This window comes from Rhamphochromis sp. 'chilingali' (assembly GCF_963969265.1).
Source record: "Rhamphochromis sp. 'chilingali' genome assembly, chromosome: 1".
Taxonomy (NCBI): domain Eukaryota; kingdom Metazoa; phylum Chordata; class Actinopteri; order Cichliformes; family Cichlidae; genus Rhamphochromis; species Rhamphochromis sp. 'chilingali'.
Genome location: NC_137929.1, coordinates 70,025,618 through 70,142,354, shown reverse-complemented (window position 1 = coordinate 70,142,354; position 116,737 = coordinate 70,025,618). Strand labels below are relative to the sequence as shown.

The 116,737-nt window shown below is 41.9% G+C and overlaps 5 protein-coding genes, 2 long non-coding RNA genes and 1 pseudogene across 9 annotated transcripts; 2 read left to right on the top strand and 6 right to left on the bottom strand.

Moving 5' to 3' along the window:
• Positions 1–4,231: 4,231 nt before the first annotated feature.
• On the bottom strand, positions 4,232–10,873 carry LOC308396472 (H-2 class II histocompatibility antigen, A beta chain-like; annotated as a pseudogene). Its single transcript has 8 exons — positions 10,571–10,873; positions 9,186–9,458; positions 8,734–8,947; positions 7,753–7,820; positions 7,561–7,671; positions 6,466–6,618; positions 5,083–5,248; positions 4,232–4,253 (listed from the first exon to the last, which is right to left on the bottom strand). The product of its transcript is annotated as an H-2 class II histocompatibility antigen, A beta chain-like (transcript).
• A 1,578-nt stretch (positions 10,874–12,451) lies between these two features.
• LOC308396678 (H-2 class II histocompatibility antigen, A-U alpha chain-like) lies at positions 12,452–15,302 on the bottom strand (the record flags this gene model as incomplete). Its single annotated transcript, XM_080882184.1, has 4 exons — positions 12,452–12,567; positions 12,793–13,077; positions 14,583–14,831; positions 15,233–15,302. The coding sequence occupies 4 exons, from the start codon at positions 15,300–15,302 to the stop codon at positions 12,452–12,454; spliced, it is 720 nt and encodes a 239-aa protein (XP_080738310.1).
• A 14,958-nt stretch (positions 15,303–30,260) lies between these two features.
• Positions 30,261–33,869, bottom strand: LOC308410059 (E3 ubiquitin-protein ligase TRIM21-like; the record flags this gene model as incomplete). The annotated part of the gene is made up of 2 exons (XM_080903149.1): positions 33,531–33,869; positions 30,261–31,961 (listed from the first exon to the last, which is right to left on the bottom strand). The coding sequence occupies exon 2, from the start codon at positions 31,950–31,952 to the stop codon at positions 30,261–30,263; it is 1,692 nt and encodes a 563-aa protein (XP_080759275.1). The 5' UTR covers positions 31,953–31,961; positions 33,531–33,869.
• A 5,545-nt stretch (positions 33,870–39,414) lies between these two features.
• Positions 39,415–41,095, top strand: LOC308396945. Its single transcript, XR_013971665.1, has 3 exons — positions 39,415–39,494; positions 40,347–40,383; positions 40,999–41,095. It is a non-coding gene; the product is annotated as an uncharacterized lncRNA (long non-coding RNA).
• A 15,240-nt stretch (positions 41,096–56,335) lies between these two features.
• LOC308396929 lies at positions 56,336–57,260 on the bottom strand. Its single transcript, XR_013971662.1, has 2 exons — positions 57,176–57,260; positions 56,336–56,583 (listed from the first exon to the last, which is right to left on the bottom strand). It is a non-coding gene; the product is annotated as an uncharacterized lncRNA (long non-coding RNA).
• An 8,127-nt stretch (positions 57,261–65,387) lies between these two features.
• Positions 65,388–71,383, top strand: LOC308396578 (stonustoxin subunit beta-like). Its single transcript, XM_080882002.1, has 5 exons — positions 65,388–65,476; positions 66,747–66,985; positions 67,618–67,669; positions 70,097–70,143; positions 70,310–71,383. The coding sequence occupies exons 2-5, from the start codon at positions 66,751–66,753 to the stop codon at positions 70,849–70,851; spliced, it is 876 nt and encodes a 291-aa protein (XP_080738128.1). The 5' UTR covers positions 65,388–65,476; positions 66,747–66,750; the 3' UTR covers positions 70,852–71,383.
• A 6,943-nt stretch (positions 71,384–78,326) lies between these two features.
• On the bottom strand, positions 78,327–92,519 carry LOC308396233 (endoplasmic reticulum chaperone BiP-like). Of its 2 annotated transcripts, XM_080881391.1 has the most exons (10): positions 91,740–92,519; positions 90,983–91,124; positions 90,799–90,890; positions 90,659–90,724; positions 90,425–90,562; positions 80,790–80,902; positions 80,296–80,686; positions 79,970–80,207; positions 79,711–79,878; positions 78,327–79,576 (listed from the first exon to the last, which is right to left on the bottom strand). In XM_080881391.1, exons 3-10 carry the CDS (start codon positions 90,871–90,873, stop codon positions 79,065–79,067), a joined length of 1,701 nt encoding a protein of 566 aa, XP_080737517.1. In that variant the 5' UTR covers positions 90,874–90,890; positions 90,983–91,124; positions 91,740–92,519; the 3' UTR covers positions 78,327–79,064. The 2 variants fall into 2 exon arrangements, with proteins under 2 accessions (XP_080737517.1, XP_080737516.1); XM_080881390.1 differs by having other exon boundaries at positions 90,659–90,890.
• Positions 92,520–111,912: 19,393 nt separating this feature from the next.
• On the bottom strand, positions 111,913–114,170 carry LOC308396432 (tripartite motif-containing protein 16-like). Its single transcript, XM_080881725.1, has one exon. It carries the CDS (start codon positions 113,896–113,898, stop codon positions 112,480–112,482), a length of 1,419 nt encoding a protein of 472 aa, XP_080737851.1. The 5' UTR covers positions 113,899–114,170; the 3' UTR covers positions 111,913–112,479.
• Between the last annotated feature and the right edge of the window lie 2,567 nt (positions 114,171–116,737).

Genomic DNA, 116,737 nt, shown 5'->3' with positions numbered 1-116,737 from the left:
TTCACTGTTTACAGGCTTTAATGGGACATCTTTTTAAAATTATAACAAGAAGTTATCATGAGCTGTCAGACTGATATTTTATAACTTTCTTTGCATTTCTCTTTTTGTATTGACCAGATAATCATGAATGGGACATGGCTGAGTCGTTTAGGGGCAATGCATGAACACTGCAGATTATTACCAGAGAGCTGCCCCCAGAGCCTGTGGGTGTTTGGGGGTGCACAGCAGACTGGAAATCTCAACCGTATCCAAAATGTACCTTTAAAGTATCCACACATGGTACTGAATTTAAATCAATCACACAGTCATTTATGAGACAACCAAATGAGGCTCTATTAGCACCTCATGCTAAAAATAAGCATAAGAAAATTAGAATGTTGAATACCAGATGCAAGGTTTTAAGCCAATACTGCTGTACTACTGTTAATGAAACACAAACAAACAGTACATACATATAATAATAACAACAACAACAATAATAATAAATGGTTATACCTGTTTGTTACCGTCTGTTTTCAAGTGCAGAGGGTATCAAACTCTGACTTTACCTTGTGCACAGTTTTGCTGTAAATACATTCCTTCACTCCACTCAAGCTCAAGACAAACGGTCTACCTGCTGATGGCAGCTGATGTGGGCGACCGTGGCTCAGGGGGATGGGAAGAGCATCTGTAACCGGAAGGTTGGGCTGTCTGTCCTGGTCGTTGTGTCCTTCGGCAAGACACTTTACCCTACCACCTACTGTTGGCCAGAGGGGCTGATGGTGCGATATGGCAGCCTGGCGCATGTGAAGGCCGATTACGTCACAGCCAGGCGTCGAAGGTCGACTCCTTCAAATGCGGCCGATAAATGCGTCCTTCATTTCCACGAATTTGAAGGATGGGTCGGGTGTGTCCTGTCACTACCTGATCTGTACCGGAAACCCGATCGGTACCCTGCATGCGCGAAAGGTGTCTACTTCCGGTCGAAGTATTTTACGATAGTTACGGGTCAGAGTACCTGTTAAGATGTTAAGAATAACAAGTAAGATGTTTCCGATAATGAAACATTTAATATAATGTAGACAAAAACAAAAAAATAAAAAGATAGTTAGGGATCAGGACTCACCGATCCTTACTGCGCATGTGCAAAGTCGGACCGTACAAATCGGGTCTACCCGATCCGTACCGTGCAGATGTTTTATTCTTCTTCTGTTCGTTTAATGGCAGTTTACTCCCCAGTGTACGAGGATACTGCCACCTGCTGACCGAGCGAAGGAACCCTATTGTAAACTGAATTAGCATCATTACAAATGTGTGTTGATTTTGATTTAATGATAGTCGAGTGTATTTATGCTTGTTTGTGTGGAGAGGATTGATTGGAATACTGATGATGATGTCTGCTCTCACTGTCAATTGTCAGTAAACACTTCATCTGGCTGATGAATGTTCACGTTACATATTACAAAGTCTGCATTATTAACTCTGTAATTAGGCGCCATTCTTCTTATTTTACGGCGCTGTTCTTTGGGGAACGCTCTCTGTTGAGGAGAAAAGCATGAATTTGTTTGTATACCGATTATTCATTGTTTAAATGTCCTGGTAGTCGAAAAGGAGGCAGAGCTGTTGAGAAATGCTAGGAGCTAACTGGGCGCTAACCGTATCATTCAAATATATTGAATGTCGCAATGTTGGCAAAGAGAGGAAGTGACGTAAGATTTGCGCATGCGGGGTACCGATCGGGTTTCCGGTACGGATCGGGTATCGACGTGTCCTTTGTAGGCCACCATATCCCAGAATTCATAGCGCGGCCGAGCCAAATTTCAGCTGCCAACAATGGCGGGTGCTACTAAGTTTTAAAATGACTCTTATTAATCTTTCTGGGCCACAAAATAAACATATTTTAAGGCGAGAAAGGGTTCCTTGGGATTTTCACACATAATGAATAAACGATAAACAAAAAACTGATTAAAACAGAAGTGTGAGACGGTCGAGAATTTACGCCAGTGTCCTGTTTTATTTTAGATAGCAAGGAGCAGACGGCCGAGTTTATTAAACTCCGAGACAGCGGTGACGCTAATCAGAAGGCTAGACTGTACCACACTTCCGGCCTTCTCGATCGTAGACCACAAAAGCCGGGTTCTCTGAAGGATGCAGCCGACATTTTGGGACACAGCTAATGTTTGGTTTTCTTCCTGAATACTATCGTTGTTTATATTTACTGCAGGAAAAAATGGTAAAAGCGGCATTTTACGAGGAAAACGCTCTCTCACTCTCAGTAGTTTTGTTGTGTGTCAGAACAATGAGGCGACTGCTGAATGTTACAGGTGTTACAGCAGTGATACATCTGCTGCTGTCAGGCCTGCAGGTATCAGGCTGTTGTTCTCCTTCATCTCATAGTGGACAGAAATTATTTTTTGGAGCGGCACAAATAATTTGTGTGGCATCAGATTTGATGCAGAACAGCTGATTGTTCTGTAAATAGTTTGAAATGTTTGTTTAAACACATTGGCTGCATATTTTTGTAAACAGCTGCAAAAAACATTGTTGTTTGCATAACTCAGTTACTTTTTTGAAGGAGTAACTATATAATTAATTGCCCAACGTTGATCATTATTTACTGTATTTTGCAGACAGAGAGTTACAGGACTCTCTTATTTTAACTTCCAATAGTGTTAACATCCTACACAGCTCATGAACATTGTAAGTGGGGTAAAGCAGTTAATTAAGAGTACTCTAACATAAATGTAAAAGCTGTAATTTGATTACTTTAATAAACATGTAACTTGGATGCTGGCGTGACCACAGTGCACACGTCTGCTGTTGCTCACAGTGGTCCAAGGGGCTGCTCAGGGAGTTTGTGTGTTCAGACACATGAACCATTAGAGGGAACATTGCTTTAGACCAACGGTGAAATTGGAATACAGTTGTTCATTGGAAACCCAAACAACCTCTTCCTCATGCTCTGATATCGCCAGCTCCACCCTTTGAGCCTCCTCCTCTTTTTCATCAACACCAGACACTGACTGGTCGGCGGACATCGAGGAAGCCTCCAGAGATAGAAGTTTCAGTACAGAGAGTTACTATGTGCACCTGCTGAAGGCAGGTGAAGCTTCATTATCTTATTCATCATATTCAGCATGCAGATGGTTTACTGCTGAGCTGCAGGATGTCAGCAGGTGAGTAAAGAGCAACACAACAAAAGCTATTTCAAACACATCAGCACGCTAAACATGGATACCACAGCCATCACATACATGATGATCTGTGTCTGAGTGTGTTGCTGTGAATTATGGGACAGCATTATATGCTCCTATTTTATAAAGGGCACCCAGTGTGTCCTCCTAAAGGAGGTAATAAAGGAAGAGCCAGAGCTCCCTTCCTTGGTTTTAGAAGATTCCCCAGCTGTGATTGTGGCCACAGAGACTTTAAGAAGTCACAAACTGAGAAAACTGACCATCAAACTGCAACACAGCAGTCAAAAACACACCACACTGATTTTTTCTGATGCTATAAGCTGAGAAACATCTGTAGAAAGACGGCAGTGAGTGACGGCACCACAGGATCTGAACCTGATGGACACACTCAGGAGATTCTCAGCTTCACCTCCGACTCTCTGTTTGACTCCGGCTGCTCTCAGTTCAGGATCCAGAGCTTCATCGTGGATCCACTGACAGGGTCAGGATGAGATAAGGTTGTTTTTTTTTAGTCCTCGGCCTGCTGTGATTGGCTGCTCACAGAGGTGAGAGGTCAGTGTGTGCTGTCTGTTTGATCTGCTTAACTTTATTAACAGCAAAGTAAACACACGCCCACACTGCAGAGCCTAAACGGCTCTCTGTCATTACAGGGTTTGAAAGAAGAAACTGATCACATGACTGTGGAAACAGATTTATTGAGAAAAGAATGAGGAAGTAAAATCCAGCAAACAGCTGACAGTGTCTGAGTCTGGGTTCATCTCTATGTGCGTGTGCGTTTGTTAACACTGGAAGGTCCCACACACACAAACACCCACAGAGCTCCGCCCCCTCCAGCCTGACAGCCAAACAAAGCAATAAAAGATTCAGTTTCCCAGCACACACCTGGCTTTCCTCCAGCTCAGGTCCATCAGGAAGAAGCTCACCTGGTTGGCTCCTGCTGTCAGACAGGTGTAAAGACTCTAAGAATACTCTGCACACACACACACTCCAGCAGATCCACCACAGTCCACATTCAGCCTGACTCAAAGAGCCTGGATCAAACACAGAGCTTCCAGCAGCTACTGGGAACCAGCATCAGTCCTGGGGCACAGACAGAGAAAACATTGTTAGACCAGGTTTGACTGCTTTGAACCAGGAGCTGTACAAACCTGTACTGCTTTAACCAACGCTGGTGTGCGCCAGCAGGAGCAGGTGCTGGCTTTATCTGCTGTGTTTGTAGCATCAGATTCAAATCATATATGGTTTGGGGGGGCTGAGGGGCCCCGGCTCTCATCTTGTGTCATTAATTTGTAGATAAATATGTGTGACCTGCTTTCCTGTATTTTTTTAGGCTTTCAAAAAACAGGGTTTTTTTTCCACAGGAATGATCTTTAACTTTTTGGCTCAGAATCAGAAACATTTTCTATTAAAAGCAAAGAAGAAACTGAAGAATGTCAGCTGAGACAGATGACTCGTACTGAGCTTAGCTAATGATGATACAGCATCGCTCTGTCTCTGCTCATAGTGAGTGTAGCTCATCCAGCAGTCCTGTTTCTGTCTCTTAGTCCTGTCTGCTCTCTTTCACAGTTATCACAGTTTATAAAAATCTCAGTGCACTTTTATAAACTGTGAATGTGCCCAAAGCTAATATGTAGAAGCAGTTGTATTAAAAACAAACTGTTGCAATTAAAAGCCCAGAATGACTCATCCACATCACAATCCTGACACTGAGCCTGATGTAAACTGGTGTTTCATTCATACAGGAGCTCACCATGCAGGCACACGTGTGGTTACACACAGAGATCCAGCCCTCAATGTTTCTGGCAGTTTCATCTTCTGGTTTAAATAAAGCCACCCTGCAGCCCGAGTGTGTCTTTATAAACTATCTGCTCCTCATCCTTTGTTCCTGCACTCAGAGCTGTGGACTCACCTGGGCTCCAGCTCATCTGGTAAAGTCTTCTCAAGCAAATCGGCTGCTTTTATCGCTTTAGCAGAAGCGACCTTTTTGGGGTAGAAGTCGTAGACTTTGTAGAGCAGCGTGGCAGGATGATGACCACCAGGGGGCGTCATGGCATGAACACCAATCAGCGGCATCACTGAAACATAATAATGACAATTTAAACCATCACAGTTTCCTGCATCCCTCCCTCGCTGTGTGGCTCCCTCACACAGCTTTTCAACGTTTCACTCTTAATCTGGAATTATAATTTATCTTATTTAAGCTTTATTTACACAGGTTGTCCCACTGATACATGATGTCTCATTTATAAAGAGACCTGCTTCAGACAAACATATTAAAATGACTACAATAAAAAAATAGTCTTATAACTAAAATGGTCTAATGTTTCCACTGATGAGTCATTTATACGTCTTTTAAAGTCTGTAAGTAAAGTTAACTAAGAGACCTGCAAGTCGTGCATTATGCTCTATGCAGTTCTGTATGAACTGAATCCTGCATAAGGCCCATGAGGACCAGTCAACCAGAGAGTATAAAGTACAGTGGTGTGCTAGATCTGTGCTATGTGATAAACAGACTCCAACAGATGGAGAGAATGAGCAGAGACAATAATTATATCACTGAAATCCAGGAGAGCTGGATGGTGTGGTAGCAACAAGAAGAAGCCCAACTACACTACAAGACCTGAACACAGACTTTTACATTAACCCCCACACCACCGCCTTTTCTCGGACAGCAGAGTGATGAACGTTAAATCCACCAACTGCCACGTCTTTAATCACTATAAAATTAGATAACTGACTTTCAGATACGACAGTTATGTCAGCACTACTTGAACAGGCCCAGACTCTAAGTATATCCATCTTAGGCAGCGAGCTATGAGCGTTTATATGAAGGATGTGGAAACCAGGCAGTTGGTATATCACACACAGCCAGGGCCTAGCGTTAACACCAGAGAAAAAGAACAAAACATGATTATTAAGCACTTTTAAATGTTCTGGTAAACAAATAACTACAGTAACAAGTATAGCTGACAGCACGGGTCTCAACAGCAATCATAATACAGTAAGAAATGCACCAAATCCAGAGACGCCTGGCACCCTCAACCCACACTGTTGGCTGTACCGAAAGCTGCTGCTAGCTGCTGTCAGCTGTTGCTCCCCGTCTGGTGCTAAATGACGTAATGACTTCTCTAATATTTTCCCATGTGGCAAAGCTAACCAGCAGGCTCTGCTTTACTGCAACACAAAGATGAAACTGTCACAGTGTGCAGGTGTTCATTCAGGAGCTGATTAATCAGTGAGGACCTGAGCTGTCATGTGATGATCTGATGATGTCACAGAAACAGTGCGTCACCTGACTTAGGCAGAACATTTGCGAAGCAGAGCTCAGAGTCGGGTTTGAAGAACATCTCCTTCTGAGGTCTCCACAAGCTCAGAGCTGCAGCATCTTTGTTCCAGTCCTCTGGCTGCTTCTCACTGAACTTGTGAGCCAAAGGTGTATATCCATCTGTAACAGTGAGAGCAAGGGTCAAAGGTCAAAGAGTGACGACTCAGGCTGAACTGATACACGCCACAGTTCTAATGTTTCATGCTGCTCAGACTTTGGCTTTGGTAAAGTAATACTGGCAGGCACCACAGCTACTCCTCACCTTCCTGGTATATGCACCTATGGTACAAATGTGAAGATCCTAAGTGATCAGTGAAACGCTTGGATTCAAACTGGGCCGAGGTTTTATACTATAGGAGGCGAAATACTATAAACTCGTATTTCGCCTCCTTCTCGAGTTACCACATTCACAAACTTGGATTTGCACCCTGCTAGCCTGGTGGGGAGACGCCATACTTCTTTCATGACCGAGAGGCAGAAACTGTCATTAGAGAAAGAAACTCAACGATCTAACTGATCCAAGCAATCCAACCATCCCTTAGCTCAAGTTATCCTGACTCTGAACAAACCCTTTAGAAGGGCCATCAGCTTCTGGAAGTCATGGATCCTCTTTCCTTTTCTGCAGGCAATATTTTCCACGGGTTTGTGAGATTTCAAACATTGTAAACTTGGAAATTCTTTGCTGACGTGTTTGTGGTGTGACACAGCGGAGAGAACCGCAGATTTATCTGTGGTTATATTGAGTTATTAATCAGTGTCTGCTGGCAGAATAAGACATAAATGTAAGTATCTTTAATATTTAACTGACCTTTAGCCTGATTCATGTGGAAATTTCTCACATATCAGATTTAAAAACAAAGGTCCTCTTACAGGGCCCTGTGGGGCCCCACTATTACTACAATCTCCAAGGACATCAGAGAGAGAGGAGAGATTCTGAACTCTGACCCTTAATCATTCTAATTTTCATGCTCTGTTTGTGATTTAAATCATCCTGCTGATGAACATCCAACTCATATGTTGTGGTACGAACTGGCTTCAGTTTGGTGTGAGTGCTGCTCTGACCTCTGCTGCACATCCTTGTGTAGATGACTCCAGCCAGGAAAAAGAGCAGACCCAGGATCAGCCCAAAGGCTCCAACGATCATCAATTTCTTGGATTCAGACATGGACGGGACTGAGGACACATAGGTGAGAGTCACACAGGTGGACAGACAAACAGGTGTGTACAGGTGTGTAGATACAGACAGGTATTTACCCCAGTCAGTAACCAGAGGTCTCTCCAGGCTGGCGTGCTCCACCATACAGGAGATCTTCTCTCCAGACCTACAACACAAACCAACATCACTGACTCTCACACTGAACTACAATTCGTGACTTTTCGTTATCCAGCCTAATTCTATTTCCTGCTGTAGCACTCCGAAGTAACAAAAGGAAGGTTTAGTTGGCATGGCTGCACAATTATTTTGAACCTGGAGACTCAATGCTTTTTATGGAATCATAAGATTTGTTCATTTGATCATTTCACATCTTGTAGAAATGTGTTCCAAGCACGCGACTATCTCCGTCATCCAGGTGTAAAGGCTTAGTCTTTAGCACTGGTCCTATAGAACAGGAGGTTCATGATGTTTTAGCTCAAGTCCATCACAGGCTCAGTTTGAGGAATTCTCTGAAATTTATTACATGACACATCAACACATGCAACGGTAATGTAGGGAAATGTTCATATTCACTAAGTGAAAACAAAGAAATTGTCATGACATGTTTATTGCTTTGTTAAAAACAATCTTGGGTACTTCCTATTTTTTGCTCTGCTGAATTCAGACAGTTCCTGCTGAAACCACTTGGCTCAGAAGAAATGGGAACTTTGGGTGAATTTAGTTGTAGCAGGAATGAGGAAGGAAAAGAGGGAAGAGGTTTCACAGGCTGAGCTGTGAACATCTGCATCTGTGGATCATTTTCATGTTATTCAAACGAAAGTCAGTGAGCTGGAGACACAGACCAGACTGAGCTAAATAAGTCGAGGGCGCCCAAGGATCAGACCAGAGCTGTTTTATTGAAAAAATGAATACGGAAGGTGATCTGTGCTGACGCTTGAACTATCCTGGAGAACGTAGACATGAGCCTGAAGAAGCTCCACAGCATCAGGGAAAAAATAAGCAGGTGACAGAAAACATTAAAAACTTACAAGAATAAATAGAATCAGCAAGTCCTGTTAGCAGGCCCAAACTAGACTCACCTGGGTGTGTACTCCAAGTAGGAGTGGGTCTGGTAGAACCAATCAGCATCTGGAAGCTCATCAGTTGTTGTGGTGTTAGAGGTTACTTCCTGTCCGTTTCTCAACCAGCTCACTTTGATATATTTGGGGTAGAAGTCGTAGACGCTGCAAGCCAATATGGCAGGATGATGATCAATGGGAGGCTTCGTCCAGTGAAGTCTGACAAATGGTTTCGCTGGAACATGAAAATGACTTTGGTAAATTTTGCAACAAACTAAAGCAGGACGCCGCAAACCACAGACACTCCGGTGTCTGCAGAGATGGTGTAGCTTTATTGAACGTGCCACATTATAAACCTTCAGCAGTGTTACTGTAAACTGTGCAGAAGGTCCAGTCAGGAGTTGTGTTGATGATGCATCAGTGTGATGATGTTTATACGATGATCCGATGATGCCACAGAAACACTGACTCACCTGATTTTGTCAGAACACTTCGGTACCAGAGGTCAATGTTTGGTGTGCAGTACGTCTCCTTCTGAGCTCTCATTGAGGCGAGCTGTCCAGGATCCTTGTTAAAGTACTCTGCCTCCTTCACACCGTACTCGGTGTATCCAACAAACTTCCCCACACTGCTGTCAAACCTGACATACTCTATCCTGTTGTAATAGTAAGATCTGATGTACTCTATGTCCCGCAGCTCAGTGGAGTTAAACAGGCAGCGGGATGAAGTGTAATACTCGTATCCATCTGAAACACAAAGATCAGAGAGTCACTCAGGCTGAGCTGGTCCCCCCCACACACACATCTCTACTGTCAGGAGTTACACACAGCTACTGTTGGAGCCCCACAACAGCAACATCATCACTGTTACATCACTTCAAGTACAATATGTCACTTTTATTTATATAGTGCCATCTCACAACAGCAGTCTGCTAAGGTGCTTTACATTGTAAACACTCAATGTTAAACAATGTTAAACGTTAGACAGTAAACTCCAACAATCACATGACCCCCTATGGGGACTGCTAATGATTTAGTACAGTTGTGCTGTATAAACACATGATATGGTATAATATTGCTGTGGTTTGCACATTTGTACAGGCTGTGTCTGGTTTGAGACCAGGAGGACACACAGCTCTCTGTCAGGAAGAACATCCAGTGTAAAAGTTTGCAAATCAGTGTATCACAATATTACACATATCACTTCATACATTTCATAATGGACGTCATCCACTAAAAACAAAATAGAAATTATAAGTGATATATTGAAAAACTGTGCAAAACAAATATTATATCATAACAAATGATAATGTTTATGTCCAGTAAACTGTACGAACACTGAGGCCAACAGTTACTTTCAGTGACTGATGATTGGTGTATTCATTATTAACCTCCTCAGACCCGAACTCTTCCACAACATGCATTTTTAATTTCTCTTTGATATTTGTGCTGATTGGTGCCCGATGACTGTAAAAACAAAGAATTACCAGATTTTGATTTTACTTTATTTTTGTTTTTATGGAAAATCAGAGCCAACTATGAGGATATTCATTTAAAATTTTGATAGAACAGGTCCCAGGAGGTTAATGTGAAGAAGTGAAAAAGGTAAACAAAGTAGCCAGTTGATGTTTGTGTTTGATCTCATTTGACTCTGTCAGCTGATGAAAACAAGTGATCTAAACAATCACTGAAGAAATGGAACCAGCTCTGAGAGGAAGAGGAGGATCATCACAGGTTAAGGACAAAAAGCTCATCCCAGCTCATATGTCACGTTCATTTAATAATCTCTGATGCATTTAGACTCTTTGAACATACATGTGAGTGTATTGATTGAATGTTGATGAGTGTATGTGTAATACCTGCTCTGCGGAGGATGATGAAGAAGAGGCTGACGCAGAGAAAATATGAATCCATGTTGAGTTCTCCTGACAAACTCTGACAGTCTGACTGAACACAGTGCTAAAAACCAGAGGGCATGTCACATGATCTGCAGCATCATCTGTTGCCAGGAAGAAATCTGTGACAGGAAACCAGGAAATGAGCTTTAATTTATTCAGCTGGAAATGCTCTAACTCGAACAGACTTCCTCTGAAATACCGAAAAAGACCAAAATCTGATCATTTATTTAACTTATAAATAATGGAATGACTGACTTCAAACATATTATGAAGTCTAGATAAAAAAAAATAAAAAAAATAAAAACTTTTTTCTTTCCTTTTGTGTGCGTCAGCCAGAGAGCGCCCAAACATCCCGCAGCTCACAGTTTACACCCTCAGCACATTCTTTCACTTCTCATCTTAGTCACGTGTTCATGGTTCACATACGTGATGGAGACAATACTCAGCATCTAACTTGCTCCAAACAAGTGTAGAGAGGGTAAACATTTTTATGGCATGTAGTTTCAGATGAAACTTTTTAACAGATCAATAAATACACACACAGTGTTTATGCAGTTTCAGTTCGTCCTGTTGGCTAAAGGTACACTTACTTTATTTCCAGGGAGAGAAACTAGTAATAATGTGACAAAGATGTAAGAAAGAGAGGACGGAGGAGGAAGAGCAGAGAAGATGATCAGCAAGCAGTTTCTTTTAGAAGGAAGTGACACAAGACTTTGATGGATTTAAAAAAACACAATATTAAGTGTGTCGCGGCCTGAAGGTGACTGAAAGAAGCCAGTAGTTTGGAGTCTGGAGGCTTCATTCTGAGCCCTAAGTGAAGTCAACAATAGGACTGTTCAGTATCTGACCGACCAAATCAGGGAGTCTTTGCAGCCTGACTGGTGGTTGTGGAAGCTGAGAACATCTTACACTAAAGCCTGTGCAATCACATGTTATCAATATATCAAAATAAATGTTTGAGTTATTAACACCCACACTGGTAGCTACTCAGCTTTTAGTCTGTGAGCTAACATCGCCGACTTTGTTCCTTTTTGTTGTTGATCTTAATTTGCTTTTGTTCTGCATTTTTTCTAAAATACATCTCAGCATTAATGCTAACGCTGAGTACATCACAACATGCTAAGAAGAGACAAAGACGGAATTTATAATACAAAATTAAAGAAAAATGTCCCCACTGTTTATTGTCACGGTGTTTGTTAATCAAAGTGGGATTTAAGGTTAACTTGTGTTGAATTCATCCTTTCTGTGGAAGTTTGCCTCAGAACGCCCTCACCATGTGGTTCGACTCAGTCAGTGACCTGTTTGAGTCTTTTCTTAAAATGTAATCAGGTTTAATTTGTTCAGGTTCCCGTGCAAGACCTTTGAAACAATTAATGGAAATAGAAGTCTGATAAGGCCTGAGTTTTTTTAGCCTTTCTTTTAACCAGATTTTTATTTGTTTTTCAGTTTTGCTGCTCCATAAAAAGAATGAATTTAATATCAAAAAGAAACATTCAGTTATTTTAATTATTTAGTTATTTTAAAAGGTCACGAGCTTCATCTTCATTCTGCACACAAGAAAAATCAGCTCACCAAATACAGCATGAGACCGTTCCACAACAGAAACATTCAGAAACACACTGAAATCAACGTTTCCTCAGTAAATCTTTATTGATGTGAAACTCTCCGTTTCACATCAATAATCAGTCCCAGTGAGGATGAGGAGGGTCTGAGATCATTCGGACCAGCTGCCACAGTTTTCCTCCAGATGTTTCATTTGTAATGAATCATATAAAAATCAGTTCATCAGAGGATGGTGTCTACCTCAGAATTTATTAAAACATTAGCATCAACCGATCAGCATCACTTTCTTCCTCGGATGAAGAGATAGATTCCTGCTGCCACGCCGAGGACACCGACAGTCAGACCCACTCCACAAAATATTGCAGGTCCCAGAATGGATTCAACGTCCTCCACCTCTGCAGAGACAGAGAGAGACGTGGACCTTCACATCTGTAAACAGTCAGTCTTTGTGCTGGGACCAACACTTTCTGCTTGTTTTTTTATTTCAGATCATATTATTAGAGATCATTGAACACACTTCCATTGCTTTGCACACATGCAGCCTTTGCCTTAGAATATAACTCACCTTGTGATTACTGTTGTTGGTACATTTTATAATAAACTGAACCTGATATACTCACCATAGATTTTGGTAACTGGTTGGGTCAGGGCCACATGTTCCACTGTGCAGGCGTACAAATCTCCTCCCTTTGGAACAAAGTCCAGTTTGGACGTCTGGCTGAAGGAACCATCCTTGTTGGATAAGGGAACAGTGATGCTGGTTCCTTCAACCACTTTCTTTGTGTTCTTGCTCCAGGTGACGTTAACGGGAGCAGGATAGAAACCAGTCACATGACAGATCAGAGTGTTCTGGACTCCAATCTCCACATTTACTATAGTGTAGATTTCCACACTGTCAGGAGCATCTGTGCACAAACACATACAGTTTGCTCACAACACCACGCGACAGGCTGCACTCAATAACACGAGAAAACGAAAAACTGTGAACGAAACAGAAGCTTCTGCTGCTGAACTCCAGTTTCTAGAGAAAATGGAAAAAACACAAATGTGCAAGAACAGATTTTTTTTGTTGTTTTCATGTCATGTGATGAAGTGGAAATACATACTGTAGGTTCCCTATTTCATTTCATAGGAAGCATAATATTTCCATAGCATAAGATAAGATAAGATAAACTAAGATAAGATAGGACAAGAGAAGAAGAACTTTACCGAGGCAGAGAGAAATTCTTTTGTCATAAACATAAGAGTGCTAAAGAGAGCTGCTAGTAAGTAGATCATCTTTGTTCTTAATCAAAGACATGAGTCTGATCAACGTCTTAGCAGAATGATGTCGTCTATTTCTGCTCATCATCATCGCTGTGTTGGATTATGATTCTGAGAAGGATTTGGGCGTCCATCATTTACCAGGCGGACTGCAGATTCTTAAGCCTTTTAAGGTTCTCCCTGTGAATCGTAGCTTCCTTATTATTTTCAATAACACAGAGCACTGAGGTGGAACAAACCTACACTACTGGAAGGGCCTATCTCACCACCAACCTCTCTCCTCCAAAGCTAGGAACAACATCACCATTAGTTCAGAGTGGGTTAATTAAGTAATTAGAATTGATTATTATTTTTTTAATGTGCTGTTAAAGTCTAAACTGTGTCTAAACTTCCCTTTCTAACTTTTTGTGAAACAATAAAGGTGTGAATCTGAGTATAAATGTATTTAAGTCCAAATAGATCTAACTGGTTGCTCTAGCAAGTAAAATCTTCCCCTGAAACCTGCAGTCTGGGCTTCTAAAACCATCCCTGGTTAACGAGTCCCACGATCTAGACGGGGCTGTCATAACATAAGTGACTGATAGGAACCGACTTGCAAGGCCACTCAGGTTTGTTCATGTCTTTCTCAAAAAAACGCATTAATAGTTTGCAGGAACTAATTACTGAAGTTAACTCAGGAAGATGAACTTAGAAAATATTTTCTGTTTCTTCACAATACTTGGAGATTTCTCAACAATCATTTCACACACGTTGCTGTTTTTTTAAGATAACACTAACTCACCAAATTTGGATTATCTTTGTGTGTTTTTGTTCTAGTTTATATCTGTAATCTGGTGAATACAGACACTTTGTGAGCTTGGATTAACCTCAGGATAACACCATTATTCTGTTGTTTGCATCACATGTTATTTAAAACTAGAGTGAGCCAACTACATACTGTACACCTGAGTGTCAGGATAATGACAGCAAAGCTGAGCTAACCTGTCAGCCTGTCACAACTGGATCTCTGCGAGTTATCTGCCATAAAGCTCTTGTTGTTGTTTTTTATCACTTTAACAGAGTGAAATATTTACAGGATTTACTCCCAAGCTGGAAACGTGCTTCTGTTCTTTACATGTGGACTGTGTGGTTGATGAGTTATGTTTACCGAGTTCTTTGGGGAAGTCCTTCATAGCTGAACGAGCCACCTTCAGGTTTTGTCTGCAGATCTGTTGATTAGCCACAGCTTCTTCATACATTCCTTCCTGCCAGTGTGGATGATCTGCAAAGGCTGGCAGAGAATCAACACCTGTCTGTTTGTTGAAGTCTGCGTACCAGACCACCTCATCATCCAGTATCAGCACATCCTCTCCAACAGTGTCTGAACAGCCGCTGATGGAGTTCATCTCGTAGAGACCTGAGGAGAACAGAGAGCTTATTCAGTGTCTGTTATTCAGTGCTGACTGTCAGCAAATGTGAGTCACACAGGAACCGTCAGCCTGATGCTTTAATCCTCAAATATAGAGTTCATTACAATCTCTTTTTTTTAAACTATTAGTCAAACAACACGTATGTTGTTAAAAATGTGTGTTTTTCTGATTTTTTTTGTCAGACTGGGGAAGAGTGTCTGTGTTGTGAACAAGCTCATATTTAGACAAACAGTGTCCCAGTAATCAGCTGGTGAAGTTTAACGATCACGTGATAAATGTGTGCGCGTGCTCGTCTCTTCTGTTTCGGACTTCTGACAGAGTTCATTTGCTCACTAGTATTTTTAATAAGTTCATTAAAACAGAGTTAATGAGTGATTTAGAGACTCACCATCAGCAGAGACACAGAGGACGGAAGAGAGGACGAGGAGCAGCACCCACACCTTCATCTTTATCATCATCAGCAGGAGCTCTGTGACTCTCTGAATGTCTGCGAGCTCGTACACAAACATCAGCCAATCACAGAACAGGGACCACATGATGTCATCGGTGTCCAGGCAGACAGAGGCACCAGGCCCACAAACACACACAGACACATAGAAAACAGAAATTAATAATGACATTATAATAAACTCATTTTGATCAGAGCCCGATGAAGATGGATGGAAAAGAAAGATTTTAAAAAAACAAAACAAACGGAGCAGGCGGTCAGGTGACTCAGATGGTCAGGTGATCTGCGAATGCAGGTGCACTGAGGACACCTGGTGGACAGATGAAGAACTGCAGAGGTGATCTGCTCAAACCTTTAGTCCAGGAGGAGTCGGGGTTCCTCCTGTGAAGGGTGGAGCAGCCGTGATGGCCTCATCCTTCTGCTGTGAGCTTAGATGGACCATAATCAGTCTCTGAGAGGCTGAATCATCTCCAGCCCTGCTCTGTCTCTAAACTACAATCTACTGAACCCTGAGATAACTTTAAAAATCACAGAGACTTTTGGGAAAAGCTGAAATTGAATTCATGTTGATTTTTCATCCAAATCTTCATTAAGGTTCAAGACTGAAATCTAAGTGTTAAATAAATGTTAAATCAATGTTAAAATACTGATGAAGCCTGACAGTTGTTCTCTAATAACTGATGACCTGTTTATGGCACGCGTATTTATTTATTTTTGGCCACGTTTAAATTGCGTAGTTCATAATATAAATGTATGATGCAATATTATTTTGGTGATTTTATACACAATTATGTTCAATATATATGTAATAACATTATGGTTACTTGCCTCACTTTGTAATTTTATGTCCAACATTTAAATTATTTTTACAGTAACCTTGTTTGCTGTTTACAGAGAGAGTGTTTATGGTACGGTGGTCCTTGTGCATTGAGGAGTCAAAGTATAAGTTGATTGCACACTGTCCTGTTGGTATTTATTATGGAAAAGCATGTTTGAGATCAACTGTAGATTGAAGTACAGCCACAGCCCAAAGAGATACACAACAAAAAGCAGAAACCAGAAGGTTGCATACTTACAGTTGACCAGGTGACATCAAAGATGTTGAAAAGTCATGGATTTATGAAATTAAACCTATTATCAGTTGGACTGTTTTATATCACCCATCTGAAAGTGGTACATCCCATGAGAAAAAGTCTTTGGCTTATGGCAGGCTGCCAAACTGCAACTAATAGTCACAATCCTCGAGTTCTGTTTAAAATCTTTAACTCAGTTTTTAATCCTTGCTCTGATGTTTCGAGGGAGGCCTCCCCAGGTCTATGCGAAAAATTTCTAAATCATTTTATAGATAAAATCTCAGTGTTAAGAGCCCCACATTCTGCAGCAGTAAATCAAGCCCCATTTTCCGAATAATCAATGGTTTTTTCAACCTTTTGAACCTGTGTCATTCTCGACTTTAAAGGAAATAATTAATAACCTGCGAAGCTCAAATTCTTTGCATGACATTAAGGATGCATTGAATACAATCGGGTACTGTATTTTATTTTCAACGAACTCATCACTGTTATCTGGCTGTGTTAGAATAGAATAGAATAATCCTTTAATTGTCCCACAAGGGGAAATTAGGGTTTAACAGCAGCCAAAAAGACACATATACAAACAAACAGGACACAGGACAGAAACATACACAATTTTTCTTACATATTTACATTAAGGACAATGGTTACTATATACAGAGTACTGTACAGTTATTAAATTAAATAAAAATAACTACAGATAAGAGGCAGAGCAGGTTGTAGTGTGAATCGGTTAATTAACTTATTGCAGTTACAGTGCAGATGTAAACATCTGTGTTTGTTGGGAGCAGTTCAGGTTGTACAGTCTGACAGCTGCAGGGAGGAAGGACCTGCAGAAACGCTCCTTCATGCATCTAGATGCAGCAGTCTGTCACTGAAGCAGCTCTGCAGTTCAGCAGCATTTACATGCATGGGCTGGGAGACTCTGTCCATCAGAGATGTTATTTTGGCCAGAGTCCTTCTGTCTCCCACCACCTGCACTGGGTCCAGGGTGCATCCCAGAACAGAGCTGGCCTTCCTGATGAGTTTGTCCAACCTCTTCCTCTCAGCTGCTGATAAACTGCTGCTCCAACATACAACACTGTAAAAAATGACAGATGTCACCACAGAGTCATAGAAGGTCTTTAAAAGCGCTCCCTGGACTCCAAATGACCTCAGCCGCCTCAGCAGGTGGAGTCTGCTCTGACCCTTCCTGTGTTGTGGCTCCAGTCCAGTTTATTATTCAGGTGAACACCCAGGTACCTATAAGAGTCCACTATCTCAATGTCCACTCCCTGGATGTTCACCGGTGTCAGTGTGGTGGGTCTGCGTCTCCGGAAGTCCACCACCAACTCCTTGGTTTTCCCGGCTTGGTTAGCAGGTGGTTCTGCTGACACGAGTCCACAGAGTCCAGAGTCCACTGTCTGTACTCTGAGTCGTCCTCACCTGTGATGAGGCGACTATGGCAGAGTCGTCAGAGAACTTCTGTAGGTGGCAGCGTGGGGAGTTGATGGAGAAGTCTGCAGTGTAGAGGGTGCCAGCACAATGTGGGGCCCCCGTACTGCAGACCAGCGTGTCAGAGACAGTCCTGTGTCCTCACATACTGTGGGCGTCCTGTGAGGTAGTCCAGCATCCACTGGGACATGTGGTGGTCCACTCCCGATATCTCCAGCTTGTCTCTCAGAAGTCGTGGCTGGATGGTGTTGAAAGCACTGGAGAAATCAAAGAACATGATCCTCACAGTGCTTCCAGGCTTCTCCAGGTGAGTCAGAGCTCGGTGCAGGAGATAGATGATGGCGTCCTCCACCCCGATGCCAGGCTGGTAAGCAAACTGCAGCGGATCCAATGAAGACCTCACCAGGGGGCGCAGATGGTTTAGAACCAACCTCTCGAGGGTCTTCATCAGATGCGATGTCAGGGCTACTGGCCTGTAGCTGCTGAGGTCCTTGGGATGGGAGGTCTTTGGTACCGGTACCACACAGGAGGTCTTCCACAGCTGTGGTACTTTCCCCAGTGACAGGCTCAGGTTGAACTGATAACCTAGGATGCCACACAGTTCATCTCTGCAGCACCTCAGGAGCCTGGAGCTGATGTCATCTGGACCTGCAGCCTTCTGCACCTTGATCTTGCGAAGCTCGTTCCTCACTTGAAGTGCTGAGATAGAAAGAGTGGATTTCGGGGGAGGGGTGTGTATGTTGGAATCCACAGAAGCCGGGGGTGGGTGTAATGACTGGGAGCTGTGAACCTGAGAGGTGTGAAGTCCTGAGATGAAGGACAGGCAGGCCCTGAAGATGAAGGAGATTGCAGCAGGGGGGGACGATGCTGGGGGAGGGGTGGGTGGTTGATCAAACCTATTAAAATATTTATTTAGGTCATTCACCCACCCCAAGTCTCCTGCAGCCTGGGGGGTTGGTTTTTGTCCTGAGATTGTCTTCAGGCTGTTCCAAACCCCTCTGATGTTGTCCTGTTGCAGCTGCTCTTCCATCTTCCTCCTGTAGTTTTCCTTTCCTTGCCTCATCTTCCATTTCAGCTTCTTCTGGACAACTCTCAGCTCCTGTTTGTCTCCAGATCTAAAGACTCTTCTTCTCCTTGAGGAGAGCCTTTATTTCAGGATTTATCCATGGCTTGTTGTTAGAAAAACACCGTACCTTCATGATGGGTACGGTGTTGTCCACACAGAAGTTCATGTAATCCGTAATGCAGTCTGTGATGCTGTTGAGGTCATCCTCCAGGGGGCTGCAGAGGTTTCCCACACAGTAGAACGGAAACAGTCCCTCAGGGCCTCTTCAGTCTCTGCCGACCATTTCCTTACTGTGCGTTTCACTACTGGTTCCCTGTGTACTAGAGGTTTATACACAGGCTGGAGATGAACCAGATTGTGATCTGAGGCCCCCAGGGGAGGGAGAGGTGATGAGCTGTATGCCTCCTTGGTGTTGGCATACAATAAGTCCAATGTTTTATTGTCTCTGGTGTGGCAGGTAACATGGGTGAAGGTGGGGAGAGTGGAGGACAGGGAGATGTGATTAAAGTCCCCAGAGATCAGGAAAAGGGCCTGAGGGTGCTGTGTTTGGAGTCTGCTGGTTACAGTGTGCAGGACCTCACAGGCTGCTGCAGCGCTAGCAGAGGGCGGGACATACACAGCTATCATGATCACGTGTGTAAACTCTCGCGGTAGATAGTACGGTCTCATGCTAACTGCTAGCAGCTCAATGTCCTTACAGCATAGCGTCTCTTTGATAGATAAATGCCCAGAGTTACACCATCTATCGTTCACAAACACAGCCAGACCCCCTCCTCTCTTCTGACCACTCTCCGTTGTTCTGTCGGCCCGGATCAGATGAAAACCATCCATGTTTACGTGTGAGTCCGGAGTTAGCGCAGTTAGCCACGACTCTGTGAAGCACATCAGGCTGCACTCCCTGTAGCTCCTCTGATGTTGGGTAAGAGCCGCCAGTTCGTCTACTTTACTGGGGAGAGATCTCACATTCCCCATAATAATAGATGGAATCGCTGGCCGGTACCTCCTAACTTTACTGCAACGTCCGGTCCCGGCCCGAGTACCGCGTCTCTTCCTCCTCACCTCGCGGGGGATGTTAGCTTGCTCGGCGGTAGGCAGGGCAGCGGAGGCTCTGAGGGCTAACAGCTGATCCCTGCTGTAAACAATGGGAGGTCGGACCTCCACGAGCTCTCCGGACACAGATGCCGTAAAAAATGTAATAAAGAACACGATTGTCCATAGAATTCTGAGCTCCATTGTGGGGACAGCAGTCCACAATAGAAAAACAAAAACGATAAACACAAAACAACAGAGAAAAATATATTAAAGAGAAAAAAGGACTCGGTCAGATCGGAGCGGCGCCGGAAGTATAATAAACTGGATTTAACAATCTCTTTGAGATTTTGAATAATAACCAATAAAGTGAGATTCAAAGAGTAAAAGTAGTTCTGTGCTACTAACAAACCCAGAAGGACATATAATCAATCTTCCATTATGTCCCTAGACCTGAAAGAAGCAGTCCTTTAAAAAGATTCCCCTGCCTAATTCTTCCTTTTTCAGTGAATTAACAAAAGGACATGCTGACAATATCTACTGTCCCTTTCTAAGTGTGGGATAAATGTTCAAAAAGGTTCGACTATGTGTCTTAGTGTATAGGGCACAAATATGTTTGAGAGGCTTTAGATGCCAAAGCTTTCAAGCATTAGAGTCTCTACTTTTAGATTGTTGAATGTTCTTGGTTTCAGTCTTCTGCTCATTCATTCAGTTATTAAGGTAATAAAGTATCAACAGTAGACATATTATCTTATCTAAACTTGGGTTCTATTATAACTGTAACACTACAAACTGAGTCAGACGAACCACATAAAATTAATTCAAATTCATTGTAACTAAAACCAAATATAGGCATATTAAAATGTTTCTTTAATACCAGGGCTCGCAAAATCGCTAGCCCGACGTCCTGGGGCTAGCGATTTTTCCAGTCGGGCTACCAAAATCTATCTCTTCCCTGCCCGTCGGGCTATTGTAGGAAGGAAAAATATATGTCAATGCTTTTGCATTCTTTCAGAAATGTAGCTGGGTAATTATGTCATTGGCATCGGTGAGCCACTGTCAATATGTGACATATTGAAATCGCGTTTGAATTTGCGCTTGTTTTTTGCTTTCACTTTGCAATCGCTCTGACAGCACTGATCTGTGAGTGATGATAATTTGCGCACCAATTCCTCTGACATCGTCTTATTAATTGTTAGCTTACTATGCAAACATGACAAGTGAAATCTCCCGCAGCTTAAACATGTGAGAGGTTGATCGCGCAGAGAATCGCTGAGCTTATGTGAGTCTGTGTGTAAAAGCAGCAGGATATATATTTGACTACGATGACCTGGATGACTGAGAACCTTCACAGACCGATATATATTTTAGTTCTGCTGAGCCAAATAAGACAGGTCAGGGTGAAGAAGTGACAGCCAAAGAAAAGCTTACCACAAAACGGAGAAGTTATGACAAATCAGACTATAAGGCAAAAAGAAAGTGCAGCTTTATGGTTTCATGGACAAAATAATTTCTGTGGCTGCGATATGACGAGCTAAATAACCAGGGCTGCACATAAGTGGTCCGCAGGTGCGCATTCGCTGTCAAAATAAAAAACATGCACAAGATAAGAAGTTGCAACGCGTGTTTGCGTACATAAGATTTTCTGGAGGAGGACAGACATTTGTTTAGAACTCTTAAAGATGTCGAAGAAGCTCCTTTAAGCAATTACTTTGGTGTTCCTCCACCTCCAAAGAAATGTCAGAAGGAGTCCGAACTACAAAAGAAGCACGTATTCTCGGAAAAGTGGTTGCAGGAGGTGAGCTGGCTTCAAACAAATGATGAACGCACAGATGTGGTGTGGAATGTGCCGTGAAAATCCCACTCTAGCGGACAAAAACAGCCTTTTATATGGACGCAAACGCGCGCTGCAACTTCTTATCTGGTGCGCATCTTTTATTTTGACAGCGAATGCGCACATGCGGACCACTTATGTGCACCCGTGTAAATAACATAATGTTCTGCCGGGTGTGTTGTTGGTTTTCTCTCGATTTCTGAGTCGACAAGCGCCTTTGTTACTGGGACCAGTCATTTTAAGAAAGGCCCCCATTAGAACCCATGAGAAATGCAAGTAATGCATTATTGCTCAGTCTGCAATATCTTTCCCAGAACAAACACCAATTGCAAATAACATACTAAAAATAAAAATGAAAAATCTGTTTAGAACAGCTACTATGTTGCAAAGAGTGAACTACCACTGGTGCAATTTAGCAGTCTTTGCAAACTTCAAAAAGCAAATGGACTCGATCTTGGTTCCACTTGTCTCTTACCATGACGTTCCCACTGAATCCAGGCAACATTCGAGCAAACAAAATGCAAGAGCACAACCTACCGAGCAAATGATGAAATGCACTCTTGATATTTTGCTCTATATCAGGGGGCGTGTGTGTGTGTGTGGGGGGGGTCAGAGTATGACCCCATAAAGACTTCCCTAAACCTGCTGGTCTGGAAGTCCAACAGTTCATCTAAACCAGGGGTCAGCAACCTTTCTGATGGCGAGTACCATTTAAAATTTCCTCAGAAGTGAGTGTGCCATATGATTGCATTAGCAATAAATTTAATAACGCTCTATATGAACAGTTACACATTATATAGAACCACTTTATAGAATTATATTTGTTTGCAGATGTTGGCAGCTATCAGTGAACAGTTATCATCTATTTTGAAACAAAAAAAGACTTTTTATCCATAACAAGAACTCCATAACTGTACAACAGAAAATACAAATGCTTTTTATGGTCTCCTCACAACAATGATAACAAAAATAAACTAAGCCAATATGGCATGTTTGTTAATACAGAGACACACATGTTAATGTGATCTCTGGTCTCCCACTCAGAGACACAGGTCTCCCAGTGTCCAGCATTCAGAGGCTACCTGAGGACTCATGTGAGAGAAAACCTGTTCACACAGACATGTAGAGCCAAATACTGTCAATAAGGCCTCTGCAATGTTCTGAAGACAGTTAAACCTGTCAGGTAGTGATGTCCAGCAGGTGAACATGCAGCTCCATGAACACGCACAGCTGTGGATTCCAGCTGCTTCGATGTTGCATTAACTGGCATTAACTCAGCCAGTTAATGCGAAACAAATCCAGCTGCTCATTAAAGCTTTCTGCTTTGATAAGAAAATAAAACATTGGTCCAAACACCTGAAAGTCTCTATTTGCGATGTGCACCGCTGGCCCAGCCATTTATTTTTTGATGCACCTTCTCAGATTAATTCACTGCGTGTCGTGCCCAGGGCTGGACTGGGACAAAAAATGGGCCCAGACATTTTGACTAGAGACCGGCCCACCAGGTATAGGAAAAGCCATAAAGCCTTTGAATGAAAACAAATGCTGTTGTGACAGTGATGTACGCTGTCTTGTTGGTAATAACAGGTAATAATCTGTTGGTCATTCTCCCATTTCAAACAGAGTTCACCCCAGGAACTCTACAGTACATGTCAATCTAAGAAGTGACTTTATGTTTAAACAAATAAAATTAAATGCCTCATTCTCCCTCTGACTGACCCACTCGTGCTGCCCTCCTGTGGTCATGGCTGCAGACATGCTACAGTCTTCAGTCTTTCGCCCTGAAGCCCACCTCTCATAGCACACTAGCTCGTCACCGACCCCACAAATCCAGAAAGCAGGAGTATCGCAGTCCCAGCCACACGAAAGGAGTCGAGGCGTTTTTGGCTCTTTCCTGGACCCATCGCTGCTCCTCAGGGTTGCTGATTGAAACCAGGCCATGATGTGTCTGTCTGCAGTAAGTCAAGGCTTCCTCCCAGGTTTTGTTTTCCCTGATCAGAATCAGTTTATCTGCCATAAAAATCAAGGAAACCATTAAAAACATTTCAGTGATTCTTCAGATGAATCAGCAGCTCTACAGAGAAATCTCTGTTCCAACCATCAGCTAAACATCTTCACCTCTGACAGAAGTTCAACATACATGCAGAAATAAGTGGCTGAAGAAACACACTGACCTAAATCCTCTCAGTGAGTCCAGCAGTTCATCTGTTGGACAAACAGCTGAGATAAATCTGTGTAAACTCACCATCATAGCAGAAGAAAGGCTTTCTTTGGTCACATCCAGCAGAGCTCCATCTTCCTGATCTCTCTAACAGAGTCGTAGCACATTTCCTGTTGTTTAGTCCATCATTAAATGAGTCCATGTCCCAGTATCTGAAAGAGAAGTTACTCCCATCTGACCACCTCCAGCTGTCTCTGAACAGGCCGATCCACGAGGCTGTAGATTTCTGCAGCGTCTTAAACTCTTCACTGTATATCTGATCGAGTCCACTGGCCAGGTCGGTGTGATGCTGTCTGCAGTAGTTCTGAGCCTGAGTCCAGGTCACAGACGTCTCAATCAAATGAAATGTTTTGTTGTTTTTCATTGTTTCTGTCGAGTCAGAAACACAAAAATATCTTTAACTAATTTGTCTCATTCTTCAAACTGTTTCTTTCAGGAACACACGATGTAAAACAGAATATAAATTAGATTATAACATTATTAAATATTGTTTCATCATATTGCTGCCCACATATTCTCACCGTCATAGCAGATGAACTGATGAGTGTTAGTCCATGGAACATCTACCCACTTGTCTACTGTCCTCACCAGGGTTTCAATAGTTTTGCAATTTTCATTAGTTTTTATTTTTATTTAGTTTTGACTTCAGATTTTCAATTTTATATCAGTTTTAATTAGTTTTTACCAGTTGTTTGCTAGTTTAGTTTTTATTTTTTTTTAAATCCTTATTTTCAGTTTAGTTGTGATTAGTTTCAGTTATAGTTTTAGTTGTGTTCGCAATAATTAAGTGTAACAAAATCCCAGTTTCATCATATCAGTCATTCTCTTCTGCTTATCCTTTGGTATGTTGCTATTCCAGCTACCATACCCTGCACCCTGGACAGGTCGCCTGTCTGTCGCAGGGCTAACACGCAGAGACAGACAACTCACCTATGGGTTCTTTAAATAAATAAATAAATTAGGGCAGATGAACAACCATTGATACCAGGCAACTATAAAATGTATATCTTGGCCCCAATGAGACTATTAACTCTTGCAGCACCGGGTGTTCGTAATTTTGGTTCAAGTGAATTGATAAACTCTTTGAAGGCAATTGACTCTCACAGTTATGTAGATATCCCCGTCCTGTTGTCTCGGGATGCATCACGCTGCCTTGCCTGGGGTTAGCTTCTGTTTCTGGGGATGAGGGTTGAGTGTGCTCCCTTACCTTCTCAAGGTAAGCTAGGTTAGCCTTCTTGTGTGAGCTTTTCAAGTGCACTTTAAGGTTTGTGGGATTTTTTTCCCCTTTAGAAATGTCCCTCATAATTTTTCTCTTTCCACTACAAGACACTTGCTTTATCCAAAACACAGTCATATTCAAAGTAATCCCAAATTGGACTCTGGCGCTTTCTCCTGACTTTTCCTGACAGGATTCTGCGCGTGGACGGAGCAGCGACACAGACGACTCGACTAACGTGCTGCCACCTGCTGGCATAATGAGACACAGCAAGAAAAAACCTGGAAACTAAACTTCATTTTCACCCTCGTCTATTGTATGACACGTACACATCAATGAAAACTAAACACATTTTTGCTATAAATTCAGTTAATTTTAGTTAGTTTTTTTTTTTAGTTCATTTTTTTTATACAAAGCATAAAAACTTATTTTATGCTTTGTATGTTGTTCAGTATATTTCTATGCAAAACAAGAGGGATTTCAGTACACAGCAGGATATTCACATTTGTAACCAGATATTTACATACACTTTAGGCAAGGCAAGGCAAGTTTATTTGTATAGCACAATTCAACAACAAGGTGATTCAAAGTGCTTTACAGAGACATTAGAAACAAAAACAAATAAAAAGCATGATTTAAAATTGATTAAAACAAGCAAACAAACTAACTAATTAACAAACAAACAAACAAAACAGTATATAAAATCAAAACAGATAAAATCAGGACAGTAGATAAAATCAGTAGTTAAATGTAAGTTTTGAAATTTAAGCTTAAGTGTGGATTTGGTGCTTTATTCAAATGCAGCTGAGAACAGGTGAGTCTTCAACCTGGATTTAAATAAACTGAGTGTTTCAGCTGATCTGAGGCTTTCTGGGAGTTTGTTCCAGATATGAGGAGCATAAAAGCTTAATGCAGCTTCTCCGTGTCTGGTTCTGACTCTGGGAACTGATAAAAGACCGGATCCAGATGACCTGAGGGATCTGGAAGGTTCATACTGGGTCAGGAGGTCACTGATGTATTTTGGTCCTAAACCATTCAGAGCTTTATAGACCAGCATCAGGACTTTAAAGTCTATCCTCTGACGGACAGGCAGCCAGTGTAAAGACCTCAGAGCTGGACTGATGTGGTCCACTTTTTTGGTCTTAGTGAGGACTCGAGCAACACAGTTCTGAATGAGCTGTAGTTGTCTGACTGATTTTTTAGGTAGACCTGTAAAGATGCTGTTACAGTAATCAAGCCTACTAAAGATGAATGCATGGACTAGTTTTTCCAGGTCCTGTTGAGACATCAGATCTTTTATCCTTGAAATATTCTTGAGGTGATAGTAAGCTGATTTTGTTATTGTCTTAATGTGTTTTTCTAAGTTTAGGTCTGCATCCATCACTACACCCAAATTTCTCGCCTGGTTTGTGGTTTTTAGGTGTATAGATTGAAGTTCTCTGGTGACCTGTAATCGTTTTTCTTTGGCGCCAAAGACTATTACTTCAGTTTTGTTTTTGTTTAGCTGGAGAAAATTGTGGCACAACCAGTCATTGATTTCCTCAATGCATTTACCAAGAGCCTGTACAGGGCCTCGGTCTCCTGGTGACATTGTGATATATATTTGTGTGTCATCTGCATAGCTGTGGTAGTTTATTTTGTTGTTCTTTATAATCTGTGCCAGTGGGAGCATGTAAATGTTAAACAGAAGGGGTCCCAAGATGGAACCTTGGGGAACTCCACATGTGATACTTGTCTGCTCAGATGTGAAGTTACCTATTGATACAAAGTATTTCCTGTTTTCTAAGTATGTTTTGAACCAGTTTAGTACAGTTCCTGAAAGACCTGTCCAGTTCTCCAGTCGTTTGAGTAATATGTTGTGGTCAACTGTATCAAATGCTGCACTGAGATCCAGTAAAACTAGGACTGACATTTTTCCACTGTCTGTATTCAGACATATGTCATTAAACACTTTGGTCAGAGCGGTTTCAGTGCTGTGGTTCTGTCTAAAACCTGACTGGAAGGCATCATAGCAGTTATTCTGTTTTAAGAAGTAACTGAGCTGTTGAGAAACTGCTTTTTCAATGATCTTACTTAAAAATGGGAGATTTGAGATCGGCCTGTAGTTGTTCATTTGTGTCTTGTCAAGATTGTCCTTTTTCAGTATAGGTTTGATTACAGCAGTTTTTAGTGATTCTGGAAACACACCTGATAATAAAGAAAAGTTGACGATCTGTAACAGGTCTGACTCTAAAGTCTTTGAGACCTTTTTGAAAAAACTTGTTGGCAGGACATCTAAACAGCAGGAGGAGGAGTTCAGTTGACCTAAGATGTCCTCCAGGTCTTTGCTGTTAATCGGGTGAAACTGTTTCATGGTGTTTAAACAGTTTTTTGGTGGACACAGTACATATCCTGGATCTGCTGTTGATGTACCAACTGCTTGTCTAATCTTTTGGATTTTCTCTGTGAAGAATTTGGCAAAGTCATTGCAGGCCATGGTCGAATGAAGTTCAGCTGCCACTGACACAGGAGGGTTTGTTAGCCTGTCAACTGTAGAAAATAAGACCCGAGCATTATGGCTGTTTTTAGTGATGATGTCAGAGAAGTAGGACCTCCTTGCACTCCTCAGTTGTAAATTATAATTGTGAAGTTTCTCTTTATAAATGTCATAATGAACCTGGAGGTTTGTTTTTCTCCATCTGCGCTCAGCTTTCCTACACTCTCTTTTTTCATTTTTCACCAGTGTGGAGTTTCTCCATGGAGACTTTTTCCTTCCAGAGATAACCTTCACCTTAATGGGAGCAATAGTGTCCATTACATTTAACATGTTAGCATTGAAGCTATTGACGAGCTCATTGACTGACCCTCTGGACAGGTCAGGTGTTAATGGGAAGACCTGGTTAAAGATCTCACTACTGTCTTCAGTTATACACCGTTTTGTGATCACTGTTGTTGATATATTTGTGTGGGCTGAGATTTTACTTTCAAAGAAAACACAGTAATGATCAGACAGGCCCACATCAGACACAGTAACCTTTGAAATGCTCAGGCCTTTGGAGATCAGCAGGTCAAGAGTGTGTCCTCTATTATGTGTGGCCTCTGTTACATGCTGAGTCAGCCCAAAGTTGCCCAGAGTGTTACTCAGGTCTTTAGTCCCTTTGTCCTGAGGGTTGTCCACATGAATGTTAAAATCCCCAACAATAATTACACAGTCAAAATCAACACAGATCACAGACAGCAGTTCACTGAGGTCATTAAAAAAGTCTGTGCAGTATTTGGGAGGCCTGTAAACATTAAGAAACACAACTTTGGATGGGGCCTTCAGCTGTAAAGCCACATATTCAAAAGACTGAAAACTTCCAGGAGATAGCTGCTTACATTGAAATGATTTATTAAATAAGACAGCAACCCCTCCTCCTCTCCTGCTCGCCCTGACCTCACTGATAAAACTGTAGTTAGGGGTCGTCTCGATGAGAACAGCTCCACTGTTACTTTGGTCCAACCAAGTTTCAGTTAAAAACATAAAATCAAGGCTGTGCTCAGTGATTAAATCATTAATTAAAAATGTTTTCCCAGCTAAAGATCTAACGTTTAATAAAGCCAACTTAAGTGTTTTAGAGGCATTACTTGGGAGAAAACATAAAACATTTTTACTGTACAACATCAATTTAGAGTAAACTTTTGTTTTAGATAAATATTGAAATATCTTTTGAATTAGTTAAATGTCAGAATAAAGAGAGACAGAGCTTCTATTTTTTATCACTTTGATCAAATGTAGGAGTACATGTACACTAAGTTTATTGTTAATTAATAAGAAACTCCAGATGATTCCATTCTGAGCTGAAGAAGCTTCTGATAGGTTAGTAGAGTCCATGTGAGTAAACTGGTGGCACACCTGTGGATGCATATAAGGCAAAACACAGAGCCTGTTTCTGTGACATGGGAACATCAGGAGATGTCAACCAAAACACCAGGAAAAGAACTGTGGAGCTCCATAAGTGTGGCTCAGTTTGAATACAATTTGGTGCCATTTGCAATTAAGAAATACAGATAGTTTCTCTCTTTACTCTTAAAGTTAACAAATATGTTATTGATAAATAATATATTTATCAATCTAAAAAAAAATATTTAGTCTGATTTGATGTTACAATTAAAAAAGTGTTTGTGTTTTGATCTGAAGAGTAAATATCTGGTTTCACCTGTATATTTGATGATTGTCAGCACAAAGAGGGAGAGAGAGGAACAGAGAGGGAGAGAGAGGAACAGAGGGGGAGAGAGAGGAACAGAGAGAGAGAGAGGGAGATGGAGAATGAGGACAGAACAGAGATGAACAAGAGCAGGTGAGACACACATGTTAGTCAAATGGTTGTTTACCAAAAGTATCACCGTATCACAGGTCCTCATGTATCTCGTACCTAGTGTTTCTTTTTAGGTTTGTTATTTTTCAAATTCTATATTTATTAAGTTCTGCAGCTTGTTTGCACAACGAGGATAAATAATTATATAAACTTTTCTCAATCTAAATATTGTACTTTGGTAGAATTAAAAAATAAGTGTTGTGCAGGTCTATGATGATTTTTAGTACTACTTTCATCTAGTTCTGATTCTGGTTCTGTCTTGGTTAAGTCCTCAGTAGTCCTGATTTTGAACTCTTGTAGTCCTGTTTTAATTCCGGATCAGTTCTGGGTCTGGTTGAATTGGGGTTTAGTCCTCGTGTCTTGATACAGGCCCGACTTTGTTCTGCCTCGCTGCTTAATTAAAAAACTAGTTTAAGGTGTCCTGCACATGTGACATATATTTTTCCCTCTATGAAGTCATTCTTTTTTGAACAAAACTCGAAACAGAGCCAATTAATCTTTCAGTCATTTCTACCCCCCTACCCCAAAAAAAAAAAAAGAAAAAAAAATCCCACATGCATACTACCCTTTAGGGCTAAGCCCCGGGTGTTTCAAATGTCTGGCTCCACCTCTGGTGGGAACATTTCCTGATTCAACTTTTCTTCTGTTCAAATCAAACTCCATGAGAATCAAAGTGTGAATCAGAGTCCTGATGATCAGATTCTATAGAAACATGGAGACTGTAGAGGATTTACACTCAATATGTTCATTTGTTCCCTTCAATCAGAATCAAAACAGAAATCAAGTGCCAATGAAATCGGGGATAGATTAATGTTATTGACAGGACAGATGATCAGAGGTGCAGAGTTTTTACCTCCATCATTAGGACAGGGACTGAAGAATGGGTGGAGTTTGTGAGTGAAGGAGCAGCCAGTAAAGGAGTAGATCAGAGCTGCAGCACCTACATCATAAAAGGAGACCAGACCCTCCTCATAATCCACAAACACCCCCACCTTCTCAGGACCAGGATGGAGACAGAGGGGGACTGAAGGACCAGCAAGAGCTTTGTACTCATTTCCATTTCTCAGCCCTACAGTCCAGAAACCATCCTGAGGTCTCAGTCTGATTTGTCCCTTCCTGTTGATCGACTCTGTGGCCACTCCTAAATCCCACTCAGTCTTTCCTTTAACCTGAACCTCAAAGTAAAATCTGCCTGAAGAGAAACTCTGCTCTCCTAAAACACTAACACAGTAAGAAAATCTCTCTGAGTTGTCTGGAAGATTCTTCCTCACATCACTATGATAAACTTGTTTTCCATCATCAGACAGGATGAGAAAAGGATGAGCTGTATCAGGATCCAGAGTCACATCCACCTCATGCTGCTGCACCCTCTGCAGCTCAGCCTCTAACAGCTTCTTCTTCATGGGTTTCCAGACTGTCTCCTCCAGCTGAGCCACAGCTCTCCCCACAGTCCCCTCATATGATGGTGGACGGACTCTGACCTCTGTCCAGTCCTTGCTGGGTGGAGCAGCTTTCAGGGAGGAGAAGCTTTGGAGGAGGTGGAGGTGGTCTTCAGAGCGTGAGAGCTGCTCCACCTCAGAGCTTCTCTCCATCAGCTCAGAGATTTCCTGTTCCAGATCTTTGATGAGACCTTCAGCCTGTTTCTCTGTAGCTTCCTGTTTGTCTTCGATCTCCTTCATGAGCTCCTTCAGGCGTCTCTCAACAGACTCCATCAGAGCCGTGAGGACCTGAACACCTTCTGCTTTCTGTCTGTCTGCAGCATCTTTACTCATCTTCACCGACTCTGTGATCTCCTGAATCTTCAGTCGCCTCTTCTGGATCATCTGCTGAATCTCAGCCTCTGTCTTCTCCAGCTCTGCCTTCTTTCCTTCATATTCTTCTCTCAGAGGAACAAACTCGTGGTTCTTGTGGTCTAAAACAGAGCAGAGCATGCAGACACATGTCTGGTCGGTCTTACAGAACAGCTCCAGGAGTTTATCGTGCTTCGTGCACATCCTGCCTTCCAGGTTCTCCACAGCATCAACCAGCTGATGTCTTTTCAGACGTTTCACTGTCAGATGAGGCTCCAGGTGAGTCTGACAGTAGGAGGTCTGACACACCAGGCAGGACTTCAGGGCCTTCAGTCTGGTTCCAGTGCAGACGTCACAGGGAACTTCTCCTGGTTTGGCAGCTTGTTGCTCTGAGCTGCTGCTGCTGGCTTTCTGCTGAGCTTCACGTCTGAACTGAGCAACCATCTCAGAGAACAACGTGTTGATGTCTAGTTCAGGTCGTCTCTTGAACACTCTGTTACACATAGGACACTTCTTTCTGCCATTAGTGTCCCAGTGCTGACTGATGCAGGTTTTGCAGAAGTTGTGTCCACATGGTGTAGTGACTGGATCAGTGAACACATCCAGACAGATGGAGCACAGAAACTGATCTTCAGATCGCAGATTGCTGGCAGCAGACATGTCTGCACTCTGAGGGAGAAAGAAGAGAAACATTTGATTCAAAATTCACTTTAAATTTCATTTTACAAAGAGAGAAACAAGCGTCAGTAGTCTGAGGAGCTTGGAGAGAAAAGCGTCTGGACTTCTTTGAGTTTCTTGAAGACGTTTCATCAGAGAAGCTTCTTCAGTTCTCAGAGTAACTGGTGGAGACCCAGCAACACACTCAGACACAAACTGGTTCATCCAAACACAAACCTAACATCGTAGTGTCTGCTGTACAGTGCAGCGTCCAGATGGACAGGATCAACGTTTGGGGATGAAGATAAATACAGTCGTTACAAAGATGTGAAATTGTTTCTCTGTTTTACAGAAGGTCCAAGATTCATCCAGATCATTTGTATACTTGAATAAATCAGTTTGTTGGATATTTTCCATCAATCACTGTGAAGTAAACTTCGACCTTGTTGGTGACTGAATACTTCTTATTGTACGTCCAGATCAACGAGCCATTAATATTAAACAGTGACTGTTCCAGTAGAGCTGACAGTGAGGAGGACGATGAATCACAAACCTCAGAAATGTGTTATTAACTGTTGATCCAGTATTTTAATGGCATTGATGAGAACATGTTTATTCAGAGGTGTCTGTATATTTGGTCCATTTGTGCGTCAGTAAAAACTGTCCTGTTTTCTCTCACAGATACTGGAACATCCTCACAAACTCAGGATGTGGAAGAAGATGAACTTTTCCAGTCACTCGCTGGGATACATCATTCATGTTATTCTGGATCCTCAGAAAACATTGATTTATTTTTGTGTTTCACATATTTGTTTGTCCAAATCAAAGATTGATGTTAGTAGAGAAGAAGCCACCATGATAAAGCCTGTGTGTGAAAACGAGATCAGTGGATTTGATCAAAATCCCATTTAAGGAGGAATTCTGTCCTCCAGTTTGTTTAAATAAGCTTTGGGATTAAACAGCATCATCTATGTTTGTGTCTGATGACATGTTTGATCCAGGTCAGCTTGAATATCACAGCTGATGTGTGGAACTCTGACATGTTTAAAGCCTGATTATCAGGATGATTCAAACACATCTGTCTAAATAATGAGATTCATGTTTCCACACAAAGTTATAAAGTGCAGCATCGACTGTTTTCTGAATGATTGAGGATCATCTGTGACTCTTACAGGATACACTAAGTCAGATAATCTTTGTAAAATGTGTGAATGACTTTTTGAAGTACTGACCAAAATCTGCTGGTTTACAGTATCAAAGGCTTTATATCAATAAAGAATAAATAGGTGTTTTCACGTCTGTAATCCTTATGATCAATCAGATCCAGAATCAATCTAAGAGGAACAGGAAGTGATGAATAACCAGGAAGTGTGGAGTCAGTCTGAAGTCCAGAGCACAGCCTGAGTCCACAGTCCTGAGCAGAGCCACAGTGAGACTGAAGCAGCAGCTTGATGCTCCTACAGTGGATCTGTGGTTACATGAGCAGATTTCTATGGATCCAGTGTGACTGTGATGAGTCCTGATGAAGTGAACAGAGTGAAGATTTGTGTAGAAGCAGGAAGTGTGATCAGCTGCACTCACCACTGTTGCTGAGAGGAACCTGATGGACTCCAGTGAATCTTCTTTTAGAGACAAACAGGACTCGACTGCAGCTCTGCTGCTGCTCTCTCACACTTTCACTTCTGCAAAATGACGTTGGGCTTCTTGTTTTTCAGGTGTTGCTCCGCCTCTTCCTGCCTCTCCCTTTACAGGAATCAGCCGGTCTGTACTCAGTGACTGTGTGCAGCGGGTGGGAGGAGTGAGGAGTGGTGTGTGGGTTCACACAGTAATGACGGCCTCAGGTGATCAGGAGAAACTCACCTGGATTTCCTTTTTCCACAGCAGACTGAGAGCTTCAGGTGGACCCTGAAGGAGGTCTCAGACACAGGTGGTAAAAGTACACAGTGTGTACTGAAGTAGAAGTACTACTGTTAAAAATACTCCAAGTACTAATTCAACTTCTTTACTCAAGTAAAAGTAAAAAGTACTGGCTGTGAAATGAGAGTAAAAAGAGCTGATTGAAGAACATTTCTAACACGTGTTTATACAAAGCTAACTGAACCATGTGCTGCATCAACGTGATAATAAAATAATATTATTCACTTTGTTTCTAATAAATATTCCCAGCTTGAATCAGACAAGTTGAACATGAGCAGAGAAAAAGAAGCAAATCCAAATATTCCTGTGTTCAGTTTTCTCCATTTACAGGCCGACTGTGCCTCTAAACAGGAACATGAGCAGGAAGAGGCTGAAGTGGATTCAGCAGGTGGAGGATGCCTAACATCAGCTGGAAAGATTTACTGTGACGTTTGTTTGCTGTTTTCGCCTCGTGCACGAGAACATCACCAAATAAACTCGAGACAGTTTTTAATATTTCACTGTTCAAGAGCAAAAAGACTGACGGACTGTGTTTAAGGCCACCTCACAAATGTCACACATGAAATATTCAGTGTTTATTTGCTGGTTTGTTGGCAGCAGCTCCTTAAAGTCTGTCACACATCTGTTTGACCGTCTCCAGTTAATCTGAGACACCAGTTAATCTGCAACAGCAGCATCAGGCGGCTCAGCTGATCTCTGGTGTGTAGCTGCTGTGCTGCGCTCCCATTCCTCAGTGAAAGCAACAGCAGAACAAAAACTCTCTCGATCCACATGTTTGAAAAGAAAGCTTTTAAACAGATGAACACACTCAGTAAAGGACAAAGAAAGAAGTAAGAAAAAATTAGAGTAAAGAGTAAAAGCAGGAGCAACTGAAACAGGCTGCATGCTAGCTGACGCATGCTAGCTGACACATGAGCACTAGAACTGTTCAACTTCATTGTTATGATTTCAGCACCGAGTTACATGAAATCCTGCATCAAAAAGAACAACACAGCGATCACAGACATGTTTCTGCCAACAAACCAACATTAACCCAGAAAAGCCTCTAAAACAACCTGCTGTGGTTTGGAGTAGAGATTCCTGAATTTACCAGGTGCACCTGAAGGCAGCACAACTTAAACCGTAAATAATGATGTAGGTGCGCAAATCCTTTTCAAGCGTCACTGCGTCAAATGAGCCGGCTTACCTTTGTTGCACTTCTACACTAAGTTTTACGCTCGCGTTTCTTCGTTGCTGATTTTTGTTCCACAAACCAAAAGAAAAAAGAATCAACCTTTAATATATTTTCATGTGTGTTTCAAGCACTGTGACATATCACACACACACATGCTGAGTGTGTCACTGATAAAGCTGTGACACAGCAGCTCACTCAGTCCAGTCCAGGTAACAGACTCACCTGTTAGCAGCACGTCTGAGAAAGCCATCCTCAAAGACCCCACATCCCCCCAACACGGACTGTTCACAGTTCTACCCTCAGCACGAAGGTTCAGAAGTTCAAAATCCAGAACATCCAGACTCAACAACTCCTTCTTCCCACTGCTATCAGACTCTTGAACAGCTGACCTGTTTTAACAGTGATGTTTGCACATCAGGTCATCTTTCATATCAAGCTCATAGCTCCTTTGCACATACATCTACCTCACACTTAAATTTAGTCTCCACTCATTTATTCATAGTATTTGTATTTTATCTTGTTCTATTTGTATATATTAGCCTGCATCTGTGTGTGGACAGCAAAGAAAGAGTTTCATTGCACAGAGAAATGCTTTTCTTTGTAAATATGACAATAAACGCTTTGAAATCTTGAAATGTTGATCTGATTATTCCTGACACTGATTACATCTGAAACCATCAACAGTCACATGTAGATCTGCTTCATCTTTGTGTTTCGTTTTTGTCTGATCTTCTCTGAAGCTTCCTGACAGTCAGCAGCTTTGACCTTTGACCCACATGAAGCTAACATGTGACACAGAGTCAGGACGCTCCGTGGAGATCCATCAGCACAGCAGAAACACGCTCGGGGTCATCATCTTTAGAAACTTCCTGTGGATCCTACAGTCTAAGATCCAGAGCTGTCACTAGGATGGTTCAGTCATTTCTCATCAGCTACAATTAGAACTCAGAGCTGAGCAAATATAATCAATCACATGCTGTAGAAACATAGAAGTTTCTATCCTTCAGAAAACATCTGACAAAAAGATCTAAAAGTGTGTAAAGAGCAACACTTGTTGTTCTCTAAATGTTTGGCCACAGCTGTAGAAAACACTGAGTGTTGGTCAGTAATGACATTTAATTTAATTTCTCTTTGTGCAGGTAAACATGATCCAATCTTCTATCTAAATGACTGCTTTGTCTTTAAAAAGGTGAAGAGCCTGAGGCCGGTGACCTTTCCCCGAGTACATCCTCACAGCGGCTCACAGGACCAGGCCTCACTCCTGTCCTGCCAGAGGAGAAGCTTCAGAGTGTCCGTGCAGTTCAACCACACCTGTCATATTCAGTACGGCGTTCATGCAGGTTGCTACCCAACAGTTACAGCATGTAGTAATACAGTCCCACTGCCTGTTCAGCATATGCAAACATATGATGAGTTCAAGCATGTGATGACATGGCCTCCCACTGTGGGCATTTCATCATGTTTAGGAGCCTCATCCAGCCACACATCTGATCAATGGAGTATTAGTAACACAGAAAACTAAAGAGGACGTGTTACTTTCATCTTTATTTATTTTATACATCTGTCATTGTTAGACATGAGGTTCACTGAAATCATTACAAACAGTTTTGTCAGATTTCTTTCCCTCTTCCATGTGACTGTGTCAGCTTGTCAGCATCTGTTTGGGACGAGAATGCACCAGGAAGTAATGAAAAGTACCATTAAAAGCAGGAGAGGTTCTTATATTACAGAAGAAGAGATTATTTAAAAAACTATCTCAGTGCCATCAATGATTTAGGAACCTGAGAGAGGACTTGGTAAAATAAGACGTTCTTATAACTTCACCCTGTGACGGGCCAAGCTGCGACTCTCAGAGATGGTGATGTAGGTACAGAGCATGTGAGAGTGCGGTCCAGGAAATGTCTCTTCCAAAACTAGATGAAGGCACAAGGGGATCAATGTCAAGGTGTAGAGATTCGACATCTTCAGCCTTCAGTGGAGACTCCAAAACACCTGGGTGGGTATGATGGCTCTGAGCTCTCCCAATCAATGCTCTCAGTTTGGATTTGCTGACATCAAGAAGCATGTGTAAATGATTTTCAAATCACAGAAGAGTCAAGAAAAGAAAATCATTGCCTTATTACTAGAGATGGACTGATCCGATATTACGTATCGGTCCGACACTAACGTAAATTACTGGATCGGATATCGGAGGGAAATAAAAAATGTAATCTGATCCATTAAATATCAAAAAAGCACCTCACAAAACTTGCGACACTGCGTAACTCGGCTCATAACCGTAGCACGTGGGAGCAGTGTGGTCACGTGATAGAGCTGCTGTGTGTATTTGGAGCCTCGCTAGCAATCCGGCATTTCATCTCCGAGGAAGTGATCCCAGAGAAAAGTAAAGCAAGTGTGTAAGTTCATCTCTGAATGTTTGTAAAGCGTTCCCATGTTAAGCTTAACGACCGATATATGGAGCGACTGCCCCCTCTCTCTCTCTCTCTCCTGCTGCCACTTCAATCATGAAACTGATCAATGATCAGCTGATCAGCTTTTCTGTCGCGAGTCCGTCTCTTCGCACCAGAAAGAGGAAACCAGCGGCTGAACAACAGCAGCACGTTTAAGCTTGATAAGCTGTTGTTAGAATTTATTTAATATTACTTTCTACACCAGGATCCTTTTCTACAGCTGACGGCTGGTAACTGTGCAGAGGCGGATCTAGTGAAGTTTAGCCAGGGGGGCCGATAGGGCATGAACAGGGAAAAGGGGGCACAAAGACAGTTTTCTTTCTTATTCTCATTTAAAATGTCTAGTTTTTAATAAATAATTATCTGAATATTACACCCAAAGTTTTAATCTGATGTAAAATGTATAGAAGTCCATTACTGTATATATTAACTATTAAGTCTACACTGTAAACCCCAACAGTCTACCTGACTTATAAAGTTTGTGGCTATAACAATTGAAATTCCTCACAAAGTTGAAACAACTTAAAACTTTTCTGTTCGGTTAGCGATTCAAACAGTTATAATTGTACATGGCTTAGAAGTTCAGAGTAAATACTGCTTTCTTAATTATGATTTTTGAGTAAATGTTTTTTTTCCGAGCTCCGCATGTGGACGTCATGACGTCTTCTCTCTAACCTGAACGACGTTGACAGAAGATTCTGTTCAACATGGCTGCCCTTCTCGAGCTACTGGAGAGCACATTTGGAGAAACTTGTAAGTAAAACGGAACCTGCAACTCCCCCTGACTTCTGCTCCGCGGCTGCTGGGCGAGCCCTCATCTGGGACTCTCCTCAGCTCTTACTGGAACAGTGGCGCGGCTGCCCCTCTGTTGGTCTTCCATGGTCTCTTGTGTTCTGGGGGCCTCTGGATGTCTGGAGTTTTGATCTCCTCCATACCCGCTTCACACCCTGGAGGATGGGGCTGTGGCCCCCCCACACTCCCTAGCAGATCATTACATGGAGAAACCTTTGGAATGCAAGCATGCTGATCCACACAGGTATGCACACATGGGTATTCACAGACGCGGACTAAAGCTTTCTTGGCTGCTACCTCAAAGCACACTGTGCGCTGTCTATCTTGCGTGCTGCACAATATCGTTTATTATTTAGTAAATATTGATATCTATGACTAGCTAGTTTATTGTGATGGTGCTTTGTTTTCTCTATTATTATGTTGCTCTTTGTTGTTTGCTGTCTCCTCTGTTTGTTTTGTTTGTTTTCTTTTTTCTCCATACAGGTGACCCAGGAGTTCTTTTTTTTTTTCTCTCTCTCTTCCCCCCCCCCTTGGTTTTCTTTCTTTCTCTCCCCCTCTTTCTCTCATTCATTCCCCCTGTCCTATTTATTAAAAAAAAAAAAAAAAAAAAAATGACAAAGGATGAACTGAAGCTCTGCCATCACGTAATGTCGCATACTGCTGTTTCTGATGTCATTTTAAAAAAAAAAAAAAAAAGTAAAACGGAACCTTCGTTATGTTTATTTTTTCCGTAAAAAAGCAAGTATATTAGTATGTTGCAGCCAATAACTTGTTTTCGAATGCGCTGTTGTGTTAAAAAGCACAGACCCAGGTGGTGAATAGTTGTTCGCGCTCTTTTTCAAACATAGATTATGTCGTCAGTTTTAACCGATTAAAACACAGTTTTACTAAGAATCACACATAAAGAAAAGGGTCTTAGTGATATTTTAACGACCCCTTGCCAATGCAAGAAAGTTGGCGTTTTTACAACAGCAGCCTCATTGTTCGGCAGGTTTTTTTTTTCTTCTCATTAGCATCATTCAAAAGTGACTTAGCTAGCAGTGGCAACTTCTATCTAAAACAATTGAAATATAGCAAGGTGTTGTATATTTAGTGCGCTGATAAGGTTTTCAATTTTATTTTTTCTTCCAAGGCTGAAGACCGAAGACAAAAAGACAGAAGAAAAAAAAAATTCAGACTGCAATTAATTTCAGGTGGAGACAGTAAACACAGGTGAGTTGAAAGAGCTATTGAAGAGACCTTTCTTCATGGCCATTAAAACATTTTTAGGTTAAAAGACCTGTGTCATGAATCGCTGTGCGGCAGACAGGAGTTGGACCCAAAATGCAGGACTCAGACTCAGGGGATGAACTCAAAATCACAGCTTTAATTGCTGCTCACAGAAAACGAGCATACAAAACTAAACTGGGAAAATATAAACTCACAGCTTGCAGAGAGGCACACGAGGAAACACACAGCTTGAGGGACAACACGGCACTGACTCAGAGAAACACAGGGTCTAAATACACTGGGAAGTAACGAGGGGAATGAGACACAGAAGGAGAGCACAGCTGGGAGAAATCAGAACTGACGAGACAAGGGAGCAACGTAGGATACACTCACATGAGACACAGACCTTCAAAGTAAAACAGGAATTAGCACAGATGCAAACTAGACTAGGGGAGACAGAGCAACTAAGAAACACAGAGGGCAGCTACCAAATACTCAGAACTAAACAGAATACAAGAACACCAAACTAAGACACTACAATAAAGAATACGCTGGGACAACAAAGAGAACTAAGAACATAATACAAAAAACTCAGAGGCACAAGAAACTCAAAACACTGGGTCACTGACCCAGGACCGTGACAACCTGTTTTTTTTTTAATCATGCCCTGGCTTTGTCACACTGAATCATGTTGAAAAGATCTATTTTCATGGCTCCCCCCATTACCATTTCCTTGTACTTCTTTCTACCAGTCTATTTTATTTTGTGACATTAACATCTTAAATGTACCCCACCAGTTTAATTATTAATAGCTGTGTTAGTATTTATAATGCTTTTTTTTTTTATCATGTGCAGATCTACCAAGGGTCAGTGGCACAGTTCACCTTTTGTGGTAAGTTATAACACTTCATATGTGGTCACATAAGTAAGTTGTTTCATCAGTTGTTCAGTTCTTATAAAATGTTGTATAATTGTACCAAATCACTGAGGATACAATGTGTAAATCACAATCAACAATTTTACTGTGATATTCGCTCGTGTTTAGAGAATCTCCATTATCTTTGTTACTGAGTTTCCATTTTTGTAGGGCCAAATTTGTATTAAAAATTAATATTTTCATATGATGTGAAATGACTCAATCATTTCTAATTTTTAGAAGAAACCATTCATTAAGTCCCTTAAGGTGAAGATTTCATATATTGATAATGATAAAATTAACACAAATTAAAAGTTTCACTGATAAACACACAATTTTTCCTTGCTTTGAACCCCATGTTCTATATAGATTACAGCTCTGATCTGGAGAACACTATTTTAAAATACTGTGTAGGGTTTTTGTCAAATGATTAAGAAACAGACTCTCTGTCACAAGAGACAGAAAGCTTAAAAGAAAAGTCTCCAAAATTTAGTAGAGTCTGATGTCATGCAGTTTCATAAACATGTATTCTCCCCAAAGAATGACACCTGAAAACTTTGCGTTAAATGAACTTTTCTTTTCCCTTTTTAGGAGGCGCCTGATATCAATGTGAAACGCACTGCAGTACTTCGTGCCCTTCCTGTATACCAGCGGGAGGAGGACCCAGAATTCTTTTAGACATGTAATGTAAGTGTATTTTTGCATTACTTAAATTCTGCCAGTAAGATAAAATGCTATGGATTTTTTTAAAATACAATTTAATACCCTAGCAGCTACCAAATTGTACAAACAAAATACCCTCTCTTTAGAAAACCCTCACACACAAACACACACAGGTCAGGAGCAGGGCACAGGCGTATCACAGCACTATGGCTATGCTGCAGGTGGCCCAAAAACCAGGCTGAAGTCAAGATTTAGTTTCTTTTTGAGATAAAGTCATGAAATAAAAAATTATTTTTTAGAAAAATAACAAAAATACAAATTATGTAATGCAAGAAGCTAACACGTTAATGTACATTTTTCAAAAAAAGTAGAGTACCCTAACTCGTTACAAAGTAACCCACTACACTGCTGAATGTTTTGCTAGATTACAGGTCATGCTTGTCACATTCTCTCAAACCAACCTTACTCATTTAATTGGGGCAATCGTGGCTCAAGAGCTGGCAGTTTGTCTTGTAATCAGAAGGTTGGCGGTTCGAGCCCTGGCTCCGACAGTCTCGGTCGTTGTGTCCTTGGGCAAGACACTTCACCCGTTGCCTACTGGTGGTGGTCAGAGGGCCCGGTGGCACCAGTGTCCGGCAGCCTCGCCTCTGTCAGTGCGCCCCAGGGTGGCTGTGGCTACAATGTAGCTGCCATCACCAGTGTGTGAATGGGTGGATGACTGAATGTGTAAAGCGCTATACAAATACAGGCCATTTACCATTGATACTGTGTCTATTCCAGGCGGACGCATTGGATGAATCGACCCTCATTGACACTCCAGTTGTCCTTCTCACTTTGGTTACCGACAGCGCTTCCCAGTCCAGTCCATTTTACTTCCTCAGCAACAGTACATTCACGTAGTTGTAAAAAGCATGATAATATATTAAGTATTCAGACACCCAGAGCAGATGCAAGAGAGTGTTTTAACACAATTTATTGCTGAATGAACAATATATGTGACAAAGGTGAATACACCGGGATGTGGCAAACTGTGGCGTGGAAACGGGGCCGTGAAACTATCAGAGTGGCACAAACGTAACCCAACTGGATCTTGGGCAGGTAAGTAATGGTCACACTGGGGAGAGAGGAGAGCACAGTTAGAGCTGTGTTCAAGTGGATTGCCAGAGAGGGTGAGTATAACAGTCTTTCCAGCTTACTTGCAGGAGGTGGAGGTGCAGTATTGAGGAGGAGATGATGTAATTCTTTAGGGTTTGAAAAAGGTGAAACGGCTGACCTGGGGTCCGTTGGATCCAAAGTGGTGAGCGAGCAGGAGGGTAGGCAGGTGAGGTTTGGAGATATTTTCCAGTGAGTGGATATGAACCGAGATCCAAGTGGTGGAGTGGCAGTCGGCACTGGAAAAAAAGTCCTGAAGCTAGTGATGGTGAGATGAAGCCTCATGATGAACTGAAGCTTCCCATCCAACTGGTCGACTCATGGTTCGAAGCATTGTGATGATTCATTTGCTCTACTGCGCCATCAAGTGGACAATTCAAGTGAAACGGGCTCAATGATTATAATGATGTGTAAACCTCTAAACTGAATAAATAAATTGTTTTCATGGTTATTTATCCCGAATATTGTCTCAGTATGTCTGATACAAAAGAGAAAGTGGAAACTATCAGTACACAGTTTTTGGGATGATTGTGTAACTGTGTAATCATTCTTATGTACATCTCAATAATGACACAAACTAGTGTGTGGCACTTCAAGTTGAATGAATAAAGGAATTACTATTGTTCATGACACCAATAACTGAACTCTAAATATTAGTTATATTTAATATTATACTAATTTTATATTATATTAATTTAATTAATATTTGTGTATAATAAATTGGCAGCTTAACACAGGAATGTACATGGAAACAAAAAGGGAGGGAGTTGTGATGTGAATGTGCTTGTGACTTTATAACAGTGCTCATGACACTAGGGAAAAGTTTTCATTTGTTTTTATTCAAAAATAGCAGCTTTTCCACAGTGCTGGGCTTAAGACGGTTCCTCTTTTTTGAGAGGATTTCTCCTGCTTTTGAAAATATCCTCTCACAGGGCACAGATGAAGCAGGGGTTGCAAGAAAAACCACAGCAAGTTTATACAAGTTTGGATAAAGAAATTTGTGTCCAGTACTCCAGTAGCTATGTAGCACGTACGTAATCCAATTCCACAACACGATGTGATGAGGGAATCAGCTGTGTTTTGCTGCCCATTTTATTTCGAATCTGGCGCGAACCGGTGAACCAGTTCCCGAATCAGTCACGTGGTACGGACTGCCCGCGAGGCCTCGAACGTCACTGCATACGTAATCAACGCAAGCCTCGATATGCGCTTCAGAAAAACGCCCCCGCGATTACCCGACGCACGATTCGAAGCTTCGACACACAGGACACATCACTACCTGAAGCACAAGAAACAAGGTAAGTAAATCTAATTGAAAGCAGAACCATGAACATGAGTGCTGGTTACCAACATCAGGTAGCTAACAAACTGGTAGGAAGGAGATGACAGCGCAGAGCTTAAATCCCCTTTGGCCTGATCAGTGGCGTGTCTAGAAAATTTTTGTTGGGGGGGCCAGGTAGGGGCACAGATTTGGAGAAGGGTAGCAGATGTAATTGGCAGATAATGTTTAAAAAAAAAATTCTACCAACCATTAACCATAATTCAATAATCCTGTAAACCTAATAACCGAATGAGCTTTTAACTCTTATTAGAATGAGATTTTAACCACTACGGTGCAAAGTTTTTAGATACTGCGTTGATAAAGTACAAGAGATACAATCAGTGCTTTGTCAGTGTTTACTCAGCATTCAAGGACAGCAATATTTGCATAGTATTTTTACTGACATATAGTGCACATATGTTTTGGGCAAAAACATTTTTGAATATTAAAATACGAACATTTGTAACAAACAATTGACAAATTAGCCAATGTAAAACTTTATCTGCCTGTTAAAAAAAGAAGATAATCTTCTCACAAACTGGTGTTTGATTTTGAAACAGGAAAAAAGTGGAGAAACAACTGAAAAGACTAACATTTGAATAAAACCTGAAAGCAAGTAAATACTTTCTCTGCTGCCTTATGGTAAACTTTGGTAATATTGATCAAGAACAACACTGGCTGATGATGAAATCCAGTCAGCTGGCATGGTGACACTGCCAGTATTAACCTGCAGGGCTGGACTGGGACAGAAAATCGGGCATTTTGACTACAGACCGGCCCCCCAGGTAGTAAAGCCATAAAGCCTTTGAATGAAAACAAACCCTGTTGTGACAGTGATGTACAGTCTTGTTGGTATATGTATGATTTCTATACATTTTACGTCAGATAAAAACTTTGGTTGTAAGATTTAGATAATTATTTAATAAAAGCGAGATATTTTAAATGAGAATAAGAAAGTATTTCTTTGTGCCCCACCTTTCCCTGTTAATTCCCTACCTGGCCCCCTGGCAAAACTTTGCTAGACCCGCCCCTGCACAGTTACCAGCTGTCAGCTACATAAAAAAGGATCCTGGTGTTATTTGTCTCTCAGAAACAGTTCATAACTTCCCTTCAACTCATTCATGTGACCTAAAAGGTAAACCTGTTTCTCCATCACCTGTTCAGCTCTGATGATTCAGTAAGGACATCTCCTGGTTTCATCTTCATGTTTCCCTCTCACCACATATCTAAACAGACATCATGACCAGCAGCTTTACAGCTGTGGCTCCAGCAAACATCAGCTGATACTAGAAATTAATATTAAATACATTCTAACAACAGCTGATCAAGCTTAAACGTGCTGCTGTTGTTAAGCGCAATATCTGCTGGTTTCCTCTTTCTGGCACAAAGTGGGCGATAAACAAACAAGAGAGAAAAGCTGATCAGCTGATCATTGATCAGTTTCATGATTGAAGCAGCAACAGAAGAGGGAGGGGGAGAGACTGACAGAAGAAGAGGCAGCTGTGCAGCATAAAGACAGAATAAATCCAGCTTTGTGTCTTTTTTCCATTCTAGCTAAAGTTCAGGACAAACTGCGTTTCTTCTCAGCTCAATACGAAACGTGTAATATTTTCTCTGAATGAGGGACCATTCCATTTTTAAGGAGCCGTTGGCAACTCTACTAACCTTATGAATAAAATAAAGTTCACTATCAGTAACATCATAGCAACTGAACAGCTGTACAGAAACTCCGTCATGCTAGCTTGGGCAGTACGAGTTATTGCAACTGAGGGTAAAAAGTCAGCACAACGAAAATAAACTCCACCTAAACTTAGTTTATATCTGACCCAGAGAGACTGCAGGTCATAACTTCTTACCTGAAGTTCAGTTCACCTGACACTCGGACTGGCGGCTGCCTCGGGGCTCTCCTCCTGCCTCCCCTTCCCTCATCCACCTGTTGCCTCTGTGGAAGCCCCGTCATAGCCACCACCAAACAACGGAGTTATTTCTACACATCGACCTGCATCTGGCCAATCCACCACCTCTCATTGTTCATGCCGTTACAAAAAAAAATAAAAAATAAGTCACCGGGCATATGCCCGGTATGCCCGATGGCCAGTCCAGCTATGTTAACCTGCAACCAAATCTGCAGCTCCATACAGCAATGTTACGACTTAGATTATATCTTATAACTCATAACTCTTATGTTAGCTGCCCTCAGTAGCATACTGTCTGAAATATTCGACGGCTGCAATAATTCTTTAAGTGTTATTTTTTCCTTGGGATTCTAATTTCACCGAAGTTTACTAAACTCAACAAACTTAATATTACTTACCGGGACATTTATTCTGTCCTCATTTTCTTTCACCGAAAAATTGTTTCCTGCAGTGCCTCTTTCTTGCTTGGCTCTCCTACCTTTGCTAACATGATGCACATAGCGCAGAAGCCGATGCTGCATTCACTTACACTCGGATATCTGAGCTTCACCGTGAAAACATAATCGGACATTTGATATTTGATTGAATTGTATTGTTTTGCCTTTGGGGTGGCACCTGGGCTGGCCAGTCTGGTTGGGGGGGTGGCCTGTGCCCCCCCCCAGGCCACCCCGCTGGACACGCCATTGGGCCTGATTGCCCCAATTAGCTCCAGATGCGTGAAGCTGAGGTAGTCCTGCCCATGGGCAGATCCAAGGATGCTCAGGCACTGATGGAAATTTCCAGCTCTTCACTCAGACCATGACACGCATGTCAGCACTTTATATTAAACATAGATATCTAGCTTATCATACACTGCTATAATAAATTTATGATTACTATTAATTAATGATCATCTATTTAAAATTGTCCATGAAGAAAAAGCAATGTTTCAAATGTGGTCCACACAGCACCTCTGTACACAGACATGAAATGAGCCTGCAGGTTTGAAACTTACATCTGGTTCTTCTCTGGTGTTCATGCAGACAGCTGTGCAGTAAATAACCATCTGTACTAACACACTCTCTCTTTGTACTCAGTATTTGAATTTTAAGATACAGACTTCCCCACTGACACAAAGACACAGTGTAGATATGAGTTATGAAAGGACTTGTTTACATTAAGCTCTGGAAAAAGGACAGAAACTTCAAACAGTGGACTGTCCAACAAGCAGAACGAGGAAGTTACCTTCTAATATCTAAATATGACTTCCTTGTTTGTTTGTTGGTGTGAGAGCAGGGGAGGGCTCTGACAGCAGAGGTACACATGGACAGGTCACCACTCTGTGACACAAACATGAATATGAGTCTGTTGATTTTTGAGGATATAAACATAACGCTGTCTGTACTGATAACTATCACTGGATCACTCTGATGCCGACGTAATCCTTTTCCCCCCCTTTTAACAGTTTTTATTCATCATCAGGAAAAGCATAAAAACATAACAAAGCAGACAAACAAGAGAAAAAACCCCAAAGGAAATCACATACATTAAAGTCATTACATACCTTTGCAAAAGCGCATATGGGGAAAAAAAGAAAAGAAGAAAAAATCAGAAAGAACAAACAAACAAACAAACAAACAAACAAACAAACAAACAAACAAACAAACAATAAAAGAAGAAAAAAAAAATATTTTGTCATCCATTTACCCACAGATTTAGAAAAAAAAAAAACTACATCCGACATCTTAAAAGCAACAACCTCCCCTTAACAGTTGGGACAGATCATTTGGCAAAAAAAAGCAAAGGGGACCAAACATGGAGAAGCAGATCCTCATTTCCTCCTAAGACAGCAGCAGTTCTTTCATGAGGAATAACTTTAAATAATTCCCTGTACCATAAAGTCACATAAAGCTATCCTTAACCCAGTTAATGGGAATACATTTCCTAGCTAACAGCAATAGTTTATCACATAGTTTGTGCTGCAAGTAATTTAATGTTAATTCTTTTGAGGGTAGGCCAAGAAGAAAATATCCGGGGTCCCTTTGGAGCCAAACATGAGGTGTGATCTTATATAAAACATTAGGCGATGTATAGGCAGTGTAGGATTTTGTATTGGGTTTCTGTCATGGTCCCCGTGCCTTACTGGCTGACTCTGTGATAGGCAACATGTTTTGTTTGGTTTTTTTGCTCTCTCTCTCTCCTCTGCCGGGGCTCATTACAGGCTCATGCACCTGTGCTCACCGTCACACCTGCAGCCGATCCCAGCTGATTGGAGCACTATTTTTAATGGTGGACCTGTGTCTTTCTTCACTGGATTGTTGAGCCATCAGTGTCAGTCTCTCTGAATCTGGTGAATTTGAATCTGCGAGTTAGAGATCGTTTCTAACCTGGACAACTTTCTGTGTGTGTGTATAGATCTGCCCTGGACCCGAGCGAGCCTGTGTGTTTTTGGAATCTGCCGAGGAGAGGAGATTGTATAACATTAATCCCTGTTTCCCCCGGAGCACCGGATCCCTCTCCCTGCCACACTATATATATTCCCACCTTGTGTTTAACTGTAAATAAACGCACTCTATTTTGCCAAGGATTTCTGATCTGCGCCTGAGTCCGTTTCAAACACTGACAGTTTCTTGCAAGCGGTTGCAAGTAAAATTGGATCGAGCTATGTTAATGGCTCCTTTCCACTGATCTTCAGTATAATGAATATTAAGATCTCTCTCCCATTTATAAATAGCGCTCAGTGTGCTGCTACTGAGAGTCTATTATTATTATCTATTAATCCTATTGTATTATAAATAATTGGGTTATTCTTAATCTCTATTTTTTATTTATTTTTTGGTCACAGACATCTAAGCTCCAAAGAGAAGAAGGTGAAGAAGACCAAGAGTCAAGGTGGGAATGAGAGTTTAGATAAGCATGTAGCCACTCCCATAAGAAATGGCTATGATATTATGCCCAATTATAAAAACATAATTTTAAAAAACTCTGAGGTAATCTTAATAAACATGTCAAAGAGTTTTTCTGTGTAGTGATGGAGCAGCAAGCCTGCCCTCCACCATCACTCATCACCAGGTTGTCATCTATTATTGAGGTTGTAGAGCTCAGGCCTCATCTCCTTCTTCCTGTCAGATAATCAGCTGCAGTACCTAAAAGAGTTTAGTCACTACAATCTGCCCACTCCCACCCACCCACCCACCCACTCTCTCCTGCTCTGACACAGTTTCAGAGTGTGCCCTTTGACACTCTTCTGTGTTTGACCTTGTTGCAGAAAAATAAACGGAGCACTCAACCCAAACAGACTTTTGACAGAAACCTGCGAAGGCATGAGTCCATCATGAATAATGATAACAGCTCCTTTATGTCCACTGTGTGGAGACAATCTTTGTTCATCTGTCAGCAGGGTAGCTCCATAATCTCCCATAACTACAAACCACACCTTTAAGTCCACCAGACTGACTGTTTAAACACATCTGTGTTCCTCGTGGGTGACTCAGACTTCAACTTTGCGCTCTCCGGTTGGTCGAGGGCGACTCGCTGTCACTGATGGAGCTGTGAATTCTGCTCTGCACCAGAAAATCCACAAGGATGATGTCTGACCATCAGGTCATGGTCTGAAGGTCAAAGCACTCAGGCAGCAGGACAATGATCTGAAACACAGCACCAAGTCCACCTCTGAATGGCACAGAAAAACCAGTGGCCTAGTGTAGACTTTAAGCCTGAGATGCTTCATCCTGACCTTAAACCGCCATTCGTGCTAAAAAAAACTCCAATGTGTCGGAATTCAAATCATCCTTCAAAGAAAATAAGACCAAAATCCACACATCTTTGATTTGCAGTTCTCGATGCCAAGGTTGACACAAGGTACAGACTTTTGCACACAGGTGGGTTTGGATAACATTTTCCCTAAATAAAATTAACATCTTTTAAAAACATTTTTATTACTCAGGTTATCTTTGACGAGGTGGTGGCAGATACCTGTTAAGAACACTGCATATTGTGTTTCTTATAGGCTCATGATTACCTCTGCTCATCTGTATCACCACCTGAATCCATAAATGACACTGCTGCTTCTCTGCAGAGGAACCTAATTCATTTAAACCCAAATTACCAATAAAAATATTCAGAGTAGGAAACATTTGAGCCTTTTGAGCTGTCAGTGTTAAGCCTGCACTCAATACTCACTGCAACTGTTAAGAAATATACTCTAAAACACTTCTTCAGTAAAGACTCAGAGAAGAGAAACACACAGAACTTCTTGCTAGCAAGGGCAGCCTCCAGAACTGAGACTCGCACTGAGAAACTGCCCCGGTCTTTATTTATACTTCAGTGTGTGTGTGTGTGTGTGTGTGTGTGTGTGTGTGGGGGGGGGGGGGGGGGTCAGAGTGTGGCCCCATAAACGACTTCCCTTAACCTGCTGGTCTGGAAAATCCAACAGTTCATCTATGTGTAAAAAAGCACTTAGACTAAAACTGACATAGCTAGGTTAATAACACTGCGGTGCATCCAAGATGGCAGCATGCTCTTTGTTCGTTACGTCCGTCCGTCTGTAATTAGTTGTTTTTAAAAGATTTTTTCGTATTTTTTAATGCATTTCTTAACGTATCTCTTAACTATTTTTTTAACGTATTTCTTAACCTGACAGTTAATATTGCATGGATTGTTTGGAAAAATGTGTGGTTGGTAGATGCTTTGGAATTTGATGGATGCATCTTCCTGGAGCTAACAGGCCTAGCCTGGCCCTGCACCATCCACCAGGAGCCAATTGGCTAAGGTCTGGCCCTGCACCATCCACCAGGAGCCAATTGGCTTAGGCCTGGCCCTGTGCCATCCTTGTGGAGCTAACAGGCTTAGAACCGGCCTCGCATTATCTTTGTGGAGCTAACTGGCTTAGGTCCGGCCTTGTACCATCTCCCATGAGTTAACTGGCTTAGGCCTGGCCCTCCACCGTCCTTCAGCGAGCTAATTGGCTTAGGCCCGGTCCAGCATCTTCCCACAGGAGCAAACTGGCTAAGATCTGGCCCTGCACTGTCCTCCAGGAGTTAACCGGCTTAGGCCTGGCCCAGCGCTATCCTTCTGGAGTTAACTAGCTAAGGTCTGGCCCTGTGCCATTTTCCTGGAGCTAACTGGTTTGCTTCACCCAAAGGTCTGTACTGTTCACTTCTGTTAAGTACTAAAATTGTGGATGATGGCAGTATTTACTATTCTTATATGCCTCTTGGCCTTTTTGGACCCTCGGATAAGCAATTGCTTATGGACACATAGCAGGGGAACCTCTGAAAATGATCTTTATCTGCAAGAGAATTCTGAAAAAGACACATGCTCTATAATGTTGCAAAAAACCGTGGAGACAAAGACTATCAGAACGTTTCCCAACCAGAAGCCGTGGGTGGATAAAACCATCCGCGACGCTCTGAGATCCCGCACCGCTGCCTACAACACGGGACTCACGACGGGGGACATGGACCCGTACAAAGCCGCGTCATATAACGTGCAGAGGGCGGTGAAAGAGGCGAAGCAGCGCTACGGGAGGAAACTAGAGTCACAACTCCAACAGAGTGACTCTAGGAGCCTGTGGTGGGGACTAAGGACAATAACGGACTATAAAGCACCAACAACCGGTATGACGAACGCGGCCGTGACTCTGGCAGACGAGCTGAACACTTTCTATGCTCGCTTCGAGGCTGCAGCTAAGGACTCCAACAATGCTAGTGTTAGCGGCGCTAACGGCTGCAGACAGGAAGATACTGCCAGCACCGGAAACGTGCTCGTCATCTCCGAGCATGAAGTAAGGAGAGCCTTCAAGAGAGTGAACACCAGGAAAGCAGCAGGACCAGACGGCATCCTAGGTCGTATCCTCAGAGACTGCCCATACCAGCTAGCTCCTGTGTTCACTGAGATATTCAACATCTCTTTATCTCAGTCGGTGATCCCCACATGCTTCAAAGAGTCCATCATTGTTCCTGTCCCGAAGAAACCCCACCCTGCTTCTCTCAATGACTATCGCCCTGTAGCCCTCACCTCAGTAGTGATGAAGTGCTTTGAACGCCTGGTCAGAGACTTCATCATTTCTTCACTACCAGACACACTGGACCCACTACAGTTCGCTTACCGTCCAAATCGTTCCACAGACGATGCCATCTCTCATCTCCTCCACACATCACTCACTCACTTGGACACTAGAAGGGGGAATTATGTTAAAATGCTCTTCATAGACTACAGCTCTGCATTTAACACCATAATTCCCTCCACACTCACCACCAAGCTGGAGCATCTGGGACTCAGCTCATCTATGTGTCAGTGGATCTCCAACTTCCTAACTGGCAGACCACAGGCAGTAAGGATGGGCGGACATGTCTCAGCCTCCACCACTCTCAGCACTGGAGCCCCCCAGGGGTGTGTTCTGAGCCCCCTGGGGGGCTCCAGTGCTGATATGACTGTGTGTCCACTACCAGCTCCACCACCATCATCAAGTTTGCTGACGACACCGTCGTGGTGGGCCTGATCTCTGATAACAACGAGACGGCCTACCTGAAGGAGATTAGGAATCTGGAGAACTGGTGCCAGAGGAACAACCTCCTTCTAAACGTCAGTAAGACAAAGGAGCTGATAGTGGACTTCAGCACTAAGCAGGAGAGGAACTACCAGACCCCCGTCATCAACGAGTGCCCAGTGGAGAGAGTGGACAGCTTCAAATACCTCGGAGTTCACATCACGCAGGACCTGTCATGGTCCTGTCACATCAACACCGTGGTGAAAAAGGCCCGTCAGCGTCTCTACCACCTCAGACGCTTGAGAGACTTCCAACTGCCCTCCAAGGTGCTCAGGAACTTTTACTCGTGCACCATAGAGAGCATCCTGACGGGAAACATCTTAACCTGGTTCGGGAACAGCACCATGCAGGACAGACAAGCTCTACAGAGGGTTGTGCGATCAGCTGAGCGCACCATCCGCTCCGAGCTCCCTGACCTGCACTCAATCTACAGCAGGCGGTGCTGGACCAAGGCCAGGAAGATGGTGAAGGACCTCAGCCATCCCAACAACAGACTGTTCTCTCTGCTGAGGTCAGGAAAGCGATTCCGCTCCCTGAAGACCAACACAGAGAGACTGAGGAGGAGCTTCTTCCCGCAGGCGATACGGTCTCTCAATCACACCACCACACAGTACTGACCCACACATACAGTTCTTACACACACACTGGACATTCTGGACATTGTTTTCACTTCATTACTTAAATCACGCTGCTGTTATTGTGTATATGCTGCTGTTATTGTGTATATGCTGCTGTTATTGTGTATATATTTATTTATATTTCTTCATACATTCTTATATAGTTCTATATTGTGTATTTTGTTGTACAGTTATTTCATTTTCAACTTTAATTTATATATTTTATCTTATTCTCCCAGTTAAATTTACCCTTCATTCTAATTTGTGTTGTACAGTTATTTCATTTTTAACCTTAATTTATATTTTATTCCTTCCTAGTTAAATTTACCCTTTTTAATTTTTCATATTTATTTCCTATCTTATTCATAGCCTTTTCCTTTTTTGTTTTCTTTAGGTCACGAGCAGTTGTCCAAGCATTTCACTACATATCGTACTGTGTATGACTGTGTACGTGACAAATAAAATTTGAATTTGAATTTGAATTGAATTTGAAAATCAGAGCAGTTACCAACTCAGTTGGATCATGACATTAGTTTCATGCCTGTTTTGCCCAGAGACTTACCTAAACTTCAGTCTATTCTGGCCTTGCATACTTATTTCATTTGCCCATTTAATGGAGGTTTCAGCTTGGGTTCAACATATCAAAGCATTGAACCCAAATCAAAGGCGAAACAGAGGTTGTTGATTGTCTTGCTTTTACTTTTGTCAGGAAATGTGCAACCAAATCCTGGCCCTGAACTGCAATATTCCCAGACTCCTTCTGATTTTAAAACAATGTCTGGTGTCAAATATATTCATCTTAATGTGCGCAGCCTACTACCGAAGATGGACATGGTCAAAATTTGGGTTAAATCTACAGATGCAGATGTTGTTATAATTTCTGAAACTTGGTTAACTAAATCTATTACTAATGAAGACATTAACATATATGGGTACAATGTATATCGCACTGATAGGCCAAAAAAAGGAGGCGGTGTAGCTATTTATGTCAAATCAAGATTTAATGCTTCGATTGTTCTGTCCCAATCAATATGCAAACAAATGGAGTTTTTGGCCTTGAATGTAGATATTGCTAATACTCTTTCAATAACCATTGCTGGGTGTTACAGGCCCCCATCTGCTTCAAAAGAGGCATTATCTTCATTAAAGCACCTTTTGGCTAAATTAAATTACACAGAACTACTAATGGCTGGAGATTTGAACTGGGACTGGTTAAATGCAACTTCTGGTGAATTTAAAGAATTTTGCGATTCAATTAATCTTACCCAGCTAGTCTATCTTCCTACCAGGCCAAATCTTAAATGCCCTGAAAAGTCCACATTAATTGATTTGGTTTTAACAAATGTACCTCATAAATTCTCTTCGCTTGGTGTCTTCTGTAATGACCTAAGTGATCACTGTGTTGTTGCTGTTTGTAGAAATGCTAAAATTCCAAAATGTAAGCCACGCATAGTGTGCAAAAGGAATCTTAAACAATTTAATGAACAGGCTTTTCATCATGATTTGTCAGTAGTTGATTGGGAAAAAATCGGACTATTACCAGATGTAGAGCTAGCTTGGACATATTTTAAGGAAAGTTTTATGGGAATTGTTAATAAACATGCCCCCTTACGGAAAGTTAGAATTAAAGGTCGAGAAAATCCCTGGTTTTCGCAGACACTCGCAGATAGCATACACAAGCGTAATAGAGCATGGGACAAGGCGATACAAACAGATACTTCCACTGATTGGTCTGTTTTCAAACAGCTTAGAAATAAATGCACTTCTCTTATTAAAAAGGCCAAATCTGAATACTTTTTGTCTGTCACCACTGAGAACCTCAACGATGCACAGAAATTTTGGAAAGTAATCAAGTCTTTTTCTGCTAATAAAATGACTCAAACCTTTCCTAAATCTGTTGTAAAAGATTCAGTCTCAATTAATGATAAAACTGAAATTTTGAATTGTTTTAATGAACATTTTCTATCAGTGGGTTCCTTGTTTGATTCTGCAGAAACTTTTTAAACAAATTCTTGCCCAGAACTCTCTATGTTTTCTGGAGACCGTTTTAACTTTGTACCTTTTAGTGTTTATGAAGTGCATAAAGCTTTAAAGGCTTTGGATCACAGAAAACCTCCTGGTCCAGACTTGATGGAACCTTATTTTTTGAAGTTGGCAGCTGATTTTATTGCAGAACCACTCTCAATTCTATTTAATTTTTCAATTAAAACCAAAGAAATTCCATCGGTTTGGAAATCAGCTTTTGTTTTGCCTTTATTGAAAGGAGGTGATCCATCAGTGTTGACTAATTATAGGCCAATATCAAATTTGTGTGTTTTATCCAAAATCCTGGAATCTCTAGTTTGTGACCAGCTGAAAGAGTTTTTGTACTCTAATGATATTGTCTCCAAATTTCAGTCAGGCTTCAGGAAAAAACACAGTACTAACACTGCCACTATGAAAGTGATAAATGATATTATAGTGGCACTTGATAAGAAATTGTACTGTGCGTCACTCTTTATTGACCTCTCAAAAGCTTTTGACACTGTTGATCATGCTGTCCTAAAAAACAGACTGCTCAGCCTTGGATTGTCAGAACATGCATTAGCGTGGTTCTCAAATTATCTGAAAAATAGAACCCAGTGCATTAAACTTGAAGGTCTTTGTTCTAAATTTGTTGCTGTCCACAAGGGGGTGGCACAGGGCTCAGTTTTGGGTCCCCTTCTGTTCCTTTTATATATCAATGACTTGGGTCAAAATGTCTCAGACACAAATTTGCATTTTTATGCTGACGACAGTTATTTACTGTTATGGATCATCTCTTGCTCAGGCCATTGAAACCCTACAGAAAGCCTTTGTTGCTTTCCAGCATTCACTTATCCAGCTAAAATTAGTTCTCAATGCTGACAAGACTAAGCTAATGTTGTTTTCTAAGTCAAAGAAGGTCCCGGAGCCTATTCCAGTGGTGTCCACCCTTGAAGGAAATGTCATAGAGATAGTTCATGAATATAAATACCTTGGTGCAGAGGCGGAGCCAGACATTTGAAACACCCGGGGCTTAGCCCTAAAGGGTAGTATGCATATGGGATTTTTTTTTTTTTTTTTGGGGGGGGGGGGGGGGTAGAAATGACTGAAAGATTAATAGGCTCTGTTTTGAGTTTTGTTCAAAAAAGAATGACTTCATATAGGGAAAAATATATATCACATATGCAGGACACCTTAAACTAGTTTTTTAATTAAGCAGCGAGGCAGAACAAAGTCAGGCCTGTATCAAGACACGAGGACTAACCCCAATTCAACCAGACCCAAAACTGATCCGGAATTAAAACAGGACTACAACAGTTCAAAATCAGGACTACTGAGGACTTAACCAAGACAGAACCAGAATCAGAACTAGATGATAGTAGCACTAAAAATCATCATACACAGCAAATCCATCATGTCCAAATTAACACTGTCGGATTTGATTTCAACACTATTAAAGTGTCTATATGGGTCCACACCAGAGAGTGTTAATTTAACTCTTTTTGGAGAGTTGGTACGTTAACTCTGATTTAGTGTTAAACACCAAATCTGTCTGGAGTTGATAATTTAACACTTGGTGTTAAGAGTTTATATATTAACTCTCAAAGAGCATTTTAGTTTAACTACGTAAGAGTTATCTTCTAATTCATTCTAAAAAGCGGGAATTTTACTGTTCTGAACTTCTAGAAATTTCTTTTGGAAATAAACATTTACTAAAAAGATGCAATGGTTTTTGAAAAACATTTATTCTGAACTGTGCACCACAATTTCAAAACATTTTCTGAAAGATGTAACAGTGTACATGTTCTCACTTTCATTAGAATTTTGTTTATCAAAAGGTCTGACATGGTAAATGCAAATAACAGCATCTCATCACTTATTTCTTCAATACAATATGCATGTCCTTCATTCATCCCTTTGTGGAACTTCAACGCACTTCTGCTCTCCCCCATATTCCATCTTCACAAGCATATCCTGTGCGGAGATCGAATAAAAATTAGTTGACACTAATTAATGGCACAAATAATCCAGTAAACAATTGCAGCACAGTAAAAAAAAAAAAAAAAGGAATCCTCTTTGAGCCATTACTTGTGTAAAGTATTTTCCCAAAAGACAAAGACGCAGGCAACAGGTAATACTGAACTAAATGTAAAACCTCAACCTTTTTCATTTTTACCTAAACCGTGTGCACAAAACTCTGGAGGGATCTATGCTAACGTAGAACCCAGTCAGGACGCCTGCTACTGCTGTTTGCTCGTTTTTTTTTTTTTTTTTTTATGGGCGATCGTTTTCAGGCTTCAAGTAGCACCATTATACCAACATTTCACATTCTAGACATTGTTTTAGGTGTATTTGACCAAAAGTTTGACTGAAAATTCACATGCAAGCTTTTTTCAAGGCTGTGGTATTTGCCCGCAAACAATACCTTTCAGCTAGCTAAAACAGAATATTATGCTATCACCGAGCAACATGGCTAATGCCTTTCACACAGCTTTGTCTCAACTCCAAAGAGCCACAGAAGTAAAAGCTAATAACAATTGAAACAATCTTTGAAAAAGTGACTTACCAAGCATGGCAAACAACTCAAATATGTAGCAAATGTTCTGAAACGGCTTCACTTCAGCTTCGATTGGAGCCGTGCTGGGGGCGGAGTCTGTGAATTTACTCTGTTGGTGTCATAGCCCCTGTAGGTGTTCAGAGTTAAGAGGTCAAGAGTTAATGTTTCCATTGTAACACCTCCAGATTTGACAGAGAAACACTCATTTTTAACACTCGATTTTAACTACTATCATTTTACACCTCAGAGTTACATTAAAAGAATGTGACTCTGCTTAGAGTAAAATTAACTCTACTTTTGCAAGGAGACTATTAACACCAAAAAATTTAACACTTTTGAATTTGCTGTGTAGACCTGCACTGCACTTATTTTTTTAATTCTACCAAAGTAAACTATTTAGATTGAGAAAAGTTTATATAATTATTTAGCCTTGTTGTGCAAACAAGCCTGCATAACTTAATAAATATAGAATTTGAAAAATAGCAAACCTAAAAAGAAACACTAGGTACGAGATACATGAGGACCTATGATACGGTGATACTTTTGGTAAACAACCATTTGACTAACATGTGTGTCTCACCTGGGCCCTATTCCAGGAAGCCGGTTTAGTGCAAACTCTGAGTAAGTATACCCTGAGTTAACGAAAACTCTGGGTTTTCAGTTTCACAAAGCGAGTTTAGATTAATCCTGAGTGAGTCACTATGACGACACACTCCGTGAAGCTAACCTGCCCCCTAGCAGGTTTACTTCAACTAACCCTGACTTTCTCCGCCTCTGTGTCGGAAACCTGACTGTAGGAAGTGTCAGACATGGCGTGCTCCTTCCTTGAAGAGCCAGTAGATGTTGAAGCCCAAATTCTCCGCAGAGCTCTCCGCCGGGAGAGAGTGATCAGAGCGCGTTTGGACATTTTATCATTTCCTGATGATTTCCTGTGCGAACGTTACCGTTTTTCAGCACAATCTACAATTTATTTGAATAACATCCTCAGGCCTAATATTGCTCATGTGACACATCGCGGACATCCTCTCAGTTCTGTACATATTATTTGTATTGCACTTCGGTTTTTTGCAAACGGGAGCTTTCTGTATAATATTGGTGACGCTGAGCACGTTTCCAAGGCTACCGTCTGTCGGGCAGTCAGGAATGTTACAGTTGCACTGAAACGTCTCCTGTACTCGTCTGTGGTGTTCCCCGGTCATAGACCCACAAGATTTATCAAAGAGGGATTCCACAAAATTGCAGGTATCAGGATGACCAAAACTTAATGTATGATGTGGTGATACTTGAACTACTACTTAAATTTTACATTTATTTTCAGGGTTCCCAGGCGTGATTGGCTGTACAGATGGCACTCACATTCCAATCATTGCTCCTTCAGTAAATGAAGGAGACTATGTGAACAGGAAGTCTTTCCACAGCATTAATGTACAGGTGCATAGTTCCCTGTAGCATTTCAAACTAACAAATCATTTCATTATAGTAATGGATGCTAATTTGTGTTCTCTGCACTGTGAAGATCATATGTGATGCTGCCAACATTATCACAAATGTGGAAGCCAAGTGGCCAGGCTCTGTGAGTGGTGGTGGTGGAGGACCCCCACCTGTTTTTCGGGCCTCCGCTTTTTTTCTAGTGGCTATAACGGGTCACATTTGAGCATAGAGAGTAAGCAAATATTTACTTGTAATGTGCTCAGATAATTTCAATAAGTGCTTACAGAAAGAAAATTAATGTAGCCTCTAACTGCAATTGATTTACATGGGACAAACAGACCAAGCACTATGGCTCATAATACAATTACACCTTACCTGTTTGGACTATATTTTTATATTTCATTTTTACTTGCTGCCAGGAACGTTTGGGGCCTGTTGGGTTGCACCTGCGCTCACATCACATCACAAAATAAAATGTATAAAATAAAAAATAAGATATAATAAAATAACGTGTTAAATGGGTGGAAATCCCTAGATCAATGTTTAAATTAACACTCACGCATTGACTCTGTCGGCTATGTTTTGCCATGCATGCTCCCTTTCTTTTGCAGCTGAGGCTGTGTTACTTTTTTTCTGCAAAATTTGCATGTTATCGGCATATGCTGCCATCAGAATTTCGGCCTCAAGCGCTGTAAAATACATTGACCGCGCCTTCTTTCCTTCCGTCTCCATGGTGACTCGCTTAATCTGTGCTCCACTAATCAGGGCTTTATGTATCCTCGTGCGCGCGCTTAACTTGGGGTTAAAGCAACTCCGCGTTGATTGAACTACTTGTTATCAGCCTTTCTGAAACCGAATATTCCGAGTTGGACAGTTCGGGGTTACTCAACCCTGAGTATCGTTTTTCACTCTCAGTTTTCTAAACCGGCTTCCTGAAATAGGGCCCTGCTCTTGTTCCATCTCTGTTCTGTCCTCATTCTCTCTCTCCCTCTTTGTGCTGACAATCATCAAATATACAGATATTTACAAACTCTTCAGATCAAAACACAAACACTTTTTTAATTGTAACATCAAATCAGACTAAATGTTTATTTTTTTAGATTGATAAATATAAAAAACATATTTGTTAACTTTAAGAGTAAAGAGAGAAACTATCTGTATTTCTTAATTGCAAATGGCACCAAATTGTATTCAAACTGAGCCACACTTATGGAGCTCCACAGTTCTTTTCCTGGTGTTTTGGTTGAACATCTCTTGATGTTCCCATGTCACAGAAACAGGCTCTGTGTTTTGCCTTATATGCATCCACAGCTGTGCCACCAGTTTACTCACATGGACTCTACGAACCTATCAGAAGCTTCTTCAGCTCAGAATGGAATCGTCTGGAGTTTCTTATTAATTAACAAACTTAGTGTACATGTACTCCAAAATTTGATCAAAGTGATAAAAAACAGAAAGCTCTGTCTCTTTATTCTGACATTTAACTAATTCAAAAGATATATCAATATTTATCTAAAACAAAAGTTTACTCTAAATTGATGTTGTACAGTAAAAATGTTTTATGTTTTCTCCCTAAAGTGTATGTAAATATCTGGTTACAAATGTGAATATCCTGCTGTGTACTGAAATCCCTCTTGTTTTGCATAGAAATATACTGAACAACATACAAAGCATAATATATAAAATAACATTTACCTGAGTTTTTTCTTTGAAAGAACCCTCTAATGTCCATTCTTATATTTCAGTACATAACTGAAACCGATTTAGTCGGGGAGGGTAAGAACTGAAAATATGAAATAAACACACGTAAGCTAAGACTCTAAAAAAAATAGCATTTTTTCGGCTTTTTGTTTCGCCATTTGTTGATTCACTTGAAGAGCAAGTAAAATAATATTGGTCAAGTGATCAGTTTCATATCAATCTTTCGTGATTCACCGTCATATTTACATTATTTGTACGGTATGAATGATTTTCTTTGGTACCTGGTCAAACTTCAGCTCTCCTTAGTATGGCTGGCTCCGTCTCTCCAACAGCGCACTCCCAGGCAGCAGCTGCCCCGCCCCCTCGCTCAGTCGCTTAGTGCCTGAGCTCGGATCATACCAATATCAGGGGGGATTCACGCACAGTCGTAAATTCCCACAGTGTGCACTATGTGCTTCGAATATTGTGTGTACTTTTTGTTTTATACAGTTGTCAGCCAGGCATCTAACTATGAAAAAATTACACTCCAAAAGACCCCGGGCTTCTGACAAAACAACCCGGGCTTAAGCCCAGTAAGCCACCCCCACGCTCCGCCCCTGCCTTGGTGTCTGGATTGATGACTCCTTCACCTTTAAACCACATATAGAGAGACTAGTAAAGAAACTGAGACTTAAACTTCGTTTTTTCTTCCGTAATAAACAGTGCTTTTCTTTTGCAGTAAAAAAACGTCTTGTCACTGCAACCTTTATATCTGTGTTAGATTATGGTGACATTCTGTATATGAACGCTTCTTCTTCATGTCTTCTAATGTTGGACACGATGTATCATGCTTCCTTGAGGTTTATTACTAACTGTAGATATCTGACCCATCACTGTGACTTGTACTTAAGAGTAAAATGGCTTTCTTTGGCCATTAGAAGACAGGGGCATATGTACACTTTTATTTACAAAGCTATGCTTGAATTGCTGCCTCCTTATATTTGTACTTTGGTCACAAGGACAAATAGTGGTTCTTACTCCTTGCGCTCAAATGATCAGCTGCTGTTGTCTGTTCCCCTTGTCCGCACAGAGCTGGGGAAGAAAGCCTTTGTCCACTCTGCGCCTTTTTCATGGAACCTGTTACAGAAAGACTGGAAACTGACTGAACTGCTGTCTTTAAATGTTTTTAAAACTAAACTCAAAGGCCTACAGGCTGCCTCAATAATGTGTAATTGTTTTGTGTAATTTTTTAACTTTGTTTGTTTGTATGTATTTGTTTGGAAATGTGCTGCCTCTTGGCCAGGACTCCCTTGAAAAAGAGGTTTTTGATCTCAACGGGACATTCCTGGTTAAATAAAGGCTAAATAAAAAAAATAATAATAATCCTACCGTAAAACAATAAAACAAGGTACGACCTCTTCCCATGCTCCCAGGATGTGGGGGTGAACGCTAGAACACCTTGGAGTGTTACAGACCCCCTAGGATGAGACATTCTTTCAATATGCCACCAACTATATACTTCTAAACACAAATGATTACATGCAGTATTCTACCATGCATATACATACCATGCAGTAAACTTACAGTGGGGCAAAAAAGTATTTAGTCAGCCACCGATTGTGCAAGTTCCCCCACTTAAAATGATGACAGAGGTCAGTAATTTGCACCAGAGGTACACTTCAACTGTGAGAGACAGAATGTGGAAAAAAAATCCATGAATCCACATGGTAGGATTTGTAAAGAATTTATTCGTAAATCAGGGTGGAAAATAAGTATTTGGTCACCTCAAACAAGGAAAATCTCTGGCTCTCACAGACCTGTAACGTCTTCTGTAAGAAGCTTTTCTGTCCCCCACTCGTTACCTGTATGAATGGCACCTGTTTGAACTCATCATCTGTATAAAAGACACCTGTCCACAGCCTCAAACAGTCAGACTCCAAACGCCGCCATGGCCAAGACCAAAGAGCTTTCGAAGGACACCAGGAAAAGTATTGTAGACCTGCACCAGACTGGGAAGAGTGAATCTACAATAGGCAAGCAGCTTGGTGTGAAAAAATCAATTGTGGGAGCAATCATCAGAAAATGGAAGACATACAAGACCACTGATAATCTCCCTCGATCTGGGGCTCCACGCAAGATCTCATCCCGTGGGGTCAAAATGATCATGAGAACGGTGAGCAAAGATCCCAGAACCACACGGGGGGACCTGGTGAATGACCTGCAGAGAGCTGGGACCAAAGTAACAAAGGTCACCATCAGTAACACACTACAACAGCAGGGAATCAAATCCCGCAGTGCCAGACGTGTTCCGCTGCTGAAGCCAGTGCATGTCCAGGCCCGTCTGAAGTTTGCCAGAGAGCACATGGATGATACAGCAGAGGATTGGGAGAATGTCATGTGGTCAGATGAAACCAAAGTAGAACTTTTTGGTATAAACTCAACTCGTCGTGTTTGGAGGAAGAAGAATACTGAGTTGCATCCCAAGAACACCATACCTACTGTGAAGCATGGGGGTGGAAACATCATGCTATGGGGCTGTTTTTCTGCCAAGGGGACAGGACAACTGATCCGTGTTAAGGACAGAATGAATGGGGCCATGTATCGTGAGATTTTGAGCCAAAACCTCCTTCCATCAGTGAGAACTTTGAAGATGAAACGAGGCTGGGTCTTCCAACATGACAATGATCCAAAACACACCGCCCGGGCAACAAAGGAGTGGCTCCGTAAGAAGCATTTGAAAGTCCTGGAGTGGCCTAGCCAGTCTCCAGACCTCAACCCCATAGAAAATCTGTGGCGGGAGTTGAAAGTCCGTGTTGCTCGGCGACAGCCCCAAAACATCACTGCTCTCGAGAAGATCTGCATGGAGGAATGGGCCAAAATACCAGCTACTGTGTGTGCAAACCTGGTAAAGACCTATAGTAAACGTTTGACCTCTGTTATTGCCAACAAAGGTTATGTTACAAAGTATTGAGTTGTATTTTTGTTATTGACCAAATACTTATTTTCCACCCTGATTTACGAATAAATTCTTTACAAATCCTACCATGTGAATTCATGGATTTTTTTTTCACATTCTGTCTCTCACAGTTGAAGTGTACCTCTGGTGCAAATTACTGACCTCTGTCATCATTTTAGGTGGGGGAACTTGCACAATCGGTGGCTGACTAAATACTTTTTTGCCCCACTGTATATCATTAAAAGATTATACTGTCAATTTTCCATTGACAGCAACCCAAAGACGTCCAACAGAAAGTGTCATCATGCATGTTAAAGGATGGAACAATGTCCTCCTCGTGATGCTCATAAACAGAAAATCTCCTTCACAAGTTTTTTTTCTCTTAGAGCTCAGAGCTCTTCAAAGTCTTCATCACCACAGTATGAGAAGAAAACATCATCAGCTCAGCCAGTAAAAGCGGGAGCTGGTGTTTCACCTGAATGAGTTGTCTCATTGCTGACGGCAGGTCAGAGTAACTGATGATGATTTAGTTTTGGAGTCCAGCGATTCTGTGGCTCAGAATACCAGAACACAAACTCTGTGTCCTTCCCTTAGCCGAGGTTTTCCACACATGCTCAGCAAACTGAACGAGGTGACTGTGGTCGGTCCTGCTCTACAGCAAAACCAGCTAAGTATGACTTTTATTCTGTTGGGTTTGCTTACATGCTTTGCTTTGTTATTTGTGTGACTACGTCATAGCCCATCCATCCATTTTCTTCCACTTATCTAAAGCAGATAATATACATACAGTCTGTTGTCATAGGTTATGTGGAAACGTGCTTTGTGGTCAGTTAGGCTTTTGAATTGTTCCACCACGAGACACACACTAGCTCAATCCTAGAGCGAAGCTTCGTGAAACTGTGAAACATCTGAAGCATTTGATGATGCTGTTCTGTGAAACAGTGAGGGGACAGACTAGTTAAACCAGACTGGTAATAACTGTGATCATCACGTGCTCTGAAGAAATCCTCACACACACAGAAAGCTGCGACTGTAATGATCAGTCAGTAAAATCCTTCCTCTGTTAACATTTGTTATTAACTCAAAATATATTTTTAAATGAAAAGGTTGAAAAATGTGATTTCCTTCACTATAAGAAGTGAACATTTATCACATTTTCACAGGTTAGACCAATCGCAATAGTCCATTTCACACACACCTGTGAACCTTCCTCTGATGAGCGACCTCTGAACCCTGGAGAAACTTCCTGCTGCTGTGGATGTTGTATCCTGTAACAGTGAGGTGATGTTCACTGAGTGTGGAGTTTGGGTCACAGTGAACCTGCAGGACCCCTGTTGTTTATCAGATATTCACAACAGAAGCTTCAGTGGGAATAAAAAAAAAGAAATAGATCACCTTGAATTAATTAATGACATGTTTTTGATTTTTGATTTTTACAGTATAAATATTTTCTTTACGGTGGTGCAGTGTGTGAGTAGCAGGTTAGAATGAAGATGACGTCACTTAATACAATAGTTGACATTTTCTGTTAAAAGTAGAAGAAAGTAGAGCCCACACCGAGTCAGAGCTGAAACCTCTTGCTGTTATATATTCTCCCTGAGAGCAGAGATGAGCTTTTATTGACATATTTCAATGAGAGTATACACCAGTTTTTACATTTTAATGACAGGCCACAGTTGGGTCGTTGAAACCAAGCACACCATTGTTGTTCTTGTGACATTACCAATAAGTGTGATGTGTCACATGGCCCTCTTCCTATTGAAAAAACAAAAGTTGTATCCAAGATGGCCGACTTCTAAATGGCCACCATGGTCACCGCCCATCTTGAGGAGTTTGCCCCTCACATATACTAATGTGCCACAAACAGGACTTTAATATCACCAACCATTCCCATGTTATTACGGTGTATCCATATAAATGGCCCACCCAGGTCAAAAGGTCATCGATCAAGCTTGCATTCTTGAGTGACACAAGCTGTATGCATATGTTTTTTTTAGCGTGGCTCTTGTGGCCCTCCATACTTTTATAGTTTGAAGTGTCAGAGACGAGCTGTGATGAGTTTGTTCACTCTGAGCCAGTCTGAGCAGTCAGACAACATATTTGTAAATCAGCACATGAAGGTGTCGCCCTCTCACACTCTTCAGGTGGAGTCCCGCCTCCTTCCAGGAAGCAGCTCACCTGTGTGTCTGTGTTTAGTGCCTAGGTGTGGAGTGGATCTTGTTGTTGGTATGTGTGAAGAAACTGTAAGTTTGCTTTTTTCCTCCTTTAACAGTTTGACTCTTTATTTCTGTGATGTTTGGACCTGATGTTCAGCTCTTAGTTCAGGATAAACTTTGATCACTGTTGTGTTTGAAGACAAATCCACATGATTCTAAATTACTGATTGAGTTGAAACAAACAGCTTTATAAACAGTTCATGTTTGATTGATAACTTCATAAACAAACTGTGCCTTTTTATTTCTTGGAATGAAAACATTGTCTCACCATTAAATCACATACATCAGTGTCCAAATGTTTCCTGTCAGTCCTTTAAAATTAAAATGACATGAATGTTAGTTGTAATGTGTTTGATTGCAGTCGGGTTGTAAACTTCATATTTCCTTGATTGATCATAGAATCCATTTGTACTCCTGTTTGAATCGCATCAAAGAATCAGACAACAAACTGCAGTAATAGCCTCTGAAAATCTGAAAAGAAAGACAAAGTTGCTCCACACTCATAGGCCCAGATGAGACACAGCCTCATTTTTCAGGTGTGAGTCAGACAGTCAGGCAGTTAAAAACATGTCAAAAAAACTCAGCTCTTATCATGTTCCTGAACCTCCTAAGCTTCCTTCCTATCCTTCCTGATATTTGGAGGCTAAGCTCAGAGCTCTCTGAGAGGATTCTCAGGCTTTTTGAGAATACCAACACGGTGTGGAAAAATCCTCTCACTCCCTCTTCTCTCAGATGGCTGGGTCACTCAGATACTCAGCACCAATCCATCTGCCGATCTCCCGTGTCCTCGCCTCACTCGTAAACAAGACTTGAGACACTTAAATTCCTCCACTTGGGGTAGTAACTCACCCCAAAGTGGGTATTTCACCATTTCGGGTGCTGAATCTCATTTCCATTGCAAATGAGAGGTGAAGGCCACCACCTGAAGAAGCCAACAGAACCACACTAACTGTGAAAAGCAGAGATGAGATTCTAAGACCACCCCAGTGGAAACCTTCTGCCACTTGGCTACACCTAGAAATTCTGTCTATTAATAAGAGAATCAGTGACATAGGGCAACACTGATGGAGTCCATCACCCACTGGGAACTAGTCGGACTTTTTGCCAGCAATGCGGCGAAAAGTCCACAAAACACATGACCTCATGGTTGGTGAAACTCACATGCACCCAATTATCCTTGAGAGAATAAAGAGCTGGTCCAGTGACTGGGACAAAAACTCAGTCTTTCCTCCTGTATCCACAGTTAATGGATAATCTCTTGTTCTTTCAGATGAAAACGCCCTCTCGTATTTTACAGATCAATGATGGCGAAGTCTGTTCCATTACAACTCCTGGAAATGCTGGATGATCTGGGAGAGGAACAGCTGAAACGTTTCCACTTTTACCTGCAGAATGAACCTGTAGGTGATTTCCAGACTATCAAAAAGAGTCGTCTGGAGAATGCAGACAGGCTGAAAACGGTAGATGTGATGATACAGAGCTATTCAGACCATGCAGTGGAGGTGGCAACGTTGATTATTATGATGATGAATAATAGTAAGTGAAAAAAAAGACATGAAAACAACAAAATAAATACAAAGGTTTATTTTATTAAGCATGTTGAGAGTCAGGTTGTGTCACTTTATGTTTTTAAATTTCTCACGTTTCTCCTCAAATTACTTAGAGGAAATATCCTAAAGATATTTTTTTGTTAGTTTTTTTTTTTTAGCGATTCAGGTTAGTTAATATTTTTATTTATTTATTTTTCTTCCCAGTTACTCCCTTAATAAATAGCATGCCATTAATTTGTTAATTGTCCAGCCAAACTATTAATACATTAAATAATAAAATTTCTAAAAAGATTATCCTGTTATGCCTGTTTTACCTTTACCTCTCCAAAAATTGCATGAAGAAATTAACACCTTTGATTTATTGATATTTAAGCAATTCATCTTGCTTTCATCTTTTCATTTCATTTTCATGAACTGACTTTCGTGGAAAACACGCTACACCCAATGTTATGTTTTTACTTTGTCTACTTTTATTATTGAGCTTAAATAAAGTTATAAAACAGGTAGTTACTACTGCAGGTCTCTGTGCTGTACATAGATAGCAATTCAATTGAAGTACATTTTGGAGTTGTTGCCCACTGACTCAATGTTTTCCTCTCTATAAATTGAAAAATTAAGGAAGAGTGCCGAATAGTGGTCTCGCTCAGGGCAGTGAAGTAACCCAGAAACTGTAAGTAAAGTTCAAAAATCCATTTTGTCTGTCACTCAATAAACCTTTCAGATAAAGACGTGGACAAAATGGTCGGTACCCTTCATTCAATGAAAGGAAAACTCACAATGGTCACAGAAATAACTTTAATCTGACAAAAGTAATAATAAATACAAATTCTATGAATGTTAACCAATGAAAGTCAGACATTGCTTTTCAACCAAGCTTCAACTGAATTATTTAAAAAAGATAAATGCATGAAACAGGCCTGGACAAAAATGATATTACCTACAACTTAATATTTTGTTGTACAACCTTTTGAGGCAATCACTGCATTCAAACGATTCCTGTAACGGAGACTTCTGCACCTCTCAGCAGGTATTTTGGCCGACTCATGAGCAAACTGCTCCAGTTGTTTCCGGTTTGAAGGATGCCTTTTCCAGACTGCATGTTTCAGCTGTTTCCAAAGATGCTCAATAGGATGGAGGTCAGGGCTCATAGAAGGCCACTTTAAAATAGTCCAATGTTTTCCTTTTAGCTATTTTTGAGTGTTTTAAGCTGTGTTTTGGGTCATTGTCCTGTTGTAAGACCCATGACCTGTGACTGAGACCAAGCTTTCTAACACTGGCCAGCACATTTCTCTCTAGAATCCCTTGATAATCTTGAGATTTCATTGTACCCCGCACAGATTCAAGACAACCTGTACCAGATGCAGCAACGAAGCCCCAGAACATAACCGAGCCTCCCCCGTGTTTCACAGTTGGGACAGCGTTCTTTTCTTGATATGCTTCATTTTTTCGTCTGTGAACATAGAGCTGATGTACCTTGGCAAAAAGTTAAATTTTGGTCTCATCTGTCCATAGGACATTCTCCCAGAAGCTTTGCTGCTTGTCAACATGTAGTTTGGCATATTCCAGTCTGGCTTTGTATGATTTGTTTTCAACAATGGTGTCCTCCTTGGTCATCTCCCATGTAGCCCTCTTTAGCTCAAACTACGACGGATGGTCTGACACTAATGTTCCTTGAGCTTGAAGTTCAGCTTGGATCTCTTTAGAAGTCTTTCTGGGCTCTTTTGTTACCATTCAGATTATCAGTCTCTTTGATCTGTCATCAATTTTCCTCCTGCGGCCACGTCCAGGGACATTGGCTATAATCCCATGGATCTTAAATTTCTGAATGACATGTGTAACTGTAGTCACAGGAATATCTAGGTGCTTGGAGATGGTCTTATAGCCTTTACCTTTAACATGCTTGTCTACGATTTTCTTTCTAATCTCCTGAGAGAACTCTTCTGAAGAATTAACCACATATTCACAGGCTACTGGCCCTTTCTGCCACACACATGTAGTACACATGTAGTTTAAATGGCGTCTGGCCTTTTAAACTTTGAGAGGCTGAAACTTTTTGGCATTGTTAACACCTGTTTTTAATCGTTTGAGCAAATAGAATCACTGTAACAATGCCATGTTCACTTAACTCCAACCAATCAGAAGTTGCAGCCAAACCCCACATGGGCCCAGATTTACAGCATGCGCCGTCTGTCCAGTGACGTGTCTGTAGTAGGGTCGAAAATGATGGTTTTGGACAGAGGTGGCTCTGATGTGCCCAGTTAGCCATGGTAGCTGCTGATATCACAGGGCTACTGGCTACCGCAGAAATAATGGAAAAAAGAAAACTCAGGATGGTAAGCCAACTTCTGTCTTAGTGCATTTGAACCGCTATGTGATTTTGTGGTCTTCCTTTGCAGCTCTTTCAGTGAATTATGGTCTGAGCATGATGAACATTGGTATTTGGAATCTGTGATAGCTCTGAAGGCTAGCTAGCCTTTCTTTAGCTGGTTACATGAGAATTTCTGGTTCAGTTGTTTGTTTAGTGGACTTTTACATAACTGCTCTTTTAATCATCACTTGTTTTCGTTGTTTCTTTGGATACCACACATGTTTGGACTTATACTTCTAAACCCGTGTTATGATGGATTAAATGCGATCTCCTCCCTTTTCCCCTAATTTTTGGGGTGTGGGTGCTTAACAGGACTTAAACTGCAATAAATATGTAGAAAAGGGTGTTCTAAAACTTTTGAGTTTACGTTTTGAGTTTATAGTGTATGTTAGAAAGCATGAAACACATTTCAGATCGCTGGATGCTACAGGAAACTATGAAAGGTCATTAATAAAATCAAAGGCAGGGAGGTATCCTTTCCAGCTAAACAGAAGAGGAATATAAAAATAATGAAGGTGACAGTTTGAATCAGTTATATTTCATTCAATACAGTGTTGTACTGAGTGCAGATCATTAGCAGTTTGAGCCACATATGGATTGAAGTGTATTTGTGAAAATGTTGGACTGTTCCTTTATCGGTGTCTAACAGTATGTGTATGAAAGCCATGTAATGTCCATGTGTGCATGCTGAAAGAGACTGTGCTGGTTTGACCCCCCTCCTCCTTTCAGGGTGGAGCCTGCTGGAGTCCTATCGCTCAGACAAAGTCTAAGGAAGTGTAAGTGTGTTTTTAATGGGAGTCATGAAAACAAAGCAGCACACATTCAACCATCTTCAAACTGTCACATCACTCATTCACATCTCTGATGTCAGGAGTCATCATCAAAGTGTCAAGTGATGATGGATCAATAACTACAGCTGGATTGTGTTTGTTCTCTCATCAGATTCCTGTCAACTTACAATCGACACAATGACAGCACAAAAATACCTCAAACTGTCTGACAACAACAGAAGGGTGACATGTACATTTGATGAGGTTCAGTCATATCCTGATCATCCAGACAGATTTGATGGTGATCCTCAACTGCTGTGTAGAAATGGTCTGACTGGTCGCTGTTACTGGGAGGTTGAATGGAAAGGAGAGGTGCATGTATCAGTTAGTTACGGAAGAATCAAAAGGAAAGGAATCAGTATGGACTCTACGTTTGGAGGGAATGAGCTTTCCTGGTGTCTGATCTGCTCTAATGATGACACTCAAGGTGTAGTTCACAATAACAGATTAACCTCTGTTTCCTCCTCCTCCTCCTCTTCCTCTTCCTCTAACAGAGTGGCAGTGTATGTGGACTGTCCTGCTGGCACTCTGTCCTTCTACAGAGTCTTCTCTGACACTCTGATCCACGTCTACACCTTCAACACCACATTCACTGAAACTCTTTATCCTGGGTTTGCAGTTGAATATGGTTCATCAGTGCTTCTGTTGAGTTGAGTGTAAAGAGTGCCCTCCTGTTAGAGAAACACTGTAACAGTTGTTGAAAAGATAGTTCAGTCTGTACATGTCTGTCTCTTTCACTCAGAAACATGTTTTCAGATTCATAGATTCAATCAGTTGATGTTTGAAACTGTTCTAAATGATTTCTTGTAAACTTCTTCCTCTTCAGTCTTTTAAAGATGCAAGCTACTATTGTTCCAGGCCCACATGTTGTTTTTCTATATTTTTTCCACTCAAAGCTTCACAGTGAATATCAGTATGTTGTGTTTCTCTGAAGCTCAGTTCACACAGTTCCAGCTCCTCTGGATTTTCAACAAGTCTGAGCTCATGAAAATTAATCCAAATGTTTGATTAATGGGACTTTTTTAATGGGATTTTTCCAAACTCATCATATGTTTAACTTATTGTTGGAAGCTCATCATTTATAAACACTTTTGCCATAGAAGCTGCAAATATTGGCTCAATGGATTTTAATGCAGTTATAACGATAAAATGATTGTCTGGGAGTATCATCATCAACTAATAAATAAGAAAGACTGAATTTACCAATTGAAACTAGTCTTGTGTCTTCTTTCTGAATGTCTTTTGACAAAAAGACACAATGTCTTTAGATATATAGATATATATATAAAAACTCCACCGCGGAATGCAGCGGCGGAGAAAAAAAGACCAACCAGGTACGGGAACAAACCACACGGAAAGCAGTGGTGGTGACAGAGCAGATCCGGAGGCCGACCGCGAAGCCGACCACGAAGCCAACCGCAGCAACGAACTCGTTCAGGAGGCCGCCTTTCACAGTAACAATGTCCAGCTAGGGGCCTAGAGAGCGGCCGGCAAAGGTGAGGTGGTACAGGCCGAGCGGGACCTAACGGCGGTGTAGCAACTGCCGGACAAGACAAGGCAGGACCAGACGAGGCTGGACCAGGCAAGGATGGTGCTGGATGGGCTCATCTGACCTCCAGTGGAAGCAGGCTGCAGCGTAGGCAAACGAAGGCTGAAGCAGTCCCTCGTACCATCCAGCGGAGACAGAAGGTGGAGCAGTCCCTCGGACTCTCCAGTGGAGATAGAAGGCTCTAGTGGCCCCTCGGACCACCCAGCTGAGACAGACTGCTGAACGGGCCCAGTCTGGAGACGGAGCAATACTGGAAGAGCATATGGGAGAAGGACGCAACTCATAACGGCAATGCTCAGTGGCTAGTGGATCTGAGGGCAGACGATAGCGACCTCCCTGAACAGGGTCCAGTAACCATCACAGTGGCAGATATCCAAGAAAGGGTCTCCAGTATGAAGAGTTGGACAGCACCAGGCCCTGACATGGTTCACGCCTACTAGCTGAAGAAGCTGACTGCACTGCACGAGCGCCTGGCAGCACAAATGAACCAGCTGCTAGTTGACGAGAGACACCCAGAATGGCTAACCGAAGGCCGGACGGTCCTGATCCTCAAGGACCCCAAGAAGGGACCAGTCCTCTCCAACTACTGACCAATAACCTGCCTCAGCACCACGTGGAAGCTCCTGTCAGGCATCATATAGCATCATATAGCAGCTAATATGAAAAGGCACATGGGTCAATACATGAGTGGGGCACAGAAAGGGATGGGCAAGAATACCAGAGGCACAAAACACCAACTACTGACAGACCAAGCAGTCAGCCGAGACTGCAGGACCAGACTGACCAACCTGCGCACTGCCTGGATTGATTACAAGAAGGCCTATGACTCAATGCCCCACAGCTGGATACTGGAATGCCTAGAACTATATACCTGCAGAGGGTCAGGCAAGTCCTGAGAAGTCAGCTGAACGGTAAGAACAAGATCCGGGCTATCAAAACCTACGCCCTGCCCGTGATCAGGTACCCTGCTGGGGTAATAGGCTGGCCAATGGAGGAGATAAAAGCCACTGACATCAAGACAAGAAAGCTCCTTACCATGCATGGAGGGTTTCACCCCAAGTCCAGCACCCTGAGGCTGTATGCTAAGCGGAAGGAAGGGGGCCGGGGACTGGTGAGTGTCAGCACCACAGTCCAGGATGAGACAACATACATCCATGAATACATCACAAAGATGGCCCCAACTGACAGCATGCCCAGTGAATACCTCAGGCAGCAGAAACCCAAGAAAGTGGAGTAAGGCGAGGAACCATCATGGAAGGACAGGCCCCTGCATGGTATGTACCACCTGCAGATAGAGGAGGTGGCTGACATCCAGAAATCCTACCAGTGGCTGGACAAAGCTGGACTGAAAGACAGCACAGAGGCACTAATAATGGCAGCACAAGAACAAGCTCTGAGTACAAGATCCATAGAGGCTGGGGTCTATCACACCAGGCAAGACCCCAGGTGCAGGCTGTGTAAAGATGCCCCTGAGACAATCCAGCACATAACAGCAGGGTGCAAGATGCTAGCAGGCAAGGCATACATGGAACGCCATAACCAAGTGGCCGGCATAGTGTACACGAACATCTGTGCCGAGTATAACCTGGAAGTCCCGAGGTCAAAATGGGAGACGCCCCCAAGGGTGATGGAGAATGACCGAGCTAAGATCCTGTGGGACTTCCAGATCCAGACGGACAAAATGGTGTTGGCTAACCATAGTGGTGGTAGACAAACATGAGAAGACAGCTGTAGTGATCTATGTAGCAGTTCTGAATGACAGCAACATCAGGAAGAAAGAACATAAGAAGCTGGAGAAATACCAAGGGCTCAGAGAAGAGCTCGAGAAGATGTGGAGGGTGAAGGTAACGGTGGTCCCCGTGGTAATCGGAGCACTAGGTGCGGTGACTCCCAAGCTAGGCGAGTGGCTCCAGCAGATCCCGGGAACAACATCGGAGATCTCTGTCCTGAAAAGCGCAGTCCTAAGATACTGCGCAGGACTCTCAAGCTCCCAGGCCTCTGGTAGAGGACCCGAGCTTGAAGGATTGACCGCCCACAGGGGCGAGTGGGGAATTTTATATATATAAATATATATTTTTTTTTTTCACACATGGTACATCAGCAATTCACTTCCTACACACAACCTTCCTTTTAATTGAAGTTACACTGTTTCCAAGCATGAAAAGGAGCTGTAATAAGTATAATGGTTTCATATTAGTCACATATGTATTCCCCCATACTTCAACACAATAACTCAGGTAAGGTAGAAATAATGAAAAATATAATATTTGCATTGCCTTGTAATCTAATTTATATCTAACATTACCCAGGATATAAATACTTTTAGCCATTTTTTTTCCAACATGTTCAATATGAGATTTCCATGTTAACTTGTCATCCACTACTACACCCAGAAAATGGAATTGTGTCACTCTTTCAATTAATTCTCCCTCTATAGATGATACTATCTCTTCCTCCTTTAGACGGTTTCTGAATATCATAAACTTTGTTTTTTCCAAATTCAGCGATAACTCATTTACTTAAAACCATTTTTTAATTCAATTATTTTTTTAATTTAAGTTAACTCATTCATTTCAATAACCATAATTTTACCAATTCTTTCAAGTTTTCTCCAGAACAATAAAGACTTGTATCGCCTGCAAACAAAACGAAATGTAACATTTTTGAAACAACACAAGTGTTGTTTATATATAAATTAAAAAGTTTTGGTCCTAAAACATAACCTTGAGGGACCCCACATTCTATTTTCATTCTTTCAGATGAAGCCTAAACACTGCACATACTGAAACCTATTATCTAAATAGCTGCTTAACCAGTTCAACACTATTCTTCTCACACCATAAGTACTTAACTTGGAAATTAAGATGGAGTGTTGCAGTGTGTCAAAAGCTTTTTTTAAATCAATGAATATCCCTATAGTATATTTATTATAATGTGTTGCTGATGAAATGTCTTCAATAGTATTCATTAATGCTATTGCTATTGATCTGTTCCGTCGAAATCCGAAATGTATCTATTATTGTACGATCTACTGTACGATATAAAGGGCCTTAAGGCGACTGTTGCTGTGATTTGGTGCTGTATAAATAAAATTGAATTGAATAAAAACTTAGAGTTCACCAGGTGGCATCAAAGACATTGAAAAGTGATGGATTTATAATTGACTGTGAACTTTTAGATATTATCAGTTAGACTGTTCTATTATATCCCATCTGTCCACAATTGAAGTCTGTGATCTGGTTGACTGGGAAATTATAGTGAAATGAGGTTGACCCAGAAATTCTGCTAAAAAGCCAATATTGAAATTAGTATTTATCTTTAAGTGGAGAAAAGGAGAACACCACTGCTCAGCAAAAACAACACAAACACTCATCTCACATCTGCCACAAACATCTGGATGATCCTTGTGGAAAACTTTCTTTGGATTGAAGAGACAAAAGCTGAACTCTATGGAAGGTTTGACTCCCGCTACATCAGACATCAAACTAACAGCATTTCATAAACAGAACATCACAGCAGCAGTGAGATGTGATGTGATGGTCTGGGCTGCTCTGCTGCTTCAGGAAAACATGAATTCTGCTCTCAGAAATCCTGAAGGAGGATGTTCAAACACCATTTTATGTCCAGAAACTCAAGAGCACTCAGGTTACGCAGAGAGACCAGCAAGTCCAACTCTGAATGACTCAAATAAATAAAATCAAGGTTTTGGAGTTTCCAAGTCAAAGTCTAAATCAGACTGAATCACATCAAGTGTATTTGGGATGAACTTGAAAAACCTCCAATGTGGCTGAATTCAATCAATTCTGCAAAATATACATAACCAAAACTCCTCCATAGTGATGTGAAAGACTCATTACCAGATTCTGCATACTTACGTTTGTGGAAATGCAGGAGAAATCTGCTCTCTCTTTCTAGTCCCTGACAGCATTTTGGATCAGCTGAAGGCTTTTCAGGGAGTTTTTAGGAGATCCTGATAATAATGAATTACAGTCGTCCAGCCTGGAAGTAATAAATGCATGAACTAGTTTTTCAGCGTCACTTAACATAAAATTATTTGAACATTACCTAATAAGACTGATTCAGGACAGACAATTAGTTATGTTAAACTTTCCTAGCAGTCTTTCACAAACAGGGAACAGTCTGTCTATTCTCTCCATCTGTCAGTTGCTGCTGGCTCTTCCTCCTCCTCTTCCTCACACACTGCTGAGTTTGTCCTGGTGGATCATCAGGGGTGCAAAGCCTCACAGATGATGTGCAGCAGTGGGTCCCTCAGTCTGTCCTCACTCTGGACACTTGCAGTTGTCACACATGGAAATCAAATGTGTGATAAGCTGCAGGATTCAAAAACATGTGTAACTTATAAATACATTTTCACTGCTACACAACAGCACCAGAGAAGCAGGATTTAGTGTTTGTGTTATTACGAGTGCTAAACAAGAAGAGTTCCCAGATGGTACAGTGGATACACGTGTGACTCCTGTGATTAAAGCATCTTTCTTTCAGCTTAACGAGTGAACCGTCAGCTCGTTCAAACACACGTTAAAGTCCGTTTGGCTCGACACCACCGAACAGAGGCAGCAATATAATACAGCTAACATTAACAGTGCAGTGAATCCTGTTTGTGCCGTGATGTTCAGGACTGCAAACCAAGCAGCATCACTGACTTTCAGCTTGTTGTGTTTGTGGATATATGACTGACTTTAATTATCCATAAAATCATCACATTCTCTCTAAGATTAAGGTTGACTATTGAACGGCGTTTATTTTACAGTAAAGGCTTTAAAACCAAGTTAGTACAAACATTAATAATAATGGATTGCATTTATATAACGCTTTATATATATCTATATATATCTATATATATATATAGTCAATAGGCGGTGGTTTACGACACCAACTGTCTGCCATCTATAATCCAGTTTTGAGATCCCTTACCAGACGCCTTAACACCCACTCACATCCTGGGCCATTTCACCTCAGGAAATCACATGATAGGGTGGGGCCAGGTTTCACAATGAGCTCACCCGAAACTCTGACTGATTAGGTCCCAAACCCGCTTTCACACCTTGGCTCATGTGATTAGGTAGAGGATCATCAGGGGGTCCTTTGTCCCCGTTTGGAGGGAAACTCCCACTAGGTTCAAATCTGGGACTCTCCACCATTTGACCTTAGAACTGAAGAAGCTTCTCGGATGAGAGGTGAAACGTCTTCAAGCAACTCAAAGAAGTCCAGACGCTTTTCTTTCCAAGCACCTTAGTCTACAATGACCCGGATGACTGAGAACCTTCACAGACACTATTAATTACTATTAAACAAATGACTGATTTTAGACTTTAGTTTACTTCAGCCATATTCCATATAACTCAGGTATCATACAAAAATAAAAATAGCTTCAAATACAGTCATGACAATAAAAGAATATGACTTTAAGGACTTAACAACATTACTTCAGTTATTGTACACCAACGTCTCTCATACTGTACATTAGTACTAAGGGAACACTGCATTACCTGGTGGTTTTTGTCTAAGATTACCACAAAGTAAAAGGTCTCTCAGCAAAATCATGCAACATTTTAAATGGCCTGTATTTGTATAGCGCTTTACTAGTCCCTAAGGACCCCAAAGTGCTTTACACATCCAGTCATCCCTCTGGCCCTCTGACCACCACCAGTAGGCAACGTGTAACGTATCTTGCCCACGGACACAACGACCGAGACTGTCCAAGCCGGGGCTCGAACCGGCAACCTTCTGATTAAAGACAAACGCCCAACTCTTAAGCCACGATCGCAATAGGCACACTATTGCCCCTATCAAATCAGTGAGCTGGGATTTTTTATTCTTTTTTTTTTTTTTTTTTTTTTTATTCTAAACATGAACTACTGTTACAGCAACAGACATGGACTACTGGTGCCCCACACAACAACTCAATGTCCACTATGTGAAGGAGCCAAACACATGCCTTCTCCTCTCATTAACTGAGATAAAGTGCTGGCATATTTGTTTTACATCTATACTGTCCAGTCTCTCCTGGTGGACATAGCATCACGTTATTCATGGTTACATACAATTTTAGACTGATGTGGGCCAAAGCCTAGCACATACTTGCCAACCTGGGATATGGTTTTTCAATTTTGTTGTCCGGGTGGAAAATCAGGAGAAATTGGGGAGAACGACGGCTCTGGGAGATTTTCAGGAGGGGCATTGAAATTCAGGATTCTCCCAGAATAATCGGGAGTGTTGGCATGTATGGCCATGAAAGGCACAGCCAATCACATTGGCCATATTTGTCACATGAGGTAGGACTCCAGTAGAGAACGTAATTTAACTCTTTTTGCACCGCTGGGTGAATGAGACGTTGACAGATCTTTTTTTTTTCTTTCTATCGGGTTTGTTTTTCTTTACTCGAAGAGGTCAAATTATAGGTGGGGACAATTCAATAATCGCTGGATATTGGTGGGGACATGTCCTTTCTGTCCATGCCAAATCTACGCCCTTGATCTTATCATTATCTATCGTTCACACATAGATGAATCATTAGCAACATGGGTATCTTGGGCAAGATACCTACCAATGACTATGAGTATCTTGGGCAAGATACCTACCAACCTGGTCTATCACCTGAGTTACAGCCACACACTGAAACTTATTTTAAAGTCTTAGAGGAAATTCAGTGTATCAACTCTGGTCAAAAGAATCCACGCTTCGTACTGATGTCCACAATTCTTTTTTATTCCTCTCACTTACTCTCACAATCATGAAGCACCGTGAAAACTAGAAACAAGTAAAATAATATTAAGAGCACATACGACATCCATCTCAACCAGTTATTACTTTTCACAAAGTGCACAAGTGCTTAACAAATTAGCCAGCATGTTTTTACTGTGTACGCCTTGTAAAACCAGCAGTAGAGAAGTTGTAGATTCCATGTTCCGTGTTATCGTTGTCTTGTCTCTCTTGTCTCACAACTTCCAGTTCCCGCGACTCACAGGAAGGAACTACTTCAGAATAATTTTTAACAGAAACATTTTTTATAAAAATGTATCACTGGACTCATAGATTATCTCTTTCTACTGTAAGTGTACACAAACATGAGTCCCAAATACAGGAAAACAAATAGAAAACAATACAACAATCTCAGACACGCTTCTGGTGTTGTCATGGCAACCCAGACAAACATTTTATCATCAGCTACATTCAGTATGGTCACTTGTTATTGTTAGCCCCTTCCCAACCACTTCTGTCCCAATTTCAGTCCCATCAGTCCAATATGTACGCCAACATGCCAGAGGGTCAAGGAGTGTTAAGACTTCAAACCTGCCTACAACTCATCCTTCTCGTTTTGCTTACTGCCGTCTGCTGGTGGACCACCTGCACTACCACAGAACTTACTGATAATGGACTGAACCACTTCCTCAAGCTCCTTCTTCTTGGTCTGGAAGTCATCCAGGTCAGCATCTTGGTGGGACTCCAACCATTCAATCTTCTCCTCCACTGCCTTCTCAATGGATTCAATCTGGTTCTTCAGGGAATATGCGTAGCCTTCCAGCTCATTGTGAGCATTGATCCTCTCCTTCAGCTTCTTGTCTTCTTCAGCAAAGTGCTCGGCGTCGTTCACCATGTGTTTGATGTCCTCAGGTGTCAGCCAGTTCTGGTCAGTTATGATCTCGTTCTTGTTTCCTGTGGCCTTGTCCTCAGCAGTGACACATAAAATGCCATTGATATTAATCTCAAAGGTGACTTCAATCTGCGGTATACCACGAGGAGCAGGAGGGATGCCAGTCAGGTCAAAGGTAGCCAGGAAATGGTTGTCTTTGGTCAAAGGATACTCACCTAAGAAAAAGAAAAACAGTCACAATTAGACTTGTGGAACGTTAAATTCCAGTGTCACACATTTCTTGTCATTGAATCCTTTTTTATAAAAACACTATTTGGCAACTTTAAAAAAACAACATCCAAGCTCTTACCTTCATAGACTTTGATGGCGACAGTTGTCTGGTAATCAGAGGGTGTAGTAAACATCTGGGCTTCTTTGATGGGCACCACTGTGTTCCTGGGGATCAGCTTGGTCATTACTCCTCCAACAGTCTCAACACCAAGGGTCATGGGGCACACATCCATAAGAAGCACATTACCTGCAAGTGAGGGAAAAGGTTTACTAAACATTTGATCACATTTGAAAGCTCAACCCTATTTAATAAAATATTTGTAAGAGTCATTATTCACCAGTGTCCTCCTCTCCAGAAAGCACACCAGCCTGCACAGCAGTTCCGTATGCCACAGCCTCATCAGGGTTAATGCCTCTACATGGCTCTTTGCCATTGAAAAACTCCTTCACCAGCTGCTGGATTTTGGGGATACGAGTGGAGCCTCCAACCAGGACAATCTCATGAATGTCAGACTTCTTCAATTCAGCATCTTCCAGCACTTTCTGTACAGGCTTCAGGGTGGACCGGAACAGGTCCTGGGTTTTAAAGAACACACAAGTTAAAAAGCTTGTTCAACCGCTTTTCCAAAAGGGTTTGAATTAATTAACCAAATTAATATCTTACCATGTTCAGCTCCTCAAACTTGACACGAGTCAGGGTCTCAGAGAAGTCTTGTCCTTTAAAGAAGTACTCGATCTCAATGTGGGTTTGGTGCCGGGCAGATAGCGCCCTCTTGGCCTTCTCGACCTCACGACGCAGCTTCTGCACAGCACGGTTGTCTTTGCGCACATCTTTGCCAGTCTTCTTCTTGTACAGCTCGATGAAGTGCTCCATGATACGCTGGTCAAAGTCCTCACCTCCCAGATGAGTGTCACCATTGGTGGCTATCACTTGGAATGCACCATTGTCAATGGTCAGAATAGAAACATCAAAGCTGCCACCGCCCAGATCGAAGACAAGAATGTTCTTCACTCCATCCTTCTTGTCCAGGCCATAAGCAATACCAGCAGCAGTTCTAAAGAATACAGTGAGAATTTATTTTTCAATAGGAGGGCAGGGACATTGTTTTGCAGTTTCAAATTGCAGATGATCAAATTCATTTTTGACTGGATGCTTACGCCTCATTGATGATTCGCACAACATTCAGACCAGCAATGGTACCAGCATCCTTAGTGGCCAGGCGCTGGGCATCATTGAAGTAGGTTGGGACAGTGACCACAGCATGTGTGACCTAAGGAAAAACGATAAAGTCAGATTTCATGATAGACCATTTAACTCTTTAACCCTTTAAGACCTACCATAGAACCAAGTCCGCCACAGCTTATCTTCATATTTTTATATCCTGTAATGCCATTTTTGGGAGAATTTCAAGTTGCTATACATCAATACAATCATTATATAGCAAATTTAATGACACTGTGCTGCCACTGCTGGGGTGCAGTAGCTCCACCACCCCACTAGGGGGAGGAAGCGGGTTTGTGTACTCAAGTTTCGCTAGTAAATATAGAAAAAGTTCATGGAGTCTGGCCAAGTTGATACTAGTATTAGTATTTTTTATTTATTGTCATTGTCAAGAACAATGAAATTGCGTTTGGGGCTTCCATACAACCCAAAAAAGAAGAAAATAATAAATACCCCTTAAAACCCAAGTGTACATATTTAACCCAGTGTGACTCCAATGCAATAGACAATCCTTAGCAATAACATGAGAACATGACAAGTAATGTTGGTAGAAATTCAGACAAAGACCTGAGAAACTAGCACACAAAATATTAGCTCTGAAGTTGACTGTACTGGAGCATGAGAAATATATGTTTGTAAGTACGATTATATTCTGTGTTCATGTTAAGCATGTGATGTAAAATGGGTTGTTGACTCTCATATTTGAAGCCGACATGTTAGCTGCACTGCCGATGCTAATTGTGTTAGCATGTCAATAGGAAATTCCATTATGTGTTAGCATCAAGCTAGCGGGATTTGGCGTTAACATGTTTTCATTTATTTTTCTTGGTTATGCCAGCTATAGTTCAAGTTGCTAAGTCTTCAGTCTGTACTTTGTAATGTGAGAAATATATTATGTTCCAGATGTATGTTTTAATATGCTTTTCTTATGTTTGTAGTTTTACAGTGCCTTCATTAGGGAGACAAATAAACCCTGCAATGAGAACTGGAAGCCTTTGCCTCTCCTTTTGAAGAACTGTTTATCTATCTGCCAAACTGGGCATCAACGTACAGGGAGGGCAGAATAGACACAAATGCATTAAGTCCTTAGTAACTATAAAGAATTGCAAAAAATTGCAATGAACTACAAAGAAATATAAATTATTATAAATTATTTATTATACAATAAAGTTGCACAAAGTAGTTTCCAACCACAGGAAATTTATTTTGAGGGTCTTCATAGTTTTATTTTTGAGATACACCAACTTTTAAATACTGTGGGGAAAATATGAATTAAATATTACATTTCAAATTTGCAAAACAAACAGCATGTTCATCAAAAAAAACTATTTCCAACAGTGCGATTTGAGGTCTAAGCATCCCAGAAACTAAACAAAAAAGCATAAAGTCAAACATAACTTTTAAAATCACCAGTATAGGCCTATAACAGTCTTAAAGGGAAAAACTACATTACCCACAAAATATGACATCACTTCTGATTTTGGGCAGGGGATGGAGGACATGCGATAATTGGCACTGACGTCTATTCCAAAATGGGAAGTGCTATGAACAGCTGATCTGATCAGCAAAACGTGTTTCTGAAATATAAGGTTTTATTGCTGCAAGTGGTTGCAATCTTTGCAAAGCCATATTTGGAAGGAGACCGAGGACAAGTTGAATGCATAAGATGTAAGTGTCATGGTCCTGGGTCGGCGACCCAGCGCTTTAAGTTTATTATTATCATTTTCCAATTTATTATCATGATTATTATTATTGTTTGAGTTCTACGTGTTACATTCGGTCTGCCTCTGAGTCTGCGTCTGTATCTCTGTCTGTCTATGGTGTCACCCCGTCTGTTTGTGAAGCTGTCTGTTTAGTTCAATGTCTTGTCTGGTTCCATGTGTCTGAGTTTCCTGTTTTATGGTGAAGGTCTGTATCGTAGGTGAGTGTGCTCAGTTCACTTTAGTGTTTGTTTTTGTACCAGCAATTAAGCTGAGGATTTTGAGTTTCACGTTTGTGTCTGAGTCCTGCGTTTGGATCCTCCTCTCTGCCTGCCCGCACACAGAGCCTTGACAGAACGACGCGACCAGTAATGGATCCAGCGGACTCACTGTGGAAGCGCAGCTCCCGTTTTGACGGGACCCGGTTAGCGCTTGGAGGGCCTCCGTGCTGCCGTTCCTCGCTGGCAGCCTACCCTTCGGCCCACTCGTCTGCTTCCTCCCCGCGGACGCCCCGGTCTCGCAGAAAACGCTCCAGCCGGTCCCGGGAGGATTACTACGAGCCTGCAAGCAACCAGCTTACGCCTGCACAGGCGGTCTACAAGATGTTAGGAATCATTATTGTGCCACCCAACTCACCCAGCGATTCCATACCGCAGGAGGAGCAGCCGCTGCAGAGTTTTGCCACGTCACCCTCAGCCAGTCCCGATCCCTCTTTGACGGGAAAGCGGCGGACCCGCCGCCAGCATTCACAGCTCCAGTGGGAGCCTAGGACTTTTTCTGAACAGCTGGCTAGGGTGAGTGGTGGGGCCACTCTTTCGCCCCCTGCTGAAATAGGGGGGCAGCATGCTCTTTGTTTGTTACGTGTCCGTCTGTAATTAGTTGTTTTTAAAAGATTTTAAAAGATTTTTTTTGTATTTTGTATTTTTTAATCTATCTCTTAACGTATTTCTTAACTAATTTTTTTTAACGTATATATATATATTTTTTTTTTTTAACCAGACAGTTAATATTGCATAGATTGTTTGGAAAAATGTGTGGTTGGTAGATGCTTTGGAAGTTGATGGATGCATCTTCCTGGAGCTAACAGGCCTAGCCTGGCCCTGTACCGTCCTCCTGGAGTTATTTGGCCTAGACCCGGCTCTATTCCGTCTTCCAGGAGCTAACTGGCTAGGGTCTGGCCCTGCACCGTTCTCCAGGAGTCAATTGGCTTAGGCTTAGGCCTGGCCCTGTGCCATCCTTGTGGAGCTAACAGGCTAAGGACCAGCCTCGCATTATCCTTGTGGAGTTAACTGGCCTAGGTCCGGCCTTGTACCATCTCCCACGAGCTAACTGGCTTAGGCCTGGCCCTGCACCATCCTTCAGGAGCTAATTGGCTTAGGCCTGATCCAGCATCTTCCCACAGGAGCAAATTGGCTAAGATCTGCCCCTGCACTGTCCTCCAGGAGTAAACCGGCTTAGGCCTGGCCCAGCGCTATTCTTTTGGAGTTAACTGGCTTGGGTCTGGTCCTGTACCATTTTCCTGGAGCTAACTGGTTTGCTTCACCCAGAGGTCTGTACTGTTCACTTCTGTTAAGTACTAAAATTGTGGATGATGGCAGTATTTACTATTCTTATATGCCTCTTGGCCTTTTTGGACCCTCGGATAAGCAATTGCTTATGGACACATAGCAGGGGAACCTCTGAAAATGATTTTTACCTACAAGAGAACTCTGAAAAAGACACATGCTCTATAATGTTGCAAAAATCAGAGCAGTTACCAACTCAGTTGGATCATGACATTAGTTTTATGCATATTTTGCCCAGAGACTTACCTAAACTTCAGTCTATTCTGGCTTTGCATACTTATTTTATTTGCCCATTTAATGGAGGTTTCAGCTCAGGTTCAACGTATCAAAGCATTGAACCCAAATCAAAGGTGAAACAGAGGTTGTTGATTGTCTTGCTTCTACTTTTGTCAGGAAATGTGCAACCAAATCCTGGCCCTGAACTGCAATATTCCCAGACTCCTTCTGATTTTAAAATAATGTCTGGTGTCAAATATATTCATCTTAATGTGCGCAGCCTACTACCGAAGATGGACATGGTCAAAATTTGGGTTAAATCTACAGATGCAGATGTTGTTATAATCTCTGAAACTTGGTTAACTAAATCTATTACTAATGAAGACATTAATATATATGGGTACAATGTATATCGCACTGATAGGCCAAAAAAAGGTGGCGGTGTAGCTATTTATGTCAAATCAAGATTTAATGCTTCGATTGTTCTGTCCCAATCGATATGCAAACAAATGGAGTTTTTGGCCTTGAATGTAGATATTGCTAATACTTTTTCGATAACCATTGCTGGGTGTTACAGGCCCCCATCTGCTTCAAAAGAAGCATTATCTTCATTAAAGCACCTTTTGGCTAAATTAAATTATACTGAACTACTAATGGCTGGAGACTTGAACTGGGACTGGCTAAATGCAACTTCTGGTGAATTTAAAGAATTCTGCGATTCAATTAATCTTACCCAGCTAGTCTATCTTCCTACCAGGCCAAATCTTAAATGCCCTGAAAAGTCCACATTAATTGATTTGGTTTTAACAAATGTACCTCATAAATTCTCTTCGCTTGGTGTCTTCTGTAATGACCTAAGTGATCACTGTGTTGTTGCTGTTTGCAGACATGCTAAAATTCCAAAATGTAAGCCACGCATAGTGTGCAAAAGGAATCTTAAACAATTTAATGAACAGGCTTTTCATCATGATTTGTCAGTATTTGATTGGGAAAAAATCGGACTATTACCAGATGTAGAGCTAGCTTGGACATATTTTAAGGAAAGTTTTATGGGAATTGTTAATAAACATGCCCCTCTACGGAAAGTTAGAATTAAAGGTCGAGAAAATCCTTGGTTTTCGCAGACACTCGCAGATAGCATACACGAGCGTAATAGAGCATGGGACAAGGCAAGACAAACAGATACTTCCACTGATTGGTCTGTTTTCAAACAGCTTAGAAATAAATGTACTTCTCTTATTAAAAAGGCCAAATCTGAATATTTTTTGTCTGTCACCACTGAGAACCTCAATGATCCACAGAAATTTTGGAAAGTAATCAAGTCTTTTTCCGCCAATAAAATGACTCAAACCTTTCCTAAATCTGTTGTAAAAGATTCAGTCTCAATTAATGATAAAACTGAAATTTTGAATTGTTTTAATGAACATTTTCTATCAGTGGGTTCCTTGTTTGCTTCTGCAGAAACTTTTTTAACAAATACTTGCCCAGAACTCTCTATGTTTTCTGGAGACCGTTTTAACTTTGTACCTTTTAGTGTTTATGAAGTGCATAAAGCTTTAAAGGCTTTGGACCACAGAAAACCTCCTGGTCCAGACTTGATGGAACCTTATTTTTTGAAGTTGGCAGCTGATTTTATTGCAGAACCACTCTCAATTCGATTTAATTTTTCAATTAAAACCAAAGAAATTCCATCGGTTTGGAAATCAGCTTTTGTTTTGCCTTTATTGAAAGGAGGTGATCCATCAGTGTTGACTAATTATAGGCCAATATCAAATTTGTGTGTTTTATCCAAAATCCTGGAATCTCTAGTTTGTGACCAGCTGAAAGAGTTTTTGTACTCTAATGATATTGTCTCCAAATTTCAGTCAGGCTTCAGGAAAAAACATAGTACTAATACTGCCACTATGAAAGTGATAAATGATATTATAGTGGCACTTGATAAGAAATTGTACTGTGCGTCACTCTTTATTGACCTCTCAAAAGCTTTTGACACTGTTGATCATGCAGTCCTAAAAAACAGACTGCTCAGCCTTGGATTATCAGAACATGCATTAGCGTGGTTCTCAAATTATCTAAATAATAGAACCCAGTGCATTAAACTTGAAGGTCTTTGTTCTAAATTTGTTACTGTCCACAAGGGGGTGGCACAGGGCTCAGTTTTGGGTCCCCTTCTGTTTCTTTTATATATCAATGACTTGGGTCAAAATGTCTCAGACACAAATTTGCATTTTTATGCTGACGACACAGTTATTTACTGTTATGGATCATCTCTTGCTCAGGCCATTGAAACTCTACAGAAAGCCTTTGTTGCTTTCCAGCATTCACTTATTCAGCTAAAATTAGTTCTCAATGCTGACAAGACTAAGTTAATGTTGTTTTCCAAGTCAACGAAGGTCCCGGAGCCTATTCCAGTGGTGTCCACCCTTGAAGGAAATGTCATAGAGATAGTTCATGAATATAAATACCTTGGTGTCTGGATTGATGACTCCTTCACCTTTAAACCACATATAGAGAAACTAGTAAAGAAACTGAAACTTAAACTTCGTTTTTTCTTCCGTAATAAACAATGTTTTTCTTTTGCAGTAAAAAAACGTCTTGTCACTGCAACCTTTTTATCTGTGTTAGATTATGGTGACATTCTGTATATGAACGCTTCTTCTTCATGCCTTTTAATGTTGGACACGATGTATCATGCTTCCTTGAGGTTTATTACCAACTGTAAATACCTGACCCATCACTGTGATTTGTACTTAAGAGTAAAATGGCCTTCTCTGGCCATTAGAAGACAGGGGCATTGGTACACTTTTATTTACAAAGCTATGCTTGGATTGCTGCCTCCTTATATTTGTACTTTGGTCACAAGGACAAATAGTGGCTCTTACTCCTTGCGCTCAAATGATCAGCTGCTGTTGTCTGTTCCCTTTGTCCGCACAGAGCTGGGGAAGAAAGCCTTTGTCCACTCTGCGCCTTATTCATGGAACATGTTACAGAAAGACTGGAAACTGACTGAATTGTTGTCTTTAAATGTTTTTAAAACTAAACTCAAACGCCTACAGGCTGCCTCAATAATGTGTAATTGTTTTGTGTAATTTTAACTTTGTTTGTTCATATGTCTTTGTCTTGAAATGTGCTGCCTCTTGGCCAGGACTCCCTTGAAAAAGAGGTCTTTGATCTCAATGGGACATTCCTGGTTAAATAAAGGTTAAATAAAAAAAAAATAAGAACTGTAAATGAAAGGAGTGATTATTTGAAGGACAATTCTCCCGGTTCATTGCACTATTTAGACTGTCCCATACCTCACCTTTCTAAACCTGTCGATGAAACCAAGGAGATCTATGACTCTATGCCTCAAAAGGTTCCGGGTGATTATCATGCTCCTGAACCTGTCAAGCATATAGTGACTGCTGTTCGTCCTCAACTCAACACTTCTGTGAGAGCAAACAATGTGTGTGTCACCCCAGAGACTCTTAAGCCCGTGTCAGCTCAGTTTTCTGCTCAGCAGCCACCTGTAGCACAGTTTCCAGTGTCACCTGCTCAGCAGCCACCTTCAACTAAGTTTCCAGTACTTTCTGCTCAGCAGCCACCTGTAGCTCAGTGTCCTGTGTTTCCTGCTCAGAAGCCACCTGTAGCCCAGTCACCAACTCCACCACCACCACCACTTTCACCTCAAGTTCAGTCACCCATAGCTCAGTCTTCACCCCCGCTATCTATAGCTCAGTCGCTACCACAGCCAGACATATTACAAACTCTGTTACAGTCCATGGCCCAGTCGGTAGCTCAGTTGGTAGAGGAATCATTAGCTTTATCATCGGTTCAGTCTCCTCCTGTTCTCCAGTCAGTTCCGTCTCCTGCATCTCAGTCGACCTTAGTGCGCTCTCTGGTATTGCCAGCAGCTCAGCCATTAACACAGGCTGCTTCTCGGCCACCATCTCCACCCACTCACTTTCAGGGGGAGAATAGCCCCACACAGACTTTCATTGCTCCTCAAGACCTAGCTCAATTTGGGACTTCTACTCTCTCCAGGGCCTCCCTAGAGGTTAAATATCAGCATTCAATTAACTCTGGACCCCTGGACATAAAGAAGCCAGCGCAACCTGTTTCGTCCCTGCCAGAGGCCCGTGGGCCTACTGGTTCTGATCTGTTCCTGCCAGAGGCCCGTGTGCCTACTGGTTCTGATCTGTTCCTGCCAGAGGCCCGTGTGCCTGCTGGTTCCGTTCTGTCCCTGCCAGAGGCCCGTGGGCCTACTGGTTCCGATCTGTTCCTGCCAGAGGCCCGTGTGCCTACTGGTTCCGATCTGTCCCTGCCAGAGGCCCGTGTGCCTACTGGTTCTGATCTGTTCCTGCCAGAGGCCCGTGTGCCTACTGGTTCTGATCTGTCCCTGCCAGAGGCCCGTGTGCCTGCTGGTTCTGATCTGTTCCTGCCAGAGGCCCGTGTTGCCTGCGGGTTCTGATCTGTTCCTGCCAGAGGCCCGTGTGCCTGCTGGTTCCATTCTGTCCCTGCCAGAGGTCCCCGCCCCCGCTGGTTTTGTCCCTATGCCCACTGTTCCTGAGACTGTTCTCGCTTGAGGGCCCGAGGAGCCCGCCCAGCCTCCTGCTTCGCCAGCTGGGGGCTTCATTCGCTTCGCCTGGTCCAGCCTCCGCGTCCGCTTCAGCCTCGCCTGGTCCAGCCTCCGCATCCGCTTCATCCTCGTATGGTCCAGCCTCCGTGTCTTCATCCTCGTCTGGTCCAGCCTCCGCGTCTTCATCCTCGTCTGGTCCAGGTCCCGCATCACCGGCTTCGTTTGGCCCCGCCTCTGCATCAGCTTCGCCTGGTTCAGTCTCCGCATTCGCTTCAGCGTCGCCTGGCCCAGCTTCGGCTTCAGCCTCTGCCTCGTCTGGTCCAACCTCCGCTTCGCCTGGTGCTGCAGGGGCCACGCAGCCTTCGGGTCCCCTACTACCACCTCCACATCGTCGGTCATCTGCCAGGCCGCTTGTTGGGCATCATCACCACCGTGGCCGCCCTCAGGACTTCTGTTGCCGCCACTGCCTTCCGCGTAGCCGGCCTCCAGGCTTGCATTCCCGCCACCGTTGCCGTCCGCATGGTCGGCCTCCAGAACTGCACTGTTTTGGCCTCCTGCGCTGTCGGCCCCCTGAACTTGTCCGTCTGGGCCTTTTTGGACTATGTCCCTCCGTCCTGGTCCTCCACCGCCCGCCCTGGTTGGGTCGTTTTCTGTTTTTTTTTTTTGGGGGGGGGGGGGGGGGTTGGGCTGTTTTTGTGTTTCTGTTGGGCTGTCTGGAGCCAGCCCTTGAGGGGGGGGTACTGTCATGGTCCTGGGTCGGCGACCCAGCGCTTTAAGTTTATTATTATCATTTTCCAATTTATTATCATGATTATTATTATTGTTTGAGTTCTACGTGTTACATTCGGTCTGCCTCTGAGTCTGCGTCTGTATCTCTGTCTGTCTATGGTGTCACCCCGTCTGTTTGTGAAGCTGTCTGTTTAGTTCAATGTCTTGTCTGGTTCCATGTGTCTGAGTTTCCTGTTTTATGGTGAAGGTCTGTATCGTAGGTGAGTGTGCTCAATTTACGTTTCCCCTGTCTCGTCAGCTGTGATTTCTCCCAGGTGTGTTCCCCTCCTGTTTCTTATCCCTTGATTACTGCCATCTGTGTATTTAAGCCCTGTGTTTCTCTGTGTCAGTGTCGCGTCGTACCCTCAGATCATGCCTGTGTGTTTTTGTTCTCCATATTCCGTGTTCACTTTAGTGTTTGTTTTTGTACCAGCAATTAAGCTGAGGATTTTGAGTTTCACGTTTGTGTCTGAGTCCTGCGTTTGGATCCTCCTCTCTGCCTGCCCGCACACAGAGCCCTGACAGTAAGTACAACTCCTCCAGTTTCATATTACGAACCCACCCGAGGGATTAATAAAGATTTATCTTATCTCTCTCTTATCTTATGTGAAAATGCGCTGGCTTATCTAATTGCAGTGCTACCGGGATTTAAAAATAGTTAAGCTAAATGGAGCGTGCCCGCTCTTATCGCTCTTAATTAGCCCATAAAGGGGTTAATTAAGATTTGCATCTTCACTTATTTAGAATCTCTGACATTTTTGTACCTTCTCGCCAAGGTAAGCCTCAGCAGTCTCCTTCATCTTAGTCAGCACCATAGCACAAACCTCCTCAGGAGCAAAGGTCTTAACCTGGCCACCACCAATGTCAACCTGGATATGGGGCTTCCTCTTCTTCTCAGTAACCTTCACAGGAATATACATCAATATTAATTTAACAAGAATTTAGCTCAAACATGACCCAAAGAACCAACAAGTTTTATTTTCAGCTTGAAAGCTCACCTTGAAGGGCAGGTACTTGATGTCCTCCTGCACAGACCAGTCACCCCATGCGTGACCAATCAGCCTCTTTGCATCAAAAATAGTGTTCTCAGGGTTAGAGGTCAGCTGATTCTTGGCAGCATCACCAATCAGACGCTCACCTTCACTGGTGAAGGCCACGTAGGAGGGGGTGATTCGGCTTCCCTGGTCATTGGCAATAATCTCCACACGCCCATTCTTGAACACTCCAACACTGCAAGGAAACAGTTTGAATTCAGTCTGAATCCCATATTATTTTTCCACAGAGACATCATTCCATTATTTAAAGAGCCTGAAGTGACTTACCATGAGTATGTGGTCCCCAGATCAATCCCAATCACAGTCTTCCCAGTTATCCTTTTGTAATCGGCGGCACCAAAGACTGTGCAGACTAACAACATCACAACCCACAACAGCTCCATCTTTGTTTGTTTGTTTGTTCTCCAATCTACAAGGAGAAATGCAGAAAAGAATTACAACATGAATCAACATGGCCTTGAGAACAATAAGTGGTCTACAGGTCCTTCTGAATCAACGAATTAACTCTAAACACCTGCAAAAGATTCCTGAGGCTTTTAAAAACTCCCAGCCTGGTTCATTACTCTAAACCACTTAAGAAGCTAATGGTGCACATATGATTTGCGGAGTCCCAGAACCATAGCAGACTTGAAGTTGGTCTTAGAGAATAAATACTATAAATATATTATGACTGGTGTTTAAGAGTAATATTTGAAAATGTTGAGTGACTTTTAAATGTTTTATTTATTGTTTTTTTTTTTTAATTACCATTGTGTATAAAATGTTTTGTTTTTAAGAGTAGCTGGCAAAGAAGTAGGTAAGAATTGCAACAAATATTACATCAGTTTTGTGAATATATTTTAGGACTAGACTGATTATACCCTAGGTACAATAATGCGACTACTTCCTGATAAAACGTGTTGTAGAAAATGTAAATAATTATCATGCTGATGATAAATGTTTTAACCCTCATATATACCTCTGTGACACTGTTTCTGAATTTCCCAGTTTAGCTCACTACCACTGGCGCCACTTTGAGTCTCACCTGCTCGATTTTGTTGTTGAGGTCTTGAAAGAATTTCTTTTAGAAATAAAATGGTATAAGCAGCGATAGCCTTCAAGTTCCAATCCCCACCTCTCTTTCGCTCTTTCTGTTTGCTCTCTGTTTGTGCCAGCACTCGGCAAAGCACCTCCCCCTCCACCCCCCAGCTAAACATTTAATCACTTTTAGTACGCAAGTTAGTGGGTGTCAGGTTTCTTAGTAGGCAGGGCAGAGCAAAATGAAACTGCAAATCTATTTCGTCAAAATCACACTGACTCGTGAGATAATTAACAACTAATAAATACATCTGTATTTGTACAGTCAGTGGGAGACTCCTTGCTCTAAACAGTTTCAGTCTTGTAGAGAAGTTTCTCTCTCTGTGAGCCTGTCTGCTGCATAGGAGGACCTGTGTCTGTCAGACCTAACACAAAGCACCGCCCCAGCTTTCAACTCTGCGCTTAGCAGGTTCCTCATTTCAGATACTGATGTAATCACAACAATTTTAGTAAAGTTCTTTCACTTTCGTTACATATAAGAAAGAGGAATGTGCTGATCTTATATAAACCATGAATGTATCAGTTAAGATAGATTTTATGTTGTTGGTTGTTAAGATTAGGATTGTGAGTTTAATTGAATACTTTGACCTCAGAAGTTTCCACCTTTCACGTGACCGAGACTTTCCCACTGACGGGAATCCTGCAGGGATGTATGCCAGGCAGGTACGTCAGAGCAAGGCATACCTGAGGCATTGTAGCAGGAAGTTCTGTGCCGATAACTCAGCTAAAGGGATAGGTTTGTAAGACCAGCCTTTACTTTGAATCAGTGCAGTAATTTAAGCTTCTTACTGTGGAGATTAACGTGGTAAAAGGTACATGTCTGTGCCTCTTACAATTATCGGCTTGCAATTTTATCTGTGAACGAGGGGTTAATGAAGACAGAGTTTTATCACATGGATTTATAATTTATAACCTGGTGTAGCTGCTAAAATGATGACTCAATATGTTCTTTTGCCTGAACTGTCTGTATTTTGAGTGGTTGCAGGGCTCTGAGACAGAACCTGCCACTGTGTGCGTGGATGAAGTTTTTATGTGTAATGGTTTACTCTCTCACTACCACTCACTTAACCTTTTCTCCCCACTAAAACAGTGTGATTCCCAAATTTTGGCTCAATAAACAAACAAAGACTCTAAAGTCAGAACAGAAAGATGGAGCAGGATCATTAAAGATTAATGATTGTGTTTTATGATGTGTAGTAAACTATCCTATTTTTCTCTGTCCTGGTGTGTGTGTGTGTTTGTGTACCTTAGACAAAGGTCAAACTAGGAAAAGTTGCATTTCCTGTGAAAATGCAGTCTGAATGCCGTGTAATGGAATGTGCTAAAAAACAGATGAAGAAGCAGAAATATCTGCTGAAAAGAGTTATAGAAGCTGAAGTGTTTGCTTAAGACAGCTTTATTTGAAAGGGTACACTGAAGAGTAAAACCGTATTATAGATAGCAGATAGTTGGTTTACGAAACCAACTGTCTCCTATCTATAATCCAGTTTTGAGATCCTTCCCAGACGCCTTAACGCCCACTCACATCCTGGGCCATCTGATCTCAGGAATTCGCATGATAAGGTGGGGCCAGGTTTCACAATGAACTCACCCGAAACTCTGGGTGATTGGGACCCACACCCGGTTTCACACCTTGGCTCAGGCGATTAGAGGATCATCAGGGGGTCCTTTTGTGCCATGATGGCACCGGTTCTGACACAAACTGTAGTAAACAGACAGAAAAGCAGCGCACATTTCGGTGCTTTATTTCGGTGCTTTTTTTTTTCCTGAGCTGTGATACACTTTAGATTTTAGCCAATCATTTTACATTTCCAAGGATAGTAGGCGGGTCCAGGTACGTACGTTCTTTTAGAGCAGAGCAACAGATTAAAAATGCCCAAGGCTAAGCGGTCAAAAGTCTGACTGTATTTCACAGCAAAAGATGCAAACTCAGCAGCCTGCAACAAGTGCTTTAAGCTGATACTGTGCAAAGGAGCTAACACCTCGAATCTGATGAAACACCTGGCGACGCATAGCGTTTTTTTTTTTTTTTTTTTTTTTTTAAAAGCCGAGAAATGCACCATATTTGATGGCAGCAGCAGCCGTTCTTCTCTGCGTGAGTAGCTTAATGTTATTCGTGTGTAATTTACGTTTAGTAGGCTAACCACGTTATTACATTAATGCATGTAAGGTGAACTAGCAAACATCATCATAGCTACATGAGGCTGTCTTCTTGTTTGATGGCAGATACTCCCTTCACCCTGGCCAAAAAGGCTAAAATGACCAAAGAAAAAGTGGAAAACAGTTAAACATGAGAGGTTTAGGACAAAGTTTGTGTTTTTTCCATTGTTTAAGCACTGCTTCCAGCCAAGAGTGATACCATATATGCCCCATAGCTGCAGAAAAGGCTAACATTGTTATCTTTTTACCAAAAACAGCTGAACATGAGAGGTTTTTGGACCAATTTTGTGTTCTCCATTCTTTAAGCACCGGCACCGTTTCAAAAGTACCGGTTTGGCACCGGTATCGGATAAAACCTAAATGATACCCATCCCTAGTCTGACCCTTATTGTTCTTACCAACTTAATTTTTACATTTGTTTTTTTTTTTATTAACTGTTTATTGTAGACTGAACTGTTTTTACTCTTCATCATGCTGCTGTAACACAAACATTTCCTTTGTGGGATCAATAAAGTATCTATCCATCTGCAGTGACTGTCGTGTTCATGGGCTTTAGTGAGATAAATGTATTAGATCAGGGTCTTAGCATAATTTATACTTTTTGAGTTTGCCAAAGTAAGAATTTACCAGTTGTAATGTGAAAATTGAATGTGAAGATAACTAAATTATTACTATTACAACAATTACCTACCAGGACATTCTCCGTCATAGATGCAGTGCTGAGCAGGCCTGGTCTTGCCTGAAACCGAGCAAAAAAACAACACACACAAAAAAATCGAACCCCAGTCGAAAAATAGCTTTGAAGGTTCAAGGCACAACGTTTATGTATGTGGGCTGATACATGAGTTACAAAACCAAAAAGCAACAACTAAGACCAGACTATGAAAGTGAATATAACTACACTCAACAAAAATATAAACGCAACACCTTTGTTACTGCTCCCATTCCCCATGGGATGGACGTAGAGACCTAAAATTCATTCCAGATACACAATATAACCATCCCTCCCAAACAGTGGTCACAAATCAGTCCAAATGTGTGGTAGTGGGCACATCTGCCATATTGAGATAATCCATCCCACCTCACAGGTGTGCCACATCAGGATGCTGATCTGACATCATGAGTAGTGCACAGGTGTACCTCAGACTGCCCACAACAAAAGGCCACCCTGGAATGTGCAGTTTTGTCTCACAGCAAGATGCCACAAGCAATGAGGGAGCGTGCAACTGGCATGCTGACAGCAGGAATGTCAACCAGATCTGTCGCCCGTGCATTGAATGTTCATTTCTCAACCATAAGCCGTCTCCACAGGCGTTTCAGAGAATATGGCAGCACATCCAACCGGCCTCACAACCGCAGACCTCGTGTAACCACACCAGCCCAGGACCTCCACATCCAGCAGGTTCACCTCCAAGATCGTCTGAGACCAGCCACCCAGACAGCTGCTGGAACAATTGGTTTGCACAACCAAACAATTTCTGCACAAACTGTCAGAAACCGTCTCAGGGACGCTCAACTGCATGCCCATCGTCCTCATCGGGGTCTTGACCTGACTCCAGCTCGTCGCCGTAACAGACTTGTGTGGGCAAATGCTCACATTCGATGGCGTCTGGCACGTTGGAGAGGTGTGCGCTTCACGGATGAATCATGGTTCACATTGTTCAGGGCAGATGGCAGCTGAGAATGTCCCAGTTCTTGCATGGCCAGCATACTCACCGGACATGTCACCCATTGAGCATGTTCGGGATGTGCTTGACCGGCGTATACGACAGCGTGTACCAGTTCCCACAAATATCCAACAACCTCGCACAGCCATTGAAGTGGAGTGGACCAACATTCCACAGGCCACAATTGACAATCTGATAGACTCCATGCGACGATGTGTTGCACTGCATGAGGCAAATGGTGGTCACACCAGATACTGACCGGTTCTGGGTCCCCAGACCCCCAATAGCGCAAAAAACTGCACATTCCAGGGTGGCCTTTTGTTGTGGGCAGTCTTAGGTACACCTGTGCACTACTCATGATGTCAGATCAGCATCCTGATGTGGCACACCTGTGAGGTGGGATGGATTATCTCAATATAGCAGATGTGCCCACTACCACACATTTGGACTGATTTGTGACCACTGTTTGGGAGGGATGGTTATATTGTGTATCTGGAATGAATTTTAGGTCTCTACGTTCATCCCATGGGGAATGGGAGCAGTAACAAAGGTGTTGCGTTTATATTTTTGTTGAGTGTATGTGTTGCCCCCCTGGTGTGACAGGTGCCTGGGAGGGGTGCGATCCTAGATCCTGCAGCTGTGTATTGAAATAAAGAGGCACAGATCATGAACTTGTTTACGTTTCAACTGCAGGATTTATTCTGCAGATTTGCCTCCCAGGGGGGTTTACGCTCCTCCTGGCCGCTATGCGCCACCTAGTGGTATTTTTAAGTAATGCCATGGAAGATGTAAAGTGTAATTAGAAAATACTGATTTAACACTGAACGATATAACAAAGACCAAAATATAACTGGGGTGTTCCCTTTATTTCCTTGTATGAAGACACAAACTGAACTAACATCCCCATAAGTCTTTTTATCTCTTAATTTTTTAACTATTAGTGTAATCCAGATTTACCAGCCACACATTTCAACTTAAACACATGTTAACCTTTTACATATGATTATAACTATGACCAAAACTGTGAGCTGTCACGGTCCTGGGTCGGTGACCCAGTGTTTTGGTTTTTGTAATGTTATTGTTCTTTGTTTTTATTTTTGGTTTGATTTTGTTTCTGTTTTGCATTTCTAGTTCTTAGGTTTTGGTCATTGTACGCAGGAAACACAGAACACAGGGATCATCCCTGTGTTCTGTGTTTCCTGTTTTACTTTGAAGGTCCATGTCTTCCTTACTGTCTTGTCATGTTTAATTGGGTTCAGCTGTGTCTTCCTGTGCCATTTTCTTGTTACCTTGTGTTTATATTTAGATTGCGGTTATCTCTGTTCTTCTTCGGAGCATCTACATGTCATTCTGCATATCATGCCTGTTTGTCATTCCCAGTGTTTCGTCTGCCACCCTCCCGTTTTTCAGATTTTGTTCATTGTTATCATATCTAGCTTCACCCAGTTTAGGTTTAGTTGACTTCTCTTGGTTTTGCCATGCTTTTGTTTCTCTGGTGTTTCATCAGCCAAAATAAAGGTTTGTTTTCTGTTTAATTATTTAATTAGTTTTCTGTTTAATGCATCTATGTCTGCATTTGGGTTCAGGTCCAAGTCACAAAGTTTATAGGAAAGCAGTTCTGGAGGTCGACCTGGAGTTCAGCAGCACAAAAGTCCATAATCTGTGTTCAAGGGACCTGGAGTTTGGCCAACCAGGCATCCAATATTCCTTGGTTCAGGAGGTCAACCCCGAGACTGACAACATAACCGGAGCCGGTGTAGGCTTGAGTGAGAAAACTCAGTAGGCTGGTGGCCGGCAGTGACATTGGTGTGTGTGAAGACCCTCCGTGCAGGCCTGGACTTGGTTTGGCAGGCACGCTAGACGTGGCCATGCAGGACCAGACAAGGCAGGACCACCCGACTGCTGGAGCGAGTCCTTGGACCATCCAATAAGGACAGAAGACAGCTGAAGTGATCCTTCAGATCCAGCAGGAAACGACGGCTGGAGCATATCTCCAGAACCTCCACTGGAAACACGAGGAGGCTGTATGAGCTCAGCTCATTTCACAACTGACGCAAGTAGTTGCTGGCTGGGTCGTCCTAAACCCCCAGCTGAGGCAGAGCCAGGAGATGCAGAGACCTCAGGATGCACTGAAGGCTGAGCTGCAGGCTGCACTAATGATTGAGCTGCAGGCTTTGATAATGGCTGAGTGGACATGGAGTAAGTGGTAGAGTCAAAGCCTGAACAGGTGGCTGAGCTGGCTGAGATGGAAGCTGAGCTGAAGCCTAAGAAAAAAAGAGTCGCTTGAGGCATAATTCCACGCTCTGAGAAGGCAGGTGAAAAACAGTCCTTAGTGCCCAGAGCTTTTAAACAAGTGTCCATGAAGTGAACAGTCTTAATGATCCAGATCCAGCAGTTTTTGAGTTTTCAGAGTCTGAGTCAACAGTCTTAGACTTTTCAAAACCAGAGTTCATTGTCTCAGACTTAATATGAGTTAAGATGGCTATATGAAAGACATTTACATTGTTGCCCATGAAAACATTTTCTAGAGGTACATTAGTGGTTTCAAGTTCAGTATCACATACAGTGTATAAAAGGTTAAAATAACTCTTGCTGTAAATAAGAGTTATGAAAAGGGGAATACATGAGCACTGTGTCTGCAGGCAGATCATAATCTCTCTGCCCGCCTCCACTGCCCAAAAGTGGTGAAAACCTCTTCCTTAACAGATACAGTAGCCCACTTCTGTCAGCAAAACACGATAGGTTGTCAGGAGGATTAATTGTGTTTACTCTGCAGTCTGTTTGATACCTGTAGTTTTGTGTCCTTTTGGACTCATTCTGACCATAAAACTGTCCAAGGAACCAATCAAACATGATGGAAGATGGGAACACCGTTCAGGAAGTTACGGAGTAATGCTAGAAAGTTATGTAACACAAGTGTCGGTGATTGAAAAAGAACAAAGTGCAGATTGACAACTGATTGGGGAAAAGCATTTACAAACATATTACATTGATAACTGAGATAATATTGACATTTGTAGAGTTGAGTAATCACTTATCAGTTTAACTTTAAAATGGATCAAATAAAAAAACAAGGAATGAAAAAATACACAACAGCAGTAGGAGGCGTCACAGACTGACTAAAGAGGAGGGTCAGCTATGCCCCGGGTTGTTGCTCCCCCCTTGTCTGTCATTTTGTGTGTCTCTGCTTTTTGTGCTTTAAGGCACTACACCCCTGGGTTCGCGCTGCTTCTCCTGTGTGCTCAGCTGTCTTAGAGCAGTTTGATCCCATCTCCCTTAAGGACTTGACCGCGGTAGTTAGTAACCTAAGATCATCACACTGCCCCTCTGATTGTCTCCCTCCAAGCTTGCTTAAAAGCACTTTTAATACCATTGGGCCTTTTATCCTGAGATTATTTAATATGTCCCTTGCTACAGGCTGCGTCCCATCATACTTTAAACAAGCTATAGTTCAGCCTCTTCTTAAAAAAAATAACCTCGACCCAACTTTTCTGTCCAATTACAGGCCTATCTCAAAACTTCCTTTTCTATCTTGGAGAAAGTGGTCTACCTACAGTTGCAGGCCCACCTTGATTTTACACTCAACAAAAATATAAACGCAACACCTTTGTTACTGCTCCCATTCCCCATGGGATGGACGTAGAGACCTAAAATTCATTCCAGATACACAATATAACCATCCCTCCCAAACAGTGGTCACAAATCAGTCCAAATGTGTGGTAGTGGGCACATCTGCCATATTGAGATAATCCATCACACCTCACAGGTGTGCCACATCAGGATGCTGATCTGACATCATGAGTAGTGCACAGGTGTACCTCAGACTGCCCACAACAAAAGGCCACCCTGGAATGTGCAGTTTTGTCTCACAGCAAGATGCCACAAGCAATGAGGGAGCGTGCAATTGGCATGCTGACAGCAGGAATGTCAACCAGATCTGTCGCCCGTGCATTGAATGTTCATTTCTCAACCATAAGCCGTCTCCACAGGCGTTTCAGAGAATATGGCAGCACATCCAACCGGCCTCACAACCGCAGACCTCGTGTAACCACACCAGCCCAGGACCTCCACAACCAGCAGGTTCACCTCCAAGATCGTCTGAGACCAGCCACCCAGACAGCTGCTGGAACAATTGGTTTGCACAACCAAACAATTTCTGCACAAACTGTCAGAAACCGTCTCAGGGATGCTCAACTGCATGCCCGTCGTCCTCATCGGGGTCTTGACCTGACTCCAGCTCGTCGCCGTAACAGACTTGTGTGGGCAAATGCTCACATTCGATGGCGTCTGGCACGTTGGAGAGGTGTGCGCTTCACGGATGAATCATGGTTCACATTGTTCAGGGCAGATGGCAGCTGAGAATGTCCCAGTTCTTGCATGGCCAGCATACTCACCGGACATGTCACCCATTGAGCATGTTCGGGATGTGCTTGACCGGCGTATACGACAGCGTGTACCAGTTCCCACGAATATCCAACAACCTCGCACAGCCATTGAAGTGGAGTGGACCAACATTCCACAGGCCACAATTGACAATCTGATAGACTCCATGCGACGATGTGTTGCACTGCATGAGGCAAATGGTGGTCACACCAGATACTGACCGGTTCTGGGTCCCCAGACCCCCAATAGCGCAAAAAACTGCACATTCCAGGGTGGCCTTTTGTTGTGGGCAGTCTTAGGTACACCTGTGCACTACTCATGATGTCAGATCAGCATCCTGATGTGGCACACCTGTGAGGTGGGATGAATTATCTCAATATGGCAGATGTGCCCACTACCAAACATTTGGACTGATTTGTGACCACTGTTTGGGAGGGATGGTTATATTGTGTATCTGGAATGAATTTTAGGTCTCTACGTCCATCCCATGGGGAATGGGAGCAGTAACAAAGGTGTTGCGTGTATATTTTTGTTGAGTGTAATATGATCTCTGAAAAATTTTAATCTGGTTTTAAATCACTACATAGCACTGAGACAGCACTTTTATGGATTTTTAACGATATTCTTTTAACTCTGGATTCTGGCAGCCCTGCTGCCCTTTTATTGTTGGACTTGTCAGCAGCTTTTGACAATGTCAACCATGACATCCTGTTATCACAGTTAGAATTTCATGCGGGCCTAAAAGGATCTGCCCTCCAGTGGTTTCGATCCTATTTGTCAGAAAGGTCTTTTCATGTCAATATGGGCCCCCACAACTCCAAAATAGCCCCTCTTTAATACGGTGTACCTCAAGGCTCTATTTTGGGTCGTGCCCTGTTCGCACTCTATTTGTTGCCATTGGGCTCCATCTTCTCGCGGTACAGCATTTCATTTCCCTGTTTTGCTGATGATTTGCAGATTTATCTACCTTTAAAAGCAGGGTCAGACCATCCCCAGCTCCTATTACGCTGCCTTGATGATGTCAAACAGTGGTTGTCATTAAATTTTTTAAAGCTAAATGAAAATAAAACTGAAGTTGTCATTTTTGGCAACGTTAATCATATCGACAGCACTCTGGGCGCCATTTCCTCGTATTGTAAAACACATGTAAAAAACCTCGGTGTCTACATTGATGGTTCTTTTAAATTGAATAAGCAGGTGAGTGCAGTAGTTCAGTCCTGCTTTTTTCAGCTAAGACAGCTAGCCAAGGTAAAGCCATACCTCCCGGCTAACGTCTTTGAGCGTGTTATTCACCATTTCCTTACTTGCAGATTAGACTACTGCAATTCATTGTATTATGGTCTAGGTCTATGGGCAGAAACCTGTGCCATCAGAAACTGAATTTGAATTAGTCTAATTTGAAATTGAATTTATGGTTTGAAAATGATCATCACTAAATTGAAATTGAATTTTATATTTTGAAAATGAATTTATTTCCTTTGAAACTGCATTTTATCCTTTAAAAATTAGCTCTCGAATAATTTCAGATTCACTTCTCACCATTCAGTTTCAGTTCCAAAATTCAGTTTTTTGGAACTTACATCCGGTTCAAGCACAGATTAATAGAACTACGTTTTACTGGCGGACCGAAAGTGTTACTGACAGGAATCTACAGCGTCTTGAGCTGAATTAAGACTTCAGAAGTCATTCGTCATGTCGAATGACCAGCGGATGAACTCTCAGGTTTGTAATAAATGTATTACATGTATAAGAACAAGCGTCATGTTAACAAATGATAGCCGTACACTAACTTTTATGCTTATTGTAGCTGTTAGCTAAAAATGCTAATTTAACGTAGTTTGCCCTGATTTCAGCTTTGACAAACAAATATGATCGACTGTTTCTAGTAGAATTCCAAAGTTGTCATCTTGGACCCTCTCAGAGTACCCCCTCTGTATGCTTGCAGAGACCCCTACAGTAGGGAAACATGCAAAACGGTGCCCAAACCTTTGTGTTTTAGCTTTATTTACGTCTTGCACAGCATCCCAACTCTTTAGCTGACTTAATAACTTTAGCTAAAGTGAATAGTTAGTCTAATTCATTAGTGCAGCATTACTGGATCACCTCTGTTTGAAGTGATATAATATGATATACAACTATCACTGAAACAGCAAACTTTGTAAATAAGCAAACAACACTTCTCATTCTCTAAACATTTGGCCACAGCTGTAGATTACACTATCAGTGCTTGTTCACTCTTGACAATAACAACATTTCTAAATTTACTTTGTGCATTTACAGGTAAACAATATCTAATATTTTATCTAAATGACTGCTTTGTCTTTGAAAAGGGTGAAGAGCCTGAGGCCGGTGACAGTCCAGTTCTACTCTAAGTACATCCTTACAGTGGCTCACAGGACAAGGCCACATTCCTGTACTGCCAGAAGAGAAGAGAAACTTCAGTCTTCATGCAGTTCAACCACACCTGTCATATTCCATATGACAGGGGCCTCAAACTCCAGTCCTCAAGGGCCAGTGTCATGCAACTTTTCCATGCCCTCGAGGACTGGAGTTTAAGACCCCTGCCGTATGGTGTTCATGCTGTTTTCTACCCCACAGTTACAGCATGTCTGACTGCCTGTTCAGCATATGCAAAAATATATGATGAGTTTAAGCATGTGATGACTAAGGCCTTCCATTATGGTGTTTGTCATCACATGTCACAGACATCTGGATGATCATTTGGAATAAACAAAAAACTAAAAACTTGTTACTTCATCCTTTATCTTTATTATTATTATTTTACACTTTTCAATGTTAGGCATTAGGTTTATTTGTAGTAGTCCTTTCCAACGTCTTTCCCTCTTCCATGTTACTGTGTCAGCATCTATTTGGGTTTGGAAGTGTAACAGAAAGTAAAGAAATCCAAAGTGCCATTAAAACCAGGAGAGGTTCTTATATTTCAGAAGAAGGGATTAATTCAAAAGAAAAGACCTCAATGCCATATTTTATTTAGGAACCCTAGAGAGCACTTTGCAAAATAACACATTTGTTGCGGCTCCTCCAACCTATGGCGGCGGCAGACTAAACATGAGGACACAGATGAACAACAGATGACTTGTAATTACGAAACTGGTTCGCTGTGTAAGCGCTTACTCCACAAACAAGATACGTGAAGATATCGGGGTAGGACAGTGGCGGCAAGTCGTCTGGGTCTTTACTCCACTGCCGTATTTCATATGGGTCCAGATTTGCGATGCACTCTATTTTTTTCAAGTACCGCTGCTTCGCCTCTGGACGCAATCGGTCTCTATACCGTCCGTTTTCTTTTGAGCTGCTTTTAAGCATGTTTCTTGTCGTCGTCGTTCCAACACAGTGTGTTTGTTTTGATTCGTAGACCCCGAAAATGGAGCTGCGCTTTTTATAACTTTTATAACTTTTTTATAACTGCTTGCATATTAGCAGAGACATCCAAATCGTGCAAGGACTCAACGTCTCCCATTGCATTGCAACATTGCCTTAATAAAAACCCATATTCCTGCAAAGCCTTCACATCATCAGATTTTATAGATGGCCATTTACTGACCCTTTCAATGTAGGCAGCAGCAATTTTCAGTGAATTGCCAAAGTTCTCTTGGAGCAAAGATTTAGCTTTAGCATATCCATACTCAGCAGGCATATACTGACAGCTTCTGACCATTTCTCTTGGATGGCCTCTAGTATATTGCTCGAGAAAATATAAACAATCCTTAGCACTGTGAGCTTGACTCTCCACCATGTGCTCAAAAGCTCGCATCAATGTTTGATATTGCAAAGGATCGCCATCAAATAACTGAATGTCACGTCTTGGTAACAAAAACAGAGACTGCTGCTCAGCTAATAAAGTTGTAATTTCATTTTGTTTCTTCAAAACTGTGACTAGATGATCATGACCCTCACCACCTTGCACTGTATGTGTGAGAGGTTTTGATTGTGCTTGAGACTGCGACATCATCTGAGTAGTTGAAACTTCACCTGGAAATACTTGATGTAACTTCGTCTCTGACTTTTCCAACGAAACGACCTTGGGCTGAAAAGTATTTTTAACCTTGGGCCTTACATCCAATACCTGCGCTTGATGATCACTTGCATCAACACCCTGATATGGTTGATCTGGTAACAGGTTTGAACGTCGGAGCATTAGGATTTAAAATGCCTAAACTCCCCTGTTCTCGCTCTAAATACGAATTCATTCCATCTGATTTAACATTAACAGCACTTGAGACTCGGGACATTTCAGAAGCTTTTAAAACATTCACCTTTGCTGCTGAGGCTGCTATTTCAGTTTCTAAGTCAAGCAGCTCCTTCCTTTGCTTAAGCTGTATTTCTTGTTCTTCCAAAGCATGCTTTTCTTTCAACAACCTCTGTCGAACAAGAAGGGCAGCCATGTCAGCTTCTGCCATTATGCGTGCTGACAAGGCTGATGAAACCATGGAGCTACTGAGTGATTATTTACTTTTCCTACAACTTTTGTTTCCAACATTAGAGATGCTATCACTTGGTTTAATATCATCTATCGTAGTGTGACGTTCTGTTTGAAGCCTTTCAATCTGATTCTCCAGAGCCTTAGCAGTCGGTTTCGGCTGTATTTTCTTTCCATCCACATCACCACATTGTATTAATTGGTGTGTCTCCATTTTTCTTCAAAACATTACAAAATCCAAACGTTGAACTGCACCTATGCCACACAGCTTCATTCCAACACATCAACTTGATGACATTCACTTCATAAACCCTGGACACACACAATTAACAGGAGCAATATCCCCCACTATCTGCCTATTAAACCTAACTAACTCAACCTAGTCTTCCGTACATACTAGCGGTGGGTATTTATGTACCTCCATACCGTCAGATGTGAGGAAGACAAACTGTCTTAAACACAAACTGCGGCGGTACTCCCAAGGCAATGGCTTCAGCCGCCTGATGCACAATAACTAGAAAGCAAATCAGTACAACGCCTTGTGCAGCTGTACTGGTAAAACCTAACAGGGGAATAAAACTCCTGAACAAAAGGTGCTTGTGTAGCCAAAGGCTTAATCTAAAAGCGGGTGGACAAAGGCAACAGCAAACTATAAAACTCTCATCAATAAACTCATCTATATATGAATAATCCAATAAAACCTACAAACCTTTCTGTTGACAATTTGTTGCGGCTCCTCCAACCTATGGCCGCGGCAGACTATACATGAGGACACAGATGACGCGCAGCAATAAACACATAAAATACACTTTGTACCATTTGCTCCTTTATTTCCACATGCAACTGTCCAATATATAAATCAGCACATGGGATTAACTATTAAACAAATGCACAGATTGCACAAACAAATAACTGCAACTCACCAATAACTGCACCAATTACAATGCCAACTTACAATTTGGCCTATGGTATCAATTAGTGCACAAATATACAAAAACTAGTGATGGGACGTTCTGTATCGAGGCTTCGGAGCGTGTGTCGAGTAATGGAGGGGGCGTTTCCGCGAAGCGTGTATCGAGGCTTGCTTCATTTATGGGAGGAGCTGAAAATGATGACGTCCGAAGCCTCGCTGCCCGGCTGTACCACGTGACTGGTTCATGAAGCGGTTCGAACTTTGCCGCGAGCCATGACAGCGATATAAACCCCTCAGACCCCATTCAAAATGTGGGTGTTTGATGGAGAGTTGCGGTTAGTGAGAGTTGGAGACAGTTTGGAGACAGTTTGGAGAGAGTTGGAGACAGTTTGGAGAGAGTTTGAGACAGTTTGGAGACAGTTTGGAGAGAGTTGGAGACAGTTTGGAGAGAGTTGGAGACAGTTTGGAGAGAGTTGGAGACAGTTTGGAGAGAGTTAGAGACAGTTTGGAGAGAGTTTGGAGGTTTAGGAGAGTGAGGAGAGAAAGTCAGGAGAGAATGGAGCCAGCTAAGAAGAGGAGGATGTCCTCCCCTGTGTGGGAACATTTTGATCTTATATCTCCCAACAAGGTATGTAAATTTCCACAGAAGATGTATTTTCATAATACTGATGGTGCAATAAAACCTATGTGAAGCTGTCTGTACTTTTGTACAAGGTGAAGTGTTTGCTATGTGCCAGGGAGCTGGGATATAACAACAACACCTCATCCATGCTTAGGCACTACAGAGCTTTGCATGAGAATAAGGGGAACACCGATTGTGGAGCAAGACCAGGTGAGCCATCAAATGCAATGATAATATAGCATGCTGTAATGTTACTAAATGATATAACAATATCATACAATGCAATAAGTGACGTGAGTGATATTTATATTTGTGCTTTGTTTTTATTGTCTTTCCTCAGGAGAACAATCTCAAATAGATGAAGACCTGGTCAGCATGGTGATTGAGGACTCCCAGCCATTTAGCATTGTGGAGGAAAACGGATTTAAAGATTTGTCAAATCATTAAATCCTAGTTATGTTCTCCCCACTAAAAAGGTCATAAAAGCAGTGAAAATTTAGTTTCTACAGAGTAAAATGTGAACAGGCAGGACTGAGGCTCAAAGCCTCAGTGTGTAGCTACACTACACACTGCTTCACAGCCACGTCGTACTTGTGAACAAAATGTTTTACTTTCCTTTAGGCCCTGAAAGTCATGGTGGAGGCCAGGTACCAGGAGATAAAGGAGAAAGCTAAGGCCAGCATTGAGAAGGCAGCAGCTGTGAGTCTGACATCAGATATGTGGACCTCCATCAACACAGAGGCCTATCTTGCAGTCACCTGCCATTTTGTTGATGAGTCCAGCACATTAAACGGCACATTTATAGTTTCAACACTATGCACTCCACACTGTATATAAATGCCACTTGTTTTGCACATATTCAACTCTGTATATTTTTATATATTTTATTTATTTATTTTTTTTTTACTATTTAATTTGTAAAAATGTGTATACACACACACACACACACACACGTAGGAAAATATTTAGTATACACATCCAGAAATGCATACACTATTATATATTGTACATATATTTATTAGTTTCAGATTAGCCATTCTTGTATTTTGCTCGTTTGTGTTTTGCACATCTCTGTTGCTTGTGGGGCTCGCACACAAGAATTTCACTCGCATGTGCTGTGCCAGTGTGCCTGCACATGTGATGTGACAATAAAAGTGATTTGATTTGATTTGATAAACACCGTTGTTTTAGGAGTGCAATATTTTCCTAATGCACACACTGCAGAAAACATTGCACAGGTGAAAGGCTCACTCATGGCAGAATGGGCAATTACTGACAAAGTCACATGCCTAGTAACAGATGGGGCTGCCAATATGGGGGCTTGTGCAAGGGAGCTAAGACTTAAACATGCCAAATGCATAGCTCACACCCTGAACTTAGTGGTGAAGAAGGCCCTTGACCAGACCCCTGAGCTCTCTGACATCCGAGCCAAGTCCAGGAGGATCGTGGGATATTTCAGGAGCAGTACCTCTGCAAAGGTAAGTTCTTCCGTGGCTTAATTACAGTTTCTTTAATTCTACTTATGTGTATAGTTCTGCTCCCTTGACAATCTAATGTATGCTTTTTTAAATTGTATTTTGTAAGGAGAGGCTTTCAGTCGTGCAGGAACAACTAAGGAAGCCTCAACACAAACTACTACAGGAGGTGGAAACCCGCTGGAACAGCACTTACAATATGCTGCAAAGACTTTTCGAGCAAAGGGAGCCAGTGGGTGCTGCTTTGGCAAGTCTCACAACAGACATCCCACCTCTGTCATCTGAGGATTTTGGTATAATTTCAGAGTGTCTGGTTGTCCTAGCACCATTTAACGATGCAACCACTGAGCTCTCTCAGGAAAAAAGGGTGTCTGGGTCAAAGGTCATACCTTTGCTCACTATGCTGGATCATTGCCTCAATGAACAAATGGAAAAACCACCATCCATTGGATCTTCTCTGGCTCAGAAGCTGAGGATGCTATTGAGAGAGAAGCTAGATAAAATACAGACCATGAGCATTATGTTCCTTGCGACACTGCTGGACCCAAGGTTCAGAAAACTCGGGTTTCTCAGCCCTGCAAGAGCTAGCGAAGCAGAAAAAAGACTGAAAGCAGAATGTGCTTCCGTAATGAGGGCCTCCACCACCTCTTCCTCCGCACCACCACCACAGCCATCAACGTCACAATCTGTTGAGGCTGTTTCCCACGGTACCATTGTTATTGCATTTTAGTTGCATTTATATAAACTGAATGTTGGGTTTTCCACTGTATCTATTATTGTATGATCTACTGTACAATATAAAGCGCCTTGAGGCGACTGTTGTTATTATTTGGCACTATAGAAATAACATTGAATTGAAAATTGAATTGATAGTATCTCATAAGACTCTCCTTTTTGTTTAGGTAACAACCTGTGGCGTCGCCTGGATGAGAGTGTCAGGCAGACACAGACACAAAATGTGACAGCAGACGCAAATATTGAGGTCCAACGGTACCTGATGGAGCCAAATATTGGAAGGCTGGAGGACCCCCTTAAATACTGGGGGAGACAGAAATATGTCTACCCTCACTTATATAAGTTAGCACTGACATACCTGTGTACCCCTGCCTCATCTGTGCCCTGTGAGCGAGTGTTTTCAAAGGCAGGGGAAATATTGTCCAAAAAAAGAAATCGCCTACGACCTGCCACAGTGGAGAAACTGTTGTTTTTAAATAAAAACCAATGATGTGTCCCCTAAACACTAATCACTGTCCTTGCCTCAATGTTACAAAAGCACAACCACTGTCCACACCTCACCTCACAGTAAATGATCATTTCCATCTTAGGCATTTCCAAATGATTATTTTCCATACTGCCATGACTACAATATAGATGTTTTACACACTCCTTTTGTTGTTGACATTTACAGGCTGTGTGCAAAATGCCACACTCTTCAAATTCATGCCAGCTATTATTTTTACGTCCAGTAGGTGTCCTGCTAGAGCAAATGAAGCTTCATGAAGCTTCGCGTTGGGGTGAACCAATTGGATGAAAAGCTTCAGTGCTTCATGGGGCTTCATCTGCCCATCACTAACAAAAACCATCAAGTTACAGTCAAAATACATCAAAATAATTCAAGCTGCGCTCAAGCTGCGGTCAACATAAAGTTTTGCCTCATGCTCACCCTACCAATCTGCTCATCAACATCAGGTGCCGTGAACAGGTGAGTGCAACCACATTTATCATCTACCACACCCATAAGACACGCCCCACACCCGTGCACCAATACAGTGAGTCCATTTAAACCAACCCACTTAATCAAAAAAGGAACAACTCATATGGCTCCTACAACATTCTTATAATTTCACCCTCAGATGAGCCAAGCTACGACTGTCAGGGAAGGTGATGTAGGTACAGAGCATATGAGAGTGGTTAAGTTTGTCTCTTGTCTGGATGAAGGCACAAGAGGGATCAATGGCAAGGCGTAGAGATTCAGTATCTTCAGTCTTCAGTGGACACTCCATTTCTGGCACAAAACACCTGTAAAAGATGGTCGATTTAGGAGGTGACCCGACAACTTCAGCCTGTCAAACATAGTAATGGAGCAGTATGTTTAAAAAAAAAATCGAATTAAGCATGCACTCAGTACCCTAAGAATTATTATGGTAGTTAAACACAGTGATAGTTGTATATCACATTATATCACTTCAAACAGAGGTGATCCAGTAATGCTGCACTAATGAATTAGACTAACTATTCACTTTAGCTAAAGTTATTAAGTCAGCTAAAGAGTTGGGATGCTGTGCAAGACGTAAATAAAGCTAAAACACAAAGGTTTGGGCACCGTTTTGCATGTTTCCCTACTGTAGGGGTCTCTGCAAGCATACAGAGGGGGTACTCTGAGAGGGTCCAAGATGACAACTTTGGAATTCTACTAGAAACAGTCGATCATATTTGTTTGTCAAAGCTGAATTCAGGGCAAACTACGTTTAATAATAATAATAATAATTCTTGTTACAAATTTCTGATGGCACAGATTTCTGCCCATATAGGTCAGGCCACCATCCATCATCTTCAGATGGTTCAAAATGCAGCTGCTCGCCTGCTAACTGGTACCAAACGGAGAGAGCATATAACCCCAGTTTTAGCTTCTCTACACTGGCTTCCTGTCTCCTACAGGATCCAATTTAAACTTTTACTTTTTGTTTTTAAGTCACTTAATGCCCGAGCCCCTCCTTACCTGTCTGAGCTCCTCTCTGCCTATGCTCCAGGAAAAACCATGAGGTCTAGCTCAAAATTAATGCTTTCCATCCCACGGACTTATCTCAAATGTCTCAAATCTCAAATGTCTCAAAAATCAAAATGTCCTGGTGATAGATCTTTCTCTGTGGCAGGTCCCAGACTTTGGAATAGTCTCCCCTTAAATATTAGATCTGCACAAACACTTGAGCATTTTAAATCACTACTAAAGACACATTTTTATGCCCTGGCTTTTAACACACTATGACCCAAGCATGTTGGTCTTATTTGAATTAGTTCTAGTTATTGTTTTAATTATTTTATTGTCCTATTATTGTTTTATCTTGTTATTATTGTATTACATTGTTGCTTTTTAATGCCATTTTTATATTGTTAAGCACTTTGTGCAGCATCGGCTGTTTGAAATGTGCTATAGAAATTAATTTGGCCATGACCTTTCACCACTGGGCTTCCAAGAGACTGTCATGAGGAGATTTTGAACCGCAAAATCTTAAAATAAAGTGAAAGAGTTTCTACGTTGAGGAAGACTACAGGTGTGTACAACTTGCTCTGCTCCTAATCTACAGCCGCGTTGGAACAGATATCGAGGGATGAAGAGAGCGTGCCAAGCTCCAAAAGTGACAGCGCAGAGGGAGATCAGCGTTGGAATTATGACTCTGTAGATGGCACAGATACCAGACACCAGAAACCATGACCGTGACTGGGAATGACCACCTAATCCTGTTTCATTTTGCCATGCAAAGTACTTTGACACTCTGGAGAAGGCCTGTCCTCTGTATCATTGTTGTTGCCATTTGCATGTGAGAGCTTAGATTGTGGGGATGATTAAAGATGAACAAAGGGTAGTGGGACAACAGTGAAGTGAGGATGCACAGTGTGAAACTCCTTTAAGTGTACAATAATGTTGATGTGTCAAAAAAGCACATTAGACTGAATACAAAAACATTGGATGAATGTATTTTTCTGAATAGAAATTTATAATAAACTCTGAGTCAATTACATTTAAATGGGTAATATTACATTCACAATACTTTCATTTTCATTTTCACTTAATGTCATTCACAATAAATTTTAAAGATGTCTACAATATTGGAAATGTCAAAGATATAAAATGATTCCATGGAAAGTACAATACCTTACAGTGTATACAAGTATGACTAGGTATTTAAGTAAGTTGCCTGCAATGATATTTAAGGTCCAGCAGGAGTCAGTATGGAGCAAAAGAGCAACACTGTGTCGACACAGTATCGATACAGTTTGGGGAATGTGCTGAACCGCTTCACGAGGTCTCATCTACCCATCACTAGTAATATTATACATATGTCGACCTTCAAATAACGTATAACTAAATTCTTACATTACCTGATACAGGCTAGAGTGCCGTGCAGGCGCTCCGACTGTCGTCTCTGGTGTTATGATAAAATGTCCGGTCAACTCTGCTGAGCTTAAATGGAATTTCCCACTGCCTGATGGGATGTACCACTGTGCTATGAAATAGTCCATGTGGTAGCAGCTTTAATTTCAACGTGATTGTTGTCACATTGTCAACTATAAATAGATTAACAATCAACGAGTGAACAACAGTGAATCAATGTTATGTCAATGTCAGGTTTCATCAGTATTTTAATGTTGTTTCAAAATTGATTTTGCATTGAAATTTCAATCCTAATGATTCTGATGGATCAGATGAAAAATCAACATCAGTTCAAATGTTCATTGTTTAAGCACCAGTTCCAAGCAAAGGAGGTATGTTGTATCAACAGAAAAGGCTAAATTGGTTATCATTTTGCAGAAAAAAAAGAGACTGCTAAAAATAAAAACATAAGAGGTTTTTGGACAAAGTTTGTGTTCTCAATTCTTTAAGCACCGGCACCATTTCAAAAGCAGTGGTATCGGATGAAACCTAAACGATACCCATCCCTAATCAATGTAGCACTGAATTTCTAAACTTCTAAAATGTAACGCTTCATTTAAAAACTACACAAGTACATATAATGGTCAGGGATCAACATAAACCTGTCTTCTCTTTCTATTTGACTTTAATCAACTCTGCGGTGTCTCCAAGTCCAAGAAAAACTCCAGCATAGAGCGGCTGATTGAATGTGGTCTGGACTCTGTGGAGGAGAGTAATGGTTTCAGAGATGCTGTAGAAAGACAGGATACCTGCTCTGTGATCCAGGTACACTCCTATTGTGGAGGACCGAGGACCTGAAAGGATGGTTTGTACTTTGTTGTGAAAAAATTTGTTACTGTTTGTGTCACAACGTAATGCCCAGGATTTGTCATTTCATCCAAATCCACATTCATCTGAACTCCCTGCTCTACTGATATTCTTGTATGTGACTGCTACACAAACTGCTCTACCTCTCCACTCCACCTCCCAGTAACAACGTCCAGTCAGATTCTCTCTACTCAGGACCTGACACCATGCAGTGAATCTGTCTCGATGAGCAGAATAAGACTGTCGTTGTTCCATTCTTGTTGCTTTTCTGTTCCCCCCAGATAATAACAGCTGTGTGTTTGCTGTGTTTGGATCCAGTGTGATTTCACGTGAATATTTTAAGAATCCAGCTCTGGTCTTTGGCTCTGCTTGTGAATCCGACAGTAAAACATCCACTTCAGTGACTGTCAGTGAGATGTTTGTCCATTCCTCGCTCAGAATGTCCTGTAGTTTATCTCTGACCTCTGACACAGCTGCTGTCACATCCTCAAAGTAGCTCAGAGGACGGATATTGATGCTGGATGAGTCTGTAGACTCACTGAGTGCTGACAGTGAGGGGTAGTTGTGTAGAAACTGGTTGTGATCCTCTGTGTGTGAGAGCTGCTCCAGCTCGCCGTCTTTCCTCTTCAGCTCAGTGATCTCCTGCTCCAGCTTCTCCTGAAGCTCTTTGACTCGACTCACTTCAGTTTCCTGCTGGGATCTGACCTGCTGCTTCACATCAGAGCTTCTTTTCTGGATGAGACGGATCAGCTCAGTGAAGATCTTCTCACTGTGCTCCACTGTTTGATCAGCAGAGCCATTGATGGCCTCCACCTCCTGTTGAAGCAGCTTCACATCTTTCTCTCGCTCCTGGATTCTCTGCTGGATGTTTACTCGTCTTACCTCGAGCTCCTTCTGCTTCTCAGCCCTTTCTGCTGCAGCTGGGACTGTTTCATGGCCTTTATGTTCATCCATTGTGCAGAGATAACAGATACTCTGCTGATCAGTATGACAGAAAATCCTCATCACCTCATTATGACGAGAGCAGATGTTCTCCTGGAGCTTCTTTGAGGGGGCCACCAGCTTGTGTTTCTTTAATGGAGCTGCATCATAGTGAGGTTGGAGGTGTTTCTCACAGTAAGAGGCTGGACAAGATAAACAGGACTTGATGGCTTTCAGCTTCCTCCCAGTGCAGACATCACAGGCCACATCTTCAGGTCCAGCATAGCAGAGATCAGCTGGAGCAGCTTGGAGTCCAGTCGTCTTCAGCTGCTCCACTAAAGCTGCTAACATGGTGTTTTTCTCCAGGACAGGCCTCGGTGTGAAAGTCTGTCTGCACTGAGGGCAGCTGTGGATTCCCTTCCGTTCCTCTTCATCAAAGTGCATTTTAATACAGTTCATGCAGTAGCTGTGTCCACAGGGAATAGCCACCGGATCCTTCAGTAGATCCAAACAGATGGAACAAGAGAAGGTTTCTTGGTCCAGCTGAACTCCTTTCTGTGCCATTTCTCCTCTCAGTGTCAGTGACTGTGTGAGTTTCTCTTTCTTATAACTGAAACTAGTCTGAACTCTGATCTCAACAACATGTGTTTCTGCAGTGAACGGAGCCTGTCAGCTCTTACAGGTCACCACATGTTGGTTACACCCATGTGTAACACTTCCAGCTCTTCATAAATCACAGACGCTCAGAAAGGTTGGCTTTTCACAGTTTATTCCTGCAGAAGACATAAAACACACTCAACAGGTGTCTTCTGATGGTACCAGCAATTGTAGCTCCCTCACAGTGCAAACGCGCGCTGTCTTAACAGACTTACAATTAACTTTTTAACAAAGAAAAGGTGGAAAATAATAATTTCTTATGACTAATAAAATACATTTCACAATCGTATAAAACAAAATAACAGGATAACATAAGTATCACTGACTAAACATTTCCCTCTAGTGGACAAATTAACAATAGCGCATTCATCTTCACTTGCTTGTGCTTTACAGACAAAATGACTGTTAACAAGCTCACGTACCTGCAGAAGACATAAAACACACTCAACAGGTGTCTTCTGATGGTACCGGTAATTGTAGCTCCTACAATGTAAAGCAACATCACAAAAAGCACAGAAAAACAGTAAATCCAAACACATTTCCCGCTATGCGCAGCAACCACTAGGGGGCTAACAAAAGCTTACTGCCAAAGAGCATAAATACGGCAGAAACACTATTTAACAGCAACCAGCCTTTGTTTCAGTTACACAGAAACTTTCTAACATCAATATGAACCTATATACATCGACATATATAACTTATGTAACAACATTCACACCAGAAACCATAAAAATGCCAGAGCCTTTCATTACAGGACTTACCCTCACAGTGCAAGCGCGCGCTGTGAGGAGCGCCTTAGCAGCTTCTAAACGTTAGAGTGAGATCCGGTTTCTGGGTTTTCAAAATAAAATACAATAAAAAAAAGATAAAATTCACACTTAAAATGATAATTAAGAACAGGTAAGTGCATGTTTTTCATATGTATTTTTAACTCCGTTACACATGTTCAATGGGCAGATCCGAAGGGAAGGGAATGAGGAAACACATTGACAGAGAGGAGGTGCTGTGTTTAAGAGCAGGAAGAAAAGGGAGGGTTATCAGGCTGTGCTTCACTCCAGGAAGAGGAGCGGTTTGAGAGCGACACTGTGTGTTTAACCCTTTTATTTACCACTCACCTCAACTTTTAACCCTTTCTTTTATATAAATAAATTTCACTTTAGAAACGTCAGAGTTCTCACTGAAGTTAGCAAACAGTCTTTCAGTTTTAGTGAATGCAGGAGGATAATGATCCTAAACATTCAGTCTGGAAAATAACCTGACTCTCAAAATCAGCAAAACTAGAGAGATGATAGTGGACTACCGGAAACGACCAGTCAGAGAACACCAGCCCATCCACATAAAGAGTGTCAAGGTCGAAAGGGTCAACAGCTACAAATTCCTTGTAGTCAACATCACCAAGGACTTCTCCTGGACCCTTCACACAGACACTGCTGAAAGCTCGCCAGCGACTCTACTTCCTGAGGAGGCTGAGGAAGTTTGGCATGAACGCTAACATCAGCAGCTCAGAAATAAATGAGCTCCAGCCTGAGCAAGACGCTAACTTCGGTGTCCTCTCTATTAATCCACAGGTACTGACAAACAAACTTTTATGTTACCAAACTGGTTCTAAATGTCATGTAAGTTGAGTAACAACTGTTCAGCTATATTTTGAGATGAGAGTGATGATGTTGTTTTGTGGTATTTTGTTGTAACGAGTATTAGTGTATCATCGGCATAATGCTACGTATAATGCTAAGTATATGCTATGACAGCCGCAACCTGCGGCTTCAGAAAATGTGTTGTAGTGTTTGTTTTAGTGTTAGCCAAGCAGTGCTGAGTACATGTATTAAGGGGAAAGCTTTTTGTTGGTGAAACAACGTTTGCAGTCGTCTGCCACCATGTTGTGTTGCGTTCAAGGGACGCCATGTTCAAAAGTAATAGCGTATATGGCGCGAATGTGGGGAAAGGTTGTGTGAATGTGAGATGGGTTATTTTGGTATGTTGTTCTGCTTTAACCGTGAGTGTTTTGTTTAAGTTGTGAGTATGTAAAGTCATTTTGAATTAGTTTGTATTTATTTTGCTTTTGAGAGAATGCTTTTTGTAACTTTATTTATGTTTATGAACTCTGTTATTTTATGGGAAGAATGCATGGTCTAGTGTGATTGTGTATATGCAGAAATAAATGAGCTCCGGCCTGAGCAAGAGGCTAACTTCGGTGTCATCTCTATTAATCCACAGTTGCTCATATTGGCTACGCAGTGCTCTCTAGCCTGTGTGCCGCTTGCTGCCGGTCCAGATTCCCCTAGGTCTGGTGCCAGTAACAGATGCCTCCGCAAAGCGCACACCATCATCAAGGACCACAGCCACCCAGGATGTCAGCTGTTCTCCTTGTTACCATCTGGCAGACATTACAGGAGTCTGTCTGTAAATCACCACCCTCTGTAGGGATTTACGGCTGCTGGCAGAGCAGCTCCCGTACCAGACTGCCGCTGGCGAGCTTTCCTGATAGCTATGTGAAGGGTCCAGGAGAAATCCTCGGTGATGTTGACTCCAAGGAATTTGAAGCTGCTGACCCTTTTGACCTTAATACTGTTTATGTGGATGGGCTGGTGTTCCCTGACTGGTCATTTCCGGTAGTCCACTATCGTTTCTCTAGTTTTGCTGTTGTTGAGAGTCAGGTTATTTTCCAGACACCACTCGTACAGCGCCATCACCTCCTCTCTATAGGCCGTCTCATCATTGTCTGTGATGAGGCCTATGATGGTTG

What these genes read in the sequence shown, in the direction of transcription:
- LOC308396578 (XM_080882002.1), top strand. Translation starts at nt 66,751, where the DNA reads ATGATGGCGAAGTCTGTTCCATTACAACTCCTGGAAATGCTGGATGAT. An exon ending in TATTATGATGATGAATAATA is followed by an intron (nt 66,986 to 67,617) that starts GTAAGTGAAAAA and finishes TGAAAAATTAAG; the next exon opens with GAAGAGTGCCGAATAGTGGT. An exon ending in CAGACAAAGTCTAAGGAAGT is followed by an intron (nt 70,144 to 70,309) that starts GTAAGTGTGTTT and finishes TTCTCTCATCAG; the next exon opens with ATTCCTGTCAACTTACAATC.
- LOC308396233 (XM_080881390.1), bottom strand. Translation starts at nt 91,911, where the DNA reads ATGTTTAGCTGGGGGGTGGAGGGGGAGGTGCTTTGCCGAGTGCTGGCA. An exon ending in CTGGGGACCACATACTCATG is followed by an intron (nt 90,891 to 90,982) that starts GTAAGTCACTTC and finishes GTTTCCTTGCAG; the next exon opens with TGTTGGAGTGTTCAAGAATG. An exon ending in AGGCTTACCTTGGCGAGAAG is followed by an intron (nt 80,903 to 90,424) that starts GTACAAAAATGT and finishes GTTTTTCCTTAG; the next exon opens with GTCACACATGCTGTGGTCAC.
- LOC308396432 (XM_080881725.1), bottom strand. Translation starts at nt 113,898, where the DNA reads ATGGCACAGAAAGGAGTTCAGCTGGACCAAGAAACCTTCTCTTGTTCC.